A 137,787-nucleotide genomic window follows, 5' to 3' on the forward strand; every position below is an offset into this window, starting at 1 on the left:
TTGAGAAAGGCATGGATGTTAGGGAACTTGGGGAAATAAATAGTGATGTCTTGAGGAGTGTACATATTACAGAGAGGGAGGTGCTGGATGCCTTAACGTGCATCAAGGTAGATAAATCTCCGGGACCTGATGAAATGTATCCCAGGACGTTATGGGAGGTTAGGGAGGAAATTGCGGGTCCCCTAGCAGAGATATTTGAATCATCCACCGCTACAGGTGAGGTGCCTGAAGATTGGAGGGTAGCAAATGTTGTGCCTTTGTTTAAGAAGGGCGGCAGGGAAAAGCCTGGGAACTACAGACCGGTGAGCCTGACATCTGTAGTGGGTAAGTAGTTAGAGGGTATTCTGAGAGACAGGATCTACAGGCATTTGGAGAGGCAGGGACTGATTAGGAACAGTCAGCATGGTTTTGTGCGAGGAAAATCATGTCTCACGAATTTGATTGAGTTTTTTGAAGGGGTAACCAAGAAGATAGATGAGGGCTGTGCAGTAGACGTGGTCTACATGGACTTTAGCAAAGCCTTTGACAAGGTACCGCATGGTAGATTGTTACATAAGGTTAAATCTCACGGGATCCAAGGTGAGGTAGCCAATTGGATACAAAATTGGCTTGACGACAGAAGACAGAGGGTGGTTGTCGAGGGTTGTTTTTCAGACTGGAGGCCTGTGACCAGCGGTGTGCCTCAGGGATCGGTGCTGGGTCCGCTGTTATTTGTTATTTATATTAATGATTTGGATAAGAATTTAGGAGGAATGGTTAGTAAGTTTGCAGATGACACCAAGATTGGTGGCATTTTGGACAGTGAAGAAGGTTATCTAGGTTTGCAACGGGATCTTGATAAATTGGGCCAGTGGGCCGATGAATGGCAGATGGAGTTTAATTTAGATAAATGTGAGGTGATGCATTTTGGTAGATCGAATCGGACCAAGACCTACTCCGTTAATGGTAGGGCATTGGGGAGAGTTTTAGAACAAAGAGATCTAGGAGTACAGGTTCATAGCTCCTTGAAAGTGGAGTCACAGGTGGATAGGGTAGTGAAGAAGGCATTCGGCATGCTTGGTTTCATTGGTCAGAACATTGAATACAGGAGTTGGGATGTCTTGTTGAAGTTGTACAAGACATTTGTAAGGCCGCACTTGGAATACTGTGTACAGTTCTGGTCACCCTACTGTAGAAAGGATATTATTAAACTAGAAAGAGTGCGGAAAAGATTTACTCGGATGCTACCGGGACTTGATGGTTTGACTTATAGGGAGAGGTTGGATAGACTGGGACTTTTTTCCCTGGAGAGTAGGAGGTTAAGGGGTGATCTTATAGAAGTCTATAAAATAATGAGGGGCATAGATAAGGTAGATAGTCAAAATCTTTTCCCAAAGGTAGGGGAGTCTATAACAAGGGGGCATAGATTTAAGGTGAGAGGGGAGAGATACAAAAGGGTCCAGAGGGGCAATTTTTTCACTCAAAGGGTGGTGAGTGTCTGGAACGAGCTGCCAGAGGCAGTAGTAGAGGCGGGTACAATTTTGTCTTTTAAAAAGCATTTGGACAGTTACATGGGTAAGATGGGTATAGAGGGATATGGGCCAAGTGCAGGCAACTGGGACTAGCTTAGTGGTATAAACTGGGCGACATGGACATGTTGGGCCGAAGGGCCTGTTTCCATGTTGAAAAAAAAAAGAAAAAAAAAAGAAATTGTAGTGAACGTTCGTTGAACTGCCTCTCAGGCAAGCATATCCTTCCTTAGATAAGGAGACCAAAGCTGTACACTACTCCAGGTACTTGTTGGGCTGGAAACATACTGATCAAGAAAATTCTCCTGAACACACTTCAGAATTTCCTCCCCCTCTTTGCCCTTTACACTATTACTGTCCCAGTCTACATTAAGATAGATGAAGTCCCCCATTATCACTACTCTATAGATCTTGCACCTTTCTGTAATTTCCCTGAAAATGTGCTCCTCTCTATCTTTCCCACTAGTTAGTGGCCTATGGAACACACCCAGTAGTGTAATGATGCCTCTTTTGCTTCTTAACTCTAACCAAATAGATTGTATTTGCATTTTTCAGAATCAGCCAAGCATTTTGCTATTGCTCAGCATTCATCATTCTTACCAAACTCCAGGGCTATTAATGCAAAATAGCAGGTAGCAAATCACACTATACAAGATAAGTATAGAAATTTATGCCAAATTATTAGCCTTTACTATGGACATTAAAGTTTTCTTTGTTGTCCCCAAAAGACAGTCAAATTCATTTAATTTCCGCTCATTTTTAACTTGAACTTTATCTTGTTTCAACACTAAAAAGCAAACAGCCCGTAAGCTTACAAAAGACCCTCCCTCCTAGTCATGTGTACTAATTCTTTCAACTTGAAAGGGAGACTGGCAAAGACAAAATCATTCCTTACGTGCTACAAAGCTGTGAGAGTCGATTAAGGTGCTCCATACTATGCAACTGTGAGGTGTTAATTGAATGATTCATAATATATTAACAAGTTGGGACTGTGTACACCGGTTGCTAAGCAACAAAATCTATTATGAGTTTGAATTTATACACAGGTGTCTGCGTTTTCACTACAAATGTGCTACAAGTGAAACTCATGGCTGAATCAGAAAGGGGAACAGAATCAATATGTATCAGATATATGGAGTGGTGGATGTAAGGAAAATAAACCACTGAGGGAGATTATCATAGAAGTTTACAGCATGGAAACAGGCCCTTCGGCCCAACATGTCCATGTTGCCCAGTTTATACCACTAAGCTAGTCCCAATTGCCTGCACTTGGCCCATATCCCTCTATACCCATCTTACCCATGTAACTGTCCAAATGCTTTTTAAAAGACAAAATTGTACCCGCCTCTACTACTGCCTCTGGCAGCTCGTTCCAGACACTCACCACCCTTTGAGTGAAAAAATTGCCCCTCTGGACCCTTTTGTATCTCTCCCCTCTCACCTTAAATCTATGTCCCCTTGTTATAGACTCCCCTACCTTTGGGAAAAGATTTTGACTATCTACCTTTTCTATGCCCCTCATTATTTTATAGACTTCTATAAGATCACCTCCTACTCTCCAGGGGAAAAAGTCCCAGTCTATCTAACCTCTCCCTGTAAGTCAAACTATCAAGTCCCGGTAGCATCCTAGTAAATCTTTTCTGCACTCTTTCTAGTTTAATAATATCCTTTCTATAATAGGGTGACCAGAACTGTACACAGTATTCCAAGTGTGGCCTTACTAATGTCTTGTACAACTTCAACAAGACATCCCAACCCCTGTATTCAATGTTCTGACCAATGAAACCAAGCATGCCGAATGCCTTCTTCACCACCCTATCCACCTGTGACTCCACTTTCAAGGAGCTATGAACCTGTACTCCTAGATCTCTTTGTTCTATAACTCTCCCCAACGCCCTACCATTAACGGAGTAGGTCCTGGTCCGATTCGATCTACCAAAATGCATCACCTCACATTTATCTAAGTTAAACTCCATCTGCCATTCATCGGCCCACTGGCCCAATTTATCAAGATCCCGTTGCAATCCTAGATAACCTTCTTCACTGTCCAAAATGCCACCAATCTTGGTGTCATCTGCAAACTTACTAACCATTCCTCCTAAGTTCTCATCCAAATCATTAATATAAATAACAAATAACAGCGGACCCAGCACCGATCCCTGAGGCACACCGCTGGTCACAGGCCTCCAGTCTGAAAAACAACCCTCTACAACCACCCTCTGTCTTCTGTCGTCAAGCCAATTTTGTATCCAATTGGCTACCTCACCTTGGATCCCGTGAGATTTAACCTTATGTAACAACCTACCATGCGGTACCTTGTCAAAGGCTTTGCTAAAGTCCATGTAGACCATGTCTACTGCACAGCCCTCATCTATCTTCTTGGTTACCCCTTCAAAAAACTCAATCAAATTCGTGAGACATGATTTTCCTCTCACAAAACCATGCTGACTGTTCCTAATCAGTCCCTGCCTCTCCAAATGCCTGTAGATCCTGTCTCTCAGAATACCCTCTAACAACTTACCCACTACAGATGTCAGGCTCACCGGTCTGTAGTTCCCAGGCTTTTCCCTGCCGCCCTTCTTAAACAAAGGCACAACATTTGCTACCCTCCAATCTTCAGGCACCTCACCTGTAGCTGTCGATGATTCAAATATCTCTGCTAGGGGACCCGCAATTTCCTCCCTAACCTCCCATAACGTCCTGGGATACATTTCATCAGGTCCCGGAGATTTATCTACCTTGATGCGCGTTAAGGCATCCAGCACCTCCCTCCCTGTAATATGTACACTCCTCAAGACATCACTATTTATTTCCCCAAGTTCCCTAACATCCATGCCTTTCTCAACCGTAAATACCGATGTGAAATATTCATTCAGGATCTCACCCATCTCTTGTGGTTCCGCACATAGATGACCTTGTTGATCCTTAAGAGGCCCTACTCTCTCCCTAGTTACTCTTTTGCCCTTTATGTACTTGTAGAAGCTCTTTGGATTCTCCTTTGCCTTATCTGCCAAAGCAATCTCATGTCCCCTTTTTGCCCTCCTGATTTCTCTCTTAACTCTACTCCGGCAATCTCTATACTCTTCAAGGGATCCACTTGATCCCAGCTGTCTATGCATGTCATATGCCTCCTTCTTCTTTTTGACTAGGGCCTCAATCTCCCGAGTCATCCAAGGTTCCCTACTTCTACCAGCCTTGCCCTTCACTTTATAAGGAATGTGCTTACCCTGAACCCTGGTTAACACACTTTTGAAAGCCAAACTCATCCGGTGGTTTAATCCTGTCGGCCATCACTTCCAATTCATGTAATATTTATACAGAAAAGTAGCTAATGTAACATTTTTATAAGATGTGAAAACACTCGGTTCTATCGAGAGAATCAGCAAAGAAAAAAACAGAACCTATACCACAAAGCCTAAAAAAAAATCAGAGTAACTCTACTGTATAACTACCAGACCTGATCCACAATGATAGACTTTGGCTCAGAGGTAGCACTCCCACCTCTGAGTCAAACATCTTCTCTACAATGATGAGAACATAAGGACTTAAGAAATAGGAGCAGGAGTAGGCCGTACGGCCCCCCGAGCCTGCTCCATCATTCAATAAGATCCTGGTTGGTCTTCTACCTCATCTCCACTTTCCCACCCTATCCCCATATTCCTTGATTCCCTTGGTGTCTAAAAATCTATCAGTCTCAGTTTAGAATGTACTCAACGACTGATCATCCACAGCCCTCTGGGATAGAGAATTCCAAAGATTCACAACCTTCTGAGTGAAGAAATTAGTTCTCATCTCAGTCCTAAATGGCCGACCCCTTATCCTGAGACTATGAACCCCTAGTTCTAGAATCTCCAGCCAGAGAAAACAGCCTCTCAGCATCTACCCTGTCAAGCCCCCTAAGAATTTTATACATTTCAATGAGATCACCTTTCATTCTTCTAAACTCCAGAGAACATAGGCCCATTCTACTCAATCTCTCCTCATATGACAATCCTCTCATCCCACAAATCTATCTAGTGATCCTTTGTTCCATCCCCATAAGGCAAATATATCCTTCTTTACGTAAAGAGACCAAAACTGTATACAGTACTCCAGGTGTGGTCTCACCAAAGCCCTATATAATTGAATCAAGACTTCCTTACTCTTAAACTCCAGCCCCCTTGCAATAAAGGTTAACATACCATGATAACCAAAACACTTTTTTTGTTTAGTTTATATTTGTAATTGCTTGCAGATCTTTCTAGAATTTAGTGACCTGCAGCTTCTGGAGCCATTTATCCACAGTCATTGCCTGTAGATATGGTTGGTGACATTATGACAGGTGCAGCTATGGTGCGTGCTGATCTCCCTGTCATGCCTTCTTTCATCTTGTATCACTTGTATCTTTTATCAGAGAGAAGGCTATTCTTGATCTGGTAATGTGTAATGAGACAGGATTAATTAATGACCTCATTGTGAAGGAGCCTGTAGGTAGCAGTGATCACAATATGATTGAATTTCACATTCAGTTTGAGGGAGAAAAGAGTAAGTCTAAGACTAGTGTTTTAAACTTAAATAAGGGCAAATTTGAGGGCATGAAGTCAGAGCTGGCTAAAGTGAACTGAGAACTTAGGTTAAGGCATATGTCAGTAGAGATGCAGTGGCAGACATTTAATGAGATACTTCATAACACTCAGCAAAGATACATTCCAGTGAGAAAGAAAGACTCTCGGGGAAGGACGTATCATCTGTGGCTAACTAAGGAAGTTAAAGATAGTTTCAAATTGAAAGAAAAAGCATACAATTCCACGAAGATTAGTGGCAGCTCAGAAGATTGTACAGAATATAAAAAACAGTAAAGAATGACTAAAAGAATAATAAGGAGGGAGAAATTAGAGTACGAGAGAAAGCCAGCTAGAAATATAAAAACAGATGGTAAGAATTTCTACAGGTAATTAAAAAGGAAAAGAGTAAATAAAGTGAGCATTGTTCCTCTAGAGAGTGAGTCCGGGGAATTAATAATGGAGAATAAGGAAATGGCGGATGAATTGAACAAATATTTTGCATCTGTCTTCACTGTAGAGGATACAAGTAACATGCCAGAAATAATTGTGAATCAAGAGGTGAAAAGGGAGCGAGGAACTTAAAACATTTACAATCACCAGGGAAAGGGTTCTGAAAAAAATATTAGAACTAAAAGCTGACAAGTCCCCAGGTCCTGACGGGCTTCATCCCAGGGCCTTAAAAGAAGTGGCTGCAGATATAGTAGATGCATTGGTGTTAATTTTCCAAAATTCCCTAGATTCTGGAAGGGTCCCATCAGATTGGAAAATAGCGAATGGAACTCCTCTATTCAAGAAAGGAGGGAGACAGAAAGCAGGAAACTACAGGCCAGTTAGCTTAACATCTGTCATAGGGAAAATGCTAGAATCTGTTATTAAGGAGGTTATAGCAGGGCATTTAGAAAATCTCAAAGAAATCAGGCAGAGTCAACACGGCTTTGTGAAAGGGAAACTGTGATTGACTAATTTATTAGAGTTCTTTGAGGAAGTAACAAGCAACATGGATAAAGGGGATCCTGTGGATGTGATGTACTTGGATTTGCAGAAGGCTTTTGACAAGGTGCCACATCAAAGGCTACTACACAAAATAAGAGCTCATGGTGTAGGGGGTAACATATTAGCATGGATAAAGGATTGGTTAGCTAACATGAAATAGAGAGTCGGCATAAATGGGTCATTTTCAGGTTGGCAAGATGTAATGAGTGGAGTGCCGTAGGGATCAGTGCTGGGGCCTCAACTATATACAATTTATATCAATGACTTGGATGAGAGACTGAACATATGGTTGCTAAATTTGCGGAAGACGCAAAGGTAGGTCGGAAAGTAAGTTGTGAAGAGAACATAAGGAATTTGCAAAGGGATATAGATAGGTTAAGTAAGTGGGCAAAAATTTGGCAGTTGGAGTATAATGTGGGAAAATGTGAACTTGTCCACTTTGGCAGGAGGAATAGAAAAGCAGTATATTATTTAAATGGAGAGAGATTGCAGAACTCTGAGGTATAGAGAGATCTGAGTGTCCTAGTACAAGAATCACAAAAAGTTAGTATGCAGGACGGCAAGTGATTAGGAAGGCAAATGGAATGTTGTCATTTATTGCAAGGGGAATGGAATATAAAAGTAGAGATGTTTTGCTACAGTTGTACAGGGCATTGGTGAGACCACATCTAGAATACTGTGTGTAGTTTTGGTCTCCTTATTTAAGAAAGGACATAATTGCTTTGGAGGCAGTTCAGAGAAGGTTCACTCGACTGATTCCTGGGATGAAGGGGTTATCTTATGAGGAAAGGTTGGACAAGTTGGGCCTGTATACACTGGAGTTTAGAAGAATGAGAGGTGCTCTTATTGAAACATATTAAGATCCTGAGGGGACTAGAAGGGGTTGATGCTGAGAGCATGTTTCCCCTTGTGGGAGAGACTAGAACTAGGGGCCACAGTTTAAAAATAAGGGGTCTCCCATTTAAGACGGAGATGAGGAGAATTTTTTTCTCTCAGAGGGTCGTGAGTCTGTGGAACTCCCTTCCCCAGAGAGCGCTGGAGGCAGGGTCTTTGAATATTTTTAAGGCTGAGTTAGATAGATTCCTGATTAACAAGGGAGTGAAAGGTTATAGTAGGTAGACGGGAAAGTAGGGTTGAAGTCGCAATCAGATCAGCCATGATATTATCAAATAGCAGAGCAGGCTCGAGGGGCCGAATGGCTTACTCCTGCTCTTAATTCGTATGTTCGTACTTAAAGCATGAAAGACTGTGATAGTTGTGAGTAAGGTAACAGTTACTTGTGATGATGATAATATTGTGGGAGACACCTTATAGAGCCTGTTTTCTATAACGATCTGCCTGTTCTGCAGAACTCTTGGAAAAAGTTTCTCTACAGTTAGTTTCTCTGAGATGTTGATAACAATGATTGTCTTGCTTCTTTCATTATGTAAACATTCCTACCATGGTCTGATCTGGAAACTGCCAGAAAAGTACAGGAAATATTAGCATAAATAAATTATAAATTTATACACTTAACAGCTGCGAAGAAATTAGATGCAATGCTGGCAACCCAGTGGAGGAAGAAGCCAATGTGACCAGCTCAAAAGTCATGGCAAAATGTAGCTATCAGGCTCCTTTAAAAGAGGGGTGATTTGGTTGATACTCTGTGCAGTCTTCTGGGGTCTTCCAGGCGAAGACCCAGGCTTACTGTGGAGAAGTGTGAGGTAATACATTCTGGGAAGAAAAGCAGGGAATCGGAGTACATACTCAATGGGAAGATGCTGAAGGGTGTGGATGAGCAGAAGGATCTTGGAGTTCAAATACATAATTGCATGAATTAGAAAACATTAAAGCCATAGGGAGTGTACAGCGTAGATTCACCAAGATAATATCAGGGATAGGAAACTGTAGTTATGAGGAGAGACATGAGAAACGGGATCTCTTTCCACTGGAACAGCGAAAGCTAAGAGGAGATTTAATAGAGACTGTGTTCAGGAAAACATGGTCTATATGTGATCTAACCAGCGGTCCTTAAAACAACATATGTCAAGATGTTAATATCAAGCACAGATGTCCATTGAACATGGGAAATGTCTGCAGACGGCAAAGCGTGGTGACTACTTCATTCACTAAAAAACAATCAATCTAAAATCATTAATTCCCTTTGTAAATGTTGCCTTTTATTAAAAAGTAAGCAATTAAATGGAAATCACTAAAAAGCCAACCAATAAAATTCCTGAAATACTTTACAGAATGTTGGGTAGTGACTAGACACTGAGTATAGAGAAGTGTGTAGTATTACCAAATTCAGTAATTGTGTAATTCAACATCGATAGAACATATTTCACATTACACCACTCCTTTGAGCACCCAAGTTGATTTCCAACTGACCCCACTCCTAAAAATAACATTTATAATGTAATAATGGGGGGGAAACATCATAAAACTTACCTGCTATTCGTTTATCCCACTTTTGAGTAGCTAAAACAACATTCATCTGCAGAGGCTTGTCCCTCACTTGGTGCCCTCATGATTGGTTCCTACTCCATTCCTGCTGTTCGACTCCAGAACCATGAGTGCTGTCTAATCCCAGCCATTCCCAAGACTCCATCTCCCTCCTGAAATGATGTCAGACTCCACTATCCTCCCCAACTGCTGGCCGATGTCTAGCCTTTAAAAGCTATTAGACCTCAGCTCCCATGAGCTTTGCCAGGCCCCAGACCTCCCAGGTACTGCCACTCCCATCCCCCATACAAGTGCTATCAAGTCCAACACATGATCGTTGCCAAGGCACGGTTTCCAATCCCACCAAATGCTGCCACCGCGGCAGCAGCTCCTCTCCATGTTCCCTGATTCTGGCCCCCAACCCCCACTGCCTTTGCCCACTCCATCTCACATGCTAACCTCAGCCTCAGCCCCCAGCCCAATACCCCAATTTCTCTCTCACCTGCAAGCATTGCACAAGCCATCAAACAACCTGTCCCCACCTGATTCATCTCCAACCCACCTTGGTCTGTATCACAGGCTTCAACAAAGGTAAGACATTGAAATTGAGGAGAGCAGTGCAATAGCGTGTGTGAGAGCCATGTGAGACAGTGGGAGACAGAAGCAGACATTAAGAAGAGAGGAGGCTGGGGGAAGAAGAGACTTGCCGAAAATATGATAGAGAAAAAATGAGACTCAAACAGAGAGGTGCAGACACCATAGTGAGAAAAATATCTGACAGCCATGCAACAAGAACAACTTGCATTTTTTAGCGCCTTTAACATAGTAAAAAGATGTTCACAGGAGTGATTATCAAACAAAATATGATACGTAGCCACATAAGGAGATATTAGGACAGGTGATCAAAAAGGTAGCTTTTAAGGAGCGTCTTAAAGGAGGAAAGAAAGGTACAGAGGCGGAGAGGTTTAGGTTGGGAATTTCAGAGCTTAGGACCTAGGCAGCTGAAGGCACGGACTAATGGTGGGGCGAAGAAAATACATACTGCTTACTGGCAGTTTACTGGTGTTACTTCTGAGTTATGTGTGGGGTACCACTCAGAGTTCAATTTTATGCAGAAAGTAAAAGAGTGGAACCCATAGAAAGACAGAGGGCCACAGAAAGAGAAAGAGCGGATAAGAAGCAGAGAAACAGTTAAAGTAAGAGAGGCCCAATTACTTTTTGTCCCTGAGCAACATAACGGGAGATCAACAAGTTATATATAAAGAATACATGCTGCTTACTGGCAGTTTACTGGTGGTACTTCTGAGTTATGTGTGTGATACCATTCAGAGGTTAAGTTTATGCAAACCACTGGTCACTATTGTGTATCCTATATTTTCGCCACACATGTGGATTGAATTTCGATAGTTTATTTGCTAAACTCAGCTCAATTTGCACTCCTGAAATCGTGTGATGGAGTATGTGACACATTTACATCCATGCACAATGATGGCATAATCTCAACTGTCTTCCTTCATGCCAATTATCAACAAAGCACTGTAGCACTCTTCACATTCCTAGCACCATAGCAACACCCATCTCCAGTCAATCAAAACCATTTAATATTGCTTGCGATGAAGAACTCAGGTCTCCTCAAAACCTAAAACACCAGGGAAGTGGCAAAGTTCATAATGAAAGACAGCAGAACAAAACTTCTATGCTGGATATTACCTCAGTCTTTTAATCTCCAAATTAACAATCCTCTCACAGACTTCCGAAACAAAATTGACTACACTCCAGAAGACCTGGAGCTAATTTTTTCCACACTTAAACTCTCCAACAGCAAGAACTATGGGCAAGGTATTTTTTTCCTACAAATTAAAAGAGAAATAGATGCTCTCCTGATAATACTGTACACAATACAAAGCCAGTGAATAAGTTCCATGTTAACAAAATCAAGGTAAATGCAAGATAACCTACCAGGGTCTTCTGGTCTGCAACAAAATACAACCATTCCATTTCAAAATGGTGAAGATTTAAGGATATATATCTTCTTTCAAAAAGCTCAATAAAAAACTTACATTTCTCTAGTACTCATTGCGTACAAAGTGCAAAGAATGATTTACAGGACGGTAGATACTGGGCACAGAAGATAAAAGAGTGTAGCATTACCAAATTGAGTAATTGTGCAATTCAACATTTATAGAACATATTCCAACTTGGCAACTAGACAAGATGCTACAACACTCCAAACTTCCCATTATAAAACAAGATGATTCTGGGTATGAATCTTCATCATCAGTTAGATTTATATAGAAATCATTCCCATTTACTATCAAGGGCTCAAACACACGCAAACTAGAAAATTCACCCTTTGAATGTCTAAATGAATTAAATTTATTATTATATTTAAAAAGTACACTTAAGAAGACTTTCTTCACGATTTCCACTCCTCTGCAATGAACACAGCAGCCAACTCCAATCAACATTGAACTCAGGTCCATTACCACATCACTGCAGCAACTCTAGATCACAAAGCCTACAGGAGCCTTCTGTGAAAATAAGTCCCCACAAATAAACACAATCATGTATTTTTTTTAAAGAACTACATTCCACTCCTCTTAATTCAGTTGCTTAATTCAAATGATATAATAATTCAATTTTTAGCTGTGTTATTTAAATTTCTTCATTCAAATTATTGGATAATTTACATTTTTAACACAAAAATGACTGAAGTAGATTTTATGAAGGTCGGGGAATGTGCAGTACAGTGCATGTTGGGACTGGTAGTTTACTGAAAAACTAAAGCAGTGAGTGAGTCTCGCCTGCATAACCCACTCATCCGAATTATGCAGCCGTCAGTCAGTGATTTCACTTCAACTTCTGAAACCACCAGATCCAGCGAGGAAAATTCTGCTGTGTGAGTCACTGGAGGTAAATTTCTGGTTTAACAGATGTAGATCTGCAGCAATGTGAATTTTTCAATCTGTTTAATCCGGGTTTTCACTCAGCAGTACTGATATTAAGATTGCTTCAGAGCTGTAGGATCAGCCTCCTGGATTATTTATACCTTTTAATTTAACAAAAAATCCAAAACTCCACTGTTAAAGTTCACACTGTGCCAGATGTTCATCATCTGTAACGCCCCAGTCAAGAGGCTCGAATGGAGAATTTTCAGAACAGTTCCTGGAATTGAGGCCCTATTTTAAAACTCCCTGACGCAAGGATTTTAAAAAATGGTTGGAAAAGACAAATGTCATTTATCTCATCCAGTTTGTCTAGTTCAATAAATAAAATGATGGCAAAGTAAAGCCATTAAGAGAGAGAATGGATATGTATAAAGACTTGATATATAATATATATAAACTCGATATATATATATATTTATATAAAGACTCTATGTATATTGAAATATACTCTTGACTTATGCAGTATATATAAACTATTGAGAAATATGATATATATATGTAAAGACTCTTGACATAATAAATATGTAAACTCTTGAAATATATATGCAATATATATATAAAGACTCTTGTGTCTAGTAATCAGGTTTGTATGGTTAATGAATGATGTTACTGTCCTGTGGAGTTGTATGACGCCGGGGGGTGGGGTAGGGTAAAGAGGGTTGTGGGGGACTGGAGAGGGAGTTCTGCCCGGGGGCGGATCCAGCACCATAACATAACGGAGCACGTTGAGAGGCACTCGTGGAAAGTTAACCGACAGAGACATCGGTGATTTGTTGCTTCTCAGACGGTCGCCGGCCGCCTCCAAATCACCAGCTCCAGAACCCAGACCTTTATCCAACTGCACGCAAACTACACACACCGTGACATCTTAAGCAGAAGCAGCAGCAGCAGCAGCAACAGCAGCCCAGCCATTCCCTGACTCCCCAGGAACAAACCAAGAGGCAGAGACTGGGAATTCTCCAGCCTGGAACAGCACCCAGACACTGAGCCCGGGTAAGCAGCACATGCTGGGGAAGGGAAGGGAAGGGAGGGAGGTCTGCAAAAAGAAACAAAATCCAGCTGGGGATTTATGAGGGGAATGAAATGGGATTTGATTTCTGTTGCTTGAATGGAAAGGCGCATGTTTTCCACACAAGCTGCTTTTGTCAACTTTTACTCCGGGGGAGCTGATCTCACTTTCCAAGTTTCCTTTTGTGAGGCTGTCCCGCAAGATCGGAGCGCTTCAAGTCGACAGTTTCGCTGCCCTGCCGCGGGGGATGGACAGGGGAGTAAGATTAACGCTGACCGTCTCGGTTGGCGGGCTCGCTGTACCGACAGTGAGATCAGAAAGGGATTGATAACCATGTGGAGAAATTTGCTAATACGACGGTCACAGACACAGAGCCCGGTATATGAACATTCATTCGCATTGAGGTAAACTCTGAAATCACGCAGAGCTCGGTTGATCAGCTATTTTGGGAAGGTTGAAATTCTAACCATTCCACGGTTTGCTGACTGACCCAGTGTTTGTTTCTCTGTGTGTGTGTGTGTGTGTGTGTGTAGTTTTGCCTGCCTCAAAACCAGTAATATGACACATTTTGCTTCCCTGCTTCCAAAATGTGCAGTGAAATTCAGGCATGAAGTTGCAGAATTGGGGACACTTGGAGCTCTGAGAGTGCCTGCAAAATTAAGTATGCTCACACTTCTTAGCCTTGGCACAGGTTGCAGGATTACTGTGACGTCTTACGCTGTCCTTAAGCTGTATTTTTAGTGTCACTGCTATGTTAAGTTTTTTTTGCTGTGTGCCAGCACCAAAAGTGGAGTATAATGCTGCCAGTCCCAGTTTAATCTGGTCAGCACTGATGCAGATGAAACCTTTTTTAAGAGCTCTTTCATGGATTTTGTATTGTAATTGTGACTGGTGCAAAGTCCACATTGTAATTACTTTTTTTAAAAAATGTTAATACAGGAGACTGTGCTATTTTCTATTGATTCGAAAAGTGTTGATGGGTCAGTAATTGTTTTTTGATTAAGAGTACACGTGCAGTATAGGAGGCCAGTAAAATTACACTTGGAGTATGTGTGTTCGAGTACGTACGTTTGAGTGCACGTGTGGAGTTCTGTCGGTCCCCAGCAGTGCAAGAGGACGGTATCATTGACTATTCTGTTGCCATAAATTTGCACAAATGGTGCCAGTACTATCTCAGTACAATCCATATAACAGCAGTTTATCTGTATGTGTCAATTTAGTTAGCTATCTTAAGCTGTCTCTGCCTGCCCCCACTCTGCCCCCTTTCCTATCATTGTCCTCACTCTCTATGCTGGACTTTATCATACACTTCATACTTAATTCTTTTGTCTCACACGCACTTTGTCACTCAGCCTGTGTAAGCACCTCTGTCCTTCTTCCTCTTTTTCTTTTCTGTCTGTCTCTTCTCTCCACATGACATCCCTATGCCCCTGTCACTCTTACCTCAGCTTTCTCCTTCTGTTCCTTTATCTCTCTCCCTCATTTTGTCTTTGTGTTTTAATTCTCTCTCTCTCTTGCTTCCTAGAAGTAGCTCCGTTATTGCCTCTCCATGTCTGCTTTTTTGCTTCTTTCTCACCGTTTCATCCCCCCCCCCCCCCCCCCCCGTGTGCTGCACTCTGGCCCTCTTTGGAGCCCTGGGTCGCTTTCTGCTCTAGATAATTTCAGTATTTGTCCTGCCATCTATCTCTATCTCTTGCTCTATCTCTTTTTAGGAGGTAATTTTCCAATTTTGTATTCATGGTGCAGAACATTGGAAGTGTCCACCACTGTAGCTTTTGGCACTGATTGAGTGCAGAGGATTATACAGCGGTTACGCAGCTCACTTCAGTTTTCTGCCAATGCATTTAAATGGTTGGCAGATCAAGCAGAATGTATATCGGATGCGCTGTCGACCACACCTAATATTCTGATATGCACCCTTGGCATGCAGTGATCTGCACCAGGAGTACGAAAGCAGAAAACATACTAGAACATAAGAACATAAGAAATAGGAGCAGGAGTAGGCCAATCGGCCCCTCGAGCCTGCTCCGCCATTCAATAAGATCATGGCTGATCTGATCCTAACCTCAAATCTAAATTTATGTCCAATTTCCTGCCCGCTCCCCGTAACCCCTAATTCCCTTTACTTCTAGGAAACTGTCTATTTCTGTTTTAAATTTATTTATTTAATGATGTAGCTTTAAACGGTACAATGTTAAAGAGGGTTCAGGAACAGCACGACCTGGGGGTTCAAATCCACACATCTTTGAAGGTGGCAGGACAAGCTGATAAGGCTGCCAACAAAGCAAATGGGATCCTTGGCTTCATAAATAGAGGTTGTTCCCCTTAAAGCAGAAAAGGCTAAGGGGAGATTTCAAGGAAGTGTTCAAAATTATGAGGGGTTTTGATACAGTAGATAGGGAGAAACTGTTTCCACTGGCAGGAGGGTCAGTAATCAGAGGACACAGATTTAAGATAATTGGCAAAAAAGCCAGGGGTTAGACGAGGAGAAATTTTTTTACGCAGTGAGTTGTATTGATCTGTAATGCACTGCCTGAAAGGGTGGAGGGAGCAGATTCAATACTAACTTTCAAAAAGGAATTGGATATATACTTAAATGGCCTCTGTGCTGTATGATTCTATGATTGCAGTTTCTTTAAGTGGAATTTCATCCCAGAAATGTATTGATAATGAAAAATGAGTCCTGTTTTCCTCCATGACTAATTACCTGCTAATGACATAATGTGGCTTTGAAACATGCAGTTTCTGAGAATGTGATTTAGTTAGTATGTCGTTAATAATGGAGTAAAGCAGGTATTCTCCCATTTTTCATCTTCTGCCTTGCGTATTAATGCTTGCCTCTTTGCTCTTCTGTTGCTGTCTGTGTTCCCTATCATCACCATTGTTTTTCCCTATCTGTCAGTCTGCCTCTCTAGTTTTCTGGTGCTGTATGTCACTTTCTGTCACACTCTTTGTTTGTGTCGTGGGGGGTGATTGTCTGCAGGGAGTTCTCCTGCTCGGCCGGCATAACTTCAGCAGAAGAGCGACAGAAACCATAGGCGTAAAGGCTGCTTACTCCATTTTCCCAGGGCTTCTGTGGCTCTTCTACCAAAGCAACGGCAGGAGAACTCCCTGCGGAAATTCACCCTCGGTGCCCGTTTCTGTCTGCCTCTCTTTCTTCGACTATTTGTGTACAGACTTGCTTATATGGCTGTCTGGCTTTGAACCTTTGCTTTTCCAACCCTGTTCCATTGTGCCATTCCCCCTTCCGTTTAAGCTGTCTTCAGTGGCTGAGGCTTCAGCTGTGTTGTGCACAAACTCTGCAACTCCCTCCCTGAACTCTTCCATCTGATTCCATCTCTTCCCCACTTTCTAAAGCCTCCTTAGAATGTAGTTTTTCAAAAGTGCCATCAACCACTTACCCTAATTTCCTTCCTACTCCTGCTTGGGTCTGACCCCCAACTGTTAAGCACCTAGAAACATTTTGGTACACTAAAGGTGCTATATAAATGTAAGTTTTTGTTGAATATTCATGGAGTCTGGCACTTTCTGCTTCATCAGGTCAGTAAATCAATGAACATTCAGATTTCAATGTTTTTGCTTTTTAAGGCTTTTATCAGATAGTGCAAAGTTATATTTTCTCTCCAACCCTGAGCACTTTATAAAAACTATGGATATAGAGCAAAGCACTTGGAAATCGATTGATGAATGTTACTTTTGTAATAAAGACTTAGTTAACAGTACCATAACCAATGAGGAGTGATCACAATGAACTCCTTATTACCCCAGTGTGAATGCACTTAAATATTGTATCTGCAGTTGAATTTTACATATTACACACAAAGAGTAACTTAACTGTGTATTGGTGACTACCAAAGTTTCTGTTTATTCAGAAGCTCTTCATTGGCGTCAATTATATTTATTTTAAAAACTGAAAAAGGGGACATCATGGCTGAGAGAATGCACAAGTGGTAAGAGGAGTAAAATAGCCTGAGAGTAAATGGTATTGAATGGGGCTGTTATGGTGCTTAGTGGCACTAACATTTCTCAGCTTTTTAATATCATTTTATACCTAATCTTTAGCAAGCTACACTTACAACGGTGGATTATACAGGACTCCCAGCTTTTGCTGAAGTACTTATCAAACTGCTCCTGTTAACTTTTAAACATCTTCCTATATACAGTTAAAAGCTAAATACAGCATAAAAGGTATGGCAGTATTGCAATTATGGTGTTATCATAAATTAATACACTATCTGTTTTATATAGCATGCCAAATGTCACTTATTCTTAGCAGTGAGAATCATTTATTTTGGTTTGAAAATATAATCCAATTTAAGCACTCTTAAAAATAAAGAAAGCTCCATATATTTAAATGTGTTTACAATCTCTGTCACTTTTGCTGGTTATAAATATCGTATCTATCCAATGCTGGTAGCCATACCCATACCCATCTGAACCGTATACAGCCTATTGCTCTTGAGTTTGAATACTTGCATCTGCCGAGAGAGGACTGACAGAGATCCAAGTCAGGGGAGATTAAAAGTATATAGAACAAATTTAAGTGTGTGTTTGTTCGGCACATTGGAATCTCTCTGATAGCTGGTAGTCCCAAGTATATAAGTATATGCTTATTTCAGCGTCATTTAAAATATTAGCTGATCTACTATGGTATTCTGGGGTCTAGAGCAAAGCTGCCAGCATTGGGTAGCTATGATATTTATAATTGTACTTCAATAAAGCTTTTGAAACTTGCCTTATTTTTCAAAATAATTTGGAAAAAAAAACTACTGAGCAGAAAGTGCTAGAAACTGAAGAAAAATATTCCACCAGTACAGCTGGCTGAATGTCACTGATTCATCCTGGGAAATTAGGTACCCTGCACATGCTCAGACTGCACATATTAAGTTCACAGAGTCACAGATCTGGGCAAAAATATGAAGTCTAAGCCCAGGTCTTTGATAGAGGCTGAGACCTTCAAGTGAAAACTTTAATGAAGGCATTAAAAGACACAATTAAATGGATAACTGTAATCATGTTCTTGTGAAATGTGTATTTTTTAAAGAAATAATAATTTTGTTTAATCCCTTATTTTGAATAGTAGAAATTTTAGTTGCTGAGAAATAAATGTTGGACAAAAAATGTCAGAAAACACTTTGTGATTTGTGGGATCCTGGTGGCCAGATTGCGCAAACAGAGTGACAAGTTTACATAGACAAAACCCATTATAAATGTGGACATAGGAATTTGTGATTTGGAAAAAGTTGATTGAAAAACTGTGACAAAAACGTGACAACGGGAAGTAAATTTGTGCAGATAGGAAGTGCATACAAATATAAAATATTTAATAAGATATAGCTAGATGCTACTAATGGTCACCAAGAATAATAGCAAAAATATTGAAAGGACTGTTGTGTCTTTTAAACATACCTTGCAGCTTTTGGAAAGGAATACTCTGGAATGGTTGGCGACTGAATAGGAGCTGGTGCTCCATTATGCTATAGTCCTGTGGGGTAGATAACTCCAGTGGTGCAATACACTAAAGCAGTAGATGTATCACTGTTCCTTCTGATATCTGGTCTGGTGCACAAGGGGAATTCAAAGAGGAACAATGTAATATCCAGAAATTTAGGAATGAACATGTTCACACCTTCAATTTTGACACAGCGAGAATCATTCTGGGAACGCGGGCTAGGGGAGGGGAAAAAATCACGACTGTCTCCCAAAATCTATTTTCTCCCTCTGTTCTTTTTCTAGACTTTGCTCTTCAAAACTCTACTTATCTATTTGTGTTCTTCTGTAGTTAGTTAAATAATCAATTAGGTAAATTACTTCTACTTCACAACACAGTGGGGCCAACATCTCTTGTTTAGTTTGGGCTGTGCTTGGACTATAATGGACAATGCAGTGCCTGTGCTCAGCTCATTGGAACATTATGGCCATGTCTATTTATTGAGTTTTTATCCTCCACCAATCTGATATTCACTCAAGCAGCCGGGTAGCTGCAGCCATGTTCAGCAGAGTTTCCCCCAACAAACTCACAATGTCTGGTACTCAAGGAATTCCAAGAGGAACAAGGGGCTGGATTATCTGCCAATTGATTGCTAATGGACTGGAAGGTAGTACCATGTACCTTCCAGGAGCTCAGGAGCAAGATGCAACCAGCTGGAACCTTTTCCCTAAACTCGGAAAGGGTTGGTAAGTCTAATGTGTTAAATGTATCGTAAAATCTGCTATGTAAGTCTACCTTCATGCGGATATTTATGCCCTGCAAACTGGAGTAGTGATTTGTACAAGAGCTTAACGTTTTTGCAGAATGTAAAATTTTAATCGTGACTTTTACGCCAAGTCCAACCAATACAACAGATTTTACATGAAGTTTTTAACACACTCACACCCTTCCTGAGAGATAGCTTCCCATCCACAGCTAACTCCTGGCTCCAATAGAGTTTCAGCTGTGATAGTGAGCCACTCACCCCTGCCACTCTACACTTTGTGTTGCTTGGGAAGTGGGTCACACAGCTAACCAGCTATAATTCCTCCATTTTCATAAGTGGAAGAGCATTAAGATCACAACTCCACTGAACTAAAAAAAAAAGTTATATGGCCAATTTATTAGCAGTAGAATCAAAAATGAGTAAAATTAATATATTACCAAATTAATGGTGACAGTTCTTTTAAATGCTTCACAATGAAAAAGAAATGACTGGATAGAGAAGGTTGCTGGAATGCCAGTGGTGAATTTTTGTATGTTGCTTTCCCGGCCTCTGGAATCTTTTCCTAGAAAGTGCTGCCATCTGGAACTCAGTACTTACAGCGTCACAATATTTGACAACAATACTGCACAACTTTTTTTTGGCTTTTTTCTTCTACAGACTAAAGTAAGTTTGCCAGAGATATTCTCATGAAGATAGTGGTTCTTTAAGATAGCCCTATAAATGAAGCTTTCACAGGACTTGAACTTCTGCCTGATACTAATTGACATTTGGACCGTAACTGGCATAAAACATCTGGCTACGATAAACATTGGTCCACCAATATTAAAAGTTGACTTGTGCATTATTGATACTGTGAAGATCAATATAGCACCTGACAGTAGGTTCTTCAGCTTCTTCCAAATAAATGCCAGACACAGTTAAACGCGGAACTGTATGTTTAATAGTAAATGGTAACTGTGCTCCAGGACAACGGCACATCTATAGCATTCCACCCCTTCCACTCAGAATCTTTGGGGCTTGTCTTACATACCCAGCTTCCCCATCTCCAGAGGTGAAACTCCACCTTTCCATATCCCAGCCTTTTAGATTGTTACAATAAATAGATAGCTGTTGTGGACAGCAGGTGTAAAGCCTTTGCAATGTGCTTCTTGTGTCTGAGAGGTCATTGCAGTGCATGTGCATTTTTGTTGAAATATGTTTATGGGTCCTTTCGAGTTGTCGCAGTGGCTGTGGCCCATGGTTAAATGGACCTTACTGTGACTAGCAGACCAGTGCGAATAACAAGCGTTGCTTCATTCAAGCTATTTTTTAAACTTCTGTATGTAGTTTTCAATATTGGTTTACAATCATGTCAGTGTGTAAATTTACCAAACATGGCTTCCGTTTTTGAGTCATTGTTTCCTTCGCTCCCAGTGACTTTATAACATGATGGGGGTAATTTTGACCTAACCTGTCCGTCGGGAAACTTACAGGATCGGGTGCAGCGCAGGTTTTACATTGAAGTCGATGAAGTGTGATATTGAGCGGGGTATAAAACCAGGGTTCCATCCAATCCCGTGGGTTTCCCGCTCGGCGAGTTAGGTTAAAATTACCCTCATTATGTGGCTTGATGTTGTAAAATATTCCATCACAGAGACAAAATCTCCCAGCCAAGGGATGGCACAGAACGACAGGTCGTAAGATCGTATCCAAGATTTTCCATGTGGTGAGTTTACAATCTCAACATTGAGGCGCAAAGCCCTGGGCATTTCCAACTGAGAGGGAGGGAGGAAAAGCTGGAGTGGTGCGTATCAGGGTAAATCCTAGCAGCTGGCTGTAGAGCATCATTGGCAGAGGTTGGGTAGGTCTCTGTTTTCCTCACTGGGGAAGCATTTCGGGAATGAAAAAGAGCGAAGACAAACAAACAAATCCGCCCCCTCCCCCTTTAAAAAATCCCGCTTGTGTGCAAAAACATTTTTATGTTCGTGCTGTCGGCAGTAGAGTAACTAGTATTCTAATAGTTTGCTTTATATCAGTAATATTGTTATGATATTGCTAACAATATTAAACATTCAACTAATTAATCAGAAAATTCCCTTTTAGGATCTCTGGCACAGCAGTTACTTCGGAAGAGCAGCAAATGAGCAGATTATTGCTGCATCACATCTGCTTATAGGTTGACCCAGTTTCCCAGGCACAGAGACGTGAGAACTCAGCCCACTGTCATGTCTGACGCTGTATTTGAAGCAGAGGCAGGTGGAGGGGGGGGCCGGGGTTGGGGGGAGCTGGAACTGGCTGGGTTGAGGATCCACTGGAGCAAATGAAACAAGGAGGGATTATGTATAAGTTAAGATTTCATTTAAAGAAGAAAAAAAATTTGCACATTGCAGTATATAGTATCTTAGGTAGGATTACACTGCTTTTCAGTTTTTGCATATAAAGAATTGTATTCACCTTATGGGGTAGTCTGAACTCTAGTGCATAGGTTGATGCTTTCCATTTCCTATACCAGTGCAAGAAGTATAGGGGTATAGCCAGTAGCATGTAGCAATGTTGGTATCTGAATTTACTGTTCAGGGATGTTATGGTGTATCTATATACGAGATACACTTTTCTCTGTTATGTTGAAAGCAGCGTTATGAAGTAAATTTCAAATTTGATGAAAATAGACTCTTTTACAGGTCTAGTGTATGTGGGATTCCTTTCCTCCACTTCCAGTCCTATCTCCCGTTTGGTATAACAAGAACTATCAGGGACACTTGGGAAACCAGGAAATTTCATGGTTTGATCCACTTTTTCTTTGGATTGGCACATGCTCGTTTCCCCCTCTTACACAGGGCCTTGCTCCGCCACCCCTCCTCTCCTTGGTGCTTCCTACACCCTTCATGTTTCCACTGTCAAGCCTATCTACAGGTGGTGAACCTTTAATGGTGAAGAGGAGAAAACTTTGGGGGATTTTCCAGACTCATTTTAAAGTAGTAGTAATTCCTTCAATTTTTTTGTAACGTGACTTGGAATAGTCCTCAAAAGGATAGAGTTAAAAATAAGTACAGTAAGTACAAAATTGTGCCTTTGAATTGCACATTATGCAGAATATAGATAACCTTCAAATGGTCAATTGTTTCAGATGTTGTCCTGTTTTAACTCCTTAGACCCTGTAACAATTTCATTTGGCACGGAGTGTGTGAAAATCTAATCATTTGGTTGGGTAGTTCTGATTCACAAGTATTAATAAAGTGTACAATTAGGTGGTGCAGTGCACTGGAGCATGTACATTTTAAAAATTTGTTCTTGTGTGAGTGTCGCTGGGATGGCCAGCATTTATTGCCCATCCCTAGTTGCCCTTGAGTGGCTTGCCAGGCTACTTCAGAGGGCAGTTAAGAGTCAACCACATTGGTGTGGCACTAGAGTCACGTATAGGCCAGACCGGGTAAAGACAGCATTTTCGTGAACTAATTTGGTTTTTTTACAACAATGGTCAGTTTTACTGATATCAGCTCTTTATTTCCAGATTTTTTTTAAAATCCAAATTCTCAAACTGCCATGGTGGGATTTGTACTGAGATTCTCTGGATTGTTTGTTGAAGCCTACAAGGATTACTAATCCAGTAACATAACCACTACACTATTGATTCCAGTAACATAACTACTACACTTTTGGTTCCAGTAACATAACCACTGCACTACTGATTCCAGTAACATAACCACTACACTACTGATTCCTTGCACAACTCTATCTCTACTTTGTAATTCTGGCAATAATTAGTGGCAGTTGTTACAATTATTTCTTGCAGGTTTATGTATTATTGTATAAAAGAAAAACGACGTGTATTGTGAAAGCCAAACACAGGTCTTTAGTTCTCTGTTACAGGGTATAGAAACGTATGAATAGTGCCTACTATTCAAAGGTTACAGGACTAAATGCAGCTCTTTCACACTGTTGCCCCATTTTAAATACATTCATTGTTTTTACCGGAGCCTTAAAATCATTAGTAATCATTCCAACCTCCCAACCTGTTCTGTTCAACACTGTGAATGACACATTTGCAGAGAGCCCAAGATTTTTCAAAAAATCCCTGTGCACGAGCCAACTGTAGCCCGTGCTGTCTAGGGAAAGTTTTCATCTTCACACTGGGTCAGTGCACTTATCATTCAGTTAGCCCATACAGTGTTACTAACATATGGGGGGGTTTTCAGGTTTCGGAAAAGAATTCTCATCTTCATTCCTTCTCCGTGCCCTCACCATTTCCAGCTTAGAGGCCTAGCAGGTAACCTGTTCTAGGCCCCTGTTAATGAGTTTCCTGAAACAGTCTTTGGGCGGTGTACAAGAGCATTCCATAGGGCTATATCCTTAGTTATAATATTTCTGATTCATTAAATCTACCCCTTTTCCTGTGGTGAAGCTCCTGAACCTACATGTGACATCTCCTTAAATGGTTGCTAACCCTGCGCTCCGGAATTCTCTTCCTAAATCTATTTGCCTCTCTCCCCACCTTCAATAGCCTCCTCAGAGCTAACCACTTTGGCTGTGTGATCGATCACTTTCCTGAACTTGTGTCCTATTTCCCCCTTGGTATCCATCACTCCTCCTGTCAGGCGCCCTGGGATGCCTTGTGTGTTAAGGTGCTGTATAGCTGTCAAATTTTTGTTGGCCGGCCGTGGCTTGTGAACTAGTCTTGTGTGACGTTGGGGGTACATTTTAGAAGTAAACAAAACTGAATATGTGACGCATGCCATTGTGAGTGTGCAGCCGCTGAGAGTTGGCACTGAGAAGCGAGTGTTATCGGCAATTAGAAGCAGCGACAATAACAAACTTATGTAATGGTTGTTTAAGCCACCCACAGTGCACAAGTAACAATCGCCTGTGATTCACAGGAAGCTTTAAGGAGGCTTTGCAGGCCACTGGGGTGCTTAGTGAGAGTGGAGTGACAGCTTTCCCCTTTTACCTTTCCCCTTTCAATAAGGAACACTAACAATCCAGTGTGTCACAAGGTGATAGAGGATGTTTACGTGAGACCGTGGGATGAAGGGAAAGATGAAGGGGGAGTTTGCGGCCATCCTAGCAAAATTTCCAAGCTATTCCTATTAAAATAAATGGATTTAGCCTATTAAGCCTGCTCCTTCTGACAGAGAACGGGTAATTTGCATTTTCCTACATGCCCCCTAATTTATTATAGGGTAAATTCACTCCCAACGAGGAAGAAGCTTGGGTCGGGGAATCAGCAATGCAGTGTAGTAGCTTTATTAGTAGCTGCACACTCATAATAGCATGCGTTTTAGATAGGGTAGATAGAGAGAAACTATTTCCTCTGGTGGGGGAGTCCAGAACAAGGGGACATAACCTTAAAATTAGAGCTAGGCCATTCAGGGGTGATGTCAGGAAGCACTTCACACAAAGGGTAGTGAAAATCTGGAACTCTCTCCCCCAAAAAGCTGGTGAGGCTAGGTCAATGAAAAATTTCAAAACTAAGATTGATATAGTCTTGTTAGGTAACGGTAATAAGGGATATGGACTAAAGACGGGTAAATGGGAGTTGAGGTACAGATTGGCCATGATCTAATTGATTGGCGGAACAGGCTCAAGGGGCTGAATGGCTTACTCCTGTTCCTACGTTCCCATCCCCAACCCATACTCCACTCCCTTTGAATACGAGCACTGGATCGCTGAGTTTACCCTCACGAGCGAGGTGAATGGCCACAGGCAACACTTTTTAGGAGGGGAAGCTTTTATGAAGTTTCTCACTGACCTACCTCCCCAGAAGTGATTGAGTGGAAAAATTTTAGGATATGGAAAAAAAACTGCAAGGCTTGGTCAGGAATGAATCCGCAAATATTTGGGGAGGAAATTTTTTCTTATAAAAGTAGTTGACAGGCATAAGTTCTGCAATAGTTTTTTTGGGTGGAGTAGCAGAGGAGTCGAATGCGCAGCACCTGAGAAGTCTTGAGAGTCATTCCAACTCAGAAGCCAACAGATAAAATGTAGATTTAAAGAAAACATCATGCAACATTAATGGAAAGTATCCACATGATGATAGGCTGTTCGAGGTCATGGTAAAGGTCAAGGCTCTTGCTGGCATAAGTAGGAAAAAACTATTTTATGTTTAACATGTTTTGAAGGAAAAAAGAAAGTAAACAAACAGCTTCAGGCAAAGGTTCGTACGCTAGCGTCTGTTCAGCTCAAAGCTGGCGTCAGTTAGAATTCCAGAGGAAAGTAAGGGAAGGCAACATCAGCACTATGCTGTTCAAATATTCAGTCACACACAGCGGTCTCTGTTCCCAAAGCTTAAATCTGCGGAGAGAATAATGGATGCGAGGGAGTGTGAGTCAAAGGCTGAAACTTAATTGAGGGGGTTCACTTGGGAAATTCGACAGTCCTGTTCTCCCAGCAGGGAAGCTGAAGTCAAAGGGAGCTTGGGTCAGAAATAGGGCTACTGATTCTCTGACTGGTGCTTTGACCAAGTGTAGCTCCCCAAACAGAATGCAGGATCACTAAAATTACCCTATAGAATAATGGATACCTGTGAATGAGTTAGAGTGACTAATCTCATTTCTAGAGGGGTAGAACTGAAAAGCAGAGAAGTTATGTTAAACTTGTATGGAACCTTGGTTAGACCACACTTGGAGTACTGTGAAAAGATCTGGTCTCCATATTATAAAAAGGATACAGAGGCACTGGAGAAGGTGCAAAAAAGATTTACTTGGATGATACCAGAACTGAGAGGTTATACCTATCAGGATTGATTGAGCAGGCTGGGGCTCAAGACTGAGGGGGTAACCTGATAGAGGTCTTTAAGATTATGAAAGGGTTTAATAGGGTAGACGTAGAGCAGATGTTTCCACTTGTGAGGGAAACCAGAACTAGGGGCCATAAATATAAGATAGTCACTGATAAATCCAATAGGGAATTCAGGAGGAACTTCTTTACCCAGAGAGTGGTTAGAATGTGAAACTCGCTACCACAAGGAGTAATATAGCATATTTCATTTAAGGGGAAGCGAGATAAACACATGAAGGAAAAAGGAATCAAAGAATATGCTGATAGGGTTAGATGAAGTAGGAAGGGGGAGGCTCATGTGGAGCAAAAACACCGGCATGGACCTGTTGGGCGGAATGACCTGTTTCTGTACTGTACATTCTATGTAATTCATTTAAGGATTATACTGATTACATATAATCATCTAATTGATGGGTGGACACAGAATAATGGTACCTGGGAACGGATTATTCTACAGTTCAGATGCCAGAAAACTGAATGAGAAGCTCAAGCAGGTTCTAAACATCGTATGAATCCCTGACTAGACGAGAACCTTTAAATCAGTCCTTAGCATTTGTTGTTTGTAATATGCACAGAAGGTTGTGAGCAGCATATGTGCTGCAAAGCAATGGATCACACAAAGGATCATGACTCTTAACTCCCCATGGTAACATTGCTGAGATCAGGAGCTCATTTGTCTTTGGAATTGCAGTTCTCCCACTCACCCTTTTTCACCCTATTTGAACATTTTCATAATTTATACTCTCAAACACAACTCCCAGAAATTAAGTGAAGGAATGTAACAAAGTCATCTTTGAGTGAAGGCAACTTTGACATATGCTGATTTTTTTTTTGTAAATTATTTTGATGTGGAATGAGATCAAGCCTCACAAAAACCTGCTGGTTGTGTAGTTTTTGCTAGCCCTTTCTCAGCTGCTACTGTACAACCTGTTGGCAGCATTTGTTCCACATTTTTGCGTTCAATCCTTCATGCTTTGTTCTCCAGCATCCCCAGTTCTGTTACGAGTTGCAATGTTGCATCCAATGTCCATGTAAGGGAATAAGGACCACAGGTTTATAATGGTGGCACAATGGCTGAGTTGAAACTTCAGCAGTTGGTGCCATGGAGTGTTAAGATGTGGATCGCATGCTGCTGAGGCAGGGCCAGATAGTTCACCATTTTGGGGGGAGGAAGAGGTGGAAATGGAAAATCAGAAGTAAAGTTAATACCAGGCTATTCGCTTACATCTCAGAGGATGGCTGAAGAGCAGCATTGGTAGAGATGTTAACAACGTGCCTTCTTACAGCATGTGATCCAAGAAAATCTGGCAAAGGAGGAATCAAAACCTGTAAATAGAGGGACACATAACCACACAGAGGAATAAAAGTTCTTTCGTAATCTTCACTGTCCTGCAATTTGATAACATTCATGAAGGAAGTTCTCTGTTTTATTGGGAGTCCAATTTTAAGATTCCCTTACATGCTGCTACTCTCTGAGACTTTACACACTACAAAGTTGGAGATGAGAAGGGAAACAACAGCTGCTGAGATGGTGACTGTGGGTTGATAAGAAACCAAAAGGTGTTGAGAATTCCTGAGGTTCAAAGTGCCATTTTGACACCAGCAAACAAAACTCTTAATTGGTCATGATGGCCTGGCTGCAGCACTTTCCTGCAGCAGCATGTCAACTCCACATCTTAGCGCTCCATGGCACCAACTATTGAAACTCCAACTTTGCCAACATAGCACCATTGTAAGACCATGTGACAGATGTTGTTTTATGCTGAATCCATAAAACCGCACATTTTCGACTTATTAACTTCTCAGACTCTGCTGACTCTTGCAGCTATGTAATATGCTCCCAGCCATTTATCATTCCAATGCTTTGTGGTTAGTTTTGAGTTGGATGGAATGTAAATAGGATTCAAATGCGTGGTCCAACTATCAAATCCATCCTGTACATTTTTCATGTTCATCGTGATGCAGTACTTTTGAAAATTGTACTTACGTTATGAATTTTATAAGTTAAACAATCCATCAGGAGTAGTTATAATACACTAAAGGAGAATAGAAGGAAAGAAAAACTTAGCACAACATACAAACACAGATTTAAAGTAGATTTCCAGTGGCTGTGCTTCCTATTACAGGTGTTTCTGAAATAAAAGTATGAGTGTGACACCCAATGGGGTTGCTGGACCCTAATCTACAGCCTCCTGTGGTAGCATGCGATAGAGAGGGACTGCAGCTGAAATAATTTTGGTCTAGTTGAAAAGAATGTGTAATCTTCTTGAACTGAGTAATCCCCTACAGTGTACAGTCATAGGACATAGGACAATGATACGCCAATTGTGGCAAAGAGCAGCAAGTCCATAACTCAAATCGTGTTGGGGTCCGAAAGGACCTTCACTGGAAGGCTATGTGGACAATGGTTGGAATAATGTTGGAGAGAGATGCCAGACACTCAGTAACAGATTATCTCCCAGCAATTCCATGCTCCTGAACAAGTTGCGAGCCAGGGTGCCACCTCACTTGGGCAAGCTTAGATACATAACTGCTAATGGAAAGTAGCTCCTGTGTGGTATTTGAAAGAGACACTGCCCTTTGTTTTTAAAAAAATGGATAAACTTGTTTGAGTTGAGAGAAGAGCCTTGCTTTATTTTCTATCCAGTAACATTATGTGCAAGTAATGATCCAGTATGATACAATGCAGGAATGGTTGTCTGAATTTGCGTTGCAGGTGGGGAGTTTCACTTACCAACCACGCATTTTGAGAAATTGTGGGCGCGCTGCTCAAGTTTTTCTGTCCCCAAAATCGGCGAGGTTCCCCACCAGCAATTTCAACCTGGAAAATTACCCCTGTGTCATCACATAGTATGTTTATAAAATAATAAAAATAGGTTTGCCAACCACTCTTTCATGAAGGCAGTGCTCCTTTAAGATGTCAGCAAAAGCAAAATACTGCAGATGCTCGAAATCTGAAATACAAAGAGAAAATGTTGGAAAACACTCAGCAGGCCAGGCAGCATCTGTGCAGAGAGAAACGGAGTTAACGCTTCAGGTCGATGGCCTTTCATCAGAACCCTTTAAGATGTCAGTTAATTATTAACAATATTATAAGAGCTGCAGACCAGATGTACCCCTACACTTTCTTTATTTGGTGTCGGGGTATTGGCAATGCTGGTAAGGCTGCATTTATTGCCTATTTCTAGTTGTCCAGTGAAGGTAGTGGCGGGTCTTCTCCTTGAACCACTACAGTCCTTGTGGTGATGGTTCTCCAATGATGGGTGCTAGGTAGGGAATTCCAGGATATTAACCAAGCGTTGCTGAAGAAACGGCAATATATACCCAAGTCAGGATGATGTATGATACTCAGGTCTCCAACTGAAACCGCTTTGGCTGGCCTGGTGCTCATAGGGTACATAGAAATATGTAGATGTTACAACATGGAAACAGACTATTCCATCCAACCAGTCTGTGTCATCGTTTACCCTCCACATGAGCAAATAGTAAGAATCACATTTACCCACCTTGTTCTCATATCCCTTCATCTTCTTTTGCTTCATCCACCTATCCAATCTAATCTTGAATGTTGACATAGCTTCTGCCTCAACCACTAACCCAGGATGTGAATTCAACAGCCTCATAACTCTCTCTGTAAAGAAGCTTCTCCTGCACTCTGTTCTAAATCTCTTACATTTAATCTTGTATCTGTGGCCTCTCATTCTAGACCCTTCAACTACTAGAAACAGTTGCCTCTGTCTACCCTGTCCCATCCTTTCAAAATATTAAACACTTCTATCATATTACCCTACAATCTGCGCTGTCTAATGAAAAAAGCCTCAATTTATCAAGTCTTCGTATTAGTATTTCCTCATACCAGGCAGCATCCTAGTTAATTAGCACTGTATCCTCTCTTAAAGCCTCAATATCCTTCCTGTACTGTGGAGCCCAATATTGCACACAGTAAGCTAACTGAAGGCTTATTAGGATTTTATACTTTTATGTTATGGCTTTTATATTCTATGCATCTTGTTATAAAGCCTAGAGTTCCATTAACCTTTTTTCCGGCCTTAACAACCTGAGGTGCTGCCGTTAATGTTCTGTGAACCTGTACCCCAAGTCTCTCTGCACTTCCACTCTGGAACTAACTTTTAAGAGGCCACAAGAATGCCCTCTCGTGATTCACCTTTCATTTCTTTTTGGATTTTCTCCCTCTCTCTGGGGAAAATGGCCAGCTTCTGCTCTGAAATTCCCCCTGACTGAACATCTGAGATTGAGAACACAATATCTGGGGCATATGATGTAAACCCTCATCCTATGACGATGCAGGGCAGTCACTGACCTGGATTAACTATCAATCCATTGAGTGCTGTCAGCAGATTCCACACCCATTACCTACTTGAAATGAAGCATTTGAAATCCAAATTGATACAAACTCGGACAATTTAGTCCCCACCCGGTAGTTTGGATCCATTTAAGCTCTGTCTGAAACTGCTTTGATCACTTTCTTGGACATAGAAATTTTTTCTCTATCACAGAAGGAAATAGTGAACGGTACAGGAAGCCTGAAGAGGCCGAGAAAATTATGAGGAATAAAGGTCATGATGGACAATATTTTTTTAATGTTTTATTGTTTTCTATTTGCAGTAATTTTCACACGTGTTCAGACAACAAGTGAGGTAACATGGAGTGCGTTCAGGTAGCCAAAGAGGCAGAAATGGTGGAAATTATTCCAAATGGCAATCATGTGGAAGATTTGACCGTGCCTATCAAAATGCCACCAGAGGAGGACAGGTAGGTGATGGCAACTGAATGTTTGTGGCTCAAATTCCTGAGGTCTGTTACTCTAGCAGAAAATAGTCATGGGTTTTAAAAGTTCTTATTGCTGGTAATGGGAAATGTTCATAGCAACACAATGACCTTTTTGCCCAATTAAAAAAAGAATTGGAAGTTATTCTATATATTTTCTCCACTTGTTGTTCTCTTTAGCTTTTCCCATGTCAAGCACCATGCCTGGCTGAGAGTGTAGACTGCTCCCAGGCATCTGTCAAGTCACAGGGAGGGTGAGGCAACCAAGGAGGCTACTCTGCTCCCTCGTGTGGTCATTCAGAGAGCAGACTGGCATCGAGGACTGGCCCACCTCCCTTCTCTTCACCTGCTTCACTCTTTCAGTTGGGAGAGGAGCAAAATGGTGCTGGGAGCCTAATTTAAGCAAAGAAACCGCATGTTTTAATGCCAGCACAGAAACACAGAGGTAGATGGTGGCTCTAACTGGCAAACAGCCAACATGTGCTGAATTTTTAAAAACAAATTAATTGTTTTGTTGAAAATTTAGGGCCGATTTTATCTCGATCTGCCTGGCGGAAATGCAGTGGTACTGAAGTTAAAATCGCTGTGCACCACATCATTTCTTTTTGGGGTTCTTCTCCCTCTCTCTGGGGCCTCATTACGGTGTGCAAATCGGTGCCTATGATGTATATAGGACCCTGATGCAATTTAGAGGGACAACTGGGCAGAGCTTGCCTTGAAGAGGAAAAGGCCCCCAAGACGCAAGTAAATAATTATTTTTGTGGTACAGGAGTTCTGCTCTGAGCTCCATAAAAGTAACGTGTGCCACTGCTGCCCTGGGCTCTCTTTTATTTTAAACCCCCCCCCCCCCCAATTTGGGATTGGCCCCTCCGCTCCCCGGACCTACCTCCTGCCATCCGGGTGAGGCAGCGGGCTGCCCGATATTGTGCCGGTTCGGAGCTGTTCAGCTGCAGCAGGGACGCCTGATCAGGACTTACTGCTCGCTGGCGGCATGGTAATGTGGCCCGGCACTTGGAGTGGACTAGGCCTCCCGCCAGCAGGAATGGGTGGGCATTCTGCCCACTGCCCCTCCATTCCATGCCTGAAGTTAAAATCTACCCCTTTAGATCTAGGAATATATTTCTCAGATGAGTACTAATTGGACCAGTCCATTTTAGAATCCTTGGAGTATTGCTCTACATGTGTCTCAGGTCTCAAGTGCTCAGTCAGCCTCTGATATACATAGCTCTTGTCACTATTTTAGGATCTCCAAGTGATATCCCTTGACTGCTAACATCTCCGCTTCATTGGGCTCTAAGGATTTCTTTTCTTGGAGTCAGATGGTTTGGAAACAATTTATTCCCATGGATCAGCTCTGTGGTCGTTTAGTAACAGTGGAACGCACCAGTCATTTCCATTTCCTTGTGGAGAATTAGATTTTTGTTGCTTTTACTCCTGAAAACCCTTTGGTGTATTTATTTTGGAAAGTATTATTATAAATATAGTAAACGAGCCAGAGTTAAAATTGACATTTCAGTGTATTTTGCTGCTCTATTTTTAAGTTCCTGACATATATTCCTGTCCCTCAAAAAGGCACTCTCATGGAAATGGCATGCTTTTAACAGGAATCGATTCTGCTTCTGTTAGCTCAATTCGGGGTCCAAGTATTCCTGTTTTTCGATTTCTAATGCAACCCTCCTATTCCAGAATGTGACAGAGAAAGACACAGGAAGGAAATGGGAAAATGTCTGAATGCTCGGTTTTGGATTCTCATTAATTTTTCTTGCCACAGCTCAAAAGTTCTCTGACCCAAAACATATAGAACCTCAAATTACACAGCAGGGTACTAGTATAGAAACCCCTAACTTGTTTGTGTGCATTCCTTCCCCTGTTAGGTGTCAGCCGTGTCTCAGTGGTAGCACTCTCACCTCTGAGTTAGAAGGTTGCGGGTTCAAGTCCCATTCCAGAGACTTGAGCAGATAATCTAGGCTGACGCTCCAGTGCAGTACTGAGGGATGAGATGCTAAACCGAAGCCCTGTCTGCCCGCTCAGATGGACATAAACTATCCCATAGCACTAATCGGAGAAGAGCAGGGGAGTTCTCCCTGGGGTACTGGTCAACATTTATCCCTCAACATCATTAAAACAGATTTTCTGGTCATTATCACATTGCTGTTTGTGGGATTTGCTGTGTGCAAATTGGCTGCCATGTTTCCTACATTTCAAAAGTATTTCATTGGCTGTAAAGCGCTTTGTGAGATCCTGAGGTCGTGAAAGGCACTATATAAATGCAAGTTCTTTCCTTTATCAAAGGTGTTAATCCATTTTTTAAAATGGGTTAATGTCTCTGCTAAAATAGTGGAGGAAGGAATTTCAGAACAAATGTTCATAAGCTGGTATCCTACGGTGTAACTTCAGGGTGAGAGTGTTTTACTGTAGGTGTTCACCTTTGCCCCACCCATCCCCAAAAAAGTAACAAAAGGAGGTTTATGGTGATACCATCGACTGGTATCAGGTGCCTGTCACGCGAAGCTCAATCCTTTGCCCAAAGAAAATACAGTTTGGCCATCAAAATACGCAGGCCCGTTCTCATTGGCAGAAGTGCAGTGGAGTGGGTGCTGGTGTTGGTGCCTTCGCTCCTGGCACAGCCACTATCAGGAACTCACCATGGAAACGGCATTCGGTGAGGTGTTTAACAGGTGATCGAGCCGATATCGTGCGTTTTACACTATCGTCCAAAGTCAGAACAACCCCCCATAGTATTTTGTGTACAACTTTGTTAAATGCCACCATATGGCAACTTTTTTTTTTGAAAATTCACTTCGAAGTATTTTAAAGTTAGATTGGTATATTTTTCAGACAGGTGAGTATATGGCCATTGGTTTCTCATTTAGAGTTTGCATGTATGTAAAGTTTTAAAACAATTGGAGGTGGGGTGAAAAATGCTCCCCTCCCCTTAAGGTTGGCCTTCCACTATTCAGTTGAAGTGTCACTTGAGGGAACAAGTTACTTTCCCAGCAAAGTACCTCCTATCCCACAACATACACATTTGATGTTCCTCTTCAGACATTGTTGTTAAACATTCAGGTGTAGGATACTCCCAGGGCAAGAGCGGGGAAGAGATCAGCATGGCAATCATTTTGATTAATTAGCTGTGAAGGTAGGGTGGGATCAAACTGACAGCATCTCCTGTTGCTACGTAACTGCTCAATACCCCATCAACGGTATTATATGTGTAAAGGCTTGCATTTTTCTCAGCCAGAACTTTATTGAAGGAATGTAATATTGCTAAAAATAAACAAAATCTCTATTTTTAATTTATTTCCCCTTCTGCTTTTTTAAAATAAAGAGCCAGACATCCCCTCCATTACACAGGAAGTGTGAAAAGCAATGCAGGGGGTGGGGAAGGGTGGGGGGGCGGGGGAGAGACAAGGTAGAGCTACGATTAAATAACCATTTGCAGATACTTTAGAATACATTTATGTACATTTCAATCTTATTTCTCTCCACCCAACCTATAGGTATGAAGAGAATGAAGGGAACTCAGCTGAGTGTGATGAATTCCTGCCTCATTCAGATACTGAGAAGAAACCAACTCGATTCACAGATGTAAGTTGTTTTGCTGTTTGTGAAGGAAGATTTGTTGTTCCTCAGTTTTGGCAGCTTGGGGAATGGGTTGAATTTGGTCAATTGGATCGGGGCAGATCTTAGGTCCTTGAGTGAATGATTGACTCTCAGAATTGTCAGTCAATAGATCTTTTTTCTCCTCCTGATTTTCTTGGTTTAAAGACTTTTCTCGTTGCAGTTCGAAGGGAAAACCTCGTTTGGGATGTCGGTATTCAACTTGAGCAATGCTATCATGGGCAGTGGCATCCTGGGTCTGGCGTATGCAATGGCCAACACAGGCATTGTCCTTTTCCTGTAAGTACACCTTTTATCAGTTTTAATCAATCCTCTTTCTCTCCTCTTCCGTGCTTTGTGGTCTCATTAGGCCACACACCACCCATGACTGAGAGAGCAGGCAGGTAGCCTACTGCTAGGCCTCTGTTTGTACTATTCTTTGGCTGTTAGGAAGCGTGCAAGAATAGCCTGAAGTGACTGTCTCTCTTGCTTTTTCCCTGCCTCCCTCCCCTGTGGAGAAGTGCCTGGCTTTCTCCAACACTTCCAACCACTCTCCTGTGAAACAGACTCCTGTGGAGTCTATACTCCACCAATATGTTACCCAATATTTTGGAGCTGTCTTTCTAAAAAAGAAAGTAATTGTTCATGTTGGACTATTGAAGGTTCCTGTGATAGATCTGTGAATCACTGCTTGCAGCAAATTAGATATCAGTTCTACTGTGCGTAGTATTACTGAATCAGTAAATGCATCATTTGTAAATATGTTTGATGATTCATTAAAACTAAACCATGAGGGGAAAATATTGGAGCAGTTTTTTTTTCTCTTTTGGAATTAACTGTGCAGCTTCTTTCCTTTGGAGACAATCTCATTCATTAATTATCCTCTCACCTGCTTTCAGTGATCTGGCACCGGATTAGCTTGCTGTTTGTTTATGTTGGACCTGTAAAGCTTCAGATCACGGGTGTCCACGCCTTTTGTTATCATGAGCTGCCTAGGCTTGTACTGTGGAGCCTCGTGGGCTACATAGTAAAATTAAATCAGTGCTCCCATTAATCTGAAGCTGCAGATACTGTCAGAACTTGTTAGTATCTTGTTGATATATACTTAAAAAGGAAAGATTTGCAGGGCTATGGGGAAAGAGCAGGGGAGTGGGACTAATTGGTAACTCTTTCAGAGAGCAGGCACAATGGGCCGATTGGACTTCTGTGCTGTGTGATTCTATGATAACTCTGATTTAGGATTTATCCACCAATCATACTACAGCACTAAGGACAGTCTTTCCCAGACCACCAAAATTTAAACAGGACAAACTAGAAAGTAAGAAATATAAGCCCCAATAGAACCTGATTGCATGAGCTTCATGGGCCAGATTGCAAGAGGTTGAGTGCTAGAAATAGCCCATGGGCTGCAGTTTGGACACCCTTGCTCCACATCAACTGTGGATGGTGAGAGAGGTACAGTGATGGTGCCATTGCTTCGCCTATGCAACCATTTGAGGTTGACTATTGGGAAAATGCACTCAACGAAGGCAAGCTTGGATTGAAATTTGGCCTTTCAGTCTCTTGTTCGTCTTTCTGCTGGCAGTGCTAGATACCACAAAGCTAAAGTTAATCAATATCTTCCAAAGAAATTCTCCACGTCCCAGTACTTTCCCATCCCCAAGTTCTGTGAAATCCCTTACACTCTAGGTGAACCCTGTTAGCTGGCTATATAAAAATCTAGCTGGAACCAAGTCATGTGTTCTAATTTTCCCCATACTAAGATATCTGTTTCATTGTACTTCCAAGCACCAAGAGTAAACAACTTGTCGCGAGGCATTCTCGCTTGTATTAATAGAAACACGGCAGCAGAAGTACTGAACAGAATTTAGGATGAACATCACTAGATGCGAAGGGAAAGAGCCACTGATCCAAGTAAACGGTTATGCCTGCATGTACTGGCTACTGACGCTTCTCCCACTGACCTGCTGCTCATGGACATGCATATTCACATTCATGTGGCATATTAGTCCAAAGGCGGTCTTATTTTTTCTTTGGAATTGGGTTATACTCACACGACCTGAGAAATCACCTGTGCAGTCGCATTTTGAGGAGGCTTCGCTGGGAAGCAAAGCATATAATGGTTAACCTCTTAAAGGGGAAGTGAACACAAGCATGAAATGTTATTAAAGGAGAGCAGGCATATTTGCTTTGAAGAAGTAAGATGTGGATTCAATTTGTGAGGAAGTGGTCCAAACATAGACACCCTGAGGTCAATTAGAAGCTGATTGTTCAGGGAGGTTTCTGTAGATTGGCAGCTGGTTGTAAATCCCCAGCCCCTGCACTTAGGGAGAGGCCATGTCATCATGGTCAGAAAAACCAGCGGGGAAAGTCTGCCTTTTTCTGTTTCGATGTGGTGAAGTGTGAAAGGTGTGTACCAGGTTCAAGAATATAAGCTGACCATCCCCCACCCCCAATTAGCATGCTTCCTTGTAATTTCCAAATATCATCATTTGTATAGGTCACCTGAGCCCCTCAATTAAATTGTTGCCTACAGCCCACTCCCAGGTATCCTTTATTCTGTATAACAAAATACAGATTGTATAAGGAGATTTCCTCTTGTATGCTGTGGACTGTTTCTCTGTAAACCCTTAGCAACAGTATCACTATGAAGGGTTGTACCATTCTGTTAATATCATTCAGCATTGCACAGAAACCCTGGTACATTCATAAACCAGTCGAATATTTTAACTCTTCCCTCCCCACCAACACTAAAGCAGAAATTAAGTAGGGAAAGCTTTTAAAAGTCGAGTGTGATTTTTGATCTCATGGTTTTGGGTATCAGTTGAATCCTTTGAGACTAGTTTAAAGCCTTGCAACTCCACTCCCAAAGGTCTATTCTTCCAAGTATAATCGAGTGCAATACTTGGCCTGGGTCAAATTTTGAAACTCTGCTCAGATTGCATTACATTCAAAGAAATACAGATACACATGTTATCAGCTTCTAATTCAGCGACAGCATTTCAAACGTTGCCATGTTCGAAAAATGTCCCTGTCATTGGAAGGGATACTGGAGTAGATCTTATGCTTTGGACTGGCATCTGGGAGTCTCCTCCTGGGTTGAAATCTGGCCTCAGTTGGCAGCCACACTCAGACTTCTCCTGCTTAGAGGGAGGAGCTGGCTTTGGGTGGGGTGTCTGGGGACGAGAGGGAGAACTTAACCAGAAACAGATGGTCCCCTTCTGCATCGGCCAAGTGCAACTGCAGGCCACCTGACCGCTTGATTGCTGTGTTTGAGGCATTATTTAGATGTTTAAGGGCCGTTCTGTCCTTAAAGCTGAGTGATACTGTGAAATTGTAGGAAGGGAGATAGGGATTAGGATAATTTTGGGGCTACAAACCATATAAAAACATTTTTAAATAAGGAGTTTTTGCTCCTCAATGCAACGTGCTGATGCATCATACATTTTCTGTGGATCATGTTTACCTGCTGGGTTAGTTTACATATGGCTGCATTCAAACACCAGTATTTTCATATGTTCCAGTTGAGTCATATCTCTGCACATGCAATTGTTGATCCGGTACTGGGAAGATATACCATAGAATAACAAGACATCGGTACATCCTCTAGGCTGCCTGATGTGCAAAGATGTAAGGAAAGGAGAAAAAATAAAATAACCCCAAAACTGCCCTCTCCCCCCCACAAAAATGACAGTGAATTTACAATATTTAGACATGTGGAGCTCGATTTTAAAACAAAAGTGCGGGGGCAGAGGGGCAAAGAAAATCGCATTTCCCAGGAGCAGGTAGAAATCCCGGCTCTAACACTCCTAAGAACGCGCATGACCCAGAGTCATCTGGGTGCGCACGCCATTCCCGAACCCAGAAATGCTGGCGGGACGATATTTGAAGCAGCAATTGAACTATTTAATCTAGTTTAAAAATCCAAAAATGCAATTAGCTATGAAGGCAAGCGATTTCAACGCTGCCTCCTGTGCTGTGTGAAACCCGCCATGGGAAACAAGTCATGTTTCAGTCGGCAAACATTTGGACATTTAACTCACTGTTTGACAGGTGAGGATAAAAGGTGAATTATTGCAGCAGGGCACTCAGTTCTCACAGACAAACTTTTGGCTGAGAGATCTTTGTGTTCAGACTGAAAATTCTTGGTTTCCATTCAGAATTGTTCTGTTTACACATATTCACCAACTTTTCGGCCCCCCTCAAACTGACACCATCAAGGTGGGGAGGTGGGGGGGCGCGATGGCTGCATTCACCACTGCATCCGAGGACGAGCAACATCACCAGCCTCGCCAGGCACGACGTGCACTTCTGCCACTTGTAGCTCTACAACACGGTGCTGCGCCACAGGCATCTGCACAAGAGCACAGAGGGGAACAACAGAGGGAGCGATGTTGCAGGAGGCACTACCCTCGTCAGAGTGTCTTCAGACCGAGGCTCAGCTTCCTGGACCTCTCCGAGGGGCAGAGCATACGGAGGCTGAGAGTGAATTCACCAGGTGGTTGCAGACATCTGCAGCCTCCTTCATGCCAAGCTGCTCCCAGCTGGGCCTGGCGGCATCTCATTACCTGTCGCAGTTAAAGTGACCACTGTTCTCAACTTCTTCGCCTCTGAATCATTCCAGGATGTCACGCCGGGATCGCTCAGTCGTCTGCACACAAGTCATAAGGCAAATCACCGACGGTTTGTTTCGCAGGGCCTCGCAATATGTTAACTTTCCCATGGACGACCTCAGCCAGACGGAGAGGGCAGTGGGATTCCACTCTGTGGCTGGCTTCCCACGGGTGTAGGGTGCAATCCGAGCACCTCCACATGAGCCAGGACTGTTCATCAACAGAAAGGGGTATCACTCCATCAACACTCAGCTCGTTTGTAACCACCGCAAAATATTTCTTCACATGTGCGCCAGATTCCCTGGCAGCTGCCACGATTTGTTCATTCTGAGGGAATCCATCATCCCGGGCCTCTTCCACGCATCAAACAGCCTTAAGGACTGGCTCCTTGGGGGTAAGGGATACCCACTGCACACGTGGCTCATGACATCTCTGAGGAAACCCATCACTGAGCAACAGTGTTGAGTGGGTCGCATTATAGTAGTGTGTTGTGTCCTGCACAACATGGCGCAACAGAGAGGGCTATTGGTTGATGAGGCCCCATGCCCTCATTCAGCATCACCAGGTGCCAACCCAACTAACTCACTACTAGGACCCACTGAGTGCCTGCGCTGGTGGATGGCTCGCTAAGATGTGACGGTGTGCCCTCAGAGGCCGGGAACTTCTCTGAGGAATCACCCTCTCCCGTCACCCTCTCCCGTTGAAGGGCCTGTAAGAGAACAGAAGGTAATATTAAGCATCATCAACGGTGTGTCATGTTGTGATGAGCATACTGAGGTGTTCCACATTGTTAACATCAATTCATGTTGTGTGTGATGAATGTTAAAGTTGTGTCACCAAACGTTTGTGGGGTGCCAGTCTCGGCATCCCCGACGGACAGGCACTCGAGGGTGCGGTTGGTCCCCAGGGCCTCCTCCTCCGCCTCTGTGAGGTCCACTACTTGTTGTTGCCCCCCTCCAGTCCTGGTCCTCTCGCGTGCATTTTGCGCGCTCTTCTCCTAGAAAGGGAGAAAGTACAGAAGTGTGAGTGAGTGATGGTGAAGTGGTCAGCCGATGAATGCATTGCTTTGGGTGAGGCTGACCATGAAAGAGGTGCATCAGAGGGTGAGTATGAGACAGAGCCATCACATTGGATGAGGATTGGGGTGAGTGGTAGTGGTGGAGTGACTAATGGGGAGGTGAGGAAGTGAAGGTAAGTTGAGGATGAGCCTTAAGTGGGTGTGAGGAGTGATGTGATGGAGTAGTCTTGGCAGTGCAGAATGAGTTGGGCGGGGGGGGGGTGATGTGCAACACGGAATGCAGGAGAATCAGTAAGTGTACTCACTTTTGCTGACCTAGTTAGGTCATTGAAATGCTTCCTCCACTGGACCAAGTGCGGGATGTCTTGCTTCTGCTGGTGACCTCCTCTGCTACCTCAAGCCAGCCCTTCTTGGTGGCAGAGGCAGGGCGCTTCCTCCTTTCGGCCGGGTAAGATAGTTCCCTCCTCCTCCTCACCCTGGCCAGTAGCACCTGAAGTGAGGCATCGCTGAACCTTGGAGCAGCCTTGCCCCTGTGCTGCTCCATTGGGTCTTCTTGCTCTTTGCTCCAGCAAAATCCATTGGAGCAATGGCCCTTTAAATCCAGACGCTCCAGCAGACTGCCTGCGCAGCTTTCGGACAGTAAACCCGGAAATAAGATTAATGGCCACCAATTAAGTCGCAGTTTTTATTATTCGGGTTTGCCGTGCGCCCATTGACCCCCACCCCCCCGCTGCCATCCTGCCGCCTTTTAAAATTGAGCCCATTATATCTGATGTTTGGTGTGTATTTGAAACCCCTTTGAAGTATGTATGACTTGATGATGCTGTAGCAAGAGTGAAGGTCTTTGAGCGCACAGCGTGGATAATCTTCACTGTGGCATTTCCATTTGCTGCTATTTCAAACTGTCTATAATAGTGAGATGGAAGAATTAAAGGCAGCTTTGTATTCAGCACTGCAATGATAAGACTACAACTAAACTAAACGCCCCGCTCTACAAAGCTCAAGCTCAACAAACTGCTTCTGATTGATCCAGGGTTAATTTTTTTCTCTCTTTCTTTCTCTCTATTTGACAGTATGGAGTTCATAGTGAGGCCCTCGTTGTTGGCATCACTTTGGTGGGCACGATTTAACTTTTTTCACTGAAAGGCCAGCGGTCAAGGTCCATAGTGCAGGACAGCATCAAGCTTGAAAAGAGTAGGCGAGAAGATGAGGTAAATCAAAGCGCAGTGATGAGGTGACAGCTAGCTTGGGTTTCAAAACCGTATAACATGTACAAGAAAGGGAAGATTCAGAGAGGTGAGCAATTCAACAGTTTTGAAAAGAGTGAGTTAAAGTATATGTTATGATGAGTCTTCACTTCAACACAGTTAGGATGAACTGAGTAAACAAGTCAGCCGACCTAGTGAACATAGGAGGTTGTGTCACCGAATGTGGCAGAGTTCAAGTTTGCCCAATAGATGCTAATCATTGTACACCTATTGGAGAAAGGGAGATATTTGAAATGATGTCAAGTGCTTCCTTCCAGGGAGAGAGAAAACAAGGTGTCCATTAAACTAGGGACTGATCTTTTGCACTTCCTAAGAAAACAAGAGAAATGGTATGAGGCAAATAACCCATTAAAAGAAGCTAAATCTAACAGACTTGCACTATTGTAGGCTGAATGCTAGAAATGGCCAAAAATACAGACTGCTAAAATGTTTATGGTAATAGGCATGTCAAAACAGTAAATGATCATTTGAAACTAGTTATATATCATTTAGGATCAATGAGGAGTGTAGAAGAGCATGCCAGGAGCAGCACCAGGCGTACCTAAAAATGAGGTGCCAACCCGGTGAAGCTACAACTCAGGACTACATGCATGCTAAACAGCGGAAGCAACATGCTATAGACAGAGCTAAGCGATTCCACAACCAACGGATCAGATCAAAGCTCTGCAGTCCTGCCACATTCAGTCGTGAATGGTGGTGGACAATTAAACAACTAACGGGAGGAGGAGGCTCTGCAAACATCCCCATTCTCAATGATGGCGGAGTCCAGCATGTGAGTGCAAAAGACAAGGCTGAAGCGTTTGCAACCATCTTCAGCCAGAAGTGCCGAGTGGATAATCCATCTCAGCCTCCTCCCGATATCCCCACCATCACGGAAGCCAGTCTTCGGCCAATTCGATTCACTCCACGTGATATCAAGAAACGGCTGAGTGCACTGGATACAGCAAAGGCTATGGGCCCCGACAACATCCCAGCTGTAGTGCTGAAGACTTGTGCTCCAGAACTAGCTGTGCCCCTAGCCAAGCTGTTCCAGTACAGCTACAACACTAGCATCTACCCGACAATGTGGAAAATTGCCCAGGTATGTCCTGTCCACAAAAAGCAGGACAAATCCAATCCGGCCAATTACCGCCCCATCAGTCTACTCTCAATCATCAGCAAAGTGATGGAAGGTGTCGTCGACAGTGCTATCAAGCGGCACTTACTCACCAATAACCTGCTCACCGATGCTCAGTTTGGGTTCCGCCAGGACCACTCGGCTCCAGACCTCATTACAGCCTTGGTCCAAACATGGACAAAAGAGCTGAATTCCAGAGGTGAGGTGAGAGTGACTGCCCTTGACATCAAGGCAGCATTTGACCGAGTGTGGCACCAAGGAGCCCTAGTAAAATTGAAGTCAATGGGAATCAGGGGGAAAACTCTCCAGTGGCTGGAGTCATACCTAGCACAAAGGAAGATGGTAGTGGTTGTTGGAGGCCAATCATCTCAGCCCCAGGGCATTGCTGCAGGAGTTCCTCAGGGCAGTGTCCTAGGCCCAACCATCTTCAGCTGCTTCATCAATGACCTTCCCTCCATCATAAGGTCAGAAATGGGGATGTTCGCTGATGACTGCACAGTGTTCAGTTCCATTCGCAACCCCTCAGATAATGAAGCAGTCCGAGCCCGCATGCAGCAAGACCTGGACAACATCCAGGCTTGGGCTCATAAGTGGCAAGTAACATTCGCGCCAGATAAGTGCCAGGCAATGACCATCTCCAACAAGAGAGAGTCTAACCACCTCCCCTTGACATTCAACGGCATTACCATCGCCGAATCCCCCACCATCAACATCCTGGGGGTCACCATTGACCAGAAACTTAACTGGACCAGCCATATAAATACTGTGGCTACGAGAGCAGGTCAGAGGCTGGGTATTCTGCGGCGAGTGACTCACCTCCTGACTCCCCAAAGCCTTTCCACCATCTACAAGGCACAAGTCAGGAGTGTGATGGAATACTCTCCACTTGCCTGGATGAGTGCAGCTCCAACAACACTCAAGAAGCTCGACACCATCCAAGATAAAGCAGCCCGCTTGATTGGCACCCCATCCACCACCCTAAACATTCACTCCCTTCACCACCGGCGCACTGTGGCTGCAGTGTGCACCATCCACAGGATGCACTGCAGCAACTCGCCAAGGCTTCTTCGACAGCACCTCACAAACCCGCGACCTCTACCACCTAGAAGGACAAGGGCAGCAGGCGCATGGGAACAACACCACCTGCACGTTCCCCTCCAAGTCACACACCATCCCGACTTGGAAATATATCGCCGTTCCTTCATTGTCGCTGGGTCAAAATCCTGGAACTCCCTTCCTAACAGCACTATGGGAGAACCGTCACCACACGGACTGCAGCGGTTCAAGAAGTCGGCTCACCACCACCTTCTCAAGGGCAATTAGGGATGGGCAATAAATGCCGGCCTTGCCAGCGACGCCCACATCCCGTGAACGAATTTAAAAAAAAAAAAAAAAATTTAGGATGAACATTTTTTGATGCCAACAAGCAAGTATTGGCATAAGCTGCCAGCTAGAGAGGTAGGGGTTGTTTTACCATAGTTCTGTGCATTTGTAAAAAGAAGGCTATTAAGAGTGGAGCCATGTTGAATAGAATACACAAAGTGCGTACACAAACTTATTTGTGACATCCCAGTGTGGGAACTCTCCCGTCTATCCCAATTTCCTCTCATCCACGTTCCTCCCCCCTTAACCTTTGAGGACATTTTTTAAAGTGGAAATACTGGGGAGGAGGGTGAGAGTGGGACGGAGCCAGTGAAATATCAGAAAGCAAGCTGTGTAAAGTGTTTCTCTTTATGACATAACATGGTATTAACTGGCCAGCCATTTGGACTGAGATTTCCAGCAGTCATTTAATTTTCTATCTACAGCAGTCCTTGTCAAAGAGGTGATTTTTTTTTTCCATTTTGACCCATGCGTACTGAAATTAAATCTGACAGCATGTCAGACTTTTGCAAGACTTCATGTTTATGTTGAATCTGAGACTGCTTTGACTTGGAAAATAGGTTTAGCATAAAGAAGTGCTGTTGACTTGTACAGTAATGGCATCAGTGCTGTGGACAGGGGTTTATGCACGTAGCCTATAAGTGTGAACAATATACGTACTGTACTGTTTGAATGCTTGAGGTTTGAAGAATGGATTCAGAGGGGTGTTAGAAAACACACTGGGAACCAATTCAGTTATATGCGATGTTCCATCAGGATGCATGAACCAGATCATGAGCCAATTCTTTAGTGGCAGAATAATTGGCTTCCATTTTTTACATTTCTGAGGCCGGTTTCAAGGGTATTGCAACAAGTCCTCTAACATTGTAAACAGCACGAGCTCTTCTAAAGCCATAATATGCCAATGTGCTAAATAAATCGTTACTTTGATTTTATTGAAGCTTTGTGTGGAAAAAAGTAGGGTTATCTGTGCCTATTTTCAGTATTTTAGTTCTATATGTAGACACTTAGGAATGTGCTACTGGGATGCGCATCTAATTTCTTTTTCCAGAGGCCTTCCAGTGATTTCAGCAATAAGAGTAAAGCTGCAGGAGTCTATGATATCCTCTGAGCCCCTTGATTGCATTATAGCTGTAAATCCCTATCCATTATGCTTAGTTTTATATGCAAGACTCCTAGGAATTTTGCTGAGGAGCTTCTGTAGTACGTGTTCATTCTAAATTGGGTCACTTTGATGGTGGGGATACCAGAGCGAGCAGCATATTCGAGCTGAGTGGAATGGATTGCAGAGAGAGGGAACAATTGTATGGGAATGGGTTGTTTATGGCTGTGTTATGATTCCCCCTATTTAGGTGATAGGATGTTACATGACTCACACTTGGATACTGCACCCTTTTAGTTTCTAGTTTGACACTGACTTTATTTATTACTGTACACTACTTTCACTGCTCGGGAGTGTGAGAAGTCTTATGAATGAGGGGAAAATACACATATATACTCTGAATTATCATTTAATAAGCACCAGATAGGAGTGAAGAGCAAGGGATTTCTCCCGTTCTGACCAACATTTATCCCTCAACCAACACCATTAACAAAAGCACATTATCTGGTCATTTATCTTACAGTTGTTTGTAGGACCTCGCTGTGCGTAAGTTGTCTGCCACGTTTTCCTATGTTGCAACAGTGACTATACTTCAAAAGTACTCAATTGGCTGTGAAGTACTTTGGGTTGTCCTGCGGACATGAAAGGCACTTTATTAATGCAAGTCCTTTCTGTTTCTTTATGATCTTTCTTAAAATCCATGTTTGACCAAGCTATTGGTTACGCCTCCTAATCTCACCTTTGGCTCAATGTCCGTTTCCCTCATGCCTCTGTAAAGCACTTTGCAACATTTTCTCTACGTCAAAGACGCTATATAATTGCTAGTTGTTGTTGTTGAGACCATAGAATCCTACAGCACGGAAGGAGGCCTTTTGGCCCATTGTGCATGTGTGGGTTCTTTGAAAGAGCTAACCAATTAGTCCCAAGCTCCTGCTCTTTCCCCATAGGCCTGCAAATTTTTCCTTTTCAAGTATTTAACCAATTCCCCTTTGAAAAGCATTCCAGTTTTTAAGCCAGTTTTCTGACTAGTGCCATACGTCACCTCCTATTCCATATGTTAACTTTACCTTAGCTAGTAATGGATATAAAAACCTTTTCAAAAGCTTTCTGAAAATCTAAGTATATAATATCAAGTGCATTACCCGCCGTCCTCCAGGTCAGTAATATATTCAAAAAACTGCAGGTGGTTAAGTTAAACATGACCCGTTTTTCCTGAACCTGCTGATTATGTTTTCCCGAGCTTTCACCTACTAGATTTGCCATAATCGTTTCAAAGGCAGATGTTGAACTTACTGGTCTACCATTTTCGGCTATGTCTTGATTTGTTTTATAACAGTTAAGCTGGTCACTTTTCAATCCTCAGAAATCTCCCTCTGCTCCATACACAACTGTAATCACAGCTGCAATCATTACCTGCCAAGCACGGAAATACATTTTCAAAGCTTCTGACAAGTGTCTGGTCGTGTCATACACTGCATAAGTTTCCAAGAAAACAGTCAACTCTTTGATCTGTAATGACATTGCACACACACCTTTATTTAAAATGAGCTTTCCTGATAAATATCTTTGCTCCCCTCTACACATGCCTTCAAATACTAATTACAAAAACCTTTTCCTCAAGAACTAATTACTTTGCAAAAAGAAACTTTCTACTGCAAAATTACACAAAAGAAGCCATTTGATGTCAACTCCAATGAGAACAATCCCAGCTCAGAATCTGTTTCATTGTAAAACACTATTTCCATTCATAGCAGGGTAAAGGAAGCATGTAGGTTACAGGCAGTCCCTGGTCTGAACTGAGTTAACTGATCGTCAACTGAGGGCAGCAATGGGGCCACTGCAATTGGCCGCATTGGCTCTAGCCACTGGAGGGAGGAAAAATAGGCTGGGGTTGTTGATTGATAGAAAGTAGCCTCTACTGAAGGGTGACATGTGGACGAGAGGACAGGATAGTATTCCTTTTGGCCGTGATGTGATAGACTATTGACCGCTCACTGTCTGGGCTCAGTGGTTACTTGGAAGAGTTGCCAGACGGTGACGAGCACTCATCCCCAGCTTGAGTCAACAACTACAGGAGGGGAGAAAACAGGAAGGGAATAAAGTACCCATTTACCACTGGATATCTCACATATATAACGTAAATGCATTATTTTTCTTTGAGTTTAATTTCCCCATCTGTCACCACTGAGTGACTGAGACCGAAAAAATGTTTGAAAGCTTATTCAATTTGAAAATGATGAAAGGTACCAAATGAGCAAATGAATGTTTAGCTCAATTTTTTTTAAAAAATGAATGGATGTCTTACCTGAGTTACCACAATAAGTAAAAAGATTGCAGCCTTCTCAGCCACATTCATAGAGAAATACTTTGCCAGAGTACAATCATTTTTAATTGTTGAAACCTTAAATATTTTAATGTCATTGTTTTACCAAAAAAAAGTCCCATAATAAAGGTAAATCTAATTGTTGGCTTCAATAAGGATGTGAAGTCGTGACATTTAATTCATTGTAGGGTCCAAATCTTTTGTTACTCTGGGCACGTACCCATATTTGGATGAGGCCGGCCTGCTGCCCGTATGCGAGTTTGTGTTTTTTGTGTTGGGTACAGCAATTGGCAAATTCAGAGCATATGTTAATATGCATCACACACTTAAATAAGAGATAGGTACAAGAAGTTGCACAATCGCGTAGCACATTAAAATGCCAGCGCGGTGGGCCATAAAGTATCAGGATGCTGATTTAAGACTATGATTGTGCGTAAGATATGTTCCCAACCCCAGCAATGCTGTTGGATGGGACATGCCAAGTTTGAGCCAGCTGCTTCAACTCACAAGGTGAGAGAGAGGGTCACTTTACAGCCTTTTTTGGGCAGTGATATAACAGCCTTGGGGGAGGTCTGGGGAAGGAGGGTAGGTCATCTGCTCATCTTCTTGGCTGGGGCTGGTATTTTTCCATAGGTGGTGACAGAAGGGAGAAAATAAAATGGGAGATGTATGGACGTTCAAGCACACTAGCAGTCAATGCCAGGAGAGAATGAGGGAAATGGACACATTATGGTCTCCTGGTACCACTCCATCCCTCCTTTGTATAGATATCGTCAAATTTGTTCTGTAAGTTGAACTAAAGCACCCTGCTCCTATTCTGCAGAGGGACCATTGGTTGGCAGTAGGATTTAAGTGTTCTTGTCAGCGTGATACTCAGGTAAGACCTGGGTGAATCGCATTCCGCAGAGTATCAGCTGCTTAAGGGTAGTGGGACAACACTGATCTGTGCAGTCATGTCCTGTAAGTTCCCACAGGCAAACCAAGAGCAGAAAAAACAAATCAAGTCCCATTCGTAATACTGGACTCTGTAAACCATAAAAATACATTTGTGAGTGTGCCAATGGCAAGGGTGCCCAGTTGCACAGATGGAAATTATTTCCTCCCCGTCCTCTTTTTTTAAAACTTGGTTGTGACTACGTGTTTGGCTCGTGCTTGTGTGTGTCTGCGACAGGAATGGGCATAGATTCAAAGAAAATATTGAACCACGTCATAAAGTCTGAACTGACGTCCTCAATCATTCATCAGGCATAGCACAACTCTCTTTAAATAACGGTTGTAACTAATCAGGTGGAAGAGGACCAGATTGCCATCAGTCTAGTGGTTCTTCCCGGCAGCACTTAACAGGGTTCAAATCTTACCTTTTTGTTCCTGAATACCCTCGCTTTCCCCTCCTCCTCAGACTAATCTTGGACTCCACCCACAAATTTGCTGACAGGGCACTTGACCATCCCAATATTTACTAACATTAGTACAGCAAAGGTCCCATCAGTATGTGGCGGGGTCAACAAAGTGCCAAAAAGCACATGTGAACATGTGGATGTTGCCTCAAGTGTTGAATTATGAACACTGCCAAAAACCATCGCAAACACAAATATAAATTTATGCTGACAAAATGAAGCTTTAAATGAAGCTGTCTATAACTTGACAGGACAAATCCTCTGCTCAAACAGTATTAATAGGTTGAGCATTCACCTGGAGGGGCCAGCCTTGTATTGGAAGACTAATATTTTAATATTTTAATATTTATTACTGACTTATTTTAGAAAATACTGTTCAGGTGACGGACTCTCTCCCCTCCATTTGTCCTTAAATATTTGCCTGAGTAGGTGGTCTTCCTATCATTTGAAGTAGCTGTTTTAAGACGTTTCTGTCTGGGCTCAGTTCCAGGTCTGGGCTCAGTTCTAATGATGTCATATTTGTGTTTTAACTTCTGAAGGATAAACTTCTGGAATGTGCTTTTTGAGATTTATTTCATGTTTTTTACTCCACTTATAACAATTACTTCTGATAGATATGATTGACAAGATATCATTGTCATATTTATGCCCTTTCACCTTTGTCAGTACATGAACCTGGCACCTATTAGGGGAAAGATGCCTTGAAAGCAGCTGTGATTCTGTACATAGTGAGTTGACCTATCTCAGCTGTGCCAGAGCATTGGTGGGGGGTGGGAGGGGAAAGGTTCTGGTGCTTCCCCACAGGGAATGAGGCAGAAACGGGGGAGCAGTCACCATGGAGTATACTCGCACACCTCCTGGCGGCTTGTTATAAAGTACGGTTAGTGAAGGCCGAGCCGCTGTACTCTTCAGTCCGGTTAGGTGTGTAGCCCAAGGAGAAGCTGAAGGAGAATGACAAGAAAAGAAAAAAGCTCACAAAAAGTAAAGTAAAAGAATCATCTCAGATTGCGTGTATGTGTGAAATAAAACATTAATGTAACAACCTACCTAATATCTACAAAATTCTTGTTGTTTATTTATATCTGAGCTTGTGGTAAGCTACCTGATGCTCAAAATAATATTTATCATTCTTTGGGATGTAGCAAGGCTGGCATTTATTGCCCAAGCTCTAGTTCATAGAATCATAGAAGTTACAACATGGAAACAGGCCCTTCGGCCCAACATGTCCATGTCGCCCAGTTTATACCACTAAGCTAGTCCCAATTGCCTGCACTTGGCCCATATCCCTCTATACCCATCTTACCCATGTAACTGTCCAAATGCTTTTTAAAAGACAAAATTGTACCCGCCTCTACTATTGCCTCTGGCAGCTCGTTCCAGACACTCACCACCCTTTGAGTGAAAAAATTGCCCCTCTGGACCCTTTTGTATCTCTCCCCTCTCACCTTAAATCTATGTCCCCTCGTTATAGACTCCCCTACCTTTGGGAAAAGATTTTGACTATCTACCTTATCTATGCCCCTCATTATTTTATAGACTTCTATAAGATCACCCCTTAACCTCCTACTTTCCAGGGAAAAAAGTCCCAGTCTATCCAACCTCTCCCTATAAGTCAAACCATCAAGTCCCGGTAGCATCCTAGTAAATCTTTTCTGCACTCTTTCTAGTTTAATAATATCCTTTCTATAATAGGGTGACCAGAACTGTACACAGTATTCCAAGTGTGGCCTTACTAATGTCCTGTACAACTTCAACAAGACATCCCAACTCCTGTATTCAATGTTCTGACCAATGAAACCAAGCATGCCGAATGCCTTCTTCACCACCCTATCCACCTGTGACTCCACTTTCAAGGAGCTATGAACCTGTACTCCTAGATCTCTTTGTTCTATAACTCTCCCCAACGCCCTACCATTAACGGAGTAGGTCCTGGCCCGATTCGATCTAGTTGCCCTTGAGAAGGTGGTGGTGGGCTTACTGCTTAAACCTATGCAGTCTGTGTGATGAATGTCCTCCCACAGTGCAGTTGGGTAGGGAGTTCCAAGATTTTGACCCAGTGACAATGAAAGAACAGTGATATATGTCCCAGTCAGGGTGGTTTGTGCCTTGAACTTGGAGGTGGTATTCCAATTCATCTGCCCTTGTCCTTCTAGTTGGTGGAGGTCACGGGTTTGGGAGGTACTGCCAAATTGCTGCTGTGCATCCTATAGATAATACACACTGCAGCCACAGTGCGCCGGTGGTAGAGGAGGGAGTGGATGTGGATGGGCTGCTGATCAAGCAGACTTTGTTCTGGATGGTGTTGAGCTTCTTGCAGCTGCACCCATCCAAGCAAGTGGAGAGTATTCCATCACACTCCTGACTTGTGCCTTGAAGGTGGTGGAGAGGCTTTGGGGAGACATGAGGTGAGCCACTTGCCACAGAATACCCAGCCTTTGACTTGCCCTAGTAGCCATGGCATTTATGCAGCTATTCCAATTGAGTTTCTGGTCAATGGTGACCCCCAGGATGTTGATGGTGGGGGACTCGGTGATGGTAAGGCCTTTGAATGCCGTTCAAAGGGAGGTGGTTAGGCTCTGACTTGTTGGAGATAGTCATTGCCTGGCACTTGTGTGGAGCAAATGTTATTTGCCACTTATCCACCCAAGTCTGGCTATTGTCCAGGTCTTGCTGGATATGGGCGTGGTCTGTTTCATTATCTGAGGAATTGTGAATGGAGCCAAATATTGCAATCATCAGCAAACAGCCCACGTATGATGGAGGGAAAGTCCTCTATTGATGAAGCAACTGTAGATAGTTAGGCCTAGGATACTGCCCTCAGAAACTCTGCAGCGATGTCCTGAGCCTGAGATAATTGGTCTCCAACAACCATAACCATCTTCCTTTATGCCAGGTATGACTCCAGGAACTGGAGAGTTTTCCCCATTATCCCCTAACTTCAGTTTTAGTGCTCCTTGGTGCCACACTCTGTCAAATGCTGCTTTGATGTCAATGGCAGTCACTCTCACCTCACCTCTGGCATTCAGCTCTTGTGCCCACATTGGATAAAAGCTGTAATGAGGTCTAGAGCCATGAGTTCCTGCGGAACCCAAACTCAGCATCGGTGAGCAGGTTATTAGTGAGTAAGTGCCACTTGATAGCGCTGTTGATGACTCGTTCCATCACTTTACTGATGATTGGGAATAGGCTGATGCGACAGTAATTGACCAGGTTGGAATAGCCCTGCATTTTGGCGACAGGACATACCTGGGCAATTTTCCACATTGTTAGGTAGATGCCAGTGTTGTAGTTGTACTGGAACAGCTTGGCTAGGGGTGTGGCTAGTTCTGGAGCATAGGTCTACAGCACTACAGCCGGGATGTTGCCGGGACCTGTAGCCTTTGCTGTGTCCAGCTGTTTCTTGATGTCACACAGAGTGACTCAAATTGGCTGAAGATTGGCATCAGTTATGGTGGGGACCTCAGGAGGAGGCCGAGAAGGATCATCTGCTTGGCACTTCTGGCTGAAAACAGTTGCAAAGGCTTCAGCCTGGTCTTTTGAACTCATATGCTGGGCATTGCCATCATTGAGGATAGGGATGTTATTGGGTCTCCTCCTCTCGTTAGTTGCTTAATTATCCAATGCCATTCATGACTGGATATGCCAGGAGGGTTGCAGAGCTTTGACCTGATTCTTTGGTTGTGAAATCTCTTAGCTCTGTCTATAGCATGCTGTTTTCACTATTTAGCATGCATGCAGTCCTGTATTGCAGCTTCAACAGGTGGCATCTCATTTTCAAGTACGCCTGGTGCTGCTCTTCTACATTCCTCATTAAACCAACATTAGTCACCTGGCGTGATGGTGATGGAGGAATGAGCGACTTGCCGGGCCATGAGGTTACAGATTGTGATGGCACCTAGATCTGTTTTTAATCTAGCCCATTTAGCATGGTGGTAGTGTCACATGACACAATGGAGGGTGTTCTCAGCGTGAGGACAGGATTTGGTCTCTACAAGGACTGTGCGTTGGTCACTTTTATCAGTGCTGTCATGGACAAATGCATCAGCGACAAGTAGATTGGTGAGGACGAGGACAAGTAGGTTATTCCGTCTTGTTGCCGCAAGTCCAGTCTGGCTGCTATGTTCAGCTATGTTCTTCAGCTCAGTCAGTGGTGGTACTTCCGAGCCACACTTGGTGATGGACATTGAAGTCCCCCACCCAGAGTACCTTCTGTGCCCTTGCTACCTTCAATGTTTCTGCCAAGTGGTGTTCAACATGGAGGAGTACTAATTCATCGGCTGAGGGAGGGCAGTAGATGGTGATCAGCAGGTGGTTTCCTTGCCCATATTTGACCTGAAGACATGAGATGTAAATCTGGTAATTTTGAGGTGGCAGCAAGAAAAATGACAATGAAAAACAACTATCTGGTTCATTTAATGTCCTTCAGGGAAGGGAATTTTCGACCATTACTGGCCTGGCCTGCACAGGTCACTCCAGTCCTACACTACATAGTTGATTTTCAACTAGGGATGGGCAATAAATGGGCCAGCGTTGTCTGCATCCAAGGAACAAATTTTAAAAAACTAATGATGTCAATTCTTAATTCTATTATGTGAATGTCTTTGTGTTTCAACAACATAAAGTACATTGACAGTCTCCGCTGCCTGTCGCTGATGCATCTGTCCATGACAGCACTGATAGAAGTGACCACTGCACAGTCGTTGTGGAGACCAAGTCCTGTCCTCACGCTGAGAACACCCTCCATTGTGTCATGTGACACTACCACCACACTAAATGGGATAGATTAAAAACAGATCTAGGTGCCACCACAATCTGTAACCTCATGGCCCGGCATATCACTCACTCCTCAACAACATAAAGTACATTGACAGTCTCCACTGCTATTAATAGTTGTTCCAAGCACCAAATGGACCTAAGCCTGAGTAGCCCCCATGTAAATGTAAACTGTACATGTACAGGATTAAATATTATCTTATTTTCTGCATGCCAAATCATTGATATGGAGGAGCACTTGGGACTCAGGCTGGAGTGGGAAATGCAGAACCCAGTCCATTGTAACTCATAAATAATTCTGAGAGTCACTGAACAGAAATAGTTAAGATGTGGAGATGCCGGTGATGGACTGGGGTGGACAAATGTAAGGAATCTTACAACACCAGGTCATAGTCCAACAGTTTTATTTGAAAATCACAAGCTTTCGGAGCTTAACTCCTTCGTCAGGTAAGTGACTCACCTGACGAAGGAGGTAAGCTCCGAAAGCTTGTGATTTTCAAATAAAACTGTTGGACTATGACCTGGTGTTGTAAGATTCCTTACAGAAATAGTTAATAGAGACTAATGGAGATGGAGGGGTGGGACTTATACATCAAGGGGTTTAAACACAGAGAAGAATAGAGGTCTGAATCTGAATTTAGAGTTGTGTCAACTATCTTGAAACTTGCTTCTGTGTATTGGGCTTAAAAATCCTTTATAATATAGGGCTAATCAAAATATTTGCCAGGGAAAGGGATTTGAAGGCCTTTGATTCCAACCGAAATGCTATGAAGTTTAATTTGACAGTTATGGGAATAGGATGTTTGTGTATTATAGTGAATACTAACTCCTCCATCAGAGACAGTCTGACCGGCTCTCAAATGTTAACTTCTGTAATATTATGTGAATATAACCTACTCAGTTTACACGGCATGCACGTACCAGATTTATACAGGACCCAGGTATTAGATATGATTGAATTGACTGCTGTTACACACTGTATGGAATGTTTTGTTACGTGGGTAGCTTTTTTTAAAGGGCGAGGAGATTTTGCATCACATGGCTATTGGGACCTAATTCCTCGTTTTAGCTCTTTGAGAAAGGAAGGAAGATTTAATGATTCTTCTTCTCCTTCACTAATCCTTGGCACTAATTCTCCCAGATGTTCCAGTCAATCTCGTCTGATGGAACACACTGTGCTCATGTTTTACTGAACGTGAGTCAAACAGTCGAGCAGCAACATGTGTGGGCTAGGGCTTAACGAGTCCCCCAGCAGGTGGCGGTGGGGGCAGATTTCAGGCAAGTGATCAGTTTGGGAGCTAAATAATAAAATGGCACCCGTGCTTTATTGATGGTAATCATTAAGTCTTAAAATGGCAAGAAAGTCTAAGTTTACACGGGGCACCTAGATAAACAGTTGCAGTGATTTCACACAGTCTTAATGGCATGGTCACTCAGCAAAAAATTGGCCCAAGTTCAGCTATAAACTGGCAATTTCACTCAGAGGACTGGTGTGGGAAATTGAAAAATATCAGGCTACTTCTTGTAAGGTTGGGACTGAGACACATTGTTGTGGGAGTAGGGTTGCCAACCCTCCTGGATTGTCCTGGAGTCTCCAGGAATTAAAGATTAATCTCTTGGACATTTTCTTGGAGAAAAATCATAAGGGGCTGTAAAAGAAAAAAAAGCTTTTATTTCATTTTCTTTTGAACACTTTCTTTTATTAGTTATAAAAATATTGGAGTTGTGAAAAAAGGCTGTATGACTGAACGGAGCAGCTGGAGCCGGGAGGTCATGTAATGAAATCTCCAGAATACACCCGTCCAGAGCCGGCAACCTTAAGAGGGAGAGCAGAGCAGAGTAGAGAGGAGCTTTACTCCGCTTCTTAACTTACTTAGGAGTGCTTGATCCTAACACGGATTGCAAGGATTGGAAAGTGTCTCCATTCCCTCACTCTGTGAGCACAAAGTTCACAAAAATAAGATCGGAGTTAAAATTTTACACAGGTTTGAAGAGAAAAATTACTTTTATATATAAAAAAAAATCTGCTATTGGAATGCGCTGATGTCTGAAATTATTATGGATATGTTCCTACACTGAAGTTTTTTTTTCTGAGAACAGAGCTTTTGTCAATGGAACCTTTTTGGCAATCACCCTGGTATGAGACATTAGAATGCCCTAATTTGTATGTTCAGCAACAAACGTTCTGCAGACAGTACAGTTACTTGACTGATAATTTGTGAAACATCTGACCACTGCTGCTGGGGGAAAAGAGGATTTTTCAGAAAATGTCAAGAGTGATCTTTCTTAAACTTTGGAACTCATAAAACACGTCATTGCTGTCACTGTTTGTTGTAAAAGTGAAATCTTCAGCTCCCTCTGGTTTTCAATGGATGAATGTGCTATACTGGCCCACACAGATCAGGAAGGTCCCAAATACAATTCCCTGTTTCATGAATTTTGTGCTCAGCTGAGTGAGGGTATTAGTGCTGGGGAATGGAAAGACTTTCCAATCCTTGCAATCCGTATTGGGAATCAGGCACTCTTAGGTAAGGTTAGATGCAGAGTAAAGCTCCCTCTAACCTGCTGTTTCTCAACTTGGGGGGAATTTAAACCGAACTCGGTGGGCGGGATGCCCACGGGATCGGATCGGATGCGATGCCGGTTTTACACCCCACCAAATGCTGGTCTCCAATTACTTCAGTGGAGAGTAAAATTGAGCGGGGAGTCAAAACAGTTTTGCACCCGATCCTGTCAGTTTCCCCGATGGGCAGATTAGGTTAAAATTGCCCCAATTGTGTGTCAGCCCCAACCTCAGAAGAGCGCCCCCTACTGCATCAGCCTGATATTTTTCCATTTCCGAGCGAGATTGCCAGTTTAGTGCTGAACTTGGGCCTGTGCTGAGATACCCGATCGCAGCTGTGTCAGCGGCACAGTTACCACAGTTGGCTCCAGAGCTGATCAAGAAAAACATCAGGCACTGATCTCACCCCTGATTGCCATCCACTATCCCCTGCCAGAAAGTTCATGACTGTGTGTATGTTGGGTGATGACAGGAGGCCGCCATCACCCCCACGGTTTTAACAGCCAGCTGATAGCCTGCGGCCAAGTTCACATGTGAAGAATAGCCTCTTGGGTGATGTCCAGGTGATCACAGCCACTGGTGGAACCATGTCAAACCCTGGGAAGAGTCGGGGACCTTCAGGAGAGCAAGGATGAATATTGGAATAAAAGATTGAAATATTCAGCATGCACAGTTGCATCCAGTGGTTGGATAAGAATCTGTCCTGTGACTTCCCGCACCCCCTCCCTCCACTTCACTGCCAGTTCCCAATCTCACCAGAGGGGGAAAGTGATGAGAAAGGATTGGCAATTGGGGGTTACAATTTGCCCCAATCTCATTGCTTTTAAATTAAAGCTGTGGTATTGTGGGTGGACACAAACAAGGCAGAACCCCCTTACCCCAACCTGAGAGGGAGGGAAAATCAGGAGGTTACTTACACCGAAGGTTACTGTCACCCATCTCCTCAGCCATTGCTCAAGTGTGGCATTTACAAAGATACTATTGGCACAGGGAACTAAAATGAGATAGAAAATTAAGTACATAATGAAGGAATGAAACCAAAAAATGTAAATTTAAATGAATGCACTGCCTGAAAGGGTGGTGGAAGCAGAGTCAATTGTAACTTTCAAAGGCGAATTGGATTATATACTTGAAAAGGAAAAATTTGCAGCGGTATGGGGAAAGAACAGGGGATTGGGACTAATTGGATCGCTCTTTCAAAGAGCCGGCACTGGGACGATGGGCTGAATGGCTCCTTCTGTGTTGTAAGATTTTATGAATAAGAAATAACTATGCTGCTTAAATAGCAGCTCCTGCTGGTAAGTTGCAGGACAGTGATAAAGGGATTTAAACTAAATTCATCTGAATTGCCACATAATACCAAACACTGTCTGCCCAATTATTGTACCTTGTTCTATGGGTTATTTTGTAGAGCTGCTAGTTAGTGACAGCCTGAGACCAGATATCTTGTGTGAAATTTCCCCCCCCCCCCCCCCAAGCCTCAACATACTTTTGTAACAATTAGAGAAGTTTCCTACACGACAAGGGCAGGTTGAACTTATGTGTAGAACAGACTGATCAGTGGTAGGGAGGGTGGCCAAAGTGGAATGGCAGGCCGAAGACTAGTTGTTAGAGAGGAAAGGGCCCACTGGCTATAGCCTCTTAAACCTGGCATCTCTGTCAGTCCCACTAGTTTTATCCAGCAATCTGCCCAGCTGCTCAGGCTTTTTTTCGTCCAATCTTAACACTGGAATGCATGACAAGTGCATTCCATATGTTTCAAAACACGTGGAGCCAGCGATTCTAATTTAGAGAACATTCCAATGACTTCAGCTCTACAAGCAGGATACAGAGTACTCAGAAATGATGCCCCGGCCAGGAAAATTTTTGTGATTAGGAGACTAGTCGTGGACGTTAAATCCAAAAGCAGAAACCTGCCCCGTTTTCGGCTCCCATAGCTGTCACCTCTGCTTTGGTGGACGCTGTAAAAACAGGCCTGTGGTGGCTGGAGACTGAACACCTGGAGAGGTTTTTTTTTGTCCTTGCAGTCAACAACAAGAAGTTGAAAGTAGAGCTTCGATTCAATTAGACAGCAAGAGATCTAACTGTTTTCGTTGTACAGGAAGCACCGACACACTGTGCCACAAAGGAAACATCTGGGCCTGCGATTCCCAATCAATTGAGTTGCTGAGTGGTGTAAACGAGATACTTCCCACTAGAACGTGGGGAGCAAAGGGGGAAGCTGAAGGCTGAATCAGCCCAACCCATTCTCCTACACTTTCGAGTGGCCAGCCACAGTGTGCTGTTGACAGAAACCCTGAAGTTAGTCGCATACCTGCCCTCGTGAGGAGGGACAATAAAGAAGGAGCAGAACATTAGAATGGTGCAGTAGAGCACCAACAAGTATTGTCACAGAGGGAGGGTTTGCAGGTTCAATCCTGCATCCAACTAATTTCCTGATCTCAGCCATGCTGACATAGGGAGGCAGTAACCGAGGGCCAGGCATCTTCCTGCAAAGGGGAGGACACATTGGAATGGGAGTCTCCAAAGAGCTTCCTTTTCTCCCGTGACACTCTCAAATCCTCTTCCAGAATCTGCTCCGAACTCTGCGTGAGGGCTACAATTCAAAAAATATTGAAGGATGGGACACAAGAAATGGAACTTGCAACTGTGCTTGAGTTACTAGTCATTATTTGCATGATTTATGAAAGACAAACTCCACAGGGGACACATACCACACGAGGTAAAGGCCATGCTGCAATTCACGATTATTGGAGAACTGTGTTCATTAAAATGTTGCTAGAATATTAAAAGTCTCGACAGCAATGGAGAAGTCGGTAATCAATAATTTAACCCTGATACATAGACCCTACTTTGCACAGCCAATGAGTAGGATTTGATTAAAGAAGGACTGATGTTGAAAATGATCCTGTCTTTCCTTTCATCCTGTTTTCTTTTAGCTTTCTGTTGACGACTGTGGCGCTTCTCTCCAGCTATTCCATCCACTTGCTTCTGAAGGCTTCTGGAGTGGTTGGTAAGTGAAGTGACTTGACATGGATCCTCTCTGTGCTTTGCTTTGTGTCCAGCCAGACTAAGAGGGAACAAACCACATGCCTTTAATTTACTGAAGAAGCTATTGAACACAAATGCTGCTGTTATTATTGTCCTTTGATGTTACTGTGCATGTGCTTGGGTTGTTTTGCTGTAGTTAAGATATATTAAGCACATCCATTGGAGATTGATGTTTGGGTCATTCTGTTGCATACTGAGAATTTCATTGTGGCAGGGAATGCAAAAAGGTCCTTTGCTAAAGGATTATGCTTCGAGGTTCAAGTGAGCGCCAATACACGTTTGCAGATATGTTCTTGTATGTTTTCTGAGCTGGTTGAACAGCTGGTCATTCAAGTTCTGAAGATGTGGAGAACTGCAGATCAGGCTACAATATCGAGTGATGTATGTGAGGCACTGCTGGAGTAGGAACAAAATACCATGGGCTGTGTGGCCATGACTTTGATTGCTTATATGGTAATTTTCTAAAGAAAAATTGCAAGATGGTCTCACACCCCTCCCAATGCCACCAACAGAAGCCCATGAACGAGTCTTCTGCCTGCTGCCTCTGACCATCTGTTAGTTAGTTTTATCCTGTGCCCTTCTTTAGTTCCCACACATCATACACCATCACTAGACTGAGAGCGATGCCGGATAACTTGGTCCCAGGCCTCCAGCTTTGCCATGAACGTTTGTTCTGACCAGATACCGGGTCTGTCTGAAGGCTGGGGTGCGGGAACCTGCCCTGTACCCCCTTAACAACAGTGGCATCGTAAAGGGTGGGCAGAGGCTGTACCCTCACAAGGCCGTCCTAGAAAGTTCACATGACTGGGTCCCAGCCTAGTTTATGGCTGATCTGGCACACTCCAGCAAAAGTTACGGTGGGGGTACGCCAGAATGCTGTGGATTTTCGGCTCGGATATCTTTTCTATAAAAACTTTGTCACTGATTATCAGCCCCACCCACACCCATCCCCTACAGGATGCCAGCTACACCTCTTTCACCTGGGCAGGTGTGGTAGAACAGGTTATAATCTTAGCACCGTTTGATCTTAACGAATGCTTTTGAAGTATCCAAATATTTGTCTGAAAAATCTGGGCCTTATTTCTAGTGATTAAAATAGCCTTTTGTTCCTTCTCTCAGGAATCCGTGCATACGAACAGCTCGGTTTTAGGGCGTTTGGAACTCCTGGAAAGCTAGCAGCTGCTCTAGCAATCACCCTGCAGAATATTGGAGGTAAGAAGTCAAAGCAAGGAAATGAAAATTCTCCAGGCTTGAAATCAAGTAATTGTCTTTTTGTGGTGGTAACATAGGGGCAAAGAATATCAAAATACGCACGCAGTGGGACCTGTGGAGAAAACTGAAATGATATACTGTTTTGCTGCAACTACAGTGCCATATTAAATATGCTCCAATATTTCTATTGCTCGCTGAGGACCTCTAGGTGCAAAAAGCCAGTACTGAAACAGTACAATACTTGTTAACTCCCTGAAAAATAGCCAAAGGAAAATGTGGCTGTTTCCTGCCAATTGAGAGTGGGGATCAAAGTGGATTCAACTTCTGACTTCATCCCCCTATCATTGAGGCATTAGTGCAGAGAGATCAAGCTTAGAATTATTATTGGTGCGAGTGTAGGGGAAAGTGGTCCTTCCCCAGACCATTAACTCCTCATCCCAGAGAAATAACATCTTTGTTTAGCTAAAGAGATTACATCCACTGTGCATGATGTTCATAGAACTACTTCCATTCCTTATATGGGCATCTCAGAGCATACTGAATTTTTAAAACCCAAATCAGCTGGTCTTCCTTTTTACCCATAGGCTGCAAAGAACTGTTTTTATAGAAGCCTTGGCATGAAACCCATTGGAGAATGCCTGGTTTTTCTCCATAATTAATAGCACGTTAAAGAAATCCACATTTTCAGAAATTGCAGGTTTCATTCGCATGTATTCCCTTGATTTTGTTAGTCTGTCAGTAATTACAGAGAAAAAAGGTGCATTGTCTCATTTTTCATTAAAAAAGGAATTTCAACCTCCTTTTCCACATCCCCTCTCGCAAATCTTCACTAACTGATGTACAACAGCCCTGTGACATACACTGCACAATGAAAACCGTCTGTATAATCACGTGGTGTCACACTGCGCAGAGCCCAAAATGTTCCATTAACGTCATGTATTCAATGATATCAGTGTGCACCATAACACCTGCTTCTTCAGCCAGTCCACCTATACCTTTCAACTGACCTAAAGCTGATTGTTTCTGTTTATAAGGATCGTGTGAGAGAAAATGCATTGGGGATCCATTGCACATAATATTCATTCAGCATCATGCAGCACCTGTGGCTTCCATACATGTGCATAGTTTAGTTAAGTCTGCCCACTGGGATAAATAATATATCCCATGCATCGCCAACACACATTCTCTCTTGATGCTATAATTTGTTCCCCTTGTTTTCCACTCCATGCACCATTAGCCATCTCATGTTTGAGAATGCTGGTAGGTTAGCTATGATCTCAGCCTCTGCCTATTCCACCTTGTAACCATCCGCAGAAAGGATCTGAGCATGGCCAGAATTGGATTACCCACCTGTATATTTTTAAGATGAAAAGAAAATGAAAGAAAGTAAGACATGCATTTATATAGCGCCTTTCACGACCTCACGACGTCACAAAGCTGATTTTACAGCCAATGAAGTACTTTTGAAGTGTAATCACTGTTCTAATGTAGGAAACATTACCCCTATAAAAGCTTTCCTCTGGGTCAACGTGTCTAAAATGTCTGGAGACCCAGTTCCCCAGATGGGGACATGTCCTCCGCCGCGGTTCATTGTTAGATTGACTTTGTAGCTTAAACCCCAACGACCTCTGTCTGCTTTCAGCCATGTCCAGTTACCTCTACATCGTGAAGTATGAGCTTCCCCTGGTGATACAGGCCTTTCTGAACATTGAGGAGCAAACTGGGTGAGTAGGAGCTGCTGAGAGGGTGAAATAAATGTTCTGTGTGGGGTGAATTTCCTCAGCGCTCCTCCCATTCTCCTGTCGTTACTTTAGCAGCAGCTTAACGGAACCCCCTATTTATCCGTGGAAACGGGGTTTCCGCCAAACTTCCTCCGGCAGAGCAGGAGAAGCCCCAAGAAAATTCCGACTGTTGCTCTTCCTTCAAGCTCCAGAATATTAAAGTATTAGAATAAGAACAAGGTGATCACCTATAATTTATATTACCGAACCTGGGCATTGAGGCCAATTAGAGAATCTCAGCTGTGCTCCAACTGAGACAGCCCAGTTTATGGATCAAATCTGGACGTTTCCTGGCCTGTATGTCTCAGTACCATATCACACAGTGCTTTATATTCCACTTGGACATCATAAAAAGGATCCAGGGTGTCTAATTTGACAACTTGTGAATGCAATGAAACAAAAGTTTAGTGCAGTATTGATATTCCATACTCAAGGTGTCACTAGTATATTTAGTAAATAATATCTTATTATATTTAAACATCGTGCAGAGGCTTTCTCATCACTTGGCTCCTTGTACTCCTAAATTTGGATGTTGTTATCTGAATAGAGCCTTGAGGGCTGATTTTAACCTCCCCTCCTCCCTGGTGCAGGATGTGGGGAGTAAAATGCAGGGAGTGATGTCAACAGGTATGGGAAGGCTGCTCACCTCAGAGGAGCGGGGGCCTAATTTAAATGGCAGTGTTTACATTTTAACCATTGGCCCGACTACAGCCTGCATGGTCTCCAGCAAGAATCTAGGCTTAGATAAGTACTTTTTAAAGAAATGCTAACGGTTCCTTGTGAGCCAGCCCTGGGCTTCCCTCCCTCCCCCTATCATGGACCTGTCAACCCTCTTTCCCCCCCCAGCCTCTACTCACTTTGCTGGGGACCATTTCCACGCACCAGCGACGAGGTCATTCCTGACGGCTTCAAGCGTCAGTCAGAGTCAGGGCATGCAAACAAGACCCGTGAGATAAAATCTCCTGGGCCTCAAGCTCCGAGGACGGGCCAGCTCACTGCTCGCCTCAGGCCTGCCGTGCCCTCTATTTCTGCCCCAAGTTAAATTTGGCCCTTTAGTTTCTGAATCCTTGGTCTATCAGGGGATGTGTGCCATTTTGGTAGCACATTACATTTCTGTTTCAATGCGTGAAGCTTCATGATATTGCGTGGCAATTTACCAATCTTAATCACGACAAAAATCGGAAACACGGAGCAGAAGCCTGATGGTAGAATTTCCACGGGGGCTCCCGATCTCCCGACGTAACTACAGCGGAAGATCGGCGTAAACCCCGTGGAAATTTCAGGTGCTGGCGTTTATCCAGTGGGACGAAAGGAAATCAGAAGAAAGAAATCGCCTACTGTTGCTCATTTTCTATTGGCTGATAATGGCTCTGGAAAAGATTGGGAGCAGGTTGTCTGCCTATCTTTTCAGCTGGAGACTGGAACAAGATATAAGAGGGACTGAAAAGAAAGGGAGAAAAATATATTTTCTTAAACTCTTAATCAGAATTGTAGTAAGAATATGAGTTCATGTTTCTTCAAAAGGGAAATAGATACTCATTGTGCAACTGTACAGTATTTGTTTAATCAGCAAGGTGAAGGATGCACACTGCCATTTGTATGGAGTTTCCCTTTTGCTCAGCATGGTAAGGATTACTTACTATGTAACTGTTTCAGCAGGGTAGGGGTTATACAGTCTAACTGTGTGGCGATCAAATGGTAGGAAAATTAAATGCTTAATGAAGGTAGGAAACTTGGCACCTGAAAAAGTGAGACTTCAACAGGATACAGGTTGGCTGTGTAAATTTTGCCCAGCAGAGTAAGGGTTACACACTATGCAACTGTAGGGAGCTGCTGTTTATCCAGCAGAGTAAGAGTTACTGTGAAACTGTAGGGAGCTGCTGTTTATTCAGCAGAGTAAGGGTTACACACTATGCAACTGTAGGGAGCTGCTGTTTATCCAGCAGAGTAAGAGTTACTGTGAAACTGTAGGGAGCTGCTGTTTATTCAGCAGAGTAAGGGTTACACACTATGCAACTGTAGGGAGCTGCTGTTTATTCAGCAGAGTAAGGGTTACTCACTGTGTAACTGTAGGGAGCTGCTGTTTATTCAGCAGGGTAAGAGTTACTGTGTAACTGTAGGGAGCTGCTGTTTATTCAGCAGGGTAAGAGTTACTGTGTAACTGTAGGGAGCTGCTGTTTATTCAGCAGGGTAAGAGTTACTGTGTAACTGTAGGGAGCTGCTGTTTATTCAGCAGGGTAAGAGTTACTGTGTAACTGTAGGGAGCTGCTGTTTATTCAGCAGGGTAAGAGTTACTGTGTAACTGTAGGGAGCTGCTATTTATCCAGCAGAGTAAGAGTTACTGTGTAACTGTAGGGAGCTGCTGTTTATTCAGCAGGGTAAGAGTTACTGTGTAACTGTAGGGAGCTGCTGTTTATTCAGCAGGGTAAGAGTTACTGTGTAACTGTAGGGAGCTGCTATTTATTCAGCAGGGTAAGAGTTACTGTGTAACTGTAGGGAGCTGCTGTTTATTCAGCAGAGTAAGAGTTACTGTGAAACTGTAGGGAGCTGCTGTTTATTCAGCAGAGTAAGGGTTACACACTATGCAACTGTAGGGAGCTGCTGTTTATTCAGCAGAGTAAGGGTTACTCACTGTGTAACTGTAGGGAGCTGCTGTTTATTCAGCAGAGTAAGGGTTACTCACTGTGTAACTGTAGGGAGCTGCTGTTTATTCAGCAGAGTAAGGGTTACTCACTGTGTAACTGTAGGGAGCTGCTGTTTATCCAGCAGGGTAAGAGTTACTGTGTAACTGTAGGGAGCTGCTGTTTATTCAGCAGGGTAAGAGTTACTGTGTAACTGTAGGGAGCTGCTGTTTATCCAGCAGGGTAAGAGTTACTGTGTAACTGTAGGGAGCTGCTATTTATTCAGCAGGGTAAGAGTTACTGTGTAACTGTAGGGAGCTGCTGTTTATTCAGCAGGGTAAGAGTTACTGTGTAACTGTAGGGAGCTGCTGTTTATCCAGCAGGGTAAGAGTTACTGTGTAACTGTAGGGAGCTGCTATTTATTCAGCAGGGTAAGAGTTACTGTGTAACTGTAGGGAGCTGCTATTTTTTCAGCAGGGTAAGAGTTACTGTGAAACTGTAGGGAGCTGCTGTTTATCCAGCAGAGTAAGGGTTATGCACTGTGTAATTGTGGGGAGGTGCTGTTTATCCAGCAGGGTACGGGTTACTCACTCTACCACTGTAGGGAGCTGCGGTTTATCCATCAGGGTACGGGTTATGCACTGTGCATCTTTGTGCAGTTCTTTTTATTCACCAGGGTAGAGATTAAATCAAATATCGCAACAGTTGGTATATCTGCCAAATGATGATTTCCTGTTCATTCAGCAGGTTAACAGTTGAAGGCGAATCATTGGTGACAGGATTTGTTTTGGAGTTCCTCCTTATTTACCAGAGTACGGGTTAAGAAAATTAAATATTAAACCAGGGTGAGACATGAGGCCTCTACGCCTGCATTTGTGAGTGCAAAAACAGAGCTGCTCCTAAATATTTGTCATTTGTCTAGATGTACACATAAATGTCGCAATCCCCAATAAGGCCTTGACAGTGAAGGGAACAGGACAGCTGCAGAGGTATGGGGGCTGATCACTGCCTGATCTATATACGGCCTGTTCTAGCTGTAGCTGGCTCAGGTAGTTGGGAGCTCTCTGTTACAGCCAGGGGTTCCATTTGTGGATTCCTGAAGTTCCACAGTCGCACAGATGCCCCTACAGTTATGATACCGAATGATAACGATGGCTCCAGCCTGCGTTTGAGCAAACGCACAAATATAGAATTCAAGAGCAACCTTTAGCAGTGTTTGCATCAGCCTCCCCAGAGGAGGGAGGGGTGCTGTGAAAGCAGGCTGTCATGGCACAAAATCTGTGATACAGGCCATAAAACTGACAAGCAGGAGTGCGTTCATTTACAGCCACTCCCTCAGGGCCCCCTATTTAAACTAGACTTCTGCTGAATGGGCTACCTGTAGAAGTATGTATTAAGGGGCCGGGGTTGAGCTGCTGAGCAAAGGATGAGTAAATACTCACTGTGAGGGCAAAGCAGCTGTCATCTTGGCTATAGAATGGTGCATGATGGATCAACATGGCATAAGGGAGAAGATAATAAAAAAACAACAAAAATAATGCTTAAATATTTGTACATGTTTTAGCCTAAAATAACATTTTAAAATAGATTTTTAAAAATATACACACACACATCCGTGATGTATCCTTGATTTGTACAATGGATACAGTGTCATGGAGACAAAAATATTTATAAAGAGGTTGGAGGAAACTGATTTGCGATTTTCATAGAAAAATAGATGGAATCGCAAAGTACAATCTGCAAATCGCCGATAAAAATGCCAGAAGATCCTGTAATCCCAGATAATGAGAAAGAGACTGTTAGCTAAGATAGAAGCCCATGGAATCGAGGGAAAAGTACGGACTTGGTTAGGAAGTTGGCTGAGCGAAAGGCGACAGAGAGTAGGGATAATGGATAGGTATTCACATTGGCAGGATGTGACTAGTGGAGTCCCGCAGGGATCGGTCTTGGGGCCTCAATCATTCACAATATTTATTAACGACTTAGATGAAGGCATAGAAAGTCTCATATCTAAGTTTGCCGATGACACAAAGATTGGTGGCATTGTAAGCAGTGTAGATGAAAACATAAAATTACAAAGGGATATTGATAGATTAGGTGAATGGGCAAAACTGTGGCAAATGGAATTCAATGTAGGCAAATGTGAGATTATCCACTTTGGATCAAAAAAGGATAGAACAGGGTACTTTCTAAATGGTAAAAAGTTAAAAACAGTGGTTGTCCAAAGGGACTTCGGGGTTCAGGTACATAGATCATTGAAATGTCATGAATAGGTGCAGAAAATAATCAAGAAGGCTAATGGAATGCTGGCCTTTATATCTAGAGGACTGGAGTACAAGGGGGCAGAAGTTATGCTGCAGCTATACAAAACCCTGGTTAGACCGCACCTGGAGCACTGTGAGCAGTTCTGGGCACCGCACCTTCGGAAGGACATATTGGCCTTGGAGGGAGTGCAGCGTAGGTTTACTAGAATGATACCCAGACTTCAAGGGTTAAGTTACGAGGAGAGATTACAGAAATTGTGGTTGTATTCTCTAGAGTTTAAAAGGTTAAGGGGTTATCTGATCGAAGTTTATAAGATATTAAGGGGAACAGATAGGGTGGATAGAGAGAAACTATTTCCGCTGGTTGGGGATTTTAGGAGTAAGGGGCACAGTCTAAAAATTAGAGCCAGACCTTTCAGGAGCGAGATTAGAAAACATTTCTACACACAAAGGGTGGTAGAAGTTTGGAGCTCTCTTCCGCAAACGGCAATTGATACTAGCTCAATTGCTAAATTTAAATCTGAGATAGATAGCTTTTTGGCAATCAAAGGTATTAAGGGATATGGGCCAAAGGCAGGTATATGGAGCTAGATCACAGATCAGCCATGATCTTATCAAATGACGGAGCAGGCACGAGGGGCTGAATGGCCTACTCCTGTTCCTATGTTCCTATTTGGTCATCGTAAACCAATGAGTCTAATTTGATGGATGGAATTACTTAAAGCAATCCCTGAAACACAGGTAAAAATCCCAGTAAGAGAGAAAGAACTTGCATTTATACAGTGTATTTCATGACCTCAGGACGTCCCAAAGCGCTTTACGGCCAACAAGGTACTTTTGAAATGTAGTCGCTGTTGTAATGTGAGAAACAACAAAATCTGAATCATAGTAAGTCAATGACCCTGGACATAACACATGATAAAAAAATTAGGAAGGAGGGGAGGGGGCATATCCTCCTCACCCCCCCCTCCCCCACACACCCCATATTCTGTGATTGGGCAGTCTGAACGTATGAAAGACCTGATTCATTTCACTGGTGTTGGATTCCTTTGTGATGGTGCGGTTGGTGCTGCTGTGTGAGCTTTTGTTTCTGTGAGGTAAAGTAAGGTACTGTTACTTGGAGCTACAGGAGGCAGCACAATTCGAGTTGCCTTCAAATTTTTTTAAAAGAATTTTTTTCTTCCTCCCCTTCACTTCTCGGGATTTGGATATCTGAGAAGGAAGAGATCGCGGGTTTGGAACTTGCATGGTATGTTCTGCGATGAAAGGTGTGCAGTCTTTTATGTGTTACCGAAGCTGTTTTTTATGTACCGCACTGATCCTTAGATCTAAAGCAGATGTTTAAAAAGGTTCATGATGTAAGTGGAACAGTTCCTCTGTGTGTTATGTGTAATGAAATCATAAATCTGTTATTGATAGAAGGGACAACAATTTTATTATACATTGTGCGCAGAGGAAATCTTCCCCTGTTAACTTGTTAACCCATAAAATAAATGTACACTGTGCTAGCAGTGAAGGGGTTAGGGCATTAGCCCAGCCTGGCTGCAGACTGCCATTAAAATCTCTGTTCTGAGGTGTTGAGCCGTCCAGTAACAGCGTCACCCATTCAGGCCTTAAAACCATAAAACTGGCCGTCTGTACAGGATTACGAGGCCCAGACCAAAGACTGCTGCTACTGTCAGGGCCAAAGTGGAAACACTGGGTCCTTTCAGGCAAAATGGCATGGAGGATGAGTGCAACATTGGTGTCTCAATCCTGCCCTAGCTCCAGACTCCTGCGTAACAACTTGGAAAAACTGAACCGGCATTTGGGCTCTGATTGCCATCTCGCTGTCACAATGCAATGGAGAGCACTTAATAAGAAAATTCATATAAGTGCACCCTTCACCACAGAGGGAATGGAGCTTCAACCTGGGAGGCAAGGGCTGTCCTTAGATGTCAGTCTCAGTGCATTTTAACTCTGGTGTGTTACATAACCTTCTGCAACTTTTAAAGTACGCAGAGAACGGGTGCAATCTCCCTCAGCATGTTGCAGCAGCACATTTACTGCTGCCAATAAGACATTTTTTAAATTTAATCTCGGGATGTGGGCATCGCCGGCAAGGTCAGCATTTATCACCCATCCCTAGTTGCCCCGAGAAGGTGGTGGTGGACCTTCAACTGAGTGGCTTGCTAGGCCACTTCAGAGGGCATTTAAGAGTCAACAACATTGGTGTGGGACTGGAGTCGCATATAGGCCCAGACCGGGTTTCCTTCCCTAAATGACATTAGTGAACCAGTTGGGGTTTTATGACAGTCCAATAAAGTCAAGATAGTATTTTTTTTAAACCTTAGGTAGTTAGAGGTAGATTTAAAATATCTAGCCAGCAGAACTAATATTACAGCACCTTCTGTACTCATCCAGAGATAGTACAGTGGCACAGCAGAAGGAGGGTAAACGCCGACATGGACTGGTTGGGGGGAATGGCCAGCTTCCGTGTTGTAACTTCTATGTATAAGGAGCTGTGATTCAAATGCTGCTGCATCAAGTATCCCATTTGGATGCTGCATTGAACCTCCAATTGAGTGAATGATGAGTTCTGTTGGTAACACTGTTAGAAGTGAAAGTCAGATTTAATTTCACCCTTTGGGCCTTGGGTTTGCTGGTATGTGGACACACTCCTGTTTAAAGCCCGAAACTTGGCGTCATCTCATCACTATTTACCTGATTTACCTCCTCTTCCCTTTTACTCTTTCCAACCTTGGTGTTGTCCCGTACCAAGAGTCTTGGCCCTTCACCGTGGCTGCTCAACAAAAAAAGAAAGCACAGCACTGCTTGGCATTGAACAAAATTTATTCTAAACAGGTGCAGTCTGACGCCAGGGAGTAAATATTGAGAACCATGTGTGAATTCATTTTTGATCCACTTTTGTGTGGCGCCTCAGTGACCAGGTAGCATGCCAGGGAGGAAATGGTCTCACACAACAATGCAAGGCTAAAAGGACGGTAAGAGCAGAGACGGGCAGAAAAAAAGAAGCAAATTGTGAAAAATGGCACTAAAGCCGTTGGCTCAGTGTTTGCAAAGTTATTATTTTAAATTAAACTTTGATGCTGCCCGACTCGTGCTTCCTATAAAATCCAATAAAATGACACACTGTTGCACTGCCCTGAAGTGCGTGACTTACAACTTCAGTCCCTTACTTTTTTTCACTTCTTTCCTTGATCACGTCACTGTGCTTCAGTTCAGCTGCACGGCCTCATCAGTGGCAGGCAATGCTCGGAGTGAAACCACACAAACCATTTAACCTGAGAGGCCAGACCCGTGAGCACTGGGTCCTGGCACATAGGATGGCTGCTTCAGAGGTGCTTGATGGAAAATCACTGGCTGCTGAGCTATAACATCACAACCATGGCTGACCCTAGCATTAGTCGTTGAGAGCACTACGTAATAAAGACAGTACTTGCACTTATATAGCACCATTCTACATCAAAAATCTTTAAAATGCTTCACTCAACCCCTTTTTTTGAATTGCAATGACTGTTGTTTTATTGACAGTCAGACATGAGGTGAACGACCAGTCGGTCTGCTTTGGTAATGTTACTTGAGGGAACAGTGTTGGTCCGATACCGGCTCTGCTCATCGGAAACAAATTCCCAGAGGGGTCCTTAAACAGGCGTTAGGTCCTTTGCATATGTTCATTAGGAGCCTAATGCCTGCTCACACATATTGAGCGCGGGCCCATCCCACCACTAAATTTGTCGGCATTGCATCCTTTTTACCCCCTAAAAATGGGTGGCAGTGCGTACCAATTTATACCCCCATGAGTCAAAAATTAGCTGCTTCAGAAAAAAAGACAGTCGGATTAAAAAGAATCCCATTCCACTTTTTCCGCACCCTTTCCTAAAGGTGCCACATCGTGTTACCATAATGTTCCGGAGAGTGCCAGTCGGTTACCAGTACCTCAACCAAGTGGCCGTTTTTCATACGTCATATTTCATTTATGATGGTTGGGGAGGGGCATCACAGCCAAGTCCGATCCGATCCTAACCTAGTGTGTACACACAAACACACACTTTCACTTTTCAGAAGGAAGCACTAGATAGTAATCAAGGGACAAAACCCTAACTGGTTGCTCCCTTTCCCAGCCAGAATAAATAATACCGCCAATTTATAACTAAATCACATTATTGCTCAACGGTGACGGGCTGTGGGATACAATTTGTAACATGTACTTGATAACTCACAAGGAACCATGTATGTCGCTTATGCGTTTGGTCAGTGCCTCGAATAGGATACAATTGATATCCCATCTGTGTTCATCAGTAATTCTGTTTAAACAACATGTCAGGTGAGTAATTAAAAATAAATAGTAAATGGTAGAAGTAAATATTAATTTTATAAATGAACTATACAGACATACGAATTGAACAGTGGTTCCGATATCGTGACTGCAAACTATCTTTGGTTTTCTCAACCAAAAAATCATCTCTTTGAAATACGAAAAATATTTTTTGTAGATGTTATCAACGCCTCTGCTATAATTCATTATTTCCCTCCTCTTTCTTTAAGTCCATTTTTTCCCCCCCTTTCTCTAGGTCTCCTCAGGCCTAGAGTGGTGAGGCTCACAGCACCATTCCTGCTATTCTTGATCTAGTTGCTAGGAGATGTGAAGGAACAGCCCCAAGTGATTCTCTTGGCAACTTATGTTAACTATGACTGGTTGCTAAGTTTGTCAGTGACCATGGCTGGTTGCTAAGCTGGTCAGTGGTGGCCAGGAAGCCACAGATGCCATGAAAGCTCATTGTCTTCAGGATTTATGTTTTTATTATTCATTGATGAACAACTAACTTCTGAACGATAAACACAATTTGATTTTCTGCTTTGCTTAAAAGATAAATTTTAATGAGATTTTTTGAGCGTTCCAATTTAGAATCGTAGAATGACACAGCGCAGAAGGAGGCCATTCAGCCCACTGTGCCTCTGCCAGCTCTTTGAAAGAGCTATCCAATTAGACCCACTCCCCTGCCCTTCCCCCATAGCCCTGCAGATTTTTTTCCACTTCAAGTATTTATCCAATTCCCTTTTGAAAGTTATTATTGAATCTGCTTCCACCATCCTTTCAGGCACTGCACTCCAACTCATGACTCGCTACGTAAAAACAATTCTCTTCTTTTCTCCCTTCTTCCCATTCTCTGGCCTCATTGGTCTGCATTGTGGACAGATGACCTGCTCTAATGCCTCTCTGCTCATTACCATGACATGGCTGAGATTGATAATCCATGTTGTCGTGAATCACAAGCATAACCCATTGCCTCTAGGTCCCTCACTTTTGGAATGAACAAATGTTTTTTGGTTTTAAAAAGTTGTATCTATGCCATTATTAAAGCCTTTTTTATCCTGATGAAATCACTGGAATATTTGCCCATAGCCTTTTCCAGCAGCAGCATTTTACCAGCAACTTTATAAATCATTTTTTTCTAAATAATAATAAAAATAGGTTATTGCAGGGCTCTCCCAGTGGCATGCTGGGATATCCAGACTGCTTAGAGCCTTGATTCCAAAATGGTGGGTCTGGCAAATTTGGAAGAAAGCAATTCCACAAAATTAATTTTTAAAGAACGATAAGAAAAAAAAGTAAAGGAAAAAAAATATTTTTTTAAGCTTGGTTTTTTCAAGCTGGATATCATATCTGCAAACTTTAGTGATTTTATGTGTGAAAATGGAGCAGTTTAGTTTTTGCAACATCACAAAATAAATACAGATGCGTATGGTTATTTGGCCCGTCTTACTACATCCATCTAAAATAGACAAACCTACAGTCTCCCTCACATCATCAACTGTTTCTTGAATTAATCTAAGTTTTTCACCTCCACTGTACTAGTCCATTGCAAGTGCAGATCACTCCTTTGCTGAAAATCGATATAAAATGGTAGCCAATCTTACCCATGCTGAACTGCTTTCCTAAATGATTTGATGGCTCTGAAGCAGAGTTACGAGCCCAGTATATAAAAAGAAAAAGAATGAAATTACTCTTTTAGAAGCAATGAAATGTTATTTTAGGCACGTTGTGAATAAGGTCCTGTTTGCCAAGTGGTGAGTAACTTTTAAAGCATTCCTGCAGTGCTCATCTGGAGGCACAGCCGTCTCTTGACAGCCTTTAGTTGTTTGTTCTGTATTCCAGGAGGTACTCTAGTGACTAGGAAATAAACAGCATTTGGTAATAGACACTGGTGGATTTCATAAGGGGAATATTTATTGTCAATAATTAATTAATACTCTCGCATGAGATCTATTTCAAGGTTAGTCTGTTGAGGACTGCAACATTGGCCTTCAGTCCCTACAGGAAGGAGATGATTGGCCCATTGTGTTGGTGCTCCAGGGCACACAATTGTGGAGTGGTGGAACACAACATTTGTGTTCCTAATCCTCGCCAGGCCATCGAACGGGGAGGGAAAGAGACACTCACATTTATGTAACACTTTATCACATCTCTCTGAAATGTCTCAAGGCACCTCACATACAATGAATTACTTTGACGTAGGGTGACTTGATCAATTTGTGTACAGCAGATTCCCACAAAGAGCAAGCGGGTGAACGACCAGTTAATATATTTTTTGCTGGTGGTTGTTTGAAGGAGAAATATTAAAGAAAGACTTGCATCAGCAGGAGAACTTTAACAAAGGATCTTTAACATGTATCTGAACCACAGGAACAGACAGAAAAGGCCTCAGTTTAACTTCTCATCCACTGCACAGAAGTGTCAGCTTAGTTTATGTCTTCAACTCCTGCATTGGGACTTGAACCTATGACCTTCTGACTTCAAGGCAAGAGCACTACAAACTGAGTCAAAGTGACAACTGGGAGGATCCTAACAGCGGAGAGTGAAAATTATCATATGATTCATCCCTGACCCTTTCTATTTTGAGTCCAAATTGCACAAAAACTGCATTGGCAGAGGTCACTTACCCACAGTTCAACCCAAGGAACTAGGGGATGAAACCTTTAGTGAGAACCATTTAAATTGCAATGGTTACTTTAATTGTATTAACAAAACTTGATGAATCCTTCAATCAGATCATCCAGCCACGGGAGAGACTTTCAACCACTGGCTGCCTGTTTCTGGCCTGAAAAATGGGCGACCAGCAGTTAAAGGCCTGGTGGGGATTTGCCCGCCTGAATCAACTTTCAGGCAGGACTTTAACAGGGCGCCCAGCACTCCCACTCAAAACAGGCAGGAGGCTGTTTAGATATACAAATCCGGGTCCTACGCTTTTTGTAGGACCCCGATTGCAACTTTCAAGGAGAAATGGGTGAAGCATGCACAGCGCATGTCAGTCCCATTTCTCCCGGCGTTGAAAGACCTTAAAGGAGGGAGGGAGGGAAGGGGGTGGAAATAAATCAGAAAAAGGAAAATTTGACAGCATTTAAAAACTTCATATCGCAATTAAGATGAAGTTTGTATTTTCCAGAATGGTTTCTGAGTTTCACTTCACTGGCAGCATGAGTCCCGATGAGTGTCTATTACAAATGATGACCTACCTTTTCTTTTCTCAGACTGTCCTCGTTGTATATTCGCAGCATTCTTTGTTGTAATTTCAGATTTCCAGCACTCATGGTTTTTAAAAAAAATCTGCACTTGCCTTATAATTTGCGATATTAATTTCTCCCACATGTCTCTGTGTGAACTTTCATTTTCATTTATCTTCTGTTTCAGCGAGTGGTACCTGAATGGAAACTACCTGGTGATCATGGCAACAGCCACGGTCGTCTTGCCTCTGGCCTTAATGAAGCAACTCGGTTAGTCTCAGTAACAGAATCTTGTGTGTGTGATATTTCTGTGAAACAGTGTGACAAGATCAGCTTTCATTGCCATTGGTTATTGCATCACATTGAGATATTAGATAGGGATAAGAATTTTCACAATTTTTCCACTAGAGGCAATTATAGAGTTTCTGAGCTGAGTTAGTGGTAGCAGAAAGCTATTACATGGCATAGAATTGTATTGGTCCTGCCATTTTTAGAACTTGAAACCAAATAAATTGGGAGAAGTAGTCCATTTGACACTCCCATGGTACGGTAGAGTGCTAGCACATGAGTTTGCTCTTGCAGTTCCCTATGTGGTGAAATCCTACCCTAGCAGAAAGGATCTCTTGGAAGGAGAGTGCCTCTAGACCACATTGGGGCATCACCTACCAGTGAACCCTAGAGTGATATTGGCTAAGTCTGGAGGAAGTCAAGAGCTGTTCTTGGGCAAAGAATAGTGCATATTACATAGAGGTCTAAGGAGAGCTGCCTCATTTTCTCTGACAACTGGTTTCCACAGCATCTAGATCCAGGTTACTAGTTAGTAAGTAAAAGTGGCTGAAGTGCATGTAGTGGCAGTGTAAACCCCTGGGCACTTTTCCTCCCTGTCCTGTGCTTTTAGCTGAATACCTCACCTCTACTCAAACCCACACTGGATAATGTGGTCTAAAATTCACAACTCGGTCACATGAGCAAGGCCTGAGTGCGAATGTTGGCTAAGGCACAGAACCTGGGTCTTGGGGTCCGTGGACACTACAACAATGCATTGCATCACCACTCATGTTGAAGCACTGGCTGGTGGCATGTGACTGAGACCATTGTGCACTGTACAGTTAAGATTCATTTATTGATTCTCCCTCCTCTGGGGCATTGTACCCTTCCCTCAATATTTTGTTTAAATGAAGACATCTGCTGAATTAACAAAATTGGCCGAGAATTACATACAAATTACAGCACAGAAACAGACCATTCGGCCCAACTGGTCTATGCCAGTGTTTATGCTCCACATGAGCCTCTGCTAAACCTACTTCATCTCACACTATCCTTTTATTCCTTTCTCCCTCATGTACTTATCTAACTTCCCCTTAAATGCGTCTGTGCTATTCGACTCAACTACTCCATGTGGTAGCGAGTTCCACATTCTAACCTCTCTCTGGGTAAAGAAGTTTCTCCTGAATTCTTTGTTGGATTTATTGGTGACTCTTATATTTATGACCCCTAGTTTTGAACTTCCCCACAAGTAGAAACATCTTCTCTACGTCTACCCTATCAAATCCCTTCATTTCAAAGACCTCCATTAGGTCACCCTCTTCTAGAGAAAAGAGCTCCAGCTTGTTCAGTCATTGCTGATAGTTATAACTATCAGGAAAGGTAATCTAATGTAGAATGAATTGTCTGATACCTAAATAAATGATCGGATTCACTAAACTGTAAACTATATGCAAAACCACAGCCATTGGCTCAAAGGAGTCTAGACCCAGAACTGGAATATTCTAAATAAAATCGGAAACCACTGCACCACCTCCTCCAGACCAGGAACTTGCCACTAATCTGTGAGCTAGCATTCTGTTGGGTCTGCACCCAAGGCAATGGAACATCAAATTGTCCTGCAATTCCACCCCCCCCCCCAGCTTCCCGAGAATCCTTTTTAAAAATGTTAGTAAAAAATGACATTAGCAGCACTGGCTGCTAACTCCAAAGCACTTGCATCTAATTTGAAAAGAGAAATTCTTAGCCGCAGGAGGTGTAATTGCCTCTCATCGCAGGGAACAGTCCGCGCTTTGTCTGTCAAAATGAATGCTCGTTAATTATTGATGTACTGCAGAAATTTCAAAGATTGAATCAGGTTCAACGTAATGTCCTAATAATGAGATGGACTGAGGAAATAGGTCACGGTGATTTTTCAATAATCCCCTCCTGGCTTTTGGAACATTTTATGAAGTAATCTTTTCTTAAATTCAAGTTGTGCTTTGTCATCTGAATTGTATGTTGTTGCTAATGATTTTTAATCTGTGTCCAATGAAGGAAGGTGCTTGTACTGCTGTCTGCAGCATAGCTAACGGCAAGCAAAGCTATTGTGAACGAGGATGTTTAATTAGTAGCTGTTGTATTTGTAAACCTCCCCCTCCCCCTACAAAATTGTGTCTTGTTAGTGCAATTGTCCTGTGCTGTGAATGTCTAATACTGGGAACTAGACTGTTCCTTTTGGAACAATTAGTTCGATGGAATCTCTTACTCTAACTCATTCTTTCCCATGGACTTCAACACTGTGGAACCCCATCTCTCCTTCAGTCTTCCCTTCCTTCTTCAGTCTACAGAGTTTTAAGGCCCAAGGTTGGTGCCACCCAATGACTATCTCTTGATTTACCATGTCTTTCATCCTACTCTCCAACCTTGGAGGTGTCCTGATCTCCACTATAGTCCTTGGTCTTCCAGCTCAGTAGCTTGGATCAAAAGAAACTGGATTGACAGAAGTCACAAAGCTTATTTCCCCAGGTTTCTTTGTGTATCTGAGAAAGCAAAGTGGACTTTAAGGACCGCTTTTGTCACAGCTGAGTGGGCGGGGCTTCCATAGCGCAGGCGCCACTCGGTTTCATTCAAGAATTCCATTGGGGTCCTTTGTACACCATAGGACCTTGATTTGCATATAGTAATGAGACTCCCACCTGTTTCTGGTCGGAAGCCCTGAAGGCCTGTTTCCTCAGCCGTTCCAAGATCACAGCTGGCAGGATGACGACGTGAATAGAGTAACAAGTTCACATTGTGAATTTGGTCTTGCGATTGCCCTGTTTCCTACCAAGAAGCCAAAATCGGCCCCAGAATATTTTTTGCCCCCACTGCTAGGGTTTAGTTCACTGTTTAAATGGAGAGAAAACTGGTGATTCAATGCACGAGTTATCTCCCTCTGAAATTAAATTCCCATTTAAATGTTATTATTTTCCTAGAGTGATAGGCTCAGCTGTTTGGAAATGGTTTTGTTGGAACACTATTGTAAACGTCAATCAAATGTATTTTACATAGTTGCAATAGATCCATGGATTAATGTCTTATGATCTTTCATTCTGATTGTTTTTTGTTCTGCTGTCTTTCTCAGGAGTTTTTATTTCTTCATATACCATGTTTCTTGTACTGTGATACTGAAACTGGATCAAGCCCTGTAAGATAAATGGGAATTCTTTGCATTGCCACAAAATCCATTATGTTATAAAGAGGCAATACCTGCAGAGTGACCAGTGTCTCACAAACTTCCCTTGTTCCCAGGTTTTACATTTTAAAACTACTGGGAAGAAGCATTCCTTCCTCCTCCCCAACTCCTCTCCTCCCTTCCCTTTGTACCCCTCCATCCCCCTATCCCTTCCCCTCCCTCAGGCAACAGTCCACTTTGTCAAGTCCATGCCTCATTTGTAGTGTAATTGGAATGCAACATGTGATGTCACTACAGTGTCTTATGCTACAATGTGGGGGAAGATTCAACATAAAATGGCCTCTCCCAGGCAGCCTTTGGCCAGCAGTTTTAAAGTGAAAAACACAGAACCAAGGGACTACTGAGAGGGTTGCTTTAGCGCACAAATTTGCCTTTTACACCTTTTGTGGAAAATGTGGCAATTCAGATGATAAAAATTCCCCAACAAAACTCTTCAGCTGTCATCCCACTTGCTGAATTTTAACTTAGTGGCCAAATCAGATGGAATTCTATTGAGTATATTTGTAGCACTCAAAAAGGTAATGCTTTCTATGCATCTTTTAATTGTAGGTTACCTGGGATACACCAGCGGTTTCTCCCTGAGCTGCATGGTTTTCTTTCTAATTGTGGTAAGTGTGCTAACATCAGCAGCTTGGTAGATGGGAGTCAGGCACAAAGTTCCATCTGTAGAGGATACTCTGTGAGGAGGCTGTGCATATGGCAGAATTTTATTCTACAAACCAGGATAACCTGACATCGCACGAGTGATTCATAGATTTGGAAAAGATAAAAGGGGAACCAGTGGATGTAGTATATTTGGATTTTCAAAAGGCATTCGATAAGGTGCCACACAGGTTGCTACACAAGATAAGGGCTCATGGGGTTGGGGGTAATATAATAGCATGGATCGAGGATTGGTTAACGGACAGAAAACAGAGAGTAGGGATAAAAGGGTCATTTGCAGGTTGGCAGGCTGTAACTAGTGGAGTGCCGCAAGGATTAGTGCTTGGGCCTCAGCTATTCACAATCCAAATTACTGACTTAGATGAAGGGATCGAGTGTAATGTATCCAAGTTTGCTGATGATACAAAGCTAGGTGGGAAAGTAAGCTGTGAGAAGGTCACAGTGAGTCTGCATAGGGATATAGACACAGGTTAAGTGAGTGGGTAAGAAGGTGGCAGATGGAGTATAATGTGGGGAAATGTGAGGTTATTAACTTTGGTAGAAAGAATAGAAAAACAGAATTTTTTTAAATGTTGAGAAACTATTAAATGTTGGGGTTCAGAGAGAGTTAGGTGTCCTTGTACAAGAAACACAAAAAGTTAGCATGCAGGTACAGCAAGCAATTAGGAAGGCAAATGGCATGTTGGCCTTTATTGCAAGGGGGTTGGAGTACAAGAGTAAGGAAGTCTTACTACAATTGTGAAGGGCTTTGATGAGACCTGGAGTACTGCATATAGTTTTGGTCTCCTTATCGAAGGAAGGATATACTTGCCTTAGAGGTGGTGCAATGAAGGTTCACGAAATTGATTCCTGGGATGAGAGGGTTGTCCTACGAGGAGAGATTGAGTACAATGGGCCTATACTCTCTTGAGTTTAGAAGAATGAGAGGTGATCTCATTGAAACATACAAGATTCTGAGGGGGCTTAAAAGGGTAGATGCTGAGAGGTTGTTTCCCCTGGCTGGAGAATCTAGAACTAGAGGGCATAGTCTCAGGATAAAGGGTCGGCCATTTAAGAATGAGATGAGGATGAATTTCTTCACTCAGAGGGTTGTGAACCTTTGGAATTCTTTGCCCCAGAAGTCTGTGGATGCTCTGTCATTGAGTATATTCATGACTGAGATAGATAGATTTTTGGACTCTAGGGGAATCAAGGGATATGGGGATCGGGCAGGAAAGTGGAGTTGAGGTCAAAGATCAGCCATGATCTTATTGAATGGCGGAGCAGGCTCGAGGGGCTGTATGGCCTACTCCTGCTCCTATTTCATATGTTCTTTTGTAGGTGTAGGTCATTCTGATCTGTACCTCAACTCCATTTACAGGAGTTGATTTATATCTCTTGATACCTTTATCTAACAGAAATCTATTGACCTCGGTATTGAAAATTTTAGCAGCAATTATGAGGCGAATTATTGAAGAAAAAATCTGTCCGTTTTCATCACGTTTACAACAGTTAACATTGTAAATTTGCACCATTTATATTAAAAAGAGTAATGCTGGCATGCTTATTCCCTCTAGCCTTTTGCAATAAATATGAGAAATTGTAACTCAGTCAAGGGGTTCTGGTGATGTCTCATATCACAAGACCACAGGTCAAACAAACAATTTGTACGAAGATTGCAAGTAGAAGCAGAGGAGGAACAGAGAGACACCAGTATCTTGACTAATCCAGGAGAAAATATTGGCTGGTTCAAAGCTTTGAACCTTGAAAAACTGTCTTTCATTTTCGGGTGCTGAATAGAGCGAGCTCTGTGGTCCAATTCCAGCACAGAGTTTCAATTATCTCATGCTAGGGTTGACGTTATTGTACGAATTCTTAATATAGTTGTATCAAATTCCTCTCTTGGATGTTTTAACGAATTAATCTAACAAACAGGTTTATTTTAAAGAGATTAACACCTCTTAAAATGGCAGAGAAAAATTCACTGTGAGTCCTCTAAGTGTTCATATGTTAATATTGCCGACAGTAATTTCAATCCGTATGTGGACTTCTTAGGTGATCTACAAGAAGTTCCAGATTCCCTGCCCATTTACCAACATACATGCAAACAGCTCCTTTTTGGACAACGTCAACTACGAGAATACTACCAGCTGCAATAACAGCGACTTTCACAAAGTCACCGAGGAGCAGTGCTCACCACGTTTGTTTACGATGAACTCCCAGGTAACATATCAGCAGAACACCTGAAGAAAATACGATTAGACTGCTATCTAATGAGATTGTGAATTTGTCATACAGGGGATTGATGTGTAAGGTATTTTAGAATTTTGTTTTTGAACATGTTTGAGGTCCTAGTTGAGAGGAACCCCTGTTAATGTGTAGGGCTTTTTTTAATATATGCTGGAGGATCTCCCATAGTATTGTTCGCAGTAAGTTGGAGAATACAATATTTAATAAAGGCAGTGAGGGGAATGTTTATCTCCTTGATTGAGAAAGAGGAACTAAGCTGGAGTCTATAGAGTGGACCCTAATATTGTTGTTTATTGATTTAAAATCAGTTCAATGTTCTGTTTCTCTCATTTGCAGACTGCATACACCATTCCCATCTTGGCCTTTGCCTTCGTCTGCCATCCAGAGGTACTACCTATCTACACAGAGCTGAAAAAGTATGTATGAGTAGGATTTTTGGTTGAGCAAAAGGGTATGTTTGCTTGGGAGCTGAGCTACCAGCTTTGATGCATCTTGAGTTCTCAAGTCATTGTAAATTCAATGTTCCAGCTTTGTTTCCATGATTTATGACATTGTGTTGATTCAGTTGCTACCTTTTATCTTACTGCTAGTCATATATTTCTGAGGTATAACAAGCTCCATTTGCATCTGACAAGTAAAGCAGGTTTTGCAGACAGAGAGACGTACGGGCTAGGGTTTCCACTGTGATTTCCCACTCCAATGAAATAAATGGGGAGAAAATCGCGGGCTGTTGAGTGCATATGTGGAACACCCAGGCCAAGAAATGCTATTGAAAGTGAGCTATCACAGCCTTCCTTGCAGTTTAGTCTATTGCAGTCACAGAAAGTTAGCTGGATGGAGGACTTTAGTGCACAAGGAGCACGAAGGATGGGGGCATCAGGTATACAAGAAGCAGGAAGCAGGGAGGGCTCTGAACCAGGAAGAACAATAGCAAAGAATCAGGGGGCAAAGTAGAGAGACAAAGGCTCCCTTTTTAAACGGAATCCTGGAAGCAAGAGTAGAGAACGTGACACTTCTTCATAAGCCCTTGAAGTGGAGGGAGGGGGAAAAGAAACAAGGCTCTCTTTACAACTGATTTTGAAGAGGGAAGAGAAAAATAATTACCCTTTTAAAAAAGATGGACCAGAGAGCAAGATAAAGATTATGTCACAGTTCAGGATCTTATCACCATTCCAGAAAGGAATTGGAAAAAGAGTTACTTTTAATGTTGTGTTTTAAAGCATAGTGGGCGCTAAATTGGGCCGTGTAGCGCCCGTTGTTTCGGCGCTACACGGCCCCTCCGACATCCAAGATGGCGTCTTGGATGCGCACGCACATTTCCTGCGTGATGTGCGCCAGACGCCATCTTGGTATAGGAGTTAGCGCATGCGCTAATCCCGAATGCTGGAAGCATGTAAAGTAGGGAGAAAATGGCTGCAATCAGTGTGCAACGCTGACTTAAAGTGATACACACAATTCTGGACCTTAACGCTCAACTCAACGCACAGCCTTATCCCCGACCATCTAAACGTTTCTTACAGTGCCTGAAGGAACCCCACCAGCGCCATTTAAAGGGACCATGCAGGTGTTGCAGGTTAGTTGCTGGATTATTGCTTCTGGCTGCTGGAGGACTAAGAAGTGTTTTTTAAAGCTCCCTATTATTGAGAGTTCCTGCACTACTTTTGAGAGTGCTTTGGCAGCTACTGCCTTATGAGTCGGAAAGTTACAACCCTGGTGGAACAACATTCCTGCCAACCATGGGCGGTCTGCTAGTGCTCCCGCTGGGCATTGAGCATGACTGGGAGCATGCAGAGAGGCCACGCCCAGCAGGACAAGCTGCGAGGAGACGGAGGACGAGGAGGCGCAGGGCACTGAGCAGGAGGCCCTACCCAATGAGGGCCTTCAGGGATCAATTCTCTTACCTCAACATGACCGAGAAGGATTGCATCCGACGGCTGAGGCTCACCAAGGAAGCCGTCACTGAGATCTGTCAACTGGTGCGGCCACAACTGCAGCCTCAGAGCAGGGCGAGGACAGCATTACCTGCGGCTGTGAAGGTCACTGTGGCGCTGAATTCCTACTGCTCAGGAGCATTTCAGGCTTCTGCTGGCGACATGTGCAACATCTCACAGTATGCAGTGCACTGCTGCATAAGGGAGGTCACAGATGCACTGTACCACATGAGGAACAGGTTCATCAGCTTCCCTCTCGACAGAGACAATCAGAACGAGCGAGCACGGGATTTCGCCCGCATTGCTGGCTTCCCCATGGTGCAGGGTGCCATGGACTGCACACATATTGCCCTGCGTGCCCCGTACATGAACTCAGCTGTCTTCATCAACCGAAAGGGCTTCCACTCCCTCAACGTGCAGCTGGTGTGCGACCACACGCATCGCATCTTGGAGGTCGATGCCTGCTACCCTGGGAGCTGTCATGACGCCTTCATCATGCGGCAGTCCAACGTGCCAGCTATCTTTCATCCGGCTCGGCAAGTCAAAGGCTGGCTACTGGGCGACAAGGGCGATCCCCTCACGACGTGGCTCATGACACCGGTCAGGAACCCATGCACACGTGCACAGCAGGCCTATAATGAGAGCCATGCTGCCACATGCAACATCGTGGAGTATACCATGGCCTCTTCAAACAACGCTTCCGCTGCCGAGACCGGTCTGGAGGAGCCCTGCAGTACTCCCCTGAGCGGGTGGGCAGATTCGTGGTGGTCTGCTGCATGCTGCACAACCTCGCCATCATGAAGGACCAGCCTGTGCCACCAATGACTGCAGAAGATCCTGAGCCAGAGGTGGAGGAGGAGGCTGAGGATGAAGAGGCGGAGGAGGAGGAGCAGGAGGAGGGGGTGGAGCTGGAAGAGGAGGTGGATGAAGATGCAAGGTTGCAGCAGGAACCACACGTCTTGTCTGCAAGGGCTGTACGTGCTCGCCTGATCCGTGCCCGCTATCAATAATTGGAACTACATCCCCCAACTCACCAACAGTCCTACATTCCCCACCTTTCCCCTCCCACAAGACAATCAAATCGCCCTCCATCTGATTATACATTGGTGTCCCTCTCAGCTCATTGCATGAATAAAAACCACCACCAAATGCAAAATCAAACTCTCATTTATGGATTAATAAATGAAAAAATACAAACATAACAGAACCATTCACCCTTGTGCATTCCCTTAGTGCCTGTTGTTAGTGTCCCTTTACCTATCCTAGTGCTCCTACGAGGTGCTTCCCCAATGGCTGGAGCATTGGTGGTGGAAGGCTACTGGCTTTCAATGGAGGAACGTCCAGATGGCCTTGGAGGACGACCTCGAGCAGCTCTGGGCCTGGAGGGCCCGGCTTCAGACTGCACCATCTCAGCATGGGCTGCAGCAGTCTGGCCTGGCTGACCGACAGGCAACAACAGGGGCACTGGTGGAGTGGCAGGGGTGGAAACAGGAATGCTGTCGTCCTGGGAGAGAACAGCAGGTCCGACTGCCATGGCGCCACTGCCACTCTCCCACGGCAGCGCCTCAGCACTCCCGGTGATCAGCTGGAGAACAGATTGCTGGAGTGCTGTGATGCCCTCGAAGGCCCATTCCACCGTGGTCCCCAGAGCCACGATAGCAGCAGTCTGAGCTTCCAATGCAGCAGTCAGACCTTGGATGGCAGATGTTTGTGCTGCAATGGATGCTATGACATCAGTCATCAGACGCTGCATCATGGTGGGTTCCACAGGTGCGCTGATGGAGGTGACCACCTGTTCCATGTTGGAAGGGATGGGCTCCAAGCTCTGCGCAAAGCCCTGCGCCAAGTTGGAGCTGGACTCCTCCATGCCCCTTCTCATTATGCGCAGGCTTTCTGGCAGGCTTTCCAGTGCCCCAAGCATTTGTTGGTGTACGCCCATCATCTGTCTTCTGTAGCCTGGCCCATCGAAGTCCTCATCTGACTCCTCTGCAGCAGAACTAATGAGCGACCTCGCCCTCCGGCGAGTTGGGTCCTGTGGTATCTGTTCTCTCCGTCCCGGCTCCTGCGCACTTGTGCTCGGTGTCTCACCACGTGCAGATCCCTCCTCTAACCTAACCTCTAAAGGACGCGCAGTGTCAGTCTCTGAGCTGGTGGAAGCAAGTGTCAGATCGAGTGACAGTGTGGCTTCAATGTCCTCCTCCTCGGGTGCCACCAAGTGTTCTTGAGTATCTGCAATGACAAAGGGAAACAGGTTGAGTTGTGGAGTGGGGAGAGGAGCAAGTAAGAGGTGCGCGCTGGCAGCGTGTGCAGCACGTGAGTCATTATGGGAGGCGGGAGATGTGGAAAAGGAGAAGGATCATTAGATATGCAGAGACACCCCCCCGCCTTGACCAGGATCTCCAGCACGGCACGTTGTAACGACTGCAGTGACGGCCCGCCCAATAATCCGCATCACTGTCTCCTCTAGGGGGGTGAGGACGTGTAGACGTGCCCGTCCTGCCTCAGGTCACTCCTGCTGTCGGGGTGTTTCTCCTGCAAGATAGAGGACAGTATGTCAATGAGTGTCCTGCAAGGTGTGTGGGTGATGTGCCTGTCGTGGTCGAATAGCTGCCAGTTTGTGTGACTTGAGTGGTGGTTGTGTGGCCTGCAAGTGTGGTATTATATGTGGTTGAGATGTAGCATTGCCTATGGATGGGCAGTGTTTGTTGGTGGGTGGGTGGGTGATGGGAGGTGTCGTGCATAGAGTATTGGTACAGTTGGTAGGATGTGCCACTTGACACTTGCATTCACTCACCTTGACCGCTCGTGTCAAATCATTAAATTTCTTACGGTACTGCACCCACGTGCATGCTGCAATGCTCCTCGCATTCACCTCCTGTGCCACGGCCTGCCAATGCCTACGCAGCTGTAGTCTAGACGGTCTCCGACCACCCTGCGGGTACATGGCTGCCCTCCTCTGGTCCACACCTTCCACCAGGCCCTCCAGAGCATCGTCGGAGAATCTTGGTGCCTGCTGTCTTGCTGGTGCAGCTACTCGTGATGCCATTCTTCCTTCTCCTCCTTGGCTGTGTATCTGCCATTGGAAATGTGCCTGCACATTTAAGTAGTGCAGGCAGCTGATGACGTGCGCTGTCAACGCCCCATTTCCAACTTCCTCATTCTCCGTGCAGCCTCTCAGCAGCGAGGGCTGCACTTGCTGCATGGAGATTTCAGGGTAAGTAGCAGGTGGCACAAAGTTCACGTGCTGCCTGTGAAGGGTCCTTTGGGCGCGGGGTGGTCGCCCAGAACGGTCCCTTATGTTCATGTAAGGAAAAAAAGAGTCTGAGGCGATAGATAGTTACGATGCTAATGAGCTAGCTGTGATGCTGTTTCCCCATAGACTGTAAATAAACAATTCATTAGCCTGTCTCAGCAATTTAACAAAAATACCTCACACTCATTGGGGGGGTAGATTTTAATTCCACAAATGGGTGGGTTGGGGGCGGGTGGGAAGGTAAAAATCGTTCTTAAAAAAGCAAAATCTGACTCCAACTTGCCTCCAACTTTCGGTTTTAACGGAGGTGGGTTGAGGGGTGGGCGACCAACTCTTTCTCAGGAGGCGGGTCGTGCAGTGAAATCTTTTAAGGAGGCCACGGGCCTCCATTTTAATAGGCTTTTTATTTTTAACTCTTGGGGGCCGAGATTCCCGGGGCTCATGATTCATGTCACATAAGAGGAGGCGAGAAGGCCTGGCTCAGCAGGTAAGTGCCTTTATTGCACTGCTGGTGGGCCTGGAGGAGCAGGAGTGTTTCCTCTAGGCCCAACAAGCTCATCTGTCACGATCCCTCACATGCGATCGGCCAACCCCCTCCCCATGTCCAGCCAACCCCCACCCCAACATGGTTTCCGGCCCCCCACGATCAACGACCTCCCCCGCCGCGATCTCCGACCTGCCCCCCCCCCCCCCCGCGATCTCCGACCTGCCCCCCCCCCCGCGATCTCCGACCTGCCCCCCCCCGCGATCTCCGACCTGCCTCCCCCCCCGCGATCTCCGACCTGCCCCCCCCCCCGCGATCTCCGACCTGCGCCCCCTCCCCCGATCTCCAACCTGCGATCTCCGACCTGCTCCCCTGCGATCTCCGACCTGCCCCCCCACGTTCTCCGACCGCCTCCCCCCGCAATCTCCTGATCTCCGACCTGCCCCCCCCCCCACGATCTCCGACCTGCCCCCCTCCGCGATCTCCGACCTGCCCCACCCCCCCGATCTCCGACCTGCCCCCCCTCCGCGATCTCCGAACTGCCCCCCCCCCCGCGCTCTCTGACCTGCCCCCCCCCCGCGCTCTCTGACCTGCCGCCCCCGCACTCTCTGACCTGCCCCCCCCCCGCGCTCTCTGACCTGCCCCCCCCCACGATCTCCGACCTGCCCCCCCCCGCGATCTCCGACCTGACCCCCCCGCGATCTCCGACCTGACCCCCCCCCGCGATCTCCGACCTGCCCCCCCCCCCCGCGATCTCCGACCTGCCCCCCCCCCGCGATCTCCGACCTGCCCCCCCCCCCCGTGATCTCCGACCTGCCCCCCCCCGCGATCTCCGACCTGCCCCCCCCCCCCCCGCGATCTCCGACCTGCCCCCCCGCGATCTCCGACCTGCCCCCTCCCCCGCGATCTCCGACCTGCCCCCCCCCCCGCGATCTCCGACCTGCCCCCCCCGCGATCTCCGACCTGCCTCCCCCCGCGATCTCCGACCTGCCCCCCCCCCCGCGATCTCCGACCTGCCCCCCTCCCCCCGCGATCTCCGACCTGCGCCCCCCCCGCGATCTCCAACCTGCACCCCCCACGATCTCCGACCTGCCCCCTCCCGCCATCTCCGACCTGCCCCCCCCCCCCCCCCCCCGCGATCTCCGACCCCTCCATGACTGAGCCCCTGATGACCACCAACCCCGATGAATCATTTTTTCTGGCTGTAAGCCACAAGTAATAAAAGACAGTCACTGGAACACAGGCTGACAGGTGTTTGGAAACAGAATACTGTGCAGGCAGTCAGATTTTTAAAGAGAAAGCTATGATGGCTTTTGCCAACATTAAGAGGTCAGAAATGCTGGAGGAACAGTTTTAAGTCAAATGAGACAATCCACTGATGTGGGGAAACATGGCGTGCTCTTTATTTTGTACCATTACACAAAGAGAAGTTGTACTGTTTGAATTAAATGAGTCTGGTAATAACTGCCCTTTTACATGTTCACCTTACTGTGAAGTAAAGCAGCTTATCTGTTTGTATCAAACCTCATCTCACTAAGTGTTGGCTCAGTCCACCTTTGAAGAGGTTGAAGCTATGCACACATGATAGGCACAACTATCTGATTCAGGTCACTGGGGGGAACTCTTGTTACATCTCTGGGTTACATAATTGTAAGTGGACGTAGGGCAGTGCGAGTCAACTCTCAAAGATAAGATGCTTAGACCACTTACCCAAGAAGGACCACCTAAGAAGGTAACTCTGGCAGACCTGAATTTGTAATCTTCTCTCTTCGAAATGAATTATGAGGGAATGTGAGGAGTTTCCTTCCTTTAGGACAGTTCTAGGTGCTTTATGTCTAAAATGTACAACTTGTATTTCAGCCCATCCAAGAAGAAAATGCAGCACGTGTCCAACATCTCAATCCTGGTTATGTACCTCATGTATTTCCTCGCAGCACTCTTTGGATACTTGACGTTTTATGGTGAGTTCAAAAAATATATTAATTCTTGCTTATTTTTTCCTCATATACAAAGGTAGGAATAACACACGGTCAGTTAAAAATCTCACTCACCCTGTTACTTAGGGCCATATACAGGACCCAGAAGAACCATTTTCACTCCCTTCCATCTTAGCATTAACATCATATCCTTCACTCCCTGTTCAGTCGAGAATTATTTCTCTTTCAATAATTCAGTGGTGTCTACCAATTCAGTTTAACTCAATTAGCATAAAGAGTTATTGAAGCTTCCTCCACCTCCCCCATCATTTTTCCCAGTTTTCCCAGACTTAGCCTCTTTCTATAACTCATCGATTTGCTATTCTTATTGCTCCTTTGAATCATTTTTGATCTCCATAAATCTTTTCATAAATACCCAGATCAAAACTAGACAAAATAATTAACAGCAATCTGACCAACATTTTATAAAGCTTTAGTACAGCCTAGTTGGACTTGTATTCTACTCATCTATGCACATTTTTACATTCAATGTTAGGAATCATGCCAGCTCTTTAGTACTGCAATTTATTTAACTACGTATCTCTCATTGTGTAATCACTTGCTATTTTTAATGTTACCTTAAATTTCACAATATTAAATATAACTTGATATTTACTGGCCCAGTGGCTACGGTTCTGTTGAACTTAGGTTATAGCCCTCTCCTCAGAACTTTCCTGTTTCCCACAAAATTTTGTGTGGACTCACAGATTGCCTGTTTTAGTTGTTTCTTTTCCCCACATTCAGTTTAGCTTAACATTGACTCCTTGATCTATATTGGGTGGTGCAGGCTGTCGATGTCTCCACAACACTGAGTGTAGCTCACCAGAACTGTAATTTTTAATCAGGGACTGTGAGATAGACAACAACAGCTTCTCTGTCCCTCAAATCCAACACAGCTTCTGTGCAATACTTGGCTCTTAATTTCAACAGCCAGGATATTTTGGCACAGGATGGTAAGAGGTGAGAAACGGTGACGACTAGGTGAGTATTTTTATGCTCCAGCTATACATTCTTAACACACTTTGGCAACCAATCCAGTGGCTAAACTGAGGAATGCAAGATGGAGCCTTCAGCCACGAGGAAAGGATCTGCATATTGGCAGAGCCAAAAGTTCTTAGAACTTATTTCAGCAGCGATGAGGCAGATGACGAAATTTGTGACCAACCTGAGCATTTGACAAGATCACAGGATGGCTTGTTGTCTCATACATTGACATGTCTCAATTTTGTGCCAGTCCCAGGGCAGTTGCCTGTCTCTTGCACACACACCTCAGTTGAATTTGAGATAACAGCACAACTTCCTTTCTCCTCCTGTTTCAACTCAATTTGGTTCCACTCCCAACAAGGGTGGCTGCATCCCGTACTCCTGGCCTCAGCTGACCTGTAGTCACATTCTGTCTCCTGATCATGCTTGCCTCAGTTAGGTTTGAACCCCAGGCTGGCTGGCATTCTACCTTTCCAACTCATCACGTTTGAGGACCCACGGTAGCTCCCAGTCCCTTGCACCCGCTTGTCTCAGTTGGGTTCCAGTCCTAGGATAGTTGTGTCCTGTACCCACTCACATCAGTTGATTTTCAGTCACAGTTTCAATCTGTTGCCTGCTCTCACTCATTTGATGTAGTTTGCTGATTTCTGGCAGCTCTTCACTTGACCACCAAACAAAACAATAAAATGGAAGCAAGGCATTTTGTCTCAATGAAGGTGGGAAAGAAAATCTGCTGATGGGTCTCTCCTGGGAGGCAGTTGCAGAATGGTGGTATTGACTGTAGCTGTGAAGGACTCCATGAGCCAGACCACCCTGCCCTCTCAGCTGGTGGAGTACACATGACGATGAGTAGAAAGCTTGGGGTTAAAACTTGATGTGAGGAACATTTTTAAGTTTATGACGTTGAAACTGTGTCATAATTTATAATTTTAAGTTAGTGCCAAGGTTAATTTTACAACAATCTTAACATGTTCTCAGTTTTGATTCATGCAGTTAAGTTACTGCAATTTTACTTTAGTGAGTCCGTTAAGTCCATTCAAAAATGAGGACCAGATGAGCACTGTCTTATTCCCATTGGCATGGTGTTCATTGTTACCTTAGACACATGTTTATATTCCTGTCACAGATCAGAAGGTTTGACACTCTGCTTCTTCCTTACAGAAAGAGTTGAGCCAGAGATGCTGCACACGTACAGTAAGATTGACCCTTTCGATACACTGATTCTATGCGTGCGTGTAGCTGTGCTGATTGCAGTAACCCTCACTGTGCCTATCGTACTCTTCCCAGTAAGTGCAAGGATCTGTGAGTGCTCCAGAACTTAAACAGACAGTTTTATTTTACATTGAGGGGCTAGAGAAGTTGTGGATTTAATGGTCAAGGGCCACTGTAAGCTGATGGTCCAAATTATAAAATCTCTGGTCCAGGTACTGAATGCAACAATTTTTTCTCTCTCTCTTACTTTTCATTATTGCCTTTTTTAAAGTTTCTTTCATACTCTCCATTTTTTTCCTACCTGAAATTTCTCTTTTGATACTTCTTCACTTTTCTTTAAGGTTACCAATTCTCGTTCTCAATCCTTACACAGCACAGAAGCCAAGTGGTAGGAATTACATATCACAGCAAAGTAATATGTTCTTTTTAGATGTCTGAATATAAAAAGGAAACATAATGCTGGCAGAAAAAAATAGCCCCAACTCTTGGATTGCTGGAATTATCGACTTTTGATGTATAAAAAAATTGAAATGGTTTAATATCAAAGTCCAGAAGTTGAAAAAAAATCACTATTGACAACTCTTCACAAAGGATAATGAGAATCCCAGGTGGTCCACAACAAGTGGTTTATTGCAACAGTATTGTATTTTACTCTGGGGAGATATCCCATTGAGGACCAATTTGCTTTAGTGAATAGCAACGCTAAGCAATAACATATAAGGGTAGAAATTATTGCTGGTGATGTTATCAGTAAAACGTTTAATTTACTTGGAACAAATTCTTCATTCTGTTTTTTTAAATAGAGAAAAAAAAATGACCATGAAAGCAGTCAGCTCGTAAGTTAAGAACCCAACTGGTTCACTTATGGCCTTCAGGGAAGGAACCCTTTACCACCTCTGCCCGATCTGGCCTATATGTGACTCCAGTCCCACAGTTGACTCTTAGTGCCCTCTGATGAGGTCTAGCAAGCCACTCAGTTATGCAAACAATCGCTACTAGCAGTTCAAGAAGAAGGGCCACCACCAATTCCCTTTCTCTATCTTCATACAACATAGAAGCCAATTGGTAGGAACCATGCATCACAGGCAACTGGAGATGGGCAATAAGTGTGGCCTTGCCAGTGTAGCCCAAATCCTGAGGAAAAAATTGTAAAAAATTAACCTGTTTTAAATACTTTGGCAACAGTAACTTCTACTGTAGTACGTCACAGATAATGACATAAGTTACACAAATTAGAAGCAATAAGGTTGGGTTAACTGGTCAAAACAACCTTAGGGTATCTTCAACACATTAACAAGTACAGTGATGTGGCTTCATAGTCCTGTAGGAAGGATTGCAGGTGTGTGTGATTGCACCTACAGAAGGGGGATAAAAGAACAGAGAGGACATCGAACCCATGTTAAAAGGTCTTAATCTTATATCTTTGAAGTGTTTTATTTTAATTCCAACATTAAGTGTTGAGAAAATCAGTAGTGATGCACAAAACTCTTTCAAAAATCACCCTTTTGTTGGTTCTACAGCAAACTATATTTCCATCCCAAGTGCTAACTTAAGTTCCACCTTCCAACACATTGCAGGTAGAGATGTAAGTTTAGTCTTAGTCTTGTAGAAGTGGGAATGAGGCAAGGGAATGCCTGCATCCATTTCCATATTTTGCTCCTCAGGTTTTCCTAGGAAATGCCTGGTAACTTCAGGCTGGTTGGGAATTGGTTTTACTGAGAAACCCATTCCACAATAAAGCCAAGGAGGAAAAGGTTAAGATATCATTGCACTTGTGTTCCAAGCTGTCGCTTTCCACAGCACATTGGCACACAATTCAGGACAGTGGATAGAGAATTTGCTTTTTGGTCAAGTCATTGAAATCTTTACTGTTTAAAGGCAGAAGTTGCCAGTTGCAGTCAGCGTAGTTTTCAAGTACTTCACATCTCAGTGCAGCAGACTGATGTCCTAGCACTTTATGGTGCAGGGTGTTGGAGCTCCAATGGGCACAATAACACAATGCCACCCCAGATTACTATTATTTTTAAATTTTGGGCATTATAGGGAGAGGTTAGATAGACTGGGACTTTTTTCCCTGGAGAGTAGGAGGTTAAGGGATGATCTTATAGAAGTCTATAAAATAATGAGGGACATAGATAAGGTAGATAGTCAAAATCTTTTCCCAAAGGTAGGGGAGTCTATAACAAGGGGACATAGATTTAAGGTGAGAGGGGAGAGATACAAAAGGGTCCAGAGGGGCAATATTTTCACTCAAAGGGTGGTGAGTGTCTGGAACGAGCTGCCAGAGGCAGTAGTAGAGGCGGGTACAATCTTGTCTTTTAAAAAGCATTTGGACAGTTACATGGGTAAGATGGGTATAGAGGGATATGGGCCAAGTGCAGGCAATTGGGACTAGCTTAGTGGTATAAACTGGGCGACATGGACATGATGGGCCGAAGGGCCTGTTTCCATGTTGTAAACTTCTATGATTCTATGATTTGTGCAGTGGGGTAAGCACATGCAACAAAACACGGAATAACTCTTTAAGACGTTCCCATATTGCAGCTACTCTAATATCACACTGGGCCAGACTGGTTCTGGACTGGCATCGTTTTTAACATGGTGACACAGAGAATCCCACCTAAGAGAAGGTTGAAGTTGGTTGCAGTTGATTGGCATGGACTTCATAGTGGCCATGAAGAGAGCCTTCAATGTTCCACCATCATAACATGGAATGCATGACAATCAGAGGCAGAAATGGTGGAGGCGGGGGGTGTAAAAGGGACAGGGAAAATGTTGATGGGGATATTTCTGGTGTTTTTTTAAAAATCCTTTCCATATTTTTGCTTGTTTACAGGTGCGTCGTGCTATCCAACATATGCTGTTCCAGAACAAACCCTTTAGCTGGCTCAGACACACTGTCATTGCCATCGCCCTCCTTACTGTCATCAACTTACTGGTTATCTTTGCACCTAACATACTTGATATCTTTGGAATTATTGGTAAGTGCGATGCAGCTACTTAGAATAGATAGGCGACAGTGAGTTATGAAGCTGTAATAAAATGAAGCTTTGGAGGATGTCCTAATCTGAGATATCATATAAAATGCTCCCTATAACATCTCAACAGTGCTGTCTGGTATAACCCCCTTGGTTATAGCTCCCTCTATAAACCATGTAATCCTATTTCTAATATTACCATCACCGATAAAGTAGACACTGTGCTATATTCTGTATATTGCTACTGGTTTCTTGCTAATATAGAAACTGTATGAAGCACACATATGATAATATCTGTATTGACTCTCCATGAATAGGGCTATTTGTCTGAGCAGCAGAAGAGCTGCTCACCAAATTTTTAAAAATCTAAATTTTTGTTGAGTCACAGAACTCTGTGGATGAGAGGACAGGGCAGAAGCACAATAGATGTGAAGCTGCAAATGCCTTGCTATGGAATTTGGGCTGGTAGGGAGGGCATGGTTTTGTAGTTGCGATCTCCTGTACATTGAGTCCTTCATCACCGGAGCGGTCCATGAGAAGGCTAAGTGGGCAAGGAATGAAAATCAAAGGAGAATCACCCTGGATGCACATGTTTCAGAGTGGTATTGGCAATGGGCTGGGAGCAGATTAACTACTTGGTGTATTTGTTTGGCCTGATGTCTGCTATTTTTTACGGGGAATCAGTGGAAGCCTCTTTGCTGTTGGAGTGCTCTATCTCTGCTGTGGCACAAGTGGATATCTGTTTCCCTATCTCCCCAATCCTCCCGGTTAAAAATTTGGGTCAGGTACATGCTTGGCTCAGTGGTAGCACTCTCATCTCTGAGTCAGAAGCTTGTGCATTCAAGTCCAACTACAGAGACTTGAGCACAAAATCCAGGCTGACACTCCAGTGTACTTCCAAGAGAGTGCTGCACTGTCAGAGGTGCCATCTTTCGGATGAGACTTTAAACCGAGGCCCTGTCTGCCCTCTCAGGTGGGTGTAAAAGATCCCATGGCACTATTCAAAGAAGAGCAGGGGAGTTCTCCTGGTTTCTTGGCCAATATTAATCCCTTAACCAACATAATTAAAACAGATTATCTGGTCATTATCTCATTGCTGTTTGTGTGCTGTCTGCACAAATTGGCTGCGTTATTTCCTACATTACAACAGTGACTACACTTCAGAAGTACTTCATTGGCTGTAAAGCACTTTGGGATGTCCTGAGGTCATGAAAGGCGCTATAGAAATAGAAGTTCTTTGTTCTTTACGTGGGCTGTAGGCCCGTACCAGTAGACAATGTATGGAATTTATCTGGAACTGTCTAACTAGCAGGCATTTCGAGGCCCTTTCTGACCAAATACTTATCTCAACCTCCCTTTGTCCTGGCAGCAGCAGCAGCTCTTGGCCAGTTGACGTCTCATCACGAGGCCCCACCTTACTCAAAGGCTGAATGCGGCGGGGTGGGGGGGTGTGTGGAGGGGGGTTCCACTTTAACCTGGAGTCCGACTTAAATTTATTTCTGCAACTTGACAACTCTGACCCCTAATTGTAATAAGCTGTGACTTCCCACCACCACCTTTTTGTGTAGCATCTCGATGTAATGGTGCTTGCTCACACTGATGTGTCATGACTTGAATGTAACCCAGCCCCTGAAACAGCTTTTAATATCACAAGTTTTAGAATGTAAGTAAATCCATATATAAATATTAGGTACAAATACCTGATGGCACGCCCTCATGTTCTTGCCTGAAACAGGTTCCACACCCCACCCAAACATCAGGCAGGGTGGAAAACCAGTGTTGCACCTGATCTCATCAGAGTGGATGGGGCCATTATAGTCCACACTAACAGAGTTAGATTGTGCCTTTTCCAAACACGTACAACCTATGTCTACCATTCCCTGACATTCTCTGAACTTCTGCTAGTGTGCTGTGTGACCTTGACATGGGATTGAATTCGCAGGCTGCGAATGATCCAAGTGTCAGCATGTTTAATATTAGTGAAAGCAGATCGAGCCAATATGTGGCCAGAGCCTTGGGACAGCGATCGCAGCAAAGATCAATTTACATACTGTTGCAGTATGACTAGTTCTGTTTATTTAGCGAGTGTCCCTTGTCCCCAGGTTCCCTGTGATTTTTTTTTAAAGTAAAACTGCAAGCTCTGAACAACTTCTATTTAAGGCACCAAGCACTCCCCTGATACCCAAGCCCTATTGCTAATTTTTTATTTAAACAACACCTTTAGCTAAGAATTAGGAGGTTTACAATAGAGCCCTGTTTATTCAACATCCTGATATTCGTGTCCATGATTATCTGCCAACTGGAGTGTGGGAGTCAGGGCTTCAGATCAGACTGTGTTGTGTCTTTCAACGGCTGGACTGCAGTGTTGGGTCAGGTTTTACACACACTTCAGCGACGCTTTTAAGTTGTTCAGACTAAGGATTCAGGACAAGTTGCTTCTTTTACAAGACTGTACATAATCAACTCGGAACAAAGCACGCTTCACAGAAATTTTCAGGTTTGGTTAGGCGGAGTCAGGGATTGGTGTCAGATTAGAGATTCAAGGTCGATCTGATTTGGTCTTTTGCTACGCTACTTTTATTGCTGGCCCCTTCAGGTCTGATCAGGGATTTGGGTTAATCTTTTACCAGGGGTGAACTACAACTCAGTTAACCACTAGGGAGTGTCCCTTCCATTATAGCAGATAATGAAAGTGTTACTTTATTGTGATGGTGAAGAAGTTTATTTTTGGATTTTTCTTTCTGATTTACTAAATCGTATTTTAGCCCAGTCTACCTATATACCCTGATTTTTAAAAAAAGCAAATTACACCAAAACAAATTGTTGCATGCTTCTTATGTTATTCCTCACTGTGAAATTTATGGGTTATTTGGTTCAGTACATGTAGTCTGATTTCAGCTTTCTGAAAGTGGAACTGGTCTCAGCACATACGGAGAGGAACAGATTTTATCTCCTTGGTGCTTTCTTTAGAATTACATAGGATTTTACAGCACAGAAACGGGCCATCAGGCCCAACAGGTCTATGGCAGTGTTTATGCTTCACTCGCGCCTCCTCTTTGTTATCCTCAGTGAATTCTCCAACCCACCAGTAGACTGGTGAATTGCTTCTCCAACAATTTCCCTCGCTGGAGAGAACTCCCTCTCCTCTTGCCTTTGTCTTATCATAGCAACGTACCTGAAGAGAGTGGGATTTTCTGAGTTTCTTAAGATAAAGAAATTCTGTGTCTCCTTCCTCCACCAAGCATTCTGTTAAGTATCTAGCTATGAGAATAGGTGCCATTAAACACAGAAAGGTATAGAGTCAGCAACTGAATGGGATGGATTCCCCACCAGTGGGAGTTCTTTAACATGTAATCTTGATGTTATGTGGTATCTCATGATGTGAATGAGTATTACTAGTTTACCGCTAAGTAGAGGAGCTTTTATATCTATATAGGAGGCACAGAAGGAGGCCATTCGGCCCATCGAGTCCGTGCCGGCTCTCTGCAAGAGCAATCCAGCTAGTCCCACTCCCACTGCAAATTTTTTCCCTTCAAGTACTTATCCAATTCCCTTTTGAAAGCCACTATTGAATCTGCCTCCACCACCCCCTCAGACAGTGCATTCCAGATCTTAACCACTCGCTGTGTAAAGTTTTTCTTCATGTCGCCTTTGGTTCTTTTGCCAATCACTTTAAATCTACGTCCTCTGGTTCTTGACCCTTCCGCTAATGGGAACAGTTTCTCTCTATCTACTCTGTCTAGATCCTTCATGATTTTGAACACCTCTATCAAATCTCCTCTCAACCTTCTCTGCTCTAAGGAGAACAGCCCCAGCTTCTCCAGACTATCCATGTAACTGAAGTCCTTCATCCCTGGAACCATTCTAGTAAATCTCTTCTGCACCCTCTCTAAGGCCTTCACATCCTTCCAAAAGTGCGGTGCCCAGAACTGGACACAGTACTCCAGTTGTGGCCGAACCAGTGTTTTATAAATATATCATAACTTCCTTGCTTTTGTACTCTATACCTCTGTTTATAAAGCCCAGGATCCTGTATGCTTTTTTAACCGCTTCCTCAACCTGCCCTGCCACCTTCAACGACTTGTGCACATATACCCCCAGATCTCTCTGTTCCTACACCCCTTTTAGAATTGTACCCTTTCGTTTATATTAAACTCTCCTTGTTCTTCCTGCCAAAATGTACCACTTTGCACTTCTCTGCGTTAAATTTCATCTGCCATGTGTCCGCCTATACCACCAGCCTGTCTATGTCCTCTTGAAGTCTATTACTATCCTCCTCACTGTTCACTACACTTCCAAGTTTTGTGTCATCTGCAAATTTTGAAATTGAGCCCTGTACATCCGAGTCCAAGTCATTAATATATATCAAGAAAAGCAGTGGTCCTAGTACCGGTCCCTGGGGAACACCACTGTATACCTCCCTCCAGTCTGAAAAACAACCATTGACCACTACTCTGTTTCCTGTCACTTAGCCAATTTCGTATCCATGCTGCTACTGTCCCTTTTATTCCATGGGCTTCAACTTTGATGACAAGCCTATTATGCTGCACTTTATCAAACGTCTTTTGGATGTCCATATACACCACATCAACCGCATTGCCCTCATCGACCCTCTCTGTTACCTCAACAAAAAACTCAATCAGGTTAGTTAAACACAATTTGCCTTTAACAAATCAGTGCTGGCTTTCCTTAATCAATCCTGTCCAAGCGATTATTAACTTTGTCCCAGATTATCATTTCTAAAAGTTTCCCCACCACCCAGGTTAAACTGACTGGCCTATAGTTGCTGGGTTTATCTTTACACCCTTTTTTGAATAAGAGTGTAACATTTGCAATTCTCCAGTCCTCTGGCACCACCCCTGTATCTAAGGATGATTGGAAGATTACGGCCAGTAACTCTGCAATTTCCACCCTGACTTCCCTCAGCAACCTAGGGATGCATCCCATCCGGACCGGCTGACTTATCTACTTTAAATACAGCCAGCCTTTCTAATACCTCCTCTTTATCAATTTTTAGCCCATCCAGTATCTCAACTATATCTTCTTTTACTGTGACTTTGTCAACATCTTCTTCCTTGGTAAAGACCGATGCAAAGTACTCATTTAGTACCTCTGCCTCCATGCGTAGTTCTCCTTTTTGGTCTCTAATCGGTCCCACCCTTCCTCTTACTACCCGTTTATTGTTTATATGCTTATGGAAGACTGTTGGATTCGCTTTTATGTTAGCCACCAGTCTATACTCACACACTCTCTTTATCCCTCTTATTTCCTTTTTCACTTCTCCTCTGAACTTTGTATATTCAGCTTGGTTCTCACTTGTGTTATCAACCTGACATCTGTCATACGCCCCTTTTTGCTGATTCATCCTACTCTCTATCTCTTTCGTGATCCAGGGAGCTCTGGCTTTAGTTGCCCTACCTTTCCCCCTCGTGGGAATGTACCTAGACTGTACCTGAACCATCATTTCTTTAAAGGCCGCCCATTATTCATTCACAGTTTTGCCTGCGACTCTTTGATTTCAGTTTACCCGGGCCAGACCTGTTCTCATCCCACTGACCTGAAACCAGGCTTTCCAGCAGAAACATTTTATGGGAACCAATCTCAAAGGCAAGCCAAACATGCTGTTTCTGCACGTTTTATTCTTTCTTTCTCACATATATCCTAGAGGAGTTACTAAGCCTGCCAGTTCAATGCAGATCGATGGTAATGCAACGGCATTACCATCGCCAAATCCCCCACCATCAACATCCTGTGGGTCACCATTGACCAGAAACTTAACTGGACCAGCCATATAAATACTGTGGCTACAAGAGCAGGTCAGAGGCTGGGTATTCTGTGGCGAGTGACTCATCTCCTAACTCCCCAAAGCTTTTCCACCATCTATAAGGCACAAGTCAGGAGTGTGATGGAATACTCTCCACTTGCCTGTCGGGAAATATATCGCCGTTCCTTCATCGTCGCTGGGTCAAAATCCTGGAACTCCCTTCCTAACAGCACTGTGGGAGAACCTTCACCACACGGACTGCAGCGGTTCAAGAAGGCAGCTCACCACCACCTTCTCTAGGGCAATTAGGGATGGGCAATAAATGTTGGCCTTGCCAGTAACGCCCACATCCCATGAACGAATAATAATTTTTAAAAATCAATTACCACAGTACCCATAATTAATCCGACAAAAGGCCCCATTGGAAACAGTCCCACCTCCCTGGTATATTACCTCAAAAAAAAACAGGGGCCTGAAATTCCTTCAAGGGCACTCCTAAAACATAAGCTGGCTGGTGAGGCTGAATTTTGGGGTGTGACCCAGTTCCACCCCTCTCCTTGAACAATGTGAACTTCCGATGGGGCGAATGCTTTTTACACCTGCCCATCTAGGTCAGAGGTCAGAAGAGGGGGGCCGTACTGGTGGGATGACGTTACCCTCTGGAAATCCTGCTAGTTCTGCCTCCTTTGCTGTGAGCCTGCATGATGTGGACGCACCTGGGTGCCAGGATAACATCCTGGTGGATGTACGGCCCATTATGCCAGTTTCCTAAGGACAGTCGAACATTGAGTGATTAAATGTCATTAGGAAAGTGGCTACTGCAGAATGGATCCATTCTCTGAAGATTTCTGTGACCTTTGGCCTGACTGGTCCCACCCTCCCCATGGGACGGCAAGGTGCTGCCACAGAGCAGCCACCCATAGGGTGCGGTAAATGGCGCGGGTGACTGCTGCCTTTATGCACATAACCTCCTCCCTGGGATTTGGGACTGGGTCAGGCCTGGGGGAGACTGGCAGCTGGAAGTCTCACCTCACTTCCCATCTCGTGGCAGAGCAGGCCTCTGTTCAAGGTTAAAAACACAAAATGCAGTAGCAGGGAGAAGTATCCTCAGCTACAAAACTCCCTTCCGCTTTGCTGTTCCACCATAACCAATGACATGCGGGGAGTGATGGAAGACAGTTTGACACAGAGATGTTCTGTTCTGATGATCAGGCTCAAAAATGCAGAACATGGCAGCTTCAGTATTTATATATTAAAAGTCTTGCAGACGTGCACAGTTCCTGTAGATGTTGTGCTTATTTCCTACAACATTTCCAGCATCACACTTTGTTGATAACACCCTTATTGTTATTAAGCATATCCCCTAACAGACTGTGAGCAATGCTATGAGGGGTCTGCTAGTATATAATATCGTACGTGTAGTATTGTATATATTCCTTTAAATACAATACTAAGACGCTATGACCGTTACTGCTTTTAATGAAACTGCTACATTTGTAACAGAGCTAGGAAGTATTTCACTGAGAAAGCACATCAGTCGAGAGCTGCATCTGGATTATATTAGTGTCCAATTGCCTAAACCTAGAGAGACAGATCAGGTTAGGTAATGTATTGGCTCAGCAACATGACATCATGGAGGAATTCTGGTTCAGAGAATTTTGGGAAAGGCTTGGACGACATTAAGATCTTTGTTACAGGCAGATTCCCTCACCCGATCCTCCGACGACGTTACCTCAGCTTTTCCACAACTTGCTCTGCTTTTTTTTAAACTAATATTTTGATTAAGCTGAGTTCTGATGATGTAATCAGTGGCCTGGAGGTTACTGAGCTTGGCAGAGCAGTCCAGCGGAGCTCAGTTAACGTCGTACAATCATCAACCCAGGAGATGGATGCTCTGACGTTTCAGCTGGGTTTTCATTAGTGCAGCTCTCTCACACTGTTGAGCTCAGTAACGGTTCCGAGCCAGTTCCTCCGATCCCTGGTTAAACAAGCACCAGCAGAAAATAAACAAAACCTCAAAGAGGAGATTTTAAAAACCACAGATGTGAGAAACGAAGAATAAAACCAGAAAATTTCGGGAGTGGCAGCCAATGAAGCACCTGAAACAGAAAGACGGGTTAATGTTCTTGGGTGGGACCCTCAATTAGATCAGGGGCACACTCCAAATGGTAACCTATTATTATCTTTCAGAGGCTGATCAAACTGCTGTGCTTTGCCAGCACTTTCTGTTTTGATCAAATGCACAACTTCCAGGCAGGTGCTGTTTGTGTTCCTGGGTTTATCAGCTTAGACGGCAGTGTTGTGATAGAGATAATGTCAAATTTTAAGAAGTGTAAGACTCCGCAGTGATTTTCATTGTTCATTCTCTCGATGGTAAAACTTGACCTTTCTAGATCTACTGGTTGGTGTTTTTTGCACCTTCTAGTTATCACCTCTTATCTTTCACTTACTCAGAGCAACAGTCCAGTGCCTAAAACTCTTAGGGAGCATTCACACTATAACTGTAGTATCATTGCAAAGTTGTTTTGCTTTGCACTGATGCTGCATTTATAATGTAAATGCAGCCTGAATCTGGAGTCAGCGCCCAACCTGACACAGGAGCAAAGAAAAGTGGGATTTCTTGGAGAAAGTGGTCTCTCTCCACTTCGCTTTGAAGTCAGTTCAGGCCTTGACACTTGATTTACACACTGCGGCAGGCGAATTTCCACCGCAGTTCTCCTAGTCGCCCGCTGTAACTTTGGCAGAAGAGCTGCAGAAACCCTGAAAAAACAGCATTAACAGCGTCGCTATTTTTCCAGGGTTGTCGCTGCTCTGCCACTGACGTTACAGCGGATAAGCAGGAGAACCTCCCGCAGAAATTTACCCCCTGTATATCTAGCATTGGTGCAAAGCTGAACGACTTTGCACCAGTGCTAAACCTGTCATATGAATGCACCCTTAGCAGCCTTCAGTAGGTGTCAACCTTGGTTCAATGGTAACATTCTCACCTCTGAGTCAGAAGCCCCACTCCAGAGATTTGAGCATGTAATCTAGGTTGGCACTTCAGTGCAGTACTGAGGGAGCGTTGCACTGTCGGAGGTGCTGTCCTTTGGATAAGGCTATAAATGGAGGCCTCATCTGCTTGCTCAGGAGTAAAAAAAACATCCTATTTGAATAAGAGCAGGAGAGTACTCCCGGTGTCTTGGCCAACAGTGATCCCTCAATCAACACCAAAAAATAGATGATCTGGTTATTTATTTCATTGCTGTTTGTGGGATCTTGCTGTGTGCAAATTGGCTGCCACATTTTCTACATTATAACATTGACCACGGGGTAGATTTTGACTTTGTGCAATAGTGTAAAACAAGTGATAGCAAATCGGAAGCTCGTTTTACATCTCTCATTAAAGTAAATGGAAGTAAAAATCAGGAGAGATGTAAAACTGGCTGCTGACTCGCAATCACCTGTTTTACACTCGCACAACGTCAAAATCTACCCCTACATTTCAAAACTACTTAATTAGCTGTAAAGCACTTTGGATGTCCTGATATTGTGAAAGGCACGATATGAATGCAAATTCCTTCTTTAGCCACCAGACTGCACACTGCAACAGAGGTAGAATATGGCTTCTCAGTGGAGAGCACAGTGAGTGAGGGCTAGTGTTCGGTTATTCATTCCCCAACAAAAACAACCTTGGTGGCTCAAAATGAACACTGTTGTCTGTAAAAGTAAGTAATTGTTTCAGTGGAACGTAACAAAGAGCCTCTTTGTGTTTCAGTTGATTGTTAGTATCCCTGCAATCTCAATAGATCTCATCATCCCACCATCCAAAGTGACCAATCACCTACAGATACAGTCTGCCTACTTTGTAACTGTTGGATTACAATATTGCTGAGGAGTTTGAGAAAAAGGAAATGAAACTTTTCTCAGAGCTCCCAAATGGAACAAATCGGAAAATGAAAGGCAAGATTTTCCACTTAATAAACATAAAATCATGGGGTGAGAGCTGCACAATGTCCCAATATGTGCTCCCAGCCTGCACCTGGAATGTCAAAGTGGAAAATCTCCCCTTGTCACTTTTCAATGTGGTTTTGAATTAAAATATGCAAGTCTGTAAGAGGGGGAAGGACTTCATCTCCTCGTAGACTAGTCACAGGGAGAGGAAAGTAACCCTCCCCCCCCCCCCCCCACCTTTGTTTTATTTGCCAACAGTGTTTTCTCTTTAAAGAAGTGCAACGCCCTGGTGTGGATAAGATAACCAGAGCTCGCCACAGGGATTTTTGTGAAATACGTACAACTTTTTTTAAAACACCAAAAATAAAAAGGTTACAAATTGCAATGCTGTGGTACTTCCAAGGGTGGAAGCTATTTTTTTTAAGTATAATGCCGGAAATTTCCTCAAAGCTGTTCCTGCTCAGCCGGCAGAATTGCGGTAGAAACCTCCTTTACGCTCATGAACGGGTTTCCGATAAAGTTGTGGCGTTGGAGCGAGAGCAGCTCCAAGGAAATTCCTGGTCTAAGCATCACGTGCCCTGTAGGGGTAAATCAGAACGTAAATTTAGTAGTGTCAATATAGTTAAAGCAAATGTATATTAAAGAGGGTCTCAATATTTTAATTCTCTTTAAAAAAGGATCCCCTTAACCATTATAAAGAATAAGGATCAACTTTTAACAAACTAGTTGGTTGCCTTCTTGAAGTAATTGCTTTTACAATGGAGCAGCTTGTTAAACTGCTACAGAGGGTATTTGGAATCAACCATTTAGTGTAGGACCAGAGTAACTAGATTTTAAAACAATCTACAATTTTTACCACAAACCACCAGATTTTTTAAAATTCATTCATGGGATGTGGGCGTCACTGGCAAGGCCAACATTTATTGCCTGTCCCTAATTGCCCTTGAGAAGATGGTGGTGAGCCCCGTTTGGCCCCAATATTTGAGGGGAGGGGGCGGGGAAGGTGTAGCGGCTGGGAAACCCGGAAACACGGGATTCCCGAAATTTAGCAGGACCTGATTAACATTTTTGGACTCCATTTCCCAGCTGCAGCCGGCCAGATTGAGGGAGAAGCTGGCTGTCGGGCGGGTGGGCCAGCAGCACCAGGCCGCAGCCAGGGAGGAGGAAGGACAGAGGGAGAGATCGTGGGTCGGCGGGGAGCGGGGGGGGGGGGTCACGGGGAGGCTGGGATCCAGAGAGGTCGGGGGCACATCGGAGAGGGGGGTGTCTGGTGCCCAGAGAGCTTGTGGGTCGGGGGGTACATTGTGGGGGGGGGGGGCGCTGGGGCCCAGAGAGATCGGGGGGTGGGGGCTGGGGCCCGGAGATACTGGGGGTCAACGGGGGATATTGGCGGGGGGTGGGGGCCGGAGAGATCGTGGGTCAGGGGGACATTGGGTGGGGGGTGGGCAGAGAGATTTGGGTCGGGGGTGCGGTGGGGGCTGGGGCCCGGAGAGACCGTGGGTTGAGGGGGGTCGAGGGAGATTTGGGTCACTAGGGACGTCGGGGTGGGGGGGTGCTGGGGCCTGGGGGCTGGAGAGATCGTGGATCAGGGGGTGGGGACCAGAGAGATTGGTCAGGAGTCGGAGAGTTCGCTGGAGGGGCCGGCTAATGGCTGGGCGGGAGGGCGGGCGTCCGATCGTGTGGGATGTTAGCTTGGTGGGCCTGGGGAAAGCACTCCTGCACCTCCTGGCCCACAAGCAGTATTGGAAAGGTATTGGATCCGGCTGTTCTTGTCTCCCTTCAGCTGCCGGGTTTCCCGAGGCCTGAGAAGTGGTAAACCTGAAGCGCAGCCTCATTAAAATATTTAAATTAGGGACCCGCCTCCGGAGAGCAAGTTAGTCGCCTGGCCCCCCAAATTACCTTTGGAGTCAGGCTTCCCATTTTTTTTATTTTTAATGTCCCACCCCACCCCGCCCTGGGGGGGGGGTTAAAATTACCCCCATTGAATTGAATTCAACTTGTCATGATGGGATTTGAACTCTCCGTCCAATGCTTGCTAGTCTAGTACCATAACTACCACACTGCTGTATCCCAGGCTGTGCATGTTAATTTTTGAATGCTTGTTTATATGAACAGTTACTGTTAATGTTCTCTTTGTAAAACTAGCTGAGAAGAGCTACTAAGCCAGCATTGTCAGGGAGCACATTTGAAATGGTTCAATTGCTGAAGCACCATGGGGCTATGGCTGTATCTCTACTGATGTTAATTCAGCTCCCTCACAATAAGTTCCCCGTATGATATAATAAGCGCTTAATGTCTGAGGGAAAATTCGCTATTAAGAATCATGCAGATAAACACAGTGGGGGAATCCAATGCTAGAGATCATAAATATAAAATAGTCGCTAATAAATCCAATAGGGAATTCAGGAGAAAATTCCTTACCCAAAGAGTGGTAAGAATGTGGAATGCACTGCCACAAGAAGTAGTTGAGGCAAATAACATAGATACATTTAAGGGGAAGCTAGATAAACACATGAAGGAGAAAGGAATAGAAGGGTATCCTGAGAGGTTTAGATGAAGTAGAGAGGGAGGAGGCACATGTGGGGCATAAACTCCGACACAGACTGGTTGGGTCGAATGGCCTGTTTCTGTGCTGTAGTTTCGACGTAACTCGATGTGATATAAAATTTAACAATTGTTTAGCAATGGATATTGGAATTGGATCCTGATAGAAGAGCATGCCTGAACCCCATAAATGAATCACATTAGTCCGTAAAGGATTGGAGTTTATAATTTAATTTGGTACTTTACATGCTTTGTGATGTGGTTCATAACCCGTTGTGATGAGCCTTCATCTGCTGTAAACCACTCTGTACCAAAGAAACAAAAATCTTCAGTAGCTACGTGTGGGAGCAGTTGCATAACTGAAGGGCAATGGATTCCATGCTGTTTAGGACTCCTCTTTTGATGTCCTTAATCACTTACAGTATAAATAGATGTATGCACACATACTGAATTAAATAATGTTAAAATTCAACATAGTCTTTTTAAAATATTTCCAAACTAGTCAATCTCCTGTGGCATTGCGCACAGGGAGAGAAGTCAAGAGCAAGTGTAATCTTCAGGCCAGGCAAGGTTAGAGGGGGGCAGATAATTAGACCATGGCACACAGCAGTAACTTAGTTCCCATTTTAAAGTCATGCATTATCTTTATATTTCCATTGTAAATTTCTATGTCCACATTTATAATGGAAACTGCCCATGTAAATTTGCCATGTTATAATTACACCCTCCCAACGGTGAAATGTTTCCATTATAAGCAGTTTCCATTATAAATGTGAACATAGGAATGTGCATTCAATTTTGATATTATAGATAGCTTCCATATAGGTGAGCATCACAGAGCAGAACTTTTATTGTGCTTTTAGCTACTCAGACAGTAACTGTACTAGGTGTTTTGCAATATATTTTTTGCTTTTAGCAAGACCAACAGTTTGTGGCAGTGTGTATTTTGTATTGTGTTGTCTAGTAGGTACGTTGTTGTTTGGGATAATGTATGAAGCAATATGATGTATTGTGTACTTATTGTGTTGGCTTGTATTTATGTTGGCTTGTAGGCCAATTTGTGTGGAGTGGTTTCGACTTGTGCGTGGTGTGGTGTTAACTTGTATGTGTTGTGTAGCAATGGATGGTGTGTGGTGAGAAATGGCATTGTGTGGTGATGAATGGCCTTGTATGGCAATCTTTGGTGTTGTATGTTGATGGATGATGTGCGGTGATGGATGTATTGTGTGGTGATGGATGTTGTGAGGTGACGGATGGTGTTGTACGGTGACGGTTGGTGTTGTGCGGTGATGGATGATGTTCGGTGATGGTTGGTGTTGTGTGTTGACGGTTGGTGTTGTGTGTTGACGGTTGGTGTTGTGTGTTGACGGTTGGTGTTGTGTGTTGACGGTTGGTGTTGTGCGTTGACGGATGATGTGTGTTGACGGATGGTGTTGTGCGTTGACAGTTGGTGTGTGTTGACGGTTGGTCTTGTGCGGTGTCAGATGGTGTTGTGCGGTGTCAGATGGTGTTGTGCGGTGACGGACGGTGTTGTGTGTTGACGGACGGTGTTGTGTGTTGACGGACGGTGTTGTGCGTTGACGGTTGGTGTGTGTTGACGGTTGGTCTTGTGCGGTGTCAGATGGTGTTGTGCGGTGTCAGATGGTGTTGTGCGGTGACGGACGGTGTTGTGTGTTGACGGACGGTGTTGTGTGTTGACGGATGGTGTTGTGCGTTGACGGTTGGTGTGTGTTGACGGTTGGTCTTGTGCGGTGTCAGATGGTGTTGTGCGGTGACGGACGGTGTTGTGCGGTGACGGTCTTGTGCGGTGACGGACGGTCTTGTGCGGTGACGGACGGTCTTGTGCGGTGACGGTTGATCTTGTGCGGTGACGGACGGTCTTGTGCGGTGACGGTTGATCTTGTGTGGTGACGGACGGTGTTATGCGGTGACGGACGGTCTTGTGCGGTGACGGTTGATCTTGTGTGGTGACGGACGGTGTTATGCGGTGACGGATGGTCTTGTGCGGTGACGGTTGGTCTTGTGCGGTGACGGTTGGCCTTGTGCGGTGACGGACGGTCTTGTGCGGTGACGGACGGTCTTGTGCGGTGACGGTTGGTCTTGTGCGGTGACGGACGGTCTTGTGCGGTGACGGACGGTCTTGTGCGGTGACGGTTGATCTTGTGCGGTGACGGACGGTCTTGTGCGGTGACGGTTGATCTTGTGTGGTGACGGTTGGTCTTGTGCAGTGACGGATGGTGTTATATGGCGATGGATGATCTTGTGTGACAATGAACGATCTTGTGTTTCAATGATGATGTTGTGTTAACTGATATCTATTATGTAGTGTTGCATTGTGTTTTCTTGGCTCAAATATCTTGTGATGACCTGTAGATGTGTGTTGTATCAGCTTTTCCGTATGAGATGGCTTATACTTAACGTCTTGGCTAGCATGTTTTATGTTGACTAATACATGAAGTGTTTAGTGTTTATTTTTTGAGGGGGGAGTTCCTTGTAAAGTATGAATTGAGAGAAAAAGAACTAATGTGACATTGACATTCCTTCCTCATTTCATTTTTGAGTGCTTTCTGTGGTTTGGCTACAATTCAGATGGCTCAGAGATGAAGGCAATTGGAATGGAGAGCACTTCAGAAAAATGCATTCCTTATCCAAGCATGGAATTCCAATGAAACAAATCAGTTTCCCAGTCATTTGCGTTCCTGACAGATCACAGGGCAACAGCTTAATGCTGATTGCTAATCCAGACATAACCTTTTACATTTGGAATACAGCTCAGGACATTAAATATTGCCAGTTCCACCTTCAAGCCCAATATTAGCGACTGCAGAGTTGTAATTTTTGTCTCAGAAAAATCATTAAATATTCTCTTCTGTTACTCACTTCTCAACTATTACAGTTCTCTTTGAAGCATGGCTGGTGAGTCTAGAGCTAGGGGCATAGTCGCAGGATAAGGGGTCGGCCATTTAAGGCTGAGATGAGGAGGAATTTCTTCACTCAGAGGGTTGTGAATCTTTGGAATTCTCTACCCCAGAGGCCTGTGGATGTTGAGTCGTTGAATATATTCAAGGCTGAGATAGGTAGATTTTTGGACTCTAGGGGAATCAAGGGATATGGGGATTGAGCAGGAAAGTGGAGTTGAGGTCGAAGATCAGCTATGATCTGATTGAATGGTGGAGCAGGCTCGAGGGATCATGTGGCCTACTCTTGCTCCTATTTTTTATGTTCACTCCAGTCTAACAATTCTTTGTGAAGTTACATTTCTTTAACTATTGCCTTTTCTGGTCAAATGACTATTATCAATAGAGAAACTTAATTGAATGTGGAACCCAAAATCCATCTATCTACATAGTTGAACTCATGCATCTAAGGTACGCTCATCCTGTCACAGATTTCAAAGATGTTGCATCTGAAAGTATGGCCTCAGAGATGTCACACTTTAGGGCGTCACACTCCAGGATGCCACACCTCTGCAGAGCAAAAAAATTTTGATTTGTAACACAGATAAGTGGTTATATCAAGTATACAAATATAAATGAATGAAAAAGTACAATGACCGAAGGGTAGCCATCAGAAAACTGAGCAATCAAATCCCTCAATTCTTTTCAAAATTACCATTTACAATCCAGCAAATTGCACAAAACTCATCAAATTGCTCAAATCAGTTCTTCACAATATTTTCAGACACAGTTTTTATCCTTCACTCAGGTTAGTGTGTAGAGCTAAAAAATGTTTATAACATAACAAGCATAGTCAAAAAAAAATCACTAAACTTACCTGTAAAATTGGTTACTTGATGTTAGAAATGCCTGCCCTTCTGTCTGGAACCTGAAGCTTGAGTTGGAAATGTCACTTGGCCCTGAGTGCTGCCGATTTGCAGCTGCTGTGGGCAAAAGTTGTGTGAGAAAAAAAGAGAGATGTCTCATGGAGGACCTCTGTGCGCATTAGGGGATCCCTAAGCCTTAGCTCTGCCAACCAGCACCTAAGCTCTCTGGACTTGGGTAAGTGGGATGTGTGCCTACAGGGAGAAAGTGTGCATACCGCGGCTATTGGGCAAACCGAAACTGTGCGTAGATTGGTTTGGAGACTCTTAAGTATGATGATTGGTTTCCATGCATGTCAGACACCTAACTGACCCAGAAACCCTGCTTCTACAATATCCACAGTAACCCATGTAATGTGACAAGAGGGAGGAAAGAACTGGGAAGTTCTAGCTCCTGTGGAGACATTTTTTGTGTGCACGATAAAGAGTTATAGTTTTCACTCTGCTGTTGTGAAACTATAATAACCGGATGTATTGTGACAACAGAAAAGATTTACAAATAGTATGATACCTACTATGATACTATGAAATAGCAAGTTGCTCTTTTATTGGGTCACCTGGGTGTCTGACCTACCCATAGAATCATAGAATGATATAGCACAGGAGGAGGCCATTCGGTTCATTGTGCCTGTGCCGGTTCTTTGGCAGGGATATCTCCAGGTTAGTCCCACTCCCCTGCTCTTTCCCCATAGCCCTGCAAATTTTTCCCCTTCAAGTATTTATCCATTCCATTTGAAAGTTATTATTGAATCTGCTTCCACCACCCTTTCAGGCAGTACATTCCAGATCATAACAACTCGCTGCGTAAATTTTTGTTTCCTCATGTTGCCTCTGGTTTTCTGCCAATCACCTTAAATCTGTGTCCTCTGGTTACCGACCCTTCTGCCACTGGAAACAGTTTCTCCTTATTTACTCTATCAAAACCCTTCATGATTTTGAACAACTTTATCAAATCTCCTCTTAACCTTCTCTGCCCTAAGGAGAACAACCTCAGCTTCTCCAGTCTCTCCATGTAACTGAAGTCCCTCATCCCTGGTACCATTCTCGTAACTCTCTTCTGCACCCTCTCTAAGGCCTTGACGTCCTTCCTAAAGAGTGATGCCCCAGAATTGGACACGATACTCCAGCTGAGGCCTAACTAGTGTTTTATAAAGGATTAGTATAACTTCCTTACTTTTGTACTCAATGCCTCTATTTATAAAGCCATGGATCCCGTACACTTTTTTAAACAACCTTCTCAACTTGTCCTGCCACCTTCAAAGATTTCACCTTCACCTCTTCTCAGCGTGTTCCTATGGGACTGTGTCCAGGCTGAAGTTGGCATCCACCAGTTCCACTAGATAGCAGTATAATATTGTATCTTCTAATCAACACCTTCAGGATTCCCTCGAGCTTTGCAGAGCCATGGTATGCACTTTGATCCAATAAATACAAATTGAGGTATCAGTGTTGTTTGGGATGGGCTCTCCCTTAGAATAGCTCAGCATGGAAATTGGCTGTTTGGTTGAGGTACCAGAGGGAGAAATAGTGCCTGAGAAAGTATTATTTGTATAAATTCTAAAACGTTTGTGCGTCAAAAGGCCAGTTTAGATGTTAATGTCTGTTGGTTTCTCTTTTCTTCAGGTGCTACCTCTGCCCCGTGTTTAATTTTCATCTTCCCAGCTGTGTTCTACATACGGATAATGCCAAAGGAAGAAGAGCCCATGAGGTCACCTCCAAAAGTCCTGGTGAGTGTAATGTCCACCATATGAGCCAAGCCTAAATATGCAGAAGCTATTCTATATGGGATAGACTGGGAGCAGGGTAATCGGTTTTATGACTTTACTTGTTAAACGACGCTCACCGTTGATTCACGTTAAACTAATCATCAGGTTTTTCTCAAAGACATGACAGACACGTGAAGAGTTATGCACTTAGGGCTGAATTTTCCTCCAGAGTGGTTTCACTGCTGGAGATTAGTTGAGGCAGGACTTGCACCCATCGTTGTGACCCTGACCCATTTCCCTGGGTTAAAACTCATTAACAGTGAAAGGTGGTCTCTCGGTGGTATCGTTGTTACACAGAGCGAGCCTGACACTGCCAGGGAGCGCAAAATGGCGACGCTGCAGTAGAACACCTGCTACAATGCCAAGAGAAGGAGGTGCTAGTGTTAAAGGGGGCAGAAGCACCTTGTAAGTTCTTTGACATTTTTAATCAATAGGCTGTCCATGAGCCAAGGCCGTTTCGTGACTAGTTATAGGAGCAGACGAGAGAGGTGGCCACTATAAAGTGTTTTCTCTCCAAAAACGCCTTCAGCAGGCTTTCTGCTGTGGCCCTCTTCTGACACTAACTGGGGTTGGTGGTGCCTCAGGTGGGAGGCAAGGAAATTGGACAGTTTCCCTGACCCCACTTCCCCTCGTCTTTATTTAAAATTGGCAGGGTAGTAAAGGGTTAGATGGTCGAGTTCCCTGCTGGGGAGGAGAAGAACATTTCTGAAGATTGGGGATCTGCCCTCTGCTTTGTTGGGCATTCAGCTTATTCAGTGTAGCACACATGTTGGTATGAGATATATAAAAACCCACACAGTTCCAAGTTTAAGTGAACTGTGCCCTCTGGTTGATAAGAAAGAACAAACTTGCGTTTAGGTAGTGGCCTAGGATGTTCTCCAGATGACCTGCAGTGCTTCACAACCAAAGAATGATGTTGAATTGCCATCTCTGTTATGTAGGCAAACAACATACATACTGCCCATGCACAGGCATAGGAATTAGCACTGGGATATAGACCAGCTTTACAGAGTCAGACATAAGTGAACTGCTGCCTTATACGTGGTACTGCACATACACAGGATCTAACATTAAGACACATATAAGTCTTTTAGTACCAGAAAGGGGTGATCTTCCCACTTTTGACTGGAATATATAATGTTAGTGAGTCATACATCCCCTGTACAGTGTGTTTACGGATGTCATGTTTTTTAGGCAGAGTGTACGTCTAATGTAGGCTAGAGCCATACCCAGCCTAAGCAGCAGAAACTACACCAGATAGGCTCGCATTCAACTAGGTATGAAAGAGCCGGTTTAAGGACAAATTTATTGAATTTTGGTCAGGGGCACTTGGAGGGAAAGCATATTTACAAATGGACTCCAAGCCAAGGCACAGGGACAGTGCCACGCCTACTGGAATGATTGGCCGACTGTCAGACATCATTCTTGGGACAGAGTAAATATTTGTTGTTTTCTGTACACTGTTCAAGGCAAAGAGAAAGAGCCAGTCTGCAGCTTATATAATGGAGCAACTGTGCAAATCCAACACAGACACATGTCCTCAAATGAAAAGCCAATCTTTTTGGTTCTGCTCTCCTTCATCTCACTGGCTCCGACTGAAGAACTGAATGGAAATGTAAGCACAGATTGTACTGACCCAGAATATGGCTGTCACCAGAAGGGCTTCAAATAAAATGTGGTCTATTTTGTTTTTATTTTGTGATTTTAAAATGTACATTTAAACAATATTACCTATTGGGATTGATACAAAGTGATTGTTGCATGGCAGATGTGGCTGGAATTTGGTTACTAGGGAGGTCCTGATAATGAACCCATTGTGTCACTCTGTTCATGTTTATTTTGCTGTTTAAGTTTTTTTTCACAATGTAATGTCTGTTTGCTTCTCCGGTCTTTAGCTGAGGACTGAAATAACTCACTATTAAAGTGCCCAAATGCCTCACCTACTTGGACAGTCAGTGTTACTGTGTGCACATGTGACTGGTAACAGCTATAACGTCTCACATACATGGACTGTCAACCTGTGGGTGTCTGTGAGATTGGTAAACTCGGTAAGGTGGGATTTTCCTCTTTGACAGCCATATTTGTGACCAGGCAGGATATCTGTTCACCCAATGAATGTACCACTGACCCCAGTAAATTTCCTGGGGTCATCTGATTTTAGTTACGTTTGGTGGGCTCCCAGGGAATTTCCTGACTCTGCAGAGAAGCCCACCTCAGGAGTTGGTTTGGGGGGTGGGGGAGTGTGTAAAGGGTACTGCAGACCTTGGGCTCCTGCAACAGCAGAGCAGGGCAGGAAAAGACTGATTTTTTGGGTCCAAACGTTGTATTTTGCACCAGTAGGCGGTGAATTGATCGGGAGGAGGGGTTAAAAATTGAAATGGTCTTCTGTTGGCCCTTAGCAATACCAATGGTAGCACACCGATGTTACTTGCATCCAGCGTTGCTATGACAACAATGGCAAGAATACAATACATGACATCATCCTGTCATTACTGCCCATCTTGACTATGCCCGCCCATATTTGGGAGGGGTTGGCGACATATTCAAAATTCTGGAAGTGATGGCAAATCGGCTGGACTGCAGCAGAACAGCACCTTGGCCAATTTTCTGCCTCCATCCACCCAAGTTACACCAAAGAGCCAGTGTGACCTGAAGAGGAAAATCCTCTTTGTAATGCCTAACTATATTGTTGAAGCTTGGTTGATTCACTTTGGACAAAATGGTGTGTTAAATCAGAAAGTGCTGTATCGAAGATAATCCTTAGCTGAAAGGGCAGCCCCATATTAGAAGTTATTCAAAATTATGAGGGGTTTTGGTAGAGTAATGGGGAGAAACTGTTTCCACTGGCAGGAGGGTCGGTAACCAGAGGACACAAATTTAAAATAATTGGCAACAAAGCCAGGGGGGAGATGAGGAGAAATTTCATTGCGCAGCGAGTTGTTATGATCTGGAATGCACTGCCTGAAAGGACGGTGGAAGTAGATTCAGTAATAACTTTCAAAAGGGAATTGGATCTCTACTTAAAAAGGAAACATTTGCAGGGCTATGGGGAAAGTGCATGGGAGTGGGACTAATTGGATAGCTCTTTCAGAGAGTCGGCACCGGCACGATGGGCTGAACGGCCTCCTGTGCTGTATGATTCTCTGATATTAATGTTGGATTTAAGTAGATGCACTGGTATATTCCAAGTTCTTTTCCTAACTGACAGTCAGTCCCCCCACCCCCCATTTACACTTCCTGCTCGTGCTCATTTGGGAGATTGACCTTTTCTTCCTGTTCTAATCATTTCTGTCTCCTGTTATTTTCCAGGCTGTTTGTTTTGCGGGCCTGGGGTTTCTCTTCATGATCATGAGCCTGAGTTTCATCATCGTCGACTGGTCCACAGGAGGCGGCAAAGTAAATGGAGGCCACTAGACAACAGAGTGCCTCATCTGCTGTGAGCCAAGATCCCCCTCCGTTCCCCCCTCGCCCCCACACTCAATGAGCAAGATCATCGCTGTAGAAAACTGCCGACAAACCCAATGCCCACCCTGAACCCTCTGTAACGAGACACACACACTACTAGTACTGTACATATATATAGTTTGCACACCAGTAATTTTTATACCATGTAACTGTGTAGTAATGAATTGATGCAAATACATTGAATCAGATTTTATAAAACGGCAACATTTCTAAGTTATTCTGTATAGGGCTAGGACAGAGGTGGCATTCTCAGTGTTATAGTCTGGCCTAGCATAGTGCAGGGCCACATGTATGGTAGACTGGGGTCTGAATTTAGATCCTTGGATATATTAGGAGGGGGAGGTTTCTTGTTTTTATAATATATATTTTATATTGTGCTCCTTTGACACAATTGAACACTATACAGCAGCATTTTTAAATATGGTTAGGAGCATTACAAAAAAAAAAAGATTTTAAGCTGCCATTCACTGTTCCCACTTCCAAACGCCCTACTAAATGCTGTGTGCACTTTTCATAGTTCCGTTGTAGATAGCAGTATTATACAGCAGTGTCGATGTCTGATTACTTAATTTTTTTTTAAAAACCTTTGCTGTCTCAGTAGGTAAATATAATCGGGAGCCATACAAGCCAGGAAGTTCCCCCGATGTAAAGCTCTGTCTGGGCCGAGTGAGCTGCTCTCAGCCAAATAGTGGTAGGGGGTTTTCCCTGGGCTGGGGAGGGGAACAGAATCAGCCGGGGTTCCACTATTCAGAACTCCCCCTGCTAGAAGAGTGAATGTTGTAGATGTTGGATCAAGCTCAACTCTTACGATTAAATAGCCTGTCGTCTCACTGGCCACTCGCATATGAAGAATGGGCACTTGAGTGAGGTACAGGCGGGCTGATATCACCTATCAAATTGTACCCTGACAGGTTACATGTTAAGCAATGTATATATTTTTTAAATGATTCCGAGATATAAGTTAAGCAGATTAATGGAGCACTTAGAGTTGTGTGAAGCAGTCCTCTGTTTGCTGAATGCACAGTCATGTGCTGACTGTTCTTTGATATGAAAATCATCCTGATTTAAAGCCCAGACCTATCTTATGGCCTTTATCTCGCAGACATTCCCAGCTCAGCGGTGCTTTAGGGGACATTTGCTGACCTGAATGTTCAACCACGACAATGTTATAAGTTTGTAAAATAAAAAGGAGATTTTCCGTGGGCTGTTTTGACAGTGGGAGACGTTTCCTCACCAGCAGACACAGGGTTTCCGGGTCCATGTGGCCGTTTTATACAATTTGTGAAACTTGCTTACAGCCTGGTCCTGTGAGGCTTGCTGCTGCACCGTGCTCTGGGTTGAGAAACCATGGTTTGAATCCCGAAGACTACTCCTGCAAGGTGAGCCAGTTGTGCTCATACACTGAATTGATTGCACCACATCTCAAGCTGAGAGACTCAGAATCGAAGGCAGATATTTTCACCCCTGTCTTTTCCCGCCGCCAACCCTACTCCACCACATCCCCTGAAGAGTTAATTACTGCATTCCATCAGATGCAATGCCCAGCAGAGAAAAGAAGCTGGGTCAGGAAAGAAAGATCAGGCCTATCTAGAACCATCCAGTTGGCAAAGCGGGCAGAGGGGGGGAAAGGGCGGGGCTGATTTCCTGCAGGCACGATGTGTTACCGCCACTGTGAAGGTAATGGGAAGATTTCCTCTGTTTACTGTTTCTAGAGAAATTTCCAACACATTTTTGATTTTGCTAGAAATAGTGAGCAGAGGAAATCTGTTCTTTTCCCCAGTGTGGCACTCAGGACGGTGGGCCAGTCCATCAAGGAGGTGGGCCAGTCCATCAGGGAAGTGGGCCAGTCCACCAAGGAGGTGGGCCACTTCTTCAGGGAGGTGGGCCAGTCCATCAGGGAGATGGAGCAGCCCACCTTGAAGGTGGACCAGCCCATTATGAAGGTGGACCAGCCCATTATGAAGGTGAACCAGTCCATCTTGCCTTCCCAGTCATGGAGTAACATCTGTTTGCAAGATATACAGAGGAGAGAGGTTGGATTAAACAATTACTGTAACAAAGAAAAAACATTTCTACAAATGAAAACACAGTGGGAAGAAGGTCATCTTCTAATACTTTTAATGATTCAGTCCAATCTCTGTATTTTAATAATTAAATAAAATGACTCATTCTTTCACAGGGAACTTTTATGAACATGAACTTTTAACACTGGGTGTACACTGCAGCAAAATGGCTGCTCAACGGTCAGTGCAGATCTTGTGTGCTGGTTTGGACACATCCCAGTGCTTTTAAAAAATAATATTTATGGGTACAATGAATAAAAATTGTTTTATTTTGTGACAACAATGTCGACGGCCTTGTTTAAATAAAATTTGGATTTTATTTTTGACCCACATAGTCTTATGCAACATTAATAGTGTTGGTGGAAATATTCAGTAACCTTTGCTCTGAAGCTTCACAGATTTTTTTTGTTAGATTGCGCAAGTTATGTTTAGAAATGAAGCTCATTTGTCAGATTCCTTTACACAATATTTATATTTTATTAAGTGTGTAATTAAATTTTAATTTAATAGAAAATAAAAGGGATTAAAGATTTTTAATATTTTATGTTCTACGTAGCAGTGGAAAAGCCTTATAGAGCTGTACCTGGGTGTGTGAAAAAATGTCTATGTTTTTGTAGTTGACTTTGCTGAAATACACAAGATACTTGTGTCTTGTATTAATCCAGTGCATTACCCTGTATGCAGTAATGCTAAATCTTCATGAATGTACAGTAATCCACATGAGATGTGTATCACACTGGTGTGTTGGGGGTGGGGGGCTAAGATATGTGACAGGGTCAAGATTGGAATGTTCCACTCACCCTCACACCAGGGACTGAGCCTTGTTGGGCTTTGGCAAGGCCGACAAAAGATCCAACTCATTAGCTTGTAAATATCCCATAGGCCCTCTGTTTCTGATCTTCAAGTATGTCAAGCCCTCCCTCTTTAATCCTGCAATGTGTCGGGACATTCGTCTCCTATACTTCAGTGTGCCAGCCGCTCTATCCCTTCTCCTGTTGTTGAATTAGTCAGTCAGTCTCCAATCCATCAGTGCATCCCTTCACTTCTGCTGTTCAGTGTGTTGGTTAGTCTCGATCCTTAAGCATATCGCTTTCTCCACCTCTTGTTCAATGTGTCAGTCTCTAATCTATCAGTGTATTCAGCCTTGGCTCTGGGGGTATCATTCTTGCCTCTGAGTCAGAAGGTTGTAGGTTCAAGTCCCACTGCAGAGACCTGAGTGTGTAATCCATGCTGACAACTCAGTGCATTACTGAGGGTGTGATGCACTGTTGTAGATGCTGTCTTTCAGATGAGACATTAAACCAAGGCCCAGGCTGTCCTCTCAGGTGGATATAAAATATCCCATGGCACTATTTGAAGAAGAGTAGGGGAGTTCTCCCTAGTGTTCTGGCCAATATTTATCCCTCAACCATCATCACAAATGAAAAAAAGATTATCTGGTCATTATCACATTGCTGTTTGTGGGAGCTTGCTGTGCACAAATTGGCTGCCGCGCTTCCTACATTACAACAGTGACTGCACTTCAAAAGTACTTCATTGGCTGTAAAGTGCTTTTGAGACATTCTGCAGTTATGCAAGGCACAATATAAATGCAAGTTCTTTTATTTCTCTACATTCTGCTGTTCAATGTCTAAGTTAGTTGCAATCCTTAAGTGCATTGCTTCCTCCTCCTCCATGTGGTCCATCTGTCGGTCAGTCTGAAATCCTTCAGTGCATCACTCCCTCCACCTCTTGCAGTTCAGTGTGTTGCTTCAGTCTGCAATAGTAAGTTTGATTATTTGTACCTGTAACAGTCTGCAACTAACTTATCGCCCTATTTTCCATTTATTTCCTCTGGCTATAGTTCAATCAACAGTTTTTTTTCCCCTGTTTTATTTCTTATTTGGCCTGCCTTCGGCCGAGGGACACTCTCAGACTCTGAAAGTGGGTACTGCTCTGCTCTCAGCTTTCCTCCCACTATTCCTCTGATTAGCTTCCTTTTGAGCTGGAGTTCTTTCCTTTTTTTTGTTCAGTCATGGAGCTAAAGACTTTCAGTCACTCTGTGATCACCTCTGTGTTGTATTTGGGGCTGTAACAGTCCACGTTTTTATTTTAATCTTTAACTTAAATCCGTCCTTGCAGGATTTCAGTACGGCAACGCAAAGTTGCGGGGAGGGAGAGGGTTGATATTTGGTAAAAGCAGCTCCTGTGTTGATTTGTGACCATATGCTCTAAAAAAAAAGAGGTTTATTTAAAATTATTTCCTAGAATTTTTTTTGTTGCCACACCGGTGGGGTAATGTTGATTTATGTGTTTAATAAAAAGGTGACATTTTCATTGGCTAAGGCAGAGAATGAAAAGTCTTCTAAAAATGTATTTTATTGCCTCCTTAAGTCTTTTTTTTGAGACCCGGGGATTCTGTAACTGTTGGGTGTCGAGTGGATCTGTATCCTGTATAAATAAGAAACCATAAATATTAAACGATTTTAAATGTGATAGATCTCATAGGTACTTGTATTGATTGACTGAAACAGCCAACCTGGGTCTGGGGTTTACGCCGAAGTTCCGAAGAGCCAATCTGGAGAATCCCTGAGGAATATCCCAGAGTAAGTACCATTGAGGGGCAATTTGCTAACTTCGCAGCCCTGGTTATTTAAGGTTTGAAAAATCATGTGCAGCGTGAAGTCAGAAGATTACCACTTTGATGCCTGTACCCATGACAGGTTTGTACTCTCCAGTGTCCCAACAGGTATGGGTAAAGGTACAAAGAAAAAAACGCTCAGGCTGAAAATCTCAAAATGAAAACGTTTCGAAATGCATTTAAATGAGAGGTTAAATGTTTTGGGTGCAACCCTTCATAGAACTAGTTTGTAACCCTCTTACGGGAGGAGGGTTTTGACCCATTAGTTTTTCATTCAGTTACTTTGACTGTACTTGGGGCAGTGTGGGGAAAAAAACTCAGAGCAGGAAAATAAAATCTCTCGGGTGGCCTAAAACATATTCAGTTCCACACGGCACAGTGGAACAGCACACTGCTGGGTCTGTGAGATTATTAATTAATCATAATATGATTAGGCAGAGTCAACATGGTTTTATGAAAGAGAAATTGTGTTTGACAAATTTATTAGAGTTTTTTGAGGATGTAACTAGCAGGGTAGATAAAGGGGAACCAGTGGATGTAGTATATTTGGATTTTCAAAAGGCATTCAATAAGGTGCCACATAAAAGGTTGTTACACAAGATAAGGGTTCATGGGGTTGGGGTTAATAGCATAGATAGAGGATTGGTTAAAGGACAGAAAACAGAGTAGGGATAAACGAGTCATTTTCAGGTTGGCAGGCTGTAACTAGTGGCGTACCACAAGGATTGGTGTTCGGGCCTCAGCTATTTACAATCTATATTAATGACTTGGATGAAGGGACCGAGTGTAATGTATCCAAGTTTGCTGACATACAAAGCTAGGTGGAAAAGTAAGCTGTGAGGAGGACACAAAGAGTCTGCAAAAGGATATAGATAGATTAAGTGAGCTGGCAGAAAAGGTGGCAGATGGAGTATAATGTGGGGAAATGTGAGGTTATTCACTTTGGTAGGAAGAATAGAAAAACAGAATATTTTTTAAATGGTGAGAAACTATTAAATATTGGTGTTCAGAGAGACTTGGGTGTCCTCGTACAAGAAACACAAAAAGTTAGTATGCAGGTACAGCAGGCAATTAGGAAAGCAAATAGTATGTTGGCCTTTATTGCAAGGGGGTTGGAGTATAAGAGTAGGGAAGTCTTACTACAGTTGTACAGGGCTTTAGTGAGATCTCACCTAGTACTGTGTCTCCTTATCTAAGGAAGGATATACTTGCCTTAAAGGCGATGCAACGAAGATTCACTAGATTAATTCTTGGGATGAGAGGGTTGTCCTATGATGAGCGATTGAGTAGAATGGGCCTATACTCTCTGGAGTTTAGAAGAATGAGAGGTGATCTCATTGAAACATATAAGATTATGAGGGGGCTTGACAGAGTAGATGCTGAGAGAGTCTAGAACTCAGAGGGTTGTGACTTTATGGAATTCTCTACCCCAGAGGGCTGTAGATGCTGAGTCATTGAGTATATTCAAGGCTGAGCTGGAAAGAATTTTGGATTCTAGGGGAATCAAGGGATATGGGGATCAGGCAGGAAAGCGGAGTTGAGGTTGAAGATCAGCCATGATCTGATTAAATGGCGGAGCAGGCTCGAGGGGCCATCTTGGCCTACTCCTGCTCCTATTCCTTATGTTCTTATATCTGTACCTGAGGCTGTCCACACTGATGAGTTCAATCATGGTTTCTGTCTGCACAAAATGTCTGTTGAATGTTGATGCAGCCAAAGCTTTGGAACGGAAGTAAGAGAATTTTTTTTTTCCTTAGGCACGTTGACTCTTATTAAGGAACCTGTATCCATCAGTTAGATATTGCTCAGGGTAGAATTGCTAATCAACAATCCTCCAATTAAAAATATACAATTTAATTCACTTCTATCAGAGAAATGCTCTTGGCTGTTCCTGCCAAAGGACTGTGTCTACATTGGTACTTTTTTATTTAACTTCCTATTTCACTTCTCAAAGTTTCTTTGCGTCACACACCATACCCTGTCCAAAGAATCAGATAAGGTCACCTTTTTCCAGGCTCCTGCGAATCCTCTTTGTAACCGGTCGATAACTGCGTCAGTGACCTGCTCTTTGAACTGGCCAAGCAATGTGTGACAGTAAGCCGAGAGCAACTCCCTCTCTGTTTTTGCCTTCTGTCTGTAGAGGCAGGAGACCTTTGTCCAACACCTTCCAGAGCAGCAAGCCTGAAATCAGCAAACCAAAGATATGGACATCGAGCCTATATGATCCACTGGCTATCTGGCCCCACAATTACAGATTGATGTTCACTGTTTTAAACAACTTCAATTAACAATTTGTAAATAGCGACAACAACTTGCATTTATATGGCTGGAGTCATACCTAACACGAAGGAAGATGGTAGTGGTTATTGGAGGCCAATCATCTCAACCCCAGGACATTGCTGCAGGAGTTCCTCAGGGCAGTGTCCTCGGCCCAACCATCTTCAGCTGCTTCATCAATGACCTTCCCTCCATCATAAGGTCAGAAATGGGGATGTTCGCTGATGATTGCACAATGTTCAGTTCCATTCGCAACCCTCATAATGAAGCAGTGCGTGCCCGCATGCAGCAAGACCTGGACAACATCCAGGCTTGGGCTCATAAGTGGCAAGTAACATTCATACCAAACAAGTGCCAGGCAATGACCATCTCCAACAAGAGAGAGTCTAACCACCTCCCCTTGACATTCAACGGCATTACCATCAACAAATCCCCCACCATCTACATCCTGGGGGTCACCACTGACCAGAAACTTAACTGGACCAGCCATAGAAATACTGTGGCTACAAGAGGAGGTCAGAGGCTGGGTGTTCTGCGGCGAGTGACTCACCTCCTAACTCCCCAAAGCCTTTCCGCCATCTACAAGGCACAAGTCAGGAGTGTGATGAAATACTCTCCACTTGCCTGGATGAGTGCAGCTCCAACAACACTCAAGAAGCTCGACACCATCCAGAACAAAGCAGCCCCCTTGATTGGCACCCCATCCACCACCCTAAACATTCACTCCCTTCACCACCGGCGCACCATGGCTGCAGTGTGTACCATCCACAGGAAACACTGCAAAAACTCGCCAAGGCTTCTTCGACAGCACCTCCCAAACCCGCGACCTCTACCACCTAGAAGGACAAGGGCAGCAGGCGCATGGGAACAACACCATCTGTACGTTCCCCTCCAAGTCACACACCATCCCGACTTGGAAATATATCGCCGTTTCTTCATCGTCGTTGGGTCAAAATCCTGGAACTCCCTTCCTAACAACCTTCACCACATGGACTGCAGCAGTTCAAGAAGGCGCTCACCACCACCTTCTCAAGGGCAATTAGGGATGGGCAATAAATGCTGGTCTCGCCAGCGACGCCCACATCCCATGAACGAATAAAAAAAAAGTATGGTTGATATTTTACTCCATTTTGCGAACAGGTCGTGAAATGGGCAGCCAGCGCACCACAGGTGGGACCCTCACTTAAATCAGGGACAATTGTGGGACCCCAACACAATTTTCAAGTACCAGCAGGTGGAGACCATTCTGAAAATGGGGCAGAATTTTGTGGGGCTGGAGGAGTATTCTGGCCGCACAAAGCTTCCCACCTACTTCCAGCCACCCAGTGGCACTTACCCACTTGAAGTTTAACTTCCATCTTGGCTCTATAAAGGAGCCGTTGGATTTCCCCTTCCCCTTCCCGCTCCCTGTCAGCACCCTTGTGCTTCTAGATTTCGGTCCTGAATATACCAGTTCTAATTTTAAAATTATGTCCCCTTGTTCTTGATTTCCCCCACCAGAGGAAATAATTTCTCCGTAGCTACCCTATCGAATCTTATTAACATTGTAAACACCTCGATCAGATCACCCCTCAAACTTCTCCGCTCAAAGGAGTACAAGCCAAGTTTATGCAACCTGTTCTCATAATTTAACCCAATTTAATGCAGACACTTGTACATAAGAAGAAAAATTGGACGACATATGTACTCCATCAATGGTGTTGAAATAGCATAGAATGAAGCTGAAAGAGATCTAGGTGTCTTAGTAGACTCTACTCTAAGCTTGTCCAACAAATGCACAGCAACAAGCAACAAAACCAAACAATGTTGGACTACATGGCCAAACAGTAGATATCAGGAAATTCTTTTTCACAAGGAGAGTAATCAACTTGTGGAATGAACTTTCAAATCGTGAAGGCAAAGACTCTGGAAAGTTAGGATCTCGCTGGATGAATAAATCAAGTGAACCAAATGGCCTTCCTTATCCATTATTATCTTGTGATCTAAAGGCAATATATAAACGCAAGTTGTTGATCTTGTGCCTATCATTTTCTCAGCTGTTAAGTTTTCTTCATCAAAATTTTTGTAAAATATATTTCAGTCTACTGGTGGCGCTGTTGAGTTATTAGAAGTGAATATTCTGCAATCTTCTTAGCGGCTCGAATCCTGCACATTTAAACAAATGAAATCTTTGAAATCCCCTTCTGGATATAACTATTAAAGCAGGGACACCCTTGAGAATAACACAATTTCTATTGTCTCAGACTCTATAACTTGGCAGCATGTGTGAAAATCTAGCAATTTGACCTAATCTATAAATTATCCCATCAAATAATTAGGAGTAAACCAATTATCCGATTAGACCTTTTGAATCAAAAAGAGCGACTCTCCACTACCAGTGTAAGATACCATTACCATGTGGTGTACGCTCAGCACAATGGCACTTGAGAAACTCCTCTCAATGAGAGAAGAAAGCTAAGAGACTAATTTGAAACACCTAGCAGCGAAGGTTACCGAACAACAATAATGAGAGAAACAAAGTTTGTTAATAAATTTTGTTTTATTCGTTCATGGGATGTGGGCGTCGCTGTCCATCCCTAATTGCCCTTGAGAAGGTGTTGGTGAGCCGCCTTCTTGAACCGCTGCAGTCCGTGTGGTGAAGGTTCTCCCACAGTGCTGTTAGGAAGGGAGTTCCAGGATTTTGACCCATCGACAATGAAGGAACGGCGATATATTTCCAAGTAGGAATGGTGTGTGACTTGGAGGGGAACGTGCAGGTGGTGTTGTTCCCATGCGCCTGCTGCCCTTGTCCTTCTAGGTGGTAGAGGTCACGGGCTTGGGAGGTGCTGTCGAAGAAGCCTTGGCGAGTTGCTGCAGTGCATCCTGTGGATGGTACACACTGCAGCCACAGTGCGCCGGTGGTGGAGGGAGTGAATGTTTAGGGTGGTGGATGGGGTGCCAATCAAGTGGGCTGCTTTGTCCTGGATGGTGTCGAGCTTCTTGAGTGTTGGTGGAGTTGCACTCATCCAGGCAAGTGGAGAGTATTCGATCACACTCCTGACTTGTGTCTTGTAGATGGTGGAAAGGCTTTGGGGAGTCAGGACGTGAGTCACTCGCTGCAGAATACCCAGCCTCTGACCTGCTCTTGTAGCCACAGTATTTATGTGGCTTCTCCAGTTAGGTTTCTTAATAGAGGAAGAAATAGAAGAAGCAGAGGTAAATCAGAGATTTGCTGTTCATGCAAGTCTCAGATACTGGAACTGGTGCATTTGGTACATCTTGGGGTACAAATTTCTTTGGTTGTCGAAAAGAATACGTTCATTAGAATCATAGAATCTTACAGCGCAGAATGAGGCCATTTGCCCCGTCGGCACTTTGAGGGACCTATCCAATTAGTCCCACTCCCCTGCTTTTTCCCCGTAACCCTGAAAATATCTCCTTTTCAAGCATGTATCCAATTCCTTTTTTGATAGTTACCGTTGAATCTGCTTCCACCACCCTTTCAGGCAGTGCATTCCAAATCATTACAACTCACCGTGTAAAAAAAAAATTCTTCTCATCTCCCCTCTGGTTTTTTTGCCAATGATCTTAAATCTGTCCTCTGGTTATCAATCCTCCTGCCAGTGCAAACAATTCCTCCTTTACTCTATTAAATCTCCTAATAATTTTGAACACCTCTGTTAAATCTCCCCTTAACCTTCTCTACTCTAAGGTGAACAATCCCAGCTTCTCTGGACTCTCCACATAACTGAAGTCCCTCATCCCTGGTATCATTCTGGTAAATCTTATCTGCATCCACTCTAAGGTCTTGACATCCTTCCTAAAATGTGTTGCCCAGAATTGGATACAATACTCCAGCTGCGGTCTAACCAGTGGTTTGTAAAGGTTTAGCCTAACTTCCTTGCTGGAAATACCAATCAAGAAATCTTCACAGACACAGTCATGATGTTACTACCTACAACAACCAGAGGAATTCTTATCTCCTTGTGAGGCTGTGGCAGAACAGCATCAGCGTAGACCTGGGCGTCAGTCACCTGCTCACCAACTTGATTGAAAAGTCTTCGGTGGTAAAATGAGACCTAAAGAGAAAGCGAGAATATATTTTTTAAAGGTTCAAAAAAATAATCTTTTTTTTAAACTTTGAAATACACTCAGAAGTTTTAAATGTTTATTTCACATTTTTAACAGGCTTTTAAAAATTTATTTTTTTCTCCATTTTAATCCTTCTCCAGTCAGGCCGAAACAATGGGAAAAATTGCTTGCATGCCAGGCTTCTGTCAATGCCACTCTCGGCCACTGAATGGGTAAGATGGCAGGCAGATTTCCTGGCACCATTGGCTGGCACCACCCCACCCAGTTCACTCTATGGTTAACTGAAAAAAAGAATGAAAGTACAGGAGTCCATAGAGGAGCACTGTAAATATAAACAGTTAGAAAATACTAACCTTCTTTAATTATTTTGACTCTGTACTGTGAGTTTTGCCTTTGACTCTGCAGCAGTGGCTCTTTGTAATAGGTTGTGAGTGCCCTCTGCAGGTAACATTTGCATTACCAAATGACTGGAAGACAGCCTACAGTAAGAATGAGAAAAGGCCGTTCCTTTCACAAACCATCTCTAATCTGATCTAGCATGGATTTTATCCAACCCATGTCATCTTCTGAGGAAAGGCTCCCTCCTTCCGCCTCCCCCCAAAACTCTGGACGATCTCTACACCCTACATCACTCCCACAGATGGTACCTTTAGGATTTGGTAGCCTAGTGGTCATGGTACTGGACCAGCAGTCCAGTGTTCATAAGTTTAAATGCTGCCAAGCTGTGACATTGTCCTCAATAAATCTGGTAATTTGTGGGCTGGTGCCAGAAAAATAACCATTAAAAGCTGCTGGATTGTTGTAAAAACCCAATTGATTCAATGATGTGCTTTGGGGAAGGGAATCTGCCATCCCTGCCCAGTCTCATCTACACATGACTCCAGTCCCACAATATGTGGTTGACTTTAAATGCCCTCTGAAGTGACCCCCATCACCCTTTCAGGGCAACAGGAGATGGGCGATAAATAGGTTGTTGCCTACATCTTGAGAACACACAAAAAAATTATGCTGTTGCATTTTTAATGTGTTTTGATATAAAACAGTAACAGCAAACTGTTCCGGCAAAGGGTTTAAGAAAAGGGGTGTCTTTTATTCCTTGGTCTTTATTTCATTTGAAAAGTGTTTAGTAAGCTTTTGTTCTTAGCTCGTCAGATTTGTTGGAAGGTGCTAGGTACGAAAAGCAGTGCCTGTGTTGCATAAGATGCGTGTTGGAAATCTATCCCCAGACATCGATGCAGGATGAGGAATGACTTGTGTGAAGTCCATCAACAACAAAACAACAACAACTTGCTTTTGTGCACGGCCTTCAACGTAGTAATCGTAGTAACTCATAGGAGCGTCGTCAAATAAAAATTTGACACCGAGCCACGTAAGGAAATATTAGGACAGGTGACCAAAAGCTTGCTCAAAGAGGTAGGTATTAAGGACCATCTTAAAGGAGGAGAGAGGGAGAGGGGCGGAGAGGTTTAGGGAGGGAATTCGAGAGCATAGGCCCCGGCAGCTGAAGGCACGGCCACCAATGGTGGAGCGAAGAAAATTGGGGATGCGCAAGAGGCCAGAATTAGAGGAGTGCAGAGCTCTCGGAGGGTTGTAGGGCTGGAAGAGGTTACAAAGATAGGGAGGGGTGAGGCCATGGAGGGATTTGAAGAAAAGAATGAGAATTTTAAAATTGAGGCGTTGCCGGACCGGGAGCCAGTGTAGGTCAGCGAGCACAGGGTGATGGATGGACAGGACTTATACGAGTTAGGATACGCCATCTTGGAGTAATGGTGGAATAAAATGTCTGTTTATTGTAATGTCTTAAAATATGTTAAAATTATGTTTAAAATATGTGTTAAAAGAGTCTGCTATGTGCGAAAGGTACAGAGATATTGGTAACACAAAGTATTCTCCTGTTGCTTACTAAGCTAGAATCATAGAATCATAGAAAGGTTACAGCACGGAAGGAGGCCATTCGGCCCATTGAGTCCATGCTGGCGCTATGCAAAAGCAATCCAGCTAGTCCCACTCCCCCGCCCTATCCCCATAGCCCTGCAAGTTTTTTCCTTTCAAGTGCTTATCCAGTTCCCTTTTGAAGGCCATGATTGAATCTGCCTCCACCATCCCTCCTGGCAGCGCATTCCAGATTCTAACCACTCGCTGTGTAAAACAGTTTTTCCTCATGTCACCTTTGGTTCTTCTGCCAATCACCTTAAATCTATGTCCTCTGGTTCTTGACCCTTCCGCCAATGGGAACAGTTTCTCTCTCTCTACTCTGTCTAGACACTTCATGATTTTGAACACCTCTATCCAATCTCCTCGCAGCCATTTCTGTTCCAAAGAGAACAACCCCAGCTTCTCCAGTTTATCCACCTAACTTAAGTCCCTCATCCCTGGAATCATTCTAGTAAATCTCTTCTGCACTCTCTCTAAGGCCTTCACATCTTTCCTGAAGTGCGGTGCCCAGAACTCGACACAATCCTTCAGTTGTGGCCGAACCAGTGTTTTATAAAGGTTCATCATGACTTCCATACTTTTGTACTCTGTGCCTCTATTTATAAAGCCCAGGATCCTGTACGCTTTTTTAACCACTTTCTCAACCTGCCCTGCCACCTTCAACGATCTGTGCACATATACCCCCCGATCTCTCTGTTCCTGTACCCCTTTTAGAATTGTGCCCTCCAGTTTATATTGCCTCTCCTCATTCTTCCTACCGAAATGTATCACTTCACATTTTTCTGCGTTAAATTTCATCTGCCATGTGTCCGCCCATGCCACTAGCCTGTCTGTATCCTCTTGAAGTCTATCACTATCTTCCTTACTGTTTACTACCCTTCCAAGTTTTGTGCCATCTGCAAATTTTGAAATTGTGCCCTGTACACCCAAGCCCAAGTCATTAATATATATCAAGAAAAGCAGTGGCCCCAGCACTGACCCCTGGGGAACACCACTGTACACCTCCCTCAAGTCCGAAAAACGACCATTCACCACTACTCTCTGTTTCCTGTCACTTAGCCAATTCTGTATCCATGTTGCTATCGCCCCCTTCAGTCCATGGACCACAATCTTGATGATAAGCCTACCATGCGGCATTTTATCAAACTCCTTTTGAAAGTCCATATACACCACATCAACTACATTGCCCTCATCTACTCTCTCTGTTATCTCATCAAAAAACAAGGCAAGGCAAATTTAATGCAAAACAATGTTAGATATGTTAAAATTCTGTTTGCTTTCCTTCTTCAAGAGAATTGCTTTTACATTAAAGAAATCTATTGTTTAAAAGTTGTAGACCAGATGTCTAACGGTCAGTACTGGTTAGATTTCTGGTGTCAGCTGTGGCTCAGTGGTGGCATTCTTGCCTCTGAGTCAGAAGGTTTTGGGTTCAAGTCCCACTGCAGAGACTTGAGCACAAGATCTAGGCTGACACTATGGGCTCGATTTTCGCACCCGCGATCAGGTGCGTTCATGGCCGGGGGGGTTGCGAAAATCCGGGATTCCCGGGGCGGGTCTGGAGCCCGGCTCCAACCCGCCCACTTCCGGGTTCCCCAGTGACGCGCTGACATGCGCGCGCAGCCCCCGGGTAAGATGGGTATAGAGGGATATGGGCCAAGTGCAGGCAACTGGGACTAGCGTAGTGGTATAAACTGGGCGACATGGACATGTTGGGCCGAAGGGCCTGTTTCCATGTTGTAAACTTCTATGATTCTATGTGGGACTCCCGCCGGCAATTAAAGCTGGCGGGGTGCCACTTAAAGTACTTAAACAGGTACTTCAGGTTGTTTACAGACCTGATTGACCTGATATTTTAGGAGGGGTGGGATTTTGAAATTAACTGGGACTGTTTCCCGTACTGGGGGAAACACTCCCAATTCAAATGGATGTGTTGCAGCCATCAGCCTGTGGCAGCTGCAAAGGTCCATTTGATAGGTGGTGGGGGGAGACCCTCACTCATTGCAGGAGGCCACTCTGTCACTTTGGACAAAGTTTGGCCTCCACCACCCTCCTCCTAACAATAAAGTTCAAAAACCTGCACACTTACCCCGGTGTGCAGACACATTTACCTACCTTGCAGACCCCCCTCAAATGTACATCTTCCGGATGGGGGCCGCCATAGCTGCAGTCATGACCTCCTCGGAGGGCGAACAGCATCACCAGCCTCGCCGGCCACGCCGTCCACGCTGTCCACCGCTGACACGTGGAGCTGCACAACACAGTGCTGTGACACATCCACCTGTACAGCAGGAGGGAGGGCAATGGCAGAGAGAGATGCGTCACAGAGGGCACTACCCTCGCCACAGGGTCTACAGACCGAGGCTCAGCTTCCTGGACCTCTCTGAGCAGCAGTGCACATGGAAGCTCAGAGTCACTCAACATGTAGTCGTGGACATCTGCAGCCTCCTTCATGCCGTGCTGCTCCCGGCTGGCCCGAGCACCATCTTCTTACTTGTCGCTGTCAAAGTCACCACTGCCCTCAATGACTTTTCATCCGCATCCTTCCAGGGTGCCACCGGGGACATCGCCGACGTCTGCACAAAAAAGCCCTGCAAATACACCTGCACCCACTCTGCAGTGACACAATGGGTGGCATCAGGTGTACGTGTTCATGGTGAACCCCATGAAAGGGACTTATTCCACAAGCCAGTCAAAAATGGGCAAGACGTGGCAGTAGTGGTGATAATAATAATATTTATTGTGCATGTGAAAGAAAACAAATATAAATAAAAAACATGACAAATCGTCAGACACCCTTGTGCATTCCCTTTGTGCTCACAAAACCTTCGCCTTGCGTTTCCGGGAACCCCCACGTGGTGCTACCCCTGTGGCTTCAGCAGAGGTAGTGGCAGGTTGCTCTTGGCAATGCCCTGACCGGGTAGATGCTTTGGGCTGACGCCCTCTGGGTTTCGGTGCCTGTGAGGGCCCCTCCAAAGACTGCTCCTCGTGCACCTGTGCAGGGGCAGACTCAGCCACCTGGAGAGGGGGCAGCATTGTGGGTACTGGTTGAGAGGGGGGCAATGGGTGAGACGTGGGAGCGCTTTGAGTGGCGTCCCCACTTCCATGTCCCCTTTCACCATCATCCCTCTCGTGGCCCAGGCCCACATCACTCCTTCCACCCTGCTGGCGGCAGTTTGGAGGACTTGTGTGAGGCCTTGAAAGGCCACCTGTAAAGTATCTGTCAGCCTGTTCAAGGCGGCAGAATGTTGCTCACCCTGAATCCGAACGGCCGTTGTCAGGGCCTGAATGGATTCATTGTTGAGCCGTGTTTGACACTCGAGGGAGGCTAGCCTTTCCTCCACTGCAGATATTCCCGCACCTACCCGCGACTCTATCTCAGAGATGCCTTCACGTTCCTGCGACACTATCTCGGAGATACCCTCCTGTACCTGTGCCACCATTCCACTCATGCAGGAGTTGGACTCCTCCATCCTCTGCGCAATTGTGGAGAGTGCACGTGGCACCTGTTCCAGCGCCTCGGCAATGTGCTGCTGCCCCTCGCTGACTCTCTTTTTCATGGCTGGCCCCCAGGGTTCAGCATCTGGGTCCAGCTGAGCAGAGCCTGGAGAAGAGTGCTCCCACCAACGCGGATTCTCCATGGCTGCCCCTGCCACCAGGGTCTGCTCGTGCTCACATGTGTGTGGTGACTCACCATGTGCAAAGCCCAACTAAGTGAGGACGGGGACCCACCGAGGTGTGTGTATCTGCGCTGGTGGATGCATGGCTCAGATGCGATGATGGACCCCCAGAGGCCAGCAGGTCCTCTGAGGAATCTCCCTCCACAGTCACGGTGCTTGCAGATGGCCCTGCAAGAGAACAGAAAGCAATATTAGGCATGTGGACAGATGTTGAGGTGCTGCAGATGCCAAGTGATGCTAAGATCATTCGCTATCATGAGTGCTGAGTGTTAGATTTCTGTCACCGGCCGCTTGTGTAATTTCAGCCTCGGCATCCGCCACGGACAGGCATTCCAGCGGCGGCTGATGTCCAATGCCTGCTGCTCCGCGTCCGTTAGGACCACCTGGTGTGACTGGCCCCCTCCAGTCCTTGCCCTCTCCCGGGCGTTCTGGCATCTCTTCTCCTATCAAGGCAAAACACAGAGGCGTGATTGAGTGATGGTTGCATGGTGAGCCGCTGCATGCTTTGGTGTGGGTGGGGTTGAGCGTGAGGGAGATGCATGGGAGGGTGCGTGTGAGACATAGCCTTGAGATTGTATGAGGATTGGGTTGCGTGGTAGTGTTCGAATGGGGACAGGGGCGGTGAGTACGTGCAGGCAAGTTGAGGATGATGGTTGAGTGGATGTGAGGAGTGATGCGAGAGCATTGTGGTGGCAGTGCAGACGGGGTTGTGTGGTGGTGGAGGTGATGTGGAAGACGGAGTGTGGGAGAATGCGTAAGTATACTCACTTTGCCTGACCTGGTTAGGTCATTAAATCTCTTCCTGCACTGGACCCAGGATCGTAGCACATTGCCGCAGCTGGTGACCTCCTCGGCCACCTCCAGCTAGGCCTTCTTCGTGGTGGAGGGAGGGCACTTCCTCCCATCAGACGGGAAGAGGATTTCCCTCCTCTTCCTCACCCCATCCAGCAGCAGCTGGAGTGAGGAGTCCGAAAATCTTCGGGCAGCCTTTCCTCTGGCCTGCTCCATGGTCAGCATTGGTTGTTTGCTGCAGGAGGAGCATTGGTGGACTGCCCCTTTAAATAGGGCTCCTCCAGCTGACAGACCTTGCTGTGCATGCGCAGTCCACCCACCGTGCAGCTTACCAGCGGGAAACCCGGAAGCAAAGGTAAGTGGCTCCAATTAGCCTGCGATTTCATGCAGAGCACCCTGATTTCACCGGGTGCGTTACCCACACGACCAGTCGAACCCCCGCTGAAAACCCGCCGCCCTGCTAATATCGAGCCCTATAGTGCAGTACTGAGGGAGTGCTGCACTGTTGGAGGTGCCTTCTTTCGGATGAGATGTTAAACCAGTGGACTTAAAAGATCCCATGGCACTATTTCGAAGAGGAGCAGGGGAGTTCTCCTTGGTGTCCTGGCCAATATTTAATCCCCAACTAACATCATTAAAACAGACTATGTGGTCATTATCACATTGTTGTTTGTGGGACCTTGCTGTGCGCAAAATTGGCTGCTCCATTTGCTACATTACAACAGTGACTACACTGGCTGTAAAGCACTTTGGCACGCCCTGAGGTCGTGAATTCACTCCAAGGGCTGAACGGTCCACTCTTGTTCCTGTGTAAATCCATGCTACAACTTGAAGTGCTCAATGGGGCAGAATATTACATATATTCGATCCCTGTAAATCCTGGCCTTTTTTCAATGCCGACATTACGTACAGAAAATGAGAACATTTTAACCCTTCAGCACCGACATTGTTCACCTTAATGAGCACTAAAATTGTGATGAGTATCGTACACATGGGTATTCCCACCGTTTCTGAGCCCACCTCTGTGGGATAAAAAGTGCTAAATGACTGCAGCACACAGAATTTATTCCAAGTGCCACTTTAATGCCTTCAAATCAGGAGCAGATAAATTCTTTGCACCTCGAGTGTTCAGAAGGATGTGAGTGTGTGAGGTCCAGTTTTTAAAGCTGTCCTTAGAATTAAGACTTTGACAAAACAACTTTACTAGACTCTATAAGGGGAAGATTCACCGTTTGTGGCGAAATTATAAACACAATCTTTGTAAACATTTTTACAGTTTCTCAACTAATAGTACACAGTGCACTTCTTCCCCCACTTGCTGTGAGATGTTACAGCAGGAAAGGTTTATACACCCTCTGCTTCAAACACAAATAGTTCACACAAAACATTTATTGTACATTTTTATTTATTAGTAATTATTGCTAACATTGTAAGTGCAATTATGCAATCAATGGAATTAAAAATCAGGAGACATGTAAAATGGGATGCCGATTCGCTGTCACCCGTTTTACACAATCGCACAAAGTCAAAGTTCACCCCAGAGACGTTGGAGACATTTAATATGTAGTGACTGCTGGGCTAACGGACTGGCCAGCTGATCCAAGTGCCCTCTTCTTGTTCCTAACTGTTCTTATATTCTGTGTAGTGTGGTGTATTTAGACACCCATGGAGCTAGGAGAGTGCTATTTTAATAACTACTTTTTGTAACTACTAAAATAAGCAGAATTATGGGCCCAACTGCATTAAGTAAAACTTAAATACCATTAAAATTTGAGAGACATTTCTACAATATTTCTTTTAAAATCCAGCATTTCTTTTCAATAAATACTTGTTTTAACATATAGCTCAAAAATTACTGCAGAACATAATCCACTAATGGAACAAATTTTAAATAGTCTTAAAAAATTATATATGCAAAAATATTACAATATTTGAAATATCTAACGCATAATTTCTTCAGTGCATTTTGAAGACAAAAGATTTCAAAGGCTCAGTGTGATATTCCTTCACTCTGCTTTTGAGCTTCATGCAATACCACTCGGTGAAAAACCTGCCTGTGGAACAATGGGAGTTAATGGCTTTCTCTGCTATAACTTTGCTAGACCTTAAAGGTTGGTGTGGCCTTGAAACCCCTCCCCCGTCTCTCCCGCAACTGAGAGGAAAGTTCCCTTCTCTTATTCAGACTGCTAGGTCAAGCACAGCACAGCACATCACATCACATCACATTATGATGTGTATGACCAGGGTGAGGTGGGATGGAGGCAGAAGGGAGAACAGTGGCCGCAAAACTACTGCTCCTCACAATAGCATTTTGTACATGGGGTTGAGGGGACAACATTGGCTTTGCGGGTGGATTGAGTGCCAATCTTATCCTGGTACAAATATACCTGCCCATTGCCAATGAGTCTCAGCACTGGCTGTAGGGAGCTTTAACATCCCCAATACCAGATTTAAAGAACCCCACGGGTAGGCAAGGTCTTTTGAGGAAAAAAAACACCCTGGAATTAATAGCCTGTGTGTGAAGGCTGGGGTGCTATCTAGTGCCTTGAGGATTATTGCCAATTTAATGAGGAAGATGCTGTTAAATTACGTACTGCAGGAGGCCACTGAATATGACAATGATAATGTCCCTGTTATCAGAATTGTCTAAAGTTCATCCAAAGCTTTCAATTCCAATTCCTTTAATTCTTAATTAGATTTCAGCCCTGCAGGTGGGATACACTGTTTTTGGTATTAATAGTCTCTATGAAAGACACGGTCATATGCAGCCAGTGAAATCTACATAGGAGTTAATGTCAGCCTCAGTTATACATCCACTGATAGGCTGACAGTGCAAATAGATGAGATGTTAGATAGGAAGATAGGAACAGAAATAGGCCATTCAGCCCCTTGAGCCTGTTCTGCCATTCAATTAGATCTGGCTGATCTATATCTTAACTCCATCTACCCGCCTTGATTCTGTAACCATGCCTAACAAAAATCTACCAAACTCAGTTTTGAAATTTTCAATTAGCCTCAGTGGTTTTTTGGGGTAGAGAGTTCCAGATTTCCACTACCCTTTATGTGAAGCAGTGCTTTCTAACATCACCCCTGAAGAGCCTAGCTCTAATTTAAAGTTTATTTCCCCTTGTTCTGGACTCTCGAAGTAGGTGAGATGTTAGGCCTGATAGCGCCCTCAGTAACAAACATGCAATCTGACAGATTCACAAAGGATATTACAGCAGGCCTCAGTAATAATGAAACAGCTCTTTCATTCTAAGTGTCAGTCTGTACCCAACACCTTTGAATAGAAATAAAAATAGAAATCACAATCTCTTTGCAGGTTTTTTAACATAAGAAATGTTATTATAAATATGTAATGCTCTCTTTAAAATAATGAAAGTTATTTTATGAATAAATTTCCATTCAAAATAAGTACGATGGTAAAACTTTTACAATCAGTGCTGACATACAAAGGTACGTTGCCCTGAGCGCTCAGCATGGAGAGAATGGTTCTAAGTTGCCCAGACATTGCTTGGCGCAGATAAATTAAGCAACAACCTGATCATTTCATCATTATGCATAGTATACTTCATAACAATGCAGCAAGACTGAATGGGAAACAGAATAATCAAGATAAGGACATTTTGTTTATTTATATCTGTGTTTGTTAGTCATTTTCTCCTGTCCTTCTTGCCCAACATTGATTTAGTGTCAGCCGTGGCTCAGTGGTCGCAGTCTTGCATGAGTCAGAAGGTTGTGGGTTTAAGTCCCATTCCAGAGACTTGATCACAAAATCTGATACTCCAGTGAAGTACTGTGGGAGTGCTGCAGTGTCGGAGGTGCCGTCTTTCGGATGAAACGTTAAACAGAGGCCTTTCTCAGGTGGATGTAAAAGATCCAATGGCACTAAGAAGACCGCGGCGTTCTCCCCGGTGTCCTGGCCAATATTTATCCCTCAACCAACATCACTAAAACAGATCATCGGTCATTATCTCATTGCTGTTTGTGGGACCTTGCTGTGCGCAAATTGGCTTCTGCATTTCCTATATTACAACAGTGACTACACTTCAAAAGTACTTCATTGGTTGTAAAGCACTTTGTGACGTCCTGAGGTTGAGAAAGGCACTATATAAATGCAAGTCTTCTTTCTTCCTTTATCTGCCAATGGTCCAACCAAGATTAGGAACGCAGGAAGCATATCAAGGAGGGAGGGGGTTAAGGAGCTATCTAGCATCATGCCTCTCTGCCATATGTGTTAGTGTTTGTTATACTATCAGGCTACTCTGCTGATCAGGCACTTTAATTACCCTAATTAGGGAATATTAAGGACAAATGGAATGTCTGAGGTCTATGCATTAAGGGCTATAAACATAAATACTGGTTTAATTACTAGTATATAGCTTCACATTCAGTATATGTTGATGAAAAGTTGTTAATGCTGAAAAAAGACTTTTTACTGACCTGGCTTGGAGGAGAGATGGGTCTGAGAGCAGGTCATCTGGTCACCCTTTCTGCCACAGCTGGCATGTGGCCAGGGACACTGGTGGACTGGAGAGAAAATGGAGGGATTTGCCCCCTCAGAAACTTTTACTAGCCCCACCAATTGTCAAAGAGACACATGGCTGGAGTGCTATCATACTGATGGTAGGAATCTACCACATCAATGCTATTAGTCTACTATACTGATGTCAAGAGTCCAGCTATATCTCTAAGCAGGTGAGCACCATACCAAACTGAAGGCCAGCCTCCATAACAGCATCCCATCCTCCATCAAACTCTAATCCTGAGCTACATTCAATTCAGGTTCTAACTCATTGCAGCACCCAACTCAGTACTTTTTTTAAAGTAGTAATGCTGAGGGTTTGCTGGAGAAAAAGTGAACTTATCGAAGAATGAAATTCTGATTGAAGTATCATTCCCAGCGACTGCCTGTCATTTATTACCCAATAATGATGTGAGCAAGATATTTATCTGTGAGTTTGCTGAGAATATATCAGGGATCAACTGCACCCAATTAAGCAAACTGCTTGACAACCTCAACATCCAGAAAAATGGTTACCTCTTTTTCTATCAACTAGACTATGCAAGTTACAAAAATGTTTATGATAAAATTCCCAGTAGTGTATGTTGT

General features: G+C 43.9%; 1 protein-coding gene across 2 annotated transcripts; it reads left to right on the forward strand.

The window, feature by feature from the left end:
• Positions 1 to 13,119: 13,119 nt before the first annotated feature.
• On the forward strand, positions 13,120 to 119,777 carry LOC137334059 (sodium-coupled neutral amino acid transporter 3-like). 2 transcript variants are annotated; one of them, XM_067998501.1, is made up of 16 exons: positions 13,120 to 13,410; positions 31,003 to 31,149; positions 34,665 to 34,752; positions 34,949 to 35,064; positions 59,261 to 59,334; positions 60,492 to 60,584; positions 62,227 to 62,308; positions 74,944 to 75,026; positions 78,787 to 78,845; positions 80,935 to 81,102; positions 81,466 to 81,545; positions 88,658 to 88,758; positions 90,919 to 91,043; positions 93,806 to 93,950; positions 111,632 to 111,735; positions 115,084 to 119,777. In XM_067998501.1, the coding sequence occupies exons 2-16, from the start codon at positions 31,040 to 31,042 to the stop codon at positions 115,186 to 115,188; spliced, it is 1,533 nt and encodes a 510-aa protein (XP_067854602.1). In that variant the 5' UTR covers positions 13,120 to 13,410; positions 31,003 to 31,039; the 3' UTR covers positions 115,189 to 119,777. The 2 variants fall into 2 exon arrangements, with proteins under 2 accessions (XP_067854602.1, XP_067854603.1); XM_067998502.1 differs by lacking the exon at positions 13,120 to 13,410 and adding an exon at positions 13,760 to 13,830.
• The last annotated feature ends 18,010 nt before the right edge of the window (positions 119,778 to 137,787 follow it).

This window comes from Heptranchias perlo, chromosome 17, assembly GCF_035084215.1.
Source record: "Heptranchias perlo isolate sHepPer1 chromosome 17, sHepPer1.hap1, whole genome shotgun sequence".
NCBI lineage: Eukaryota > Metazoa > Chordata > Chondrichthyes > Hexanchiformes > Hexanchidae > Heptranchias > Heptranchias perlo.

Coding starts and splice junctions, on each gene's coding strand:
- LOC137334059 (XM_067998501.1), top strand. CDS start 31,040: ATGGAGTGCGTTCAGGTAGCCAAAGAGGCAGAAATGGTGGAAATTATT. Junction 59,335..60,491: donor GAAGGCTTCTGGAGTGGTTG/GTAAGTGAAGTG, acceptor TCCTTCTCTCAG/GAATCCGTGCATACGAACAG. Junction 78,846..80,934: donor TGGTTTTCTTTCTAATTGTG/GTAAGTGTGCTA, acceptor TGGACTTCTTAG/GTGATCTACAAGAAGTTCCA.